This window comes from Podarcis raffonei, chromosome 14 (assembly GCF_027172205.1).
Source record: "Podarcis raffonei isolate rPodRaf1 chromosome 14, rPodRaf1.pri, whole genome shotgun sequence".
Lineage (NCBI taxonomy): Eukaryota > Metazoa > Chordata > Lepidosauria > Squamata > Lacertidae > Podarcis > Podarcis raffonei.
Window position 1 is genome coordinate 18374401 of NC_070615.1, and position 143031 is coordinate 18517431.

The following is a 143031-nucleotide window of genomic DNA, read 5'->3' on the forward strand; positions in this document are numbered from 1 at the left end:
TAAAATATTTGAGGGGCCTGCCCCCCCAAGTTGATGGGCATTGCCATTCAAATGGTGTGTGATCGACCCCATATTTTATACCTGTTGGCACACCTGAGGCAGAGGCTGATCCATTAGGGCAAATGGGAACCGCTTTACCTGCTTCAGCCAATTACCTTAGCCAGCACCACCTTCCCACTCCTTAGGCCAATTCTGGGAGCTGAAAGTTATTAGGAGACCCCCTCACAGAGCTACAATTCCCAGAGTGGTTCAACAGTCTATCCCTGCTTGTATGCGGTTCTGGAAACTGTAGCATTGGGAGCAGGATAAGGGCATCCTGGGAACTCTTAACACCCTTAAAGTACAGCTCCCAAAATTATTGGTGAGGGGGGAGCCATGACTGTTTAAAGTGGTACCATAGTGCTTTAAATGCACAGGGTGACTGTGGCTTTTAGCCTCCTTTTTTGCCCTAGACAGTGGTGAGGATGGGGACAACACTAGAATTAGTTATCCCTGCCTGTCATTGGCCGTAGCTCCATCTAACCGCTGGCCTCTGTTCCTTCCACCTACTAGTCTCAATGGGCAACGGCCACTGCTGCTTTAAGGATAGTCGTTGTTTTTAATCATTCATGATACGTTCTCCCTGCCAGTCACGACATATGCAAAACCAGACCATCAAACTATCCATCTTTCAGTCAAGGGAGGCTGGTACAATGGATCTCTCTCTCTCTTTCTTTCTTTCTCTTTCTAACCAAATGTGCTCAATTTTCTTGCATTTAATGTTTGATTGCCATATGGTTTGTTTGGCTATTTATTTTGGAGCTCTGTGTCATTTGTTTTCTCTTTCTATCTCTCTCTCTCTCTTGCTCTTTTTATACCCTGCTGTGCATCTTTCCAAATGAAACTTTGTTATAACCGATGGCTAAAACAAATAAAATTTGATTTAATAATTAATAGCTCTAGATGATGAACAGTGTCTCCTCCTCTCTCTTTACCAATATATTCTCTCTCTCTCTCTCTCTCACACACTCACACACACACACACACACACACACACTCACACTCACACACAGGCTATAACAACAATTGAGTCAGGCAGACATCATCCAACCTGAAGCACTGATTGACACCATCTTAGGATTTCTTGGAAAACAAGCTTTTACATTTGTGAGTTGACAGCTTCCATTTACAGAATGAAATCTTGTTTTTTTATGAGCGGAACATTTCTGTTGAAGTATTGCCCGTGGTCTCTTGATACGCATCTGTGGTTGAATATGAATCACTCGGCTGTGATTGGCTGAAGACTGAAGGACAGAAAAATGAGCTCCGTTGCATCAGACCCAAGTTCCACTTACCTCACCTCATAAAGGAAACTGCAGAGTTGGAAAAAGGCATCAGAAAAGGGCAGCCAAAGTGATCAAGGCGATGGAGCGACTCCCGTACACAGAAAGATTGCAGCACTTCAGAATTTTTAGTTTACAGGAAAGGCGAGTGAGAGGTTGCATGCTAGAAGCTTATAAAATTGGTGCAGGACATGAAGAAAGCCAATAGAGAAAAGTTTTTCTCCAACTCTTTTAATACTAGAACTCATGGACATCCAATGAAACTGAACGTCGGACGATTCAGGACTGTGGAACTCACTCCCACAAGAGACAGTGATGGCCACTAGCTTGGCTTTAAAATATATTGCAAGATGGCTGCTACAGGCAGTGGCAGCCTTTGGACTCTCAAATTTCAGCAGTGACGTGTGCGACACCGAAATTTGGTGCATGCAGATACCTGCCTCTTGTGCTCCATTCGACATCACTGTTGCAGCATCCCCTATGGCACTGGCCAACTGGTCTCGCTACCCTAAAACCACCTCTGCTACATGCCTCCTTGAGCAAATGTCAGACCACACTTTCCAGCAACTCTCCCCTATCGCTTTCCTTGCTGCAAGAAAGCTGGTGGGTTGTTGTTTTTCTGAAGCACTTTGGTAAGCAAGAATCCACTTTAATTGCACCACCTGAACCTGCTGGTAGGCAACTGAACCCCACCTGCACAATGATGACTGTCTGGCAGTGCCCAAGAGCAGGAGAAAGTTATGACTAAAGCCAATTGATGATTTTATGGCATGAGGAGACCCCTGTTTGAAAGCCTGTAGAGCTGCTTCCAGCCAGTGTCGACAGCACTGCACTAAATGGACTGATTGTCTGGTTGTAGCACCCTGCTTGTGGTTAACGCTTAGCTGGAATGAAATAATATTCAACGCAGCAATAGAGAAATTAAAATAATAATTTATTTGTCAGACAAATAAATGAGAGGCACAGTGGTATATGGTTACCAAGCTCTGGCCTGCCCTCCTGCCATTATGGCCAGCACTTATATTTCCTCAATCCAGCCCCCTTTCTCCTCCCTTGGCTGCCTCTGTCCAATCAGCCTGGTTGAAATTCCTATTGGCTGTTTGCTAGAACCAATCATAAAAGATACACCCATTTCCTATTACCTTTTATGGGAGACAGAGAGCTATATTTTCTTCTATTTATAAATGGCAAATAAGTAGTCATATATCTTACATTTACCTCAACCAGGCACCTTAATTACCAGATAACCTTTGGCCCCTCTTGCCCTATTCCCTGCAAAACAGATGGCTAATGGTTCTAATTTTATCTTAAACAGAGATCTTGGGTTCACCTCCTCACACACCATCTATGAAAGATCTCCTTCTTTGGAGGTCTTTAAGCAGAGGCTCGACAACCATATGTCAGGAGTGCTCTGATGGTGTTTCCTGCTCGGCAGGGGTTTGGACTCGATGGCCCTTGTGGTCTCTTCCAACTTTATGATTCTATGATTCTATGAAATAAGAATCTAACATAAGAATCTAACATTTCTTACTTTCTAAATCCTTTGCATAATTACATTTAAGCCAATATATTTCATAACATATATAGTTTTTTAGAAGAAAGGGAACTTAGTAAAAGCTAAGCTAAATTCTAAGTTCTCTAAAGCTTCAAAGCAGTTTCAGAGAGCTGCTTTGCCTAGTCCAGCTGCTGTTTCTATTTGCCCTTTTAACCTTATGAAAATGTGGCTCAAGTCTCTAATGGGAGGCACAATAATTCTTACTATTTACCAACTTAATTGCAGCTTGATTGTATTCTGTAATATGTAGGGTCAGTGACCTCAGCCTTTTTATGACCGCAATAAACCAGAGGGGCCCTCTGCCCAAGAGCTTGCCAGCTGCCTGCTGGTTTCCTGCCTCGAAAGAAACATTTGTGAATTTAAGCTCATTTTTAAGATACAACCTTGATCAAAAAATATAAGCCTTGATCAAGAATACAGGCTTTGATCAGATGCCTCATGGTCTTGTCAGCTCCTTGTGTTTCTAATGGAGCTGTGGGGCTGCACTGTCTCCTCAGATCATCTTCTTCTTCTTCTTCTTCTTCTTCTTCTTCTTCTTCTTCTTCTTCTTCCCTGCCCACTCTGAGCAGCTTTCAGCATATACAGAAACATAATAAAACATCAAACATTAAAAACTTCCCTGTACAGGGCTGCCTTCAGATGTCTTCTAAAGGTTGTATAGTTTCTTATTTCCTTGACATTTTCCGGGAGGGCGTTCCACAGGGTGGGTGCCGCTACCGAAAAGGCCCTCTGCCTGGTTCCCTGTAACTTCAAATCTCACAGTGAGGCCATTGGAGTTTGATCACAGTGTCCAGGCTGAACGATGGGGGTGGAGACGCTCCTTCAGGTATACAGGTCCAAGCCTCTTTAGAGCTTTAAAGCTCAGCACCAATACTTTGAATTGTGCTCAGGAATGTATTGGGAGCCAATGTAGGTCTTCAGCAAACAGCTCCCTACTTTGGCAGCAAAGGAAGGACCTCAGTGGTGGAGCAGAAGGTCCCAGTTCTAGTTCCCAGCATCTCCAAGTAGGGGAGTTTGGAAATGGGACACAGTAGTCAGGGCAGAAAAGAGAGCGAGTCATTTCCCTCCACTTGCCCCCTGAACACTGGAAGTAGAGGGAAATGACTCTCTTCTCTGCCGTAACTACTGTGTCCCATTTCCAAACTCCCCTCAGCTCTTTGCACCTTAACCGGAAAGACCTGCTGCTCTCGCTGGCAACATCCTTCTCTTTGGGAAGCTGAGGCTGGAAGAGTCTCATGCATTTCAAGCATGCAAGGCCCACCGTTTCCAGCCTCCCCCTTTTCCTCCCCCTCCCCCACTGCTCTGAGGCTGCCCTTAACTTTTCCTGCCCCAGATGAGTGTCAACAGAGGTGTGACACCAGCCCCACAACGGCAGCCCTTTTCTCCTTCTCTCCCCCCCCCCAGCCCCAGCAGAGGTAGCGGCTGGGTAGCTTTACTTAATGGTGCCAGGCCTCATTAAACCCAGTTCGAGCAAGCGAAGCCTGCATGGCTCCCCCTCCTTGCCACGAAAAAAAGTTCAAAGGTGGTGCTAACAGATGTCCCCTATCAGCATCAGAGCACCCGAGGCTGCCTCGGTGTTGTTTGTTTAACAGCGTCATCAGTAACTGATTATTGGCACAGGCAGGGAACATCTGTTCAATTTACAGAAATGGCTGCACAGCCCCCTTCTCTCACCTGACATCCTCCCTGGGTTTTATTGAATCTTCAGGCCTCACAATTACCTCTAATTTCATTGCTGGCCTTGTGTGAAGAAAAGCACTTTCCCCCGGAGCCCCGGCAAGGCACAAGCGTTGATGGCCAATTCCCTTCCTCCTCTGCCCTTTATTGGACACGCGAGGCAACAGACGCAGCCGAGGCGTCTCCCCGGCATTTGTCTCAAAGCACGGCTGTGGTCTGTGTCTTTCGGGCACCCTTAAGAGGGACCGAAAGATCTTCCTCCACAAAGGCTCCTGTGTCATGAGGGACCAACTCCAACTACAAGAGGATCAGACCAATTCATGCAGGAGAAAGCCACTAGTGGTGATGACCATTAGTCAAGGCAGCTATGCTATACCTCCTCACTCAGATATAGTGGGCTTCTGATGGCTCATCCAGACCTGGCATCAAAGTGCACATTAAATTTTTTATTTATTGCACAGAAGGGACCTGCAACTAACTAGAAACACCCAATTTCCCACTTGGTATCCACTCTGGAGAACAGAGCGTGCCATACCCTCCAATATTTCTCCCATGAAAATAGGGACGTCCTAATCCATAATAGTCTCCTGCCAACCTAGCAGTTCGAAAGCACAGCAAAGTGCAAGTAGATAAATACTTCCCGGCGGGAAGGTAAACGGCGTTTCCATGCACTGCTCTGGTTTGCCAGAAGCGGCTTAGTCATGCTGGCCACATGACCCGGAAGCTGTCTGCAGACAAACGCTGGCTCCCTCGGCCAATAAAGCGAGATGAGCTACGCAACCCCAGAGTCGGTCATGACTGGACCTATTGGTCAGGGGTCCCTTTACCTTTACTAATCCATAATAGTAATGTTACTATTTATACCCCACCCATCTGACTGGGTTGCCACAGCCACTCTGGGCGCCTTCCAACATATATAAAAACATAATAAAACATTGAAAAACTTCCCTATGCGGGGCTGCCTTTAGATGGCTTGGGGTTTGGATAACTCCATACCCTCCAGTATTTCTAAGATGAAAATAGGGACGTCCTAAGGAAAAGGGGGACATTCCAGGATCACATCAGAAACCAGGGCAGCTTATGTAAAGGAAAATAGGGACACTTGGAGGGTCTAGCATTTTAGAGCTAGTTATCTGACCAAACTCTTACCAGCTTCCTCAAGAAAGGCTTTTAGAGAGCTGCATTCCCAAGTGATGGCCACTGCAGTCTTGAATGGCTGCTATGCTAATGCCCTAGTTGCATTTTGTATTGTGGTCCTGTGTTGAACAGTTGGGTTGAATTAGATCAGGAAGGGGGAACCTTTGGACTTCTGGAGTTTTGCTCTACTGAAAACTCCCATCAGCCCTAGCAAACATGAGGTGATGGGGGTTGTAGTTCAGCGACAACTGGAGGGCCCAAGGTTCCCTTGCTTGAACTAGATGATCTTCAAGGCACCAACTCTGTGATAGGAACCTTGATGGATCAGGTCAAAGGTCCATCTAGGTCACAGTCACACCATGGATTGAAGGCACAATGATACCACTTCAAATAGTCACCCTCAACAAACTACCGCTCCCAGAATGCTTCGAGGAACCTGTGACTGCTTAAAGTAGCATCACAGAGCTTAAACATATGGTGTGGACAGTGGCATGGCATGGGGTGGGGTCACAGAGGCAGTTTCCCTGGGCACAAAATTGTTAGGGGTGCATAATTTCAACACCTGGTGCTGACTCAATACAGCTGTACAGTTCCATTGCTAGGCTCTGTTGAAAACAGCTTCTCCATGTGAACCAGGAAGTGACCTCTACAGAGAATGGAACAACTCTTCTTTTCTTATTTCTGTGGATGCGATCTCTTGTGTAACACGGACGCCGTTAGGCAGTTGAATGTGCATGCATACTCCATCCATTTCCCTTCCTCTCACCCCCTGCCCTCCGCACAGCCCTGGGTGTTGGCAACCCACGCTATGCCACTAGGTGTGGATGTGGTCCTAGTGCTTCCCACAGTGGCCAATCAGATACCTCTAGGAAGCCCCATACCCAAGCTGGATGTGAAAACAGTAGCCCATCCCTCCTGCCCAGGCAGCTGATTTCCAAAAGCTGATGTCCTCTGGACATGATGGAGCTCACCTTAAGTGGTCAGATTTCTCTTCTGAAAGCCATGAGCCATCACCTATGGTGGTGAAGATCTATACGCACAGCGATATCTCCCTCGCACCATCCTCCGAAGAGGGAGCAGGCACTCCAGTCCCACTTACCAGTCAATAAAAATAATTAAATAAAATCCAATCCTTGGATTTTTCTCCCCGCACCACAACGCCGCTGGCCCCCATCTCTTTTGTATTTACTCCACTTATAAAGGAGCATTGAGTGCCTGGATGGCTGGTGCTGGGAATGCATAATAAGCCACTCGAGCCTGGGAGAGAAAATGGACAGGCCAGCAGCCAGTAAATGGAACTCGAGAGACCCCTGACATTCTCCCTTTTAAAGGGGGGAAGAGGGAGAAAGGAGGAACTGAAGGGGAGATGGCGAGCACCTCTGCCCCCAGCACCCCTCTTGGCTCCCATTTCCGTCTCTCCTCCCTCTCTCTCCTACGTTGTTAATACAAAAGGACGGAGGAGGAAGTGCAGCTAAAAGCCCTGCTGCATGCCAGCTCTGGATTTCAGGGCAAATCTGAAAAGAGCTTTCCAAACTCACCCTCTATGAAATGCGCTCATTGCTCCTGCATGCCCACCCCTTTCGGGACAGGGCAAACCCAACTGTCTTTCTGCATGGAAAGCACATGTTCAGAGGTAGCAGGACTGAGTACACTGGCTCTCAAAAGATCAGGCTGTGTTCTACGGAACAGAAGGTATGAGCCATCAGAACAGAGAGACCTTGAGGAGGGGCCTTGAAGTTGCCCATCTACAATTAGGGGTCAGCAGAGCCCAATCAAATGGCCAGAGTCACATTTTCATTTGGCTGGATAAAATAAATTAATAATAATAATAATAATAATAATAATAATAATAATATAATTTATACTCCACCCATCTGGCTGGGTTTCCCCAGACACTCTGGGCAGCTCCCAACAGAATTAATGCACAATAAAACATCAAACATTAAAAACTTCCTAAAACAGGGCTGCCTTCAGATGTCTTCTAAAAGTCAGATGCAGTGGTACCTCATGTTATGGATGGGATCCATTCCGGAGGCCCATCTGTAACATGAAAAGCCCACAACTCAGAGCGCTGCATCTGCACAGGTGCATAGTGCGATTTGGTGCTTCTGCGCATGCGCAAAGCGCAATTTAGCGCTTCTGCACATGCGCGAGCAGCAAAAAGTAACCCATTCCAGTACTTCTGGGTTGCCGCGGGACGCAAGATGAAAACATGCAACCTGAAGTGGATGTAACATTAGGTATGACTGTAGTTGTTTATTTCTTTGACATCTGGTGACATCTGGTGGGAGGCATTCCACAGGCATTCCACCACTACCGAGAAGGCCCTCTGCCTGGTTCCCTGTAGCTTCACTTCTCGCAGTGAGGGAACTGCCAGAAGGCCCTCGGGGCTGGACCTCAGTGTCTGGGCTGGACGATGGGGGTATACTGGGCTGAGGCCGTTTAGAGCTTTAAAGGTCAGCACCAACACTTTGAATTGTGCTCAGAAACATTCTGGGAGCCAATGGAGGTCTTTCAGGACCAGTGTTATATGGTGTTGGCAGCCACTCCCAGTCACCAGTCTAGTTGCCACATTCTGGATTAGCTGCAGTTTCCGGGACACCTTCAAAGGTAGCCCCACAAAATTCAGACAAGTGCAAATTTCTAAGGAGGGCTGCATTTCAAGTCTCACATTTTTCAGAAAATGTGACTTGGATAGCTTCACCTTTCAATGTGAACTGAATCAAATTTCTTCCTGTCCCTAATCAAGAAAAATGGAAAAATGGGAGATGCACTTGAAATTTAAAACTGTCTCAAATACCTTTATGTATCTTTAGATGTTAATATATTTGACTGAAACCCGGGGAAGCAAATGGGGTAGTGGGGGGAAATTTGGAGGAACATCCCCTGCCCCTTGCTCCCTTTTTGACTAATCCCTGAAGCAACCTCTGTCTCCTTTTTTCTTCTTGTTGTTTCCCCTTTCTGTTGCCATAGTTCCCACACATTTCTCTGTTTATAGTGGGTGGAGGCAGAGCAGTTCCATCTGCCATATTTTTCTGTCAAGGGTCACCAACCTTTCTGGGCACATCTGCAACCTGGAGAGGATGTTGGGGCACCATGCAGAGGCTGCAACCATGCACCATGTGCTCTGCCACAGTGCACATGCATGCACACTCAGACACAGCTGCGGCTGTGACCTCTGTGCAGTAGGCTAAGGGCTCTCCCAGATGACCTGTTTACTGAGCATTCGTCCTGATATTCTTGCACGAAGCTTTAGCGGTGGTTAGACTAGGGCTAGGGCAAACCTAGACAGCATCTTAAAAAGCAGAGACATCACCTTGCCAACAAAGGTCTGTACAGTTAAAGCTATGGTTTTCCCAGTAGTGATGTATGGAAGTGAGAGCTGGACCATAAAGAAGGCTGATCGCCGAAGAATTGATGCTTTTGAATTATGGTGTTGGAGGAGACGCTTGAGAGTCCCATGGACTGCAAGAAAACCTATCCATTCTTAAGGAAATCAGCCCTGAGTGCTCACTGGAAGGACAGATCCCGAAGCTGAGGTTCCAAGACTTTGGCCACCTCATGAGAAGAGAAGACTCCCTGGAAAAGACCCTGATGTTGGGAAAGATGGAGGGCACAAGCAGAAGGGGACGACAGAGGACGAAATGGTTGGATAGTGTTTTCGAAGCTACCAGCATGAGTTTGACCAAACTGCGGGAGGCAGTGGAAGACAGGAGTGCCTGGCGTGCTCTGGTCCATGGGGTTGTGACGAGTCGGACACGACTCAACGACTAAACAACAAAGACTAGGGCTACATTCACACAATACACATAAATAACTGTGGTATCACTTTAAACAGTCGTAGCTTCCCCAAAATAATTCTGTGAGCTGCAGCTTGATAAAGATGCTGAGAATTCTTATGAGGCCCCTATTCCAGTTTCAAGTTCAATTCATCCCAATCTCCACCTCTGTTTGTGAATGCTTTTTCTTCTTTTTAAGTCCTCAGCATTTTCATACAAATTCCTCCTAACATACACATTTTCGTATGCAGTTTTGGCTAATATGCACATTTTTGCACAAAGAAACATTCCTTAAGGAGTTTTTCATGTACTCATACCAGACCCTACAAGTGTCCTCATTTTCCATGGACAGCGCTGGATTTACTGAAGCCGTTCCAGTTTCTGATTTGATCCTGGGATATCCTGCTTTTCCTTAGGATGTCCCGATTTTCTTCAGAGAAATGTTGGAGGGTATACTTTACCCTAGCACATGAATTTTGTGTATACATTATGCAGCTGGAGAATTGCTTTGCAAAATTCAGAGAAGCGCAGATTTCAAAGGCTGGCTGAGTTTGGGCTCATGTGTAGTTTGGAAAAGGCTAAATTTTGTAAGTTTGTCTTTAAAAGCAAACTGAATCGAACTTCTCCCCTATCGCTAGGTATGTGGCATGGGAAAGGTCCCAAGGGCCTGACAAAGAGGCATAGGGGGCCTCATTCTGTTCCCTATGCCCAAGGTTCCCCATTGCCATTTTATAGCTATAAGAACAGGATGCAAAGCATTAGAGGAGCCTTCTTCGTGCTTAATGCTTATCCTTCTCATTGCTATTCCAGGAGGAGGGAATTGAGCCAAGGAGCATTATCTTAAAAATAATAACTACTGTATTTGATGAAGCCATTTGTGGGCTTAGAAACTATTAAGAATGAGGAGGTGCCTTCCTAGAACGATCCTGTGACAATGGAGGACCCGCAGGTTGCGCTCATCTGGAAACGATTCTGACGAAAAGCACGGCTTGCAATGCAATATGGATGCACTAGAGACAGACAATCAGAGAGGCAAGAAAGGGACCTTTGGTGGTATAATATCGGTTGCCACAGGGCCAGGAATGTATCTCCCTCTGTGACAAATTCATCCCAGTCTGTGGCTCATTGTTTCGTGCACCTGTTCTAACAACACGGCTTATGCTGCCCTAACTCCCACTGATGCTATTGACTCACAGGACTTGAGCCAACAGACACATTGTTAGCCAAACACAATTTAGTGGCCTTGATATTGTAACAATTGGAAGCAATTCAATTGCCTACATTACACAAGGCGCAAGCCCTGACGCGCCTAGTGGTCCCTTCTGACCTTCAAAGTGCATGCGTCAGTGAAACGGTACGGAGAACTTTTAATGGACGGATTGGCAGAGTTGGACCCTTACATGTGGTAACGATTAGGACTGCCTTGGGCTTTTTAATTACTGTCTCATCTACTGAGGGCTCGGGTGCCAAAGCAAAGCAAAAACAACACAGGGTGCGTTGCTAAGGTAAGGGCACACAAGCCAAACTTAGGACTCAGCTACGCAGCTGCAAATTAAATGTTTTAAGTGTGCTGTAGAGTGAATTATGCAAATGTGACACTAGATGGTGATGGTGAGCTATGGCGAATTCAATACATTTTTCTAAACTTTTTTTAAAAAGGATTTTCGCAAATTTTTTTATATGTGTGTAGATTCCACCGTCTGGAGGAGACTCTTGAGAGTCCCATGGACTGCAAGAAGATCAAACCTATCCATTCTTAAGGAAATCAGCCCTGAGTGCTCACTGGAAGGACAGATCCTGAAGCTGAGGCTCCAATACTTTGGCCACCTCATGAGAAGAGAAGACTCCCTGGAAAAGACCCTCATGCTGGGAAAGATTGAGGGCACAAGGAGAAGGGGACGACAGAGGACGAGATGGTTGGAGAGTGTTCTCGAAGCTACCAGCATGAGTTTGACCAAACTGCGGGAGGCAGTGGAAGACAGGAGTGCCTGGCGTGCTCTGGTCCATGGGGTCACAAAGAGTCGGACACGACTAAACGACTAAAGAACAAGATTCCACCATGAATGTTGCTTGGCAGGGCATCCACAGTTGTGCCATGAACAGCAGTCTGGGCTAAGGAGGAATCACTGTACCAGGACCAAGTCAGGCCCAACCCCATAATGTGACATCCCAGGACAATCTAGCCCCCAACCCCAACTCAGCACAGAGAAGGTTTGGAGTGCACCTTAATGCTGGACGTTGTTGTTGTTGTTACACGTTGTTCCAATCTCTGCATGGTAAGAGACTCCAGGGATTCTAAGCACTTTTTCCAGGCTTTCAGTTTCCTTCCTGTCTATCTATCAATATATCTATCTATTGGTTTTTACATATATTTTCCAAACAGAACAAATCATCTCATCTTATACATCATTTTGGCTATTTTAGCCTGAGACTTCCATCAACCACATCTTATGATTTTCAAACCTCCTCTCTTAATCTTACATTTGTTATCATAACTATTACTTTTAATAATCAGTAACTTAAAATCCATTCTCATAAGTCTTTTCTGCAATATTTCATATGGTTCTCCTTACAAAACCTCTTGTAATCCTACAGGTAGTCAATTGATTACAATTGTCTTTCGAATAACTCGCATATTTACTCCACTTTTAAGAATTCCTGGTTTCGAATTCTCCCTGTCATCTTATCCAATTCTGCATAGCCCATTAATTTCGTCTGCTATTCCTCTTTCGTCGGTAGTTCTTCCTGCTTCCATTTCTGTGCCAATAATACTCTTGCTGCAGTTGTCGCATATAAAAACATTTTTTTATCTTGTCTATTAATGTCAGTGAAATGCTTCTTCTTCTTTTTTTTACAAATGTATATTTCAACATCTTTTTCATCTCATTATAAATCATTTCCCAGAAGCATTTCACTTTCTTACATTCCCGGCTTTCAGTTTCCTTGGAATGAGGGTCAGAGGAGACTGTGGTGTCTTTCGCATGAATGGCTTTATTTACACATATATTATACAACTTGACGACCGGGGGGGGGGCGGGCTCACAGCATGAACCCCACAACATTTTGCTTCTCCATTTGGATTCCAGGCAAGCCCCCAAGTCACAGCTTTGGATCCAGCAAGGAGCAGACTGTGTCTCCTGCTTCTATTATCAGACCAGCTCAGTGTCAAACTGCAACTACACATGCAACAGATGGAAACGAAGTGCTAGAGCCCTGGGGTGGTAAATCAGGCTGTGTCCCGTGCAGGCTGGGGCTGGCGGCAGCTGCAGTCCGCAACCTCAGAGTTGTGCCAAGTTGACAAAGACTCCTCTAAGCACATGTTTTGAGGAGAGGCTGTTGACGGTGGCTAGATGGAATCCATTGTAGCTTTTACCCTCAGCTCTCCACACTAAGAGAACGGAGACTCTCAGTGCCTGTTTTGATTTACTGAAGGACGCAAAAAAAAAAAAAAAAAAAAAAGACCGGGGTTGAATTGCGTCAAAAGGCAGCTGCAGCTTCTTACAGCCAAACAAAGAATCTGCTCTATTATCTATGGAGAAATAAAACTCCGGCATGAGGAACCAAAGCTCTTTGAGTAAGGCTCAGCTCTTAAATTAGGCCCTGGCTACTCCTGGCCGTGGAAGCTTTGAAAACTCAGCATCTACCAACAATAGGTTGGGAATAAACAAGTGCTTCAGGAGCTCATCTAGAGTACCGTAGCTCAGACCCTGGCTCTCAACCACATGAGGAAAAGCCAGCCAGATTAGTTGGACCAGCAGCACCAGAAGCCGAGGTGTTGGGTACCAATCCGGGCTGCAGCATCCTAGGTGAGCTTGTTGGCCAGGCAGGGTTAGCATCTTACGTACCATCAAGCACAGAGGGCACCCACTGGCATAAGTTTGCCTTTACTGATTTATATTTGTTGGTGGCCATTTGGAAAGAATTACTATGATTTAAATAGGAATATGCAAGACATTTCACCATAGTGGGGTAGATTGCGACCAGGTGGCTTTTGCTAAAGTAAGGCAAGTGGCCGCTGTACCTTTGAGCCAAGCCCTGCTGAACTGAGACCTTCAGAGGCACTGACTCTTAAAGCTGTACCCTGCCCTGAAGGACACAAACCCCACAAAACACACCATGCTTCACAAGCCCATTAGACTGCTTGTCAACCAAAGAGACTGACAATGAGGAGTTGCAGTCCTGAGTAGGCTCTAAGTCCTTAGTGAAGGCTGGGTCCATTAGAGTGAATGGGGCAGCGCCCCACCAATCTCAGTTAGCCTTAAGCCAGCCCCCAACCCACCTGCCTTCTTGCTTACAACCTGCCCACAGGTTGTCACTGTCTGCCAACTCCTTCCTCCCAAGTCCCTTGCAGAACTCAGCAGGGAGAAGGATGGAGCTAAACTAGAATTAGCTGGCTGTGTCCTTGGCTCTTCCTCCACCTATCCTTGACCTCCCTGCTTTCTGCCCCACCAATGGCTACCAGTTAACACTGCACCTGAGGAGGTGCAGAAATTTGGGGCAAGTAGGCTGGATGCACAAGAATAAAGGATCTCGGTTCAGTCTCCGACGTCAGAACCAGTTGCTTCCTTGGTATTCTCTGAAGTTCTGCAGCTGAGGCCGGCTTTGCTCCATCACACCCTGTCAGCTTCTGCTCAAGGTCAGGATGGGATGGAGTCCAGCTTGAATCTCCTACTGTGGTTCCTGTTTCCCCCTTTTTTTGGAAATTAAGGTGGTTGTATAAGGAGGTTCTTTATATTCACAGCTGCTGTATAGCCTTTGTGGTGTAGTGGTTAGAGAGTTAGGTTCAAATCCCCATTCAACCACAAAGCTTACTCGGAGACCTTGGGCCAGCCACAGTCTCTCAGCCTGACCTACCTCACAGGGTTATTGTGAGGAGACAAAGACATGCCCTCCAACATTTCTCTGATGAAAATAGGGACGTCAATAATTAAAAACAACAACAACAATTTATTTGTACCCTTCCCATCTGATTGGGTTGCCCCAGTCACTCTGGGAGGCTTCCAACATATATAAAAACATAGCAAAACATTAAACATTAAAGAAACTTCTGCTGCCTTCAGATGTCTTCTAAAGGCTGTATAGTTACTTGTCTCCTTGGCTTGGGGGTTGCATAACTCTGTACCTTCCAACATTTCTCTGATGAAAATAGGGATGTCTTAAGGAAAAGGGTTTGCAAGAAGATCAAACCTATCCATTCTTAAAGAAATCAGCCCTGAGTTCTCACTGGAAGGACAGATTGTGAAGCTGAGGCTCCAATACTTTGGCCACCTCATGAGAAGAGAAGACTCCCTGGAAAAGACTCTGATGTTGGGAAAGATTGAGGGCACAAGGAGAAGGGGATGACAGAGGATGAGATGGTTGGACAGTGTTCTCGAAGCTACCAGCCTGAGTTCTTGAAGCTACCAGCCTGAGTTTGACCAAGCTGCGGGAGGCAGTGGAAGACAGGAGTGCCTGGCGTGCTCTGGTCCATGGGGTCACGAAGAGTTGGACACGACTAAACAACTAAACAACAACAACAACAAGGAAAAGGGGGACATTCCAGGATCAAATCAGAGACCGGGACAGCTTCTTTAAATCCGGGGCTGTCCCTGGAAAATAGGGACACTTGGAGGGTCTGCAAAGGGGGGCATAGGAAACATGTGCACCACCTTGAATGCCTTGGAGGAGAAGCAGAATATAAATGCAATGAATAAAGCACTCCTCCAGACCAGTGCTAATCCATATACAACCTCTCCCTGCCCCCCTCCCACCCCACAAGCTCATAATGTCTTACCTGGAGTACTGCAAAATGGCATAAGCTTTAGTCTAGCTCGCAGCAGCCTTATAATTGGGAGTGGCTGAACAAAAGCCAGGTCAGACCCTCATAATGATTGCGATAGAAATTGGCTGGGAGCTGCATTGCTTTGCATGGACCCTCTCTCCCAGTGCCAGAGATGGGAGAGGAGGAAGAAAATTGTCAGAGGTGTGAGAGGCCTGACCTTTTGCTGCTTGTTTGTCCCTGAGCCTGCCACATCTGTTTGAGGAAAGAACCCTTTTTTCCCTTTCCCCCTTTTTCATAGCTCTCGGATATCATTTGTTGGGGAGCTGGCTGCTGTTTCCATTCCTGAGAAACCCTTTTTGAACAAGAGAGATTGAGTTGATGACGAAACCAGGCCCTCTTACCATCAGGCCACAGAACCTAGGGAATAATATATCTGTCGCTGGGTGAATTCCTCAGTAACAGGGACCCTAGGCTGGTTTTCACCCTCTCACTCTGCTCTCATGTAAGAAGCTTGCTTTGGTAGGGGACGGAGAAAGCAGCTTCAAACAAGCATGGCACACCCTGTGGTTTACGGCATGAGGGTAACGCATGTCAGGGTAAATGAGCGAGGTCAACTGCAGCTATACTAGAGAAGTACTTTACTGTCCTTTGTTGAGCAGTGCATGAATAGCAGAATGAAATGAAGCCGCAGATGGGCAAGGAACAGTGTTTCCTCCGCCTGCAACATCTTCCACATGGATATTTCCAGGCCTTCCGACATTAATGCTACAGTGCTACCTCGGATTACATACGCTTCAGGTTACATACGCTTCAGGTTACAGACTCCGCTAACCCAGAAATAGTACCTCAGGTTAAGAACTTTGCTTCAGGATGAGAACAGAAATCATGTGGTGGCGGTGCAGCAGCAGCAGGAGGCCCCATTAGCTAAAGTGGTGCTTCAGGTTAAGAACAGTTTCAGGTTAAGAACGGACCTTCGGAACAAATTAAGTACATAACCAGAGGTACCACTGTATTTCATAAAGGCTTTGCTTATGATCTCCCCACATTATCTCCCTTCCGCAAAATCTCACATCTCTCTATCATTTCCTTTGGCACTGAGGGCTGGTGTTCTTTGTTTCAAGGTGTTCCGGCAGTCGTTTATCGAGAGTGGTTGTCTCTTATTTCAAAATTCAGGGGGGAACAGATGTCTGTGGATCTACTGTAATTGAAGATACTATCTGGAGTAACAAAAAGGGGGAAATTTGATTCAGCTGACATTTGAAGGTGAATCTACCAAATTAGCAAATGGGGAAGGGGATTAACTGAAACACAGGCGCTCTTCAAAATGTGCAGTTATCAGAATTTTCAGATACAGATCTCTAACGAATGCTTTCAAAAAATTATACATTAAGGGAAATTGTGAACAACCATGAATATATTTGTGAAATATAACACACTATACCATTAGAAATGCTAATGGTGAAGCAATATAAAAATGCCTTAAATAAATAATTGGGGAAATTGCTTGCAAAAATGTGTACAATAGTCAAAACTGCCTACAGAAATATGTTTAGTACCAGACATTTGCACTAAAATACTGATTCTCATGTGAATTTTTAAAAAATAATAAATCGCTACAGAAATATGGATAACTGAATTTAATGCTGGGAAATGTAGAAACTGAGAGAACCGAATTAACAGATCCATCCATTCAGTGCTATTTTTCTAGAAAAAGAGGTGCCAGAACTCACCATCAGTGCCTTTCTTGTTCTCTTATAATGGCAATGGCGCCCATCTGAGAGTTGCTGGAACTGAGTTCTAGTGAGTTACATCTGAAAAAACACCCTGTGTCAATTCTTAATCAGCTGCCCCTCTGCCCCCCTGGCTACACCCATGGCAACGTGAGTTCCTCTTTGCTATCCATGAATATCTGAAAATAAGCACATAATGCAGATCCGCAATGAGATTCTAACTCAAATAAGCTCACCCTGCAGCCACTCAAGGATGCAGAGAGCTGTGAAACTGTCGTAAGAAGGTATTGTTCATTTCCAAGCATCAACTCTATTCTATCCAAAACATCCAACATTTTTTTTTACAAATGCACAAATCAACAATATGAGGCAGCGATGGGGAACCTCAGTCCTGGGGCGGACTCTCCCCTCAGTCTGGCCCTTGGGACTCTCCCCAGAACACACTTTTTCTACATCTACACCAATGGCTTCACACATTTTTCCAGGCTGGAATGTGTCCTTGAATACTGATACTTTTGCTTGTCTTAAAGGTGGATAGTGTCTCTCTGTGTGTGTTTGGAAATTAATCTATTGTACAAAAGCAGAATTAGCATTTATTTCTGCACCCACCTTTCAATGCAGCCCTAATACGGTATAATGTGATCAAATTAAAAGCCACCCTCAAAGCCTGCTGCAAAAAACGTTTTCACTGCCCAATGAAAAGGAAGATCTCGGGTGTTCTACATCCTTGGTGCCACAACAGAAAATTACATCTTCCTCCTGCCTGCTCGCTGAACTGAAAACAGCTTTCTTCTTTCCAAGGTCAGCACTCTGCACTGACACACACAACTGAGGATAGGGATCCTAACAACAAGATATGGTTGTGTGTGTGCAGATGTCGGAAATCTCATTTCATGTCAACAACGCTAGGCATGAGGTCAAGAGTAAATAGGCCTCCCACCAATAATTGAAAAGGCTCGGGAGGAATGGGATGGGATGGAGAAAAGTTTGCTGGTTATTTACTGTGACAGCAAGGCAGATCTCGAACTGGTTGTTCCTAGGGTTGCTAACACCATACTGGGTCCCATGGTTGTCTTATTTCATAACATTCCAAAAATGGAACTCTTTGATTTCAGCTACTTTCAGTCAATGCAGGGAAACCCATGGAGTTTTAAGTTGGATCCAAACACTCAGTAAACAGCAGGGATATTGATTTGTCTAACCTCCCACTAAAACATATTTCCCAAGCACTGAAAGAAGAATTCAAGTTGCAACACTTATTCCCAAACTTATGAAAATCTCGATCTGTTGACAGAACAGACAGCAAAGTGGCTTTTGCTGTTCTGTTTTCACAAGCATGAAATCCCAATAGTCTACAATGTGGGCCCTACATGAATCCCAAACATTATAAATTTTGGGACCTTGGTAAGTCCAGATCACATCTCTTTTAAAATGGCCCAAATATTGCAGCGAAGCATTTCTTGGAGAGCTTTAGTCCAGGAGTGATTAACCTTTTCTAGCCAGTTGTCCAGATCCTTAACCCCCCCCCCAAGTGTTGTAGATCATTTTGAATTTTTGACCAATGAAGACATTGTGGCTTCAGCTCCAAGTCAGCCTCCAAACCACACCCCTGCATGCGTGCCTCTTCTGCTTTGTGTAACATGCAGTCTGTTGAAGAGTTCTGGTGGACTCAGAGGTGTGCGCTGGGAAGTGATGTTATTGGCTCTCCATTAAATAGTGGTGCTCCATTTGTGCCCAACCCTGTCCCACTGCAACAGTGCAGCAGAACATAATGCCATTGTAGGGCCTTGTTGGAAGAGTCTAGGGTGCAGCCTGGATTTGACTGGAAAGGGCTGTGTCTCTGCTTGGCTCTGCTCTCTGTGGGAGAGACCACAGTCTGAAATCTTGGAGTGCTGCTGCCAGTCAGAGTGGACAATACTGAGCGAGATGGACCAATGGCCCAACAGTACAAGGCAGCTTCCTATGTTCCTGTCACACGCATTACCACTGTTTTGGGTCCTTCAAAGCAGAACTGCCTGGGTGGTAAGGATATGCAGGTGTAACATTCAGCTGCTTTATTTCTGAAATTGCACTGGTGTATTTTCCCTAGTAGAGGCATATCTCTGGATACACCAGTGTAGCAGCTTCTTCCAGATCCCAAAGTTCCTCAGCTGCCATATCTGGAGCATAGGATTGTACCCTTCACACTATATCCCAATCCTTTGGTTCAGCATTCCTATTTGAGTAACAGTCTTTTTTCCTGCAATTTGTCTAACTAGACAAATCATAAAATGAATATTTTTCTAGGTGGATGGTGCTTGATTCTGGGGAATATATGCCTATTTAAAAGCACAGAATCAGAGATACTTCTTTCCTCACCCTCTGCAAGTGTTTATTGACCACTTATATAGAAAAGTATCCAAAATGATATCATGCACGTGTAGTAGCTCTTATATTCCATCACCTGCATGTGCATGGGTGGAACAGTTTGTAAGAACTGTTTGTAAAAGCCTTTGTAGCCTATGTAATGCTTGGAGAACCTTTTCTTTTCTGCTGAGGGCCACATTCCCTTGGGGATACTTTTTTTGGGGGGGGCACATGCAGTAGGTAGGGCCAGAGCCAAAATTGAGCAGAATTTACAAGATTGCATAGAACTCTCTCTCTCTCTCTCTGTGTGTGTGTGTGTGTGTGTGTGTGTGCGCGCGCGCGCAAACGCACAGCACACCATTCTCCCTGAGTGATTTTGATTTGTGTCCTTGAAATAGGACTCATTATAGCCTTTATTTCCCTAACATGCTGGATTAAGAAGAAAATCAGACAGATAAAAGACTAGCAGATGAACTTGAAGCTCCGCTAATCAAGAGCATGTGGCCATCTTTGATTGAGGAGTGCTGGGTCATGTTGGTTGCAAAAGCCATCAAGAAAGTCCTTAGCAGCTTTTGAGAGGGTAACTGATCCATTGTGATGCTTCATATGCATGATATTAGGGAGGACTTCAAAAGAAAGACTTCAGAAATATGCTTTTGATAGGAAGCCTTTCAAAATGATATTGGAAAGATACCAGCTATGGGAAAGGCTTCCAGCAAAAGTACTTGTGGGGTAAGTTAAGGATATAGATGATGAAATAGTTGGGATGGGTCAGGTCAACTGAAGCATGGCCATTTATGAGCAGATGACAGCAAGAAACAGGAAAGATGTTAGGGCTGCTAGTGGAAAGATATGTAGAAGGGTGATAGAAAAACAAATTAAATAGTAAAAAAACAAGTTTAGTCATACATTTAGTCAAAACAAGATAGTATGAAGATTTGACACATTGGGGAAAACACAAGTTGGGCACAAGTCTCTTGTATGCCATATGGTAGGAAAAGGGTGGGAGATTCCCAGAGCAAGAATGGTTGGAGCAAACCTCTAAAATGGCAAGTATTGGGGCTTTCGGGAGCATTCAGTCACAACTGACCATTTAAGAGGAGACTTTATTGCATCTGATCACACTACACCTTCTGGCTTGGTAAGACTCCTCCTACCTAGTAGTCGACTTCATCAACCAAATAGTCTAGATTTCTGCTGTGCTGGGATACTATACTGTTTGCTTAAAGTGTTGGATTATTTTTAGCATAGGTTGTGTACATTGAAGCAATGTATTCCATACGAGAACTGTATTAATCAAAGTGTGAATAAAGTATTGAAAAGGTGTTCCATGTCCTTTTCTCTTGTTACTGATACTGGTGGTAACTGACAACTGGATAAACATCCCATTTTAGTTCAGTCAGGCATTTCAACCACAAAAATTTCTTAAAATATATTAAAAAAAGTAATTGGTAATCAGTAACCTGTTTGGCTAACACTCATTGTACCATCATATTCTCTCTCTGCTCCTCTCTGTGTCACCATCTGGTGGACCACAGGCTCTCTATCACGGATATAATGTATTGCTTACATTGCCAATTACTATATGCCTTTGGCATGGGTGCTGTTTGTTAAGGTCTAAAATTTGGCCATGGCCAAGGCTATTTCATTCTTTTAAGAACTGGAAGACGTTCAGCTGATAGAACTGAAGCTATGTTTCCCATCACAAAGCCGCAGCGACGACAAAAGGGGCAACTGCCCAACAACTCAAATGGTTAGTAAAAACTGAGATCTATCCAGAAGCAAGGGTCAACATGGTTTTCAAACTGTTTTCCACTTCCAGGAACCCTGAAGTTCCCAGAAAACTAAACAAGGACTTCTCAAGATAACATTGGTCATGACAGGGAAGTGAAAAGGCAGCTTACCATCCTCAGCTTACAATTTCCCTGTGATACACAGTGTTGGATATGCCCCAGGGTACAAACAGGTGGAACAATAATGGGGCCCAAGAGGTCAGGTCAATGCCCCATGTGAAGGCAGTTTGTGCACCTTAGAAGAGGGATGGGGAACCTGTTTCAGGTTGAGGGCTACAGTTCCTGCAGTGCAGCCTTCTGGATGGGGGGCACATACCAGTGGCAGGTGTGGCCAGAGGCAAAAGTAACCAAAGCAATGTGTGGACATTTTACAGTAAGTCAGTTTCTACACTCCCCTTTCTCCTTCCATCTAGGCAAGTAAAAAGCATTAGCTGAGTTCAAGGACATAGTCCAGCCAGCAGAAGAAACACCTGAGGAGCATACAAAGCAGGACCAGTGAAAGGTGTGGCTAGGGAGAGGGCCAGATATTCAAGCCCCGAATATTTGGCCCTGGGCCTGAAGTTGCCCACTCTTGCCTTAGAACAAGCCCCAAATTTTTTTGCAGTGCAAAGAGCTTGCAGTATTTGTTTAGGAGTTTCCTCAGTGGAAAATGGAATAGTCTGTGTATTCTCTCAAGCTTCAAAGCCAGGGGCCTCTCAGAAGATATGTAAGTATGTATTTTTTCATACTGAGGGAGAAAATCAGTTTTTGTACTGTTCCCACAGGGACGACGTTTGGACATCAGAAATTTTTTCTGACATGCATGCTGAAGCTTTTCCAGGAAAACAAGTTGTCACAGTGCCTGGAGGCTCCCACCGGTTTAGTAGTAGTCCCACTGTGCGTCTGGGGTGTCCCAGTGCCTTTTTTGGGGTGCGGTAGAGTCATTGTTGCCCTCATGACCTGTTTGTGGAGATGTGTGTGCTTTGTGGTTGGTTGTGGGGAGAGACGTTGCCATGGTACCCAAGGTTGCCATGGCACCCTACTAGGCTGTGGCAAGGCACCCAACTGGTGAGAGCAGTTGGCATGGCAACCTCGGGGGGGGGGATTGGCATCAGGCTTCCTCCTCCCCATGCTGCACTGGGAGGTGGGGCAGAAATGGCCCCCCAAAGGCTCCTTTATGGGGCGGGTACCGTACGCAGCCCCAGCTCTGATGATGGCCACGTCAGTGGAGAACATGGAGGTGCTCATGCCCCCTGCCAGGGTATGGCGGAGCAGGCGTTACTAAGTCGCCATGGGGAGGAGAGAGGGATGCTCCACGTTTGCCGCGAGGAGCCCTCCCTCTTAGGAAGCTGGTTGCCATGGCGCCGTCTTAGGCGAGGATGCGGTTGCCAGGGCAGCCAAGCGGGAGGAGGCGGAGGCAGCGGGGTAACGAGGCGCCACCCTCGCGACCTCCGTCCGCCAGGGGCCGCTGCGGAAACACGGGAACAGCAGCACGAGAACTAAACCAGGGCGGTCGACACTCTGTCCTCTGACGCTTGTCGCTCGGTGGTTCCTGGGTAAGTCTCCGCGGCTACGCTCTTTCCGCTCGCGGTGCGGTAGGCTATGGGGACTCGTTGGTAGTGCCTGACGTCACTCATCCCCTCTTCTCCTCCTCCTCCTCTTTCTTCGGCGGAAACATGGCGGCGGCCTCCGCGGAGTGAGTTGTGGAGGCGGGCTGCTGCTCTTCCCCCGTCAGGGGAGGCCTGGGTGGGAAGCGGCGAGGCGGGACCTCTCCCTGCTCGACCCTTCCGTCGCACCCGCGGAAGCCCGAGTTTGGGGGCGGGAAGGGTTGGCTGGGAGGGGAGTCTTCGCGCTGCTCCCCTCGCCCCTCGCCGTGGCCTCGGGTCCGCACCTGCCCAAAATAGCAAGGAAGTTGAAACGTTCAGTGGCTACCCAGGAAGCAGCACCTAGAAATCCCCTTGAAAGACGGATCTTTGAGGAATTTAGCCAGTGTTTTGTGTCGAGGGTGCCCCCCCCCCGCCTTTTAAAACAATTCATAAGTAAAACTGACGGTTGAAAGTTCCCAAAAGTCACACAGCTATCCGTGGAGAAGGAGGATGCCCACTGTCTCTGTGCAGGCTTGGCTGTCCTCAGCCCGTGTTTCCTTCGAACCAGCATCTGCTGCTTGCCCATGTCTGCTTCACAATATAGAGATGCGCAGAACCGCCCATCCTTAGAGGAGGCTGCCTGTTGCATCTCTGCAGGAGTTGCTGTGCCTTCCTTTCCTCCTTCCAGTCCTTTGGCTGGCCTGGAACAGTGACTTTTTGTAGAAACCAAGGTGGGTTGAGCGTCATTGAGGGTGGCTGTGTACAGTACCCGCCCCATAAAGGAGCCTTTGGGGGGCCATTTCTGCCCCACCTCCCAGTGCAGCATGGGGAGGAGGAAGCCTGATGCCCTATGAAGGTGCCTTATACTGAGTTAAAACCATTAGTTCGCCAAGGTTGCAGACAGATCTTTCCAAACCTATCTTCAGATGTGAGTGTTTGAGTCTGGGACTCTTTGAATTCAAAGTATGTGCACTGCCATGGTGCTATGGCTATTTTCATAAATGCTACACACACACACGTTTAGTTCTACCAAGGCACACTTTTATGTCAGATCTTTGGGGAACACTAGATAAGAGTATTTGGACTTGGACCCAGGTGACCAGGATTTAAATCCCCATTGAACCCTGAATCTGGCTGGGTGACCTTGGGCCACTCACTAGACTCAGCCTAATCCTTTCTCTAGTGGTCAATGCGAAGATAAAGTTGTAAAAGAGGGAGCCCTGAACTCTGAAAAGCATTGGAAATCCATGCTTCTGCAGTTTTGCTGTCATCTCTAACCTCAGCATCTCTTGTATGGCACCATGAATATATTTTTTGTTAAAGCTTGCTTCTAGTATAATACGTTAGAATGATTGTAATTTGCTTCTGTGCTGCTGTTGTTTCTAGAGTACTTTTTGTTGTATAATAGCAGGCATTCATTTTCATGATACATTCATGTCACTCCAGAGAATCTTCATGTTTCATTTCAGCTCATATTTCCTGAGACACTGTTTTAACAGATATAGCTGCCTAGCTGTTCTGTTGGGCCAGATCATCTGTTACTTTACTGCAAGAGTGCATAGAAATATTGAAGTGGGAAGAAGTTTTCTTAGTCACCAATTCCTTCTTGCAAAATTTTAAATGTTAGTAACAAATGTATTATTACAATTCTGGCTTTCCCACAAAGAATAAGGCAGTGCTCAGTTCTCATATGTGTTTTGTTAAAGCCCAGGTACCCCCTTCAGGCTTTGTATATTGAATACATGTAAACAGCTGCTGGCCAGTGGGTAGGCAGACATTCCTTTGGCACTCAATACAAAGAACTGGGCAGAACACTGATGGGGAACTTTGAGATGTGGCTACAAATCCCATTATCCCAGACCATTGGCTGTGCTTGCTGGAACTGATGAGAGTTGGAGTCCAGCAATATCTCAAGAGCCATAGGTTTTCTATCCATGGGACAGAGAGTTGTGCCACTTTTAAGCTAACAGAGGTATTGTTGCATAAGCTTTCATGGGCCAGAGTCCTACCTCACCCCATTTGACATACTAGATTTACCTATAGTATTTGTTGTTGTTATATGAACCATGATATATTCTTAAAGAGATGCTGTGTGTGAATCTAACACTGACTTCTATTTCCTTTGATCTCTACAATTTCTCACAGCAACCACACCCTTCTTTTCTTGGACAGCATGATATGCCTTTTGACTCTGTCAGATTCTAGCCACCCTGGGACTTTTTCCACTTGAAGATATTATGGATCATGAGGCCCCAACTATCAGGCCTCGTCGGATCCAGAACCAGAACGTCATCTACCGTCTAGAACGTCGAAGGATCACCTCTGGCAAGACTGGCACCCACTGGCACCAGGTGCGCATCTTCCACCAAAATGTCTTCCCCAATTTTACCGTGGTCAATGTTGAAAAACCACCCTGCTTCTTACGGAAGTTCTCCCCTGATGGAAGGTACTTCATTGCCTTCTCCTCAGATCAGACTTCACTGGAGATCTATGAGTATCAAGGGTGCCAGGCAGCAGAGGACCTCCTCCAGGGCTACGATGGGGAGATCTTGGCTAACGGCAATGACCAGCGGTCCATCAACATCCGTGGGCGACTCTTTGAACGTTTTTTTGTTCTCCTTCACATTACCAACGTGGCCTCTAATGGCGAGCACTTGAACCGTGAATGTAGCTTGTTCACAGATGACTGTCGCTATGTCATTGTTGGCTCTGCTGCCTATTTGCCTGAGGAGCCCCACCCTCCCTTTTTTGAGGTTTACCGCAACAGTGAATCAGTGACACCTAACCCCAGGTCACCTTTGGAAGATTACTCTTTGCACATCATAGACCTTCACACAGGCAGGCTTTGTGATACCAGGACGTTCAAATGTGATAAAGTCATATTGTCCCACAACCAAGGGCTCTACCTATATAAAAATATCCTGGCCATTCTGTCTGTACAGCAGCAAACCATCCATGTATTTCAGGTAACACCTGAGGGCACCTTTATTGATGTACGAACCATAGGCCGCTTTTGCTATGAAGATGACCTCCTCACACTTTCTGCTGTCTATCCAGAGGTTCAGAGGGATTCTCAAACAGGCATGGCAAACCCATACAAAGAACCATTCATAAATTCTCTGAAGCACAGGCTGCTGGTCTACTTGTGGCGAAGGGCAGAACAGGATGGGAGTGCTATAGCTAAAAGGAGGTTCTTCCAGTATTTTGACCAGCTGAGGCAGCTGCGCATGTGGAAGATGCAGCTCTTGGATGAGAACCATCTCTTCATCAAATACACAAGTGAAGACGTGGTCACGTTACGGGTGACGGACCCTTCACAGGTATGGCGCTCGCCTTTGTGGGAGCTATTCTGGCAGGATATTGAAACTCTGATATTGTTCTTAGAAATCCTGTCGACCAGGCTTTCCGTCAGCATGCTGTTTTGAGTTTTTGTGTGTGAGTAACAAGGAGAGAGATGCGTGTGGCGTTGTGGGTTAAACCACAGAGCCTAGGACTTGCCAATCAGAAGGTTGGTGGTTCATATCCCCACGATGGGGTGAGCTCCCGTTGCTCGGTCCCTGCTCCTGCCAACCTAGCAGTTCGAAAGCACAGCAAAGTTCACGTAGATAAATAGGTACCGCTCTGGCACGAAGGTAAACGGCATTTCTGTGTGCTGCTCTGGTTCGCCAGAAGAGGCTTAGTCATGCTGGCCACATGACCCAGAAGCTGTACGCCGGCTCCCTCGGCCAATAAAGTGAGATGAGCGCCGTAACCCCAGAGTCGGCCATGACTGGACCTAATAGTCAGGGGTCCCTTTACCTTTACCTAACAAGGAGAGAGCTCCTGGATCAGGTTGAGGGTCATTCTATTCCACCATCCTCTTTCCAATAGCTGGCAAGATGCTTCTGGGAAGCATCCAGGGATGAAGGCAATAGCCCTCCATGTTGCTTATCCCTCCAGCCGCTATATTTTATATAGTCAAGTTCCTAGTCAGGTTCCTAACCCTTAGAACCAGTCCAGGATATTTGAAATAAAAATGACATTTCTCCTTCCTTCAGTTACAAGAATTTATATTAAAGTTGTCATTTAACCTGCACTCAATATAATTCATATTCCTGGAGCCCTGTTCCTATTGCATCTCTTCACTTTGCTTCAATGGCCGTGTTGTGTGTTTGTGTATTTATAGTTACCATTGTGTCCCTGAACGCTCATTGAACAAAGGTTCTAGAAACATATAAACTTGAATCCTACATGGACCAAGTGATACTGTTTGGCTGCTGGAACTAAAGGAAATAGTGTCCTCAAATGTAAATTTCACTAGTCTCTGAAAAGGGGAAAAACCTGCAATTGTATATATTATTTAGTGAAAACATTTCTACCTGCTTTTTAGCCAAAAAGGCTACCTATAAAAATGTGGCTTCTCATTGCAACCACTCAGCTGGGGAGCCTATGTTGTAGCATTCTGATGGTGACTCTTTCACAATTGTCTCTTATGAAATCTGCAGCGGCTTCCTTTCCAAAATGGAGCAAGACCCCTGTACTATTAAACAGAGTGGGAAACAGCTGAAGAAAGGAGGCATGCATCTTCATGCTGCTGGGTTGGGCTGTTTTTAGTTTCTTTCTTTTCTTTCCTGTTTGTGATGTTGATTGGTGTAGAAAGGTTAAAATTTTGATTCCCCCCCCCCTTGCTCCTTTATTATTAATACTTTAAATCACCCCAGCCAATTGTGAGTCATGCCTCTCCTTCCATTAGGCAAGATTGATGGCCTGTTACTTTGATTCATCTGGAGCTCTTTTTTCCCTTCCCAGGCAAGCCAAGAATGGGTTGAAACAGTGCTTCACAGAAACATACAAAGCTACTTAGGCCAAGTCTGACCATTGGCCCATCTAACTCAGTATTATCTACACTGACTGGCAGAGGCTGGTTTCTAGCAGGAGTCTCTACCAGTTCTACCTGGTGAGGCTGGGGAATGAACCTTGGACCTTCTGTATGCAAAGCACATAGTATGCCACTGAATTACAGTCCTTCCTGGCTACTCCAGTCTTTGTTGCCTGTTGGAATAGTTGCACAAGGGTCCTTTTTCCATTTCCAAGCACAAATCAAAGTGCTGGAGCTTGTGTTTCAAGCCCTACACGACCCCCTGGGACCCAGGTGTCCGGGAATGGGGTCTGTTCCCCCACATCAACCTGCTCAGCACTGATACTGTCTTCAGAACCCTTTCTTCATACCCTCACCCATGCACAATGAGCGATGAGGGCTACAACATGAAACAGAACTGCAGTAGGTTGCAAAGTGGAAAGATGTCAGTGGAGCTAAGAAACTCTTATTAGATGCAAGTCAAATGGCAGCATTAATGTTCTAATATAGGGCATGATCTGAGGGCACATGGGGCCACCACCTTGCAGAAGCTATAAAGGTCTGGGTTTGTGCAGTGGTGGGTGCATGACCACCTGTGAGCCACATGTATGCTGCCTTGGGTTCCACAATGGATGGAAGGTGGGGTATAAATATAAGAAAAGAAACACAGAACAGAATTGTGCTATGTGGTTGTTTGCCATTGAGACTTAAGAATTTTAAAAATATATATACGGTATATCTTGGGGTCCCCACCATCCCTGACCATTGGTTAAGCTGGCTGGGCATGATTTGATTGGGAAGCTAGCAACATCTGGGGACCTAAGGTTGAGGGACACTGTCTTCTTGTCAACCTAACGTCTGGTAGGCTGGGCCGTGGCTGGGCTTTCTCAGGGCCTTGTGGCACCCCACTTGTGCAGTTCATTTTCCAGGGAGGTTGGCTTAGCACCAGCACTGTTCTCTCTTTAATCTCTGGTGGGTTTAAACTCCTGTTAAATTGTTTTAAAGTGCTACCTTTAACAGTTGCTTCATTGATTACCATGGTTCTATCATTTTACGATCTGTTATAAGGGCTTAGGAGTTTAGGTTCATTAGTCATTAGTTTGGTTGTGACTCACTCAGTTGTGCAATGGGTCCCAGCAGATAGACCATTTTCTTTTTTTTTAACTGAAGTGTTTTTAAGAGACAGGGGGAGAAGAAGGGCAGTGAGTGAGAGAGGAGGAAGAAAAGTGGACACAGGGAAGCATGGACATTGAAAGTAGGCCTGTGGTTAGACTTAAAAATGGGTCAGGGGATTGAAAAGGTTGATCTTTGTGCTGGTTGATCAATTTGGGTTGTTATCTTGCAGTCAATCACCTTGCTCTTCAGTCATTAAATTTGACCGTTGAGTCCATTGATTGACATTTTCAGATAAATGACTGGTGTAAGAGTTTCCATGAATGACAACCATACAGTCTGATTTTGTCCACCTTTACCTGGAAGTAAGTGCTATGTGGCTTGCTCCCTGGTAAAGTGTGCATAGGCCTGCAAGATGAATGCAAGTTAGTAGTGTGGCAATGGGTCACAAAAGGCCCTCAGTTCTTGGTATACAAATTTTTCTCTTAGAGAGAGGGCTGGTACGGTGCAGTGGTCATGGTTAGACTGAGACATGGGTTCAAATGCCTCTTTAGCCACAATGCTTCGCGTGGAGTTGTCACTTTCTTTTTTCAACCTACAACTCTACTGAGATCAATTAATATCTCTGCTGCTGTGTATAGTACTGTTTGCCAGGACTGGCTTTGTGTAGGGATTCATAGGAATATTGCAAGAATGAGACAAAGTCTAGTATGCAAGCTGTGGGTGGTGGGTGGGTGGAAAGGACTTAAAAGGGTCTGGATATATGTAATGTGGATACCAGATTAAAATTGCTAATGGAAGCGCATGCTGATTAAAGTTAACATATATGTTGGAAAGGCTATTGGAGAATGTGAGCTCTGTTATACACAGGACAAGAAGCAACTTATGGGTAGGCTCAATGTCGGGATGTAAGGGCCTTTAGAATCAATGGAATAAGCTGTCTGAAAAAGTTGTGGTTTTCCAGGAAAGAAGGGAGAGGTATTTATTAGGGCTTCTTCTGCACTCTCCAGAATCCTGCCTTTTTGAGGTCAATAAGCTGCATCTGTAAGACACTGGGTTGGACCTAGCACTTCCCTGCAAGATTAGAGTTTTCCCAAGGGGAAATCAATAGGGTTCTTGGGCACTTCCAGATACATTTTGTTGAGTAATCAATGTGAAGTGTTGGTCTTAGTTGTTGTGTGGGATCCATTAGTGGTCTTTCACATTTATTATGATAAAGAGTGCTAAGTGAAATTTGGTTGTCCAAAAGTTGCAAGCACCTATTGTAAGGGTGGGGAACCTTTGAGTCTTCAGGTGTTGTTGAAGTACAACTCCCATCCGCCATATCAGGCATGGCCAGAGACTTATCAGTGTTTCAGTTCAGCAATATCTAGAAGGTCAAAGGTTCCCCATACCTGATCTGTTGTATTATATCTGAGATGTCACTGGTTCCATTAAAGGTTGAATATGCAGGTCCAGGAAAGCTAGATGGTGCTTTCAGGATTTCACTCTCCACCTTCCTGCAAAAAACCCCCCATCTTTGACAGTGATTGGAGTAGCAGAGAAACAGCAAGAGAGAATGTGGAGGGTAGGGCTTATATTGCCAGTAGCAGGCAATTGACCCTGGCATGGTGGCTGTAACAACAAGCTGCATTCCTTCCCCCCTCCATGACTTTTCATGGACTTGAAACTTTTCCTTTGTAAAAAGAAAAGGAGATGCAAGGATTCTGGAGATGCCAAACTCAGTGCAGACTTGAGTAATCGGTCTGTAGACATGCAGAAATAAACATAGACCTGATCTTTTGTCCATAGCATGTTACCTAGGGAAAGATTTCTTCACAAGTACCTAGGTGACTGATTGCAAAACCAAAATGCAGCTTTTGGACATTCTTGGATAAGAACGCAAGTAATTCAAAAGAAATAGTTAATGGCGCTTAGTCTTTCATTTCCCCAGCAGCGGGGGACCCTGAAGGGTACACCATTTACAGGCAACAGTGGAGCACAATGCGCTTTAAAAGGTTCCTCTCGGCATGTTGGAAATATTAAGACAGGAAAAGAAAATAAGTGTCCCCCCCAGCCCCTCCCCAAATAAAGCCTACCAACTCTCACCTTTCTGCATATACAGGGGAAAATAATTCATTGCCAGCCACCACCTGGCTTAAAAATCACTTCGCAGCAGGAGCTAAAATTAAATCTGCCACTCTGAAAAAAACATTTCATGTTTGGCAGAGAAAGGAAACAGCAACATTGATGTGTCCAGTTTGAAATAAACAAAACAAGAATTGGAGGAATTTCACGTTGCTTTGTTAATAATTTGACGGTAGTTAATAGCATAGTTAATCTGTCGCCCATTGCGATGGCTGGAAGTTACAATGAACTTGGCAGGTGAAATGCAGAATCCTCCCATCCAGCCACAAAACAGTGTCGTATCTTGGTTGGTTTAATGGCTTGGTGGTGCAAGTTGCTCACTTAACATGGCCTTTGTGTCTTCCACCTGGGCTCAGCTGGCTGACGTCAATTCTGCTTCCTCCTGCTCAGCCTTCGTTTTTTGTTGTGTACAACATGGTGACCACCGAGGTGATTGCTGTATTTGAGAACACGTCGGACGAGCTGCTGGAACTCTTCGAGAACTTCTGCGACCTTTTCCGGAATGCCACACTGCACAGCGAGGCGGTCCAGTTCCCCTGCTCGGCCTCAAGCAACAATTTCGCCAGGCAAATCCAACGCCGGTGAGCCCTTTGGACCGTGCATGGTTGCCCAGTCAGTTTGCAAAGCCAGTGAAGCTGGAGAGGCTAAAAACTGGCTTCATATCAAGCTCTCTGGCTCAACTAAATTTATTACTATAGTGCCATTGGTGTACATGGGTATAATAGGAATGATGATGATGACAGCAAGCATTTATGTAGTGCTGGGATAACCAGATGTTGCTGGACTTCAGCTCCCATTACCCCAACTAATGTGGCCAGTGGTCAGGGATAATGGGAGTTGTAGTCTGTCAGCACATTAGATACCCTCAATGTAGTGCTTTAACATGTTCCAAGTGCTTTACATACATTATCAGTCATCCTTAAACAGCCTTATAGGGTAAGCCAGTAGTTTTGTCCTCATATTGCGGAAAGTGAGGCTGGAGGTGCTGGGCTGCCTAAGGCCAGCTTGTAAGTTCATGGCAGAGGCAAGGGTTTGTTCATTGTTGCTTTTTACTAGACTGAGGTCCCTTAACCAGAACCATAGTGTGTACAACGGGAGTGGAGCCATGGGTGGAGCTGATTACCTCCTGTACCCCAAGAGGCAAATATTGGGATAACATGCATATGCAACTGAAAATTACTTACTAATTACTTATTAATTGTAGCACAGAAACACTGTTTCATGTTGCAGTAGCCACCTGACTGGATAACTGTAACACACACTACTTGGGGCTGTTCTTGAAGACTGTGGAAACTGCAGCTCATCCAGAATGTGGCTGGCTGAGTGGCAAAGCCCATTGGGACCACATAGTACTAGTTCCAAAGAGCCTGAATAGGTTGCCTGTGTGTTTCTGATCCCAGTTCACAGTGTTCATATTGACTCTGGACCCCCTGAATGACTTGGGCCGCAAATACCTTTTTCTGTACCAACCTGCCCAGGCTTAAAGGTCAGCATGGCAGGCCCTCTTGTGGTTGGACTGCCAGGTGAAGTGGAAGGTGTGGTGATGTGGGAAATGGCCTTCTCTGTGGTGCATCCCTGCCTCTGGAATGCCCTCCCCACGAAGATGCATCTGGTGCCAACTCTACCTGGCTTTAGTGCCAGTTTAATCTTTTTATTCACGCTTTTGGATGAGTTGTGGCCTGTTGCTGATTATATGTTTCACCTGCTGCCTTTTACATTGTATATGAATTACTTTTAAAAGGTTCGTTTTATGCTTAGAATTGCTTTATGATAATTGCTTAACATGACTGGTGTTGACCTGTTTTGTTATTTTATAGCAACTCTGTATATTTGAGGGGGGTTGGATTAGAATAAAATCAGACAGCAGAACTACACAAAGATGAGATCAAAGGGAACCAATTAAGACTCCTGTTTTACAAGTGAGGAACTGAGGCTGAGACAGAAGCAATTAGCAAACGGCCAGCCATGCCATACACAAACACACACACTATTGTTCAACTATTGGGAGTGAGAAGCTCCTGCTGCCCTGCAGATCGCCCAGAGGACTAGCAGATCTACTTTCTGCTAGCCTCTGCTCTAACCACTGCATTATTATGGCCCTTTGTCTGGCTTGAGGAAGAACAGGGTATACCAAAGGAATTCTGGAAGAGAGATGTTCTAGCTGGGAGTCTATATAAGAAGGGTGGGTGGCATGAGAGCCAGCAAAGTCCATGCATACGGCACAACAAGGCAAATAATGATTATTTGTGAATTGTACACTTGAGTCCAGTGACGAGAGCATAACACTCTCTTCTATCTCCAAGGCAAGAAAACTACATTAGACAGTGTACTGGAAAGCATTTTCTAGGCAGCTCAACAAGAACAAGGTCTTCTTTGCCTCCACCTGCCTGTCCCTCCCCTTTACATAATCTAAACAACATCTGAGGATGGATTTCCCCATCATCCTTCGACCTTGGAGGAGCCATCTGTAGCTCTTAGAGAAAACCTGTATTAATTTGATGGGTTCCTAATCCATCTCTTTCCTCCCACATTTCTAGTTTCTGCCGTATTATGTAGCTTAGGGGCTCTTGAACCTAGGAAGGAGCCAATCTGTATCCGTTAAATTCAAGGCTACCTCCAGAAAGCAAACTATGAGTGCTGTTTAAGGGGAATAAGGCAGCCAGTTTGTTATAAAGGCTTTTAATTATTGCAAGGCTGAAAGCTTTGACCGTTAGATTAATCAACTAAAGCTTTAGTTGTTTAATTGGTGGGAATCAGTGTTGATCAGTAAAGCTGTGGGTTGATGACAGGTCTTTGACCTCATGCTCATTAGAGTGGAGCATACTAGCAAGGGTTAACTCTTCTTCTAGAGGCAGGATCAAACTTTTAAGGGGGTGCAATAATGATGGCCAGTCAGAAGGGGAGCGAACCTTCCTCAAGTATCCAAACTTGACTCTGCCTTCAGCAAGACTGCAGAGTAATCCTCTGACTCTTGTATGCTACCATCATAGGTGCAGGGCCCCATTTTTGCTAGCTCTTAGAATTTCTTTTAAAACTGCTTTGGGTTGCGTGTGTTACTTTAATGGAATCTGCAAAAGAATATATTAAAGGTTGCTTCTCCTTTCAACAATGTGCAGTGGCTGTGCTGCTTTTTTATGTGCTTTTATTTTGTTGTGAAGAAGCAAAATAAAAAAGGCACCTAAATTGAATGCATATGCATTTAATTGATTGGCTCATGCGGTAGCATCAGGACACCTCCTTCCACATTGATTTTATCTGTTGAGGTCCCTCCCTGGAGACATCTGCTTTGACATAGAACCTCAGGTCTGTTGCAGAGGATTTTGGACAGTGCTCTAGGACTCCCACTCAGTTTGCTTGCTGTCCTGCCTGAACATGTTGAGTCTTACTGTTGCCCTGTGTAAAATGAGTCTGCACCTTAGAACTTGGCCAGAGTAGTACAGCTGTGGCTAGCTGTTGCTGGGGAACGATCTGTAAGGATAGGCTCACTGTCTTTCAGGGAAGCTTCTCCTCCATCACTCATCTTCTCACTGAGGACCCCATAATGTGCTTCCAGCGAACGAGCACACTTCGAACACAGTTGCACCAAGCAATCACTGCTTAAAATGCAGATGGTTTGTCAGCAAAAAAATACTGTGTAACTCTGGAGTGGGGAATCCTTGGCTCGCCAGATGTTGGATTACATCTTCCATCATCCCTGACCATTGGCTTTGCAGACTGGGGCTGCTGGGACTTGGGAGTCTAACAGCATCTAGAGGGTCACAGGGTCCCCAACTCCTGCTATACAGTCTTACCTTTGTTCTCGAATGGCTTAGTTGCCAAACAAATTGGCTCCCGAATGCCACAAACCTGGAAGTAAGTGTTCCAGTTTGCAAACGTTTTTTGGAAGCCGAACGTCTGGCGCCTCTTCCACTTGAGTGCAAGACACTTCTGCAGCCAATTGGAAGCCGCGTCTTGGTTTTTGAACTGTTTTGGGAGTTGAACGGACTCCCAGAATGGATTCAGTTCGACAACCAAGGTACCACTGTAACTGGCATATGAAACTGCTAGCTTTTCACACACACCCGCCAAAAAAGAAATCCTTGAAATTGCAGTAGAAGTGCTGGGAATTGTGGCTCAGCAAGGGGTCTTCTATAAACTCTAAGCCAGTGCTCAGCAACCTAAGGGCCATAGGCCAGAAGTGGCCCACGGAGGTCGTTTGACCGGCCCCGAGCCGCCTCCGAACCGAGCTGCCTGCTCATGTGCTGCGCTAAAGCAGCACGGCGCAGGAACTCACTTCTGCGGCACCCAAAATTGCGCCTGCACAGACGCAGATGCCAAAAATTGCATCTGTGCACATGCAGACACTGAAAATCATGCGCGTGCAATCTGGCCCACAGAGGGATCTCCATGGGACTGATCCGGCCCAGGCAAGATCAACCTTGCCAACCCCTGCTCTAAGCACTCTGAAGAAACTGCAGTCCCCAGGATTCTTTGGGGGAAGCCAGGGCTGTCAAAGGGGGCATCATATTTCTTTAAATGTATGGTTTGGATGCGACAGTGCTCTGTACAGCAACTGGCAGCAGCTTTCTAACGCCTTGGGCAGAGTTTCTTCCCATTGCTGCTTCCTCAGATATTTTTAGCTTGATGTAGCAGGGATGTGCTCCATTGAAACATGGATCCCTCCCTTCCTTTTGTATCTTTCTATCTCTGCTTTTTCCAAGGCTAAGACTTAGCGTTGTGGGTGGTGGTGATTTTTGTTTCGTGCCTTTCATCTCTATACCGCCAACCTGCCTGTTGCCTTCAGATTCAAGGACACCATTGTGAATGCAAAGTACGGTGGGCACACGGAAGCCGTGCGGCGGCTGCTGGGGCAGCTTCCCATCAGCGCTCAGTCCTACAGTGGCAGCCCCTACCTCGACCTCTCCCTCTTCAGTTACGACGACAAGTGGGTGTCTGTCATGGAGCGCCCCAAGACGTGTGGGGACCACCCTATCAGGTATGTGGCGTGCCCCCATGACGGTCCATGTTTAGGTCTAGTACACAAGACCTTTGTATATCTAGCGCATTGTGAAGGGGAAGGCTGGCTGCTGGCTTACATGAGCCTTAGCCTGATCTAGCTTTCACTGTTCTTACATTCGGATGTTGCTTGTTGTGATGCTGCTAGGTGTCTTCTAAGAACCATTGTTACTCACCCATGCCAGCACTGATTCCCTCCTCTTACCCAGACTCTCTTGGGTGGGTAGGATAATGTTTTTGGGGGGGCTACGTTGCCATGGTGGAAAGTTGCCCGGGGCCACATTCCCAAAGTGAGCAGGGTCAAACCCACACACAAACACTCCCTTAACACACACAGAATTATGCGCCAACATACCCACAAAGCTATTTCCCATGGAAACAGAGGCATCCTTAGAAAAGCCACTCGTTTCACCTTCCATTATTCTTCATAGGTTTTATTTTTTTAAATGCTTGAAAAGAAAGAGAGTTTTCCAGCACCCTCTGTGCAAAAGGAAAATCAGCAACCACCACTCAGTCATCTCAGCAGAAGCATGTAAATAAAGTCAATGCGCAGCTGAACTGCAAGCTCTGCCTTGCAGCTCCTTAAATTTTCAGATTAAAAAAAATGCAGTTGCACCCCCAAAACTTCATGCATGCAGTTGCAAAATGCATAGGCTGCTTTTTGCATATTTGTTGGGAACACAAGTCTACTGAGACATTTCCCACTCAAATGCCTTGCAGAGGACATCAAGGCCCTTTCTGCTCCCCTGGACAACTGGGCCCCCCAGAGGGCAATATGAAATTTTGGCCAGATGTGACCTGCATACAGGAGTTCCAATGTCCCCAACCACACTCTGTGATCTGGAGAGGTGGATAGTGGTTTGAAAGCCATCTAATGAATTCTTTGGGAATTTTTATCAAATTGATTTCCTTCCTGCCCACCATAAGGTAGTGCCTCCTTTGCTCTCTCTGCAGTTTTGTGGGAGTGTTTGAACCATCTAACCCTGTCCAGTGTGCCTCCCAGTCATAAGAGCACTTAATGTATATGAGTCATCCCATCTTACTTTTCAGCTTGTTTTTCTGCTGCTGTCCTTGATGCTATAGGAAGGCTCCACTGGGCTGTAGGTGGCAACGTATTTTTTCTCCCGACAAAATGCAGATATTCTCACTAATGAGCTTCTGTAAACAAAGCAGTTAGCCATTTTCACCTGGTTTGTCAGCTGGTGTTGTATAGGGCTAGAGGCAATATGTAGCATTTTGGAGCTCTTGAGTGGTTCTTGTGTCTTCGGGAGTTGCTGACCACACAGAAGAACCTTCAGTTGAAGGGGCAGAGAGGGGACAGAAAAATGCACGCTCAGTCTTTGAGAGACTTGCCTAACCAAGCTAGTTTGGTGCTTGAGACAGAATTTACAGATGGGGTGCTCTCAGTAGTAATGATCAATTGCTGCATAATTGGTTGGTATTGCTGCCCTTTCACGGTACCCCAAAATCAGCTGACTTGGCTGATGCCTCTAAATTAGGGGAGCTACTGTTGTGCTCTTGAGTGGGTGAGAAACTGACATAAAAAGAGCCCTGCTGAATTGGGCCAAAGCCCAATCCGGTTCAGCACCCAGTTCTCACAGTGGCCAACCAGAAGCCCATGGGAAGCCCACAAGCAGGACCTGAGCATCACAGCACTTTCCCCACTTATGATTCCCTGCAGCTCAGGGACATTCTGCCTCCCAGAGCAGAGGGAGAACAAAGTCATCGTGGTTAGTGGACATTGATAGCCTTGTCCTCCATGGATTTGTCCAATCTTCTTTTAAGGCCATCCAAGTTGATTGCCATCATTTGTTCTTGTGGGAACAAATTCCTTAGTTTTAACTATGCTGTATGTGAAAAAAATCCCACTTTCTTTCACCTGACCTGCATATGCCAGCATTCACTTTTGTTGGATATCGCCGAGATCTAGTTATGAGAGTGGGAGAAAGAAACTTATCCCTGGCCACTTTCAGCTTGCCTGAATCTACTCTTTTTTCTGTTGCATGCTCTTGATGCTGGTGGGCTGTGATGACAACATCACCATTGTGCCAACGTCATCCTTTTGCCTTCAGCTGTGCCCCCTCGGCCCCCTCACAGTGGCCAGTTAATCAAATTATCAGGCTGGCAACTTTGTACCCTCTCCCATCATTGCTCCTGAATTCCAGTGACACACTCACTCCTTCTGCCTGCCTCCCCCCCCCAACTTTTTCCTCCACAAAGAGAATTGCTGCTGTTCTTGCTCTTCGCATTGTAGGATTGCTCCATGCCACGCGTCCACTGCGCCTTTGGTTTCTCCCCCTGCCCTCCCATGACCACACAGTGTTTCTCCTCCTATACCAGGCTGCAGCTGGCAGAACGACCACTCTTTGCTTCTTCTAACACCCGTGCCAGGTGGTGGGATGACTGGAGAGATTCTGGCCCCTCCCAGACTGCCCCACTTGAAGTGTTGTTTTTCAGGAGTTCCCCAGCTCAAGGATGAGGCTTTGAGGTGGGGGCACAGAGGGAATAGGGGCACAAGCAATGGTGTGGCTTCCCCGTCTTCAGCCATTGTCGCCGTTAGAAAGCTTGGGAGACGTAAAGGAAAGTTTAATAGGCAACCTACTTGGGAGAATTTCTTTTAAGAAGCAAAACAACTTTCCATTTTCTTAACAATTGGCTTGGGGGTGGGGTGGGGGAGATGCTCAATATTACTGTTCTTATTGACACGCATCTTGCATTTCAGCATCTAATTTAACCACCGCATGTGAGTCTGTGGAAATGGCCTCTGATTGCAGAGCACTCTTCAAAAATAGATTTAAAAATACGGAGCCCATCTTGGAGATTACAGGGCGTTCTTCTTGAGTATGGTAAATTGCCCTGAATTGGAATGAGAGGAGCAGGCAGCAGACCCATGCTTTACATGGGAGGGGGGTGGAAACAACACTAGCTCCACTTCCTTTTCTCTTCTCCCTTCCCCCCCTCTCCCCGCCACCCCCAGTTCAGAAGGCTGCTCCTGTGGAGGAGGAAACCCTTTAGAAAGCCAGCTATCAAGATTGTTGCTCTTCCACCCAGTCTGTTTCCTTTAATTGTCAGGCTAGCTGGGGCTTTCAAGAGGAGACACAGAGAGAACGAACAATGGCAATGCAGAGAGAATGTGAGGAATTCAGCTGGCTGCCTTATCCAAACCTGGAGGGGTGTCTACCTATTGAAAGAGCATCCTTGGACCCATTCAGTAGCTGAAGTGGTTGGCCCAGGAGCCAACATCCTGCTGGGGGAAGCATATGGCGTCCACTTCTATAGGAGGGAGACATGTTGAGCTGAAAGCAGGGAGAGAAGCAACTCGTTGCAGTTGCAGCTGCAACTCCCCCAGGACACGGTTGGCCTGTGCCTTTTGCTTATATTGTGCAGCTGCAATTTTCAAACTTTCTACCTTTGGGGAGCACTTTCTGCACTGATTTCATCTGCCGAGGAATAAACCGCAGCGTCTGCCGCAGAAACCCAGCTCTTCCTTTCTTTGGTTTCTTTTATGAATTGCTTCCCGTAATGTGCCTCGAAGCGGTTTCACAGTAGAAAACAGCAACAACTAAAACAATTCCACACATGGCCCGTGGGGCAGGGCGGGGTGGGACAAATCCAATGCAGATACAGCCTGGGATAAAGACACCCACTTTGAAGATTTGTTGAGAAAGGAAGGTCTCCACTAGGGGCCAAAAAGGCAACTGAGATGGGTGCCTGCCTGCTTTGTAGCAGGAGGCAGTTCCAGAGGTTAAGTGTCACCATACTGAAGACCTAATTCCTACAAGGTATGGAATGGACCGCCTTATGAGACACTATCTGCAGGAGCCTCTCTTCCTCATGTAACAGCAATTGGTTGGTAATATAAGGGCAGAGATGACCCTTTAAGAGCATTATTTTATAGAGCATTCTTGGGCCTGTTCTAGGGACAGGCTTCTCCTTCTCCAGGAATCTTGTTTCATCAAACCTGCTTCAAAGGCATCTAATCTCATAGAATTGGAGGAAGCTGCCTTATCCAACCAGACAATTTAGCCCAGCATTGCCTACGGCACTGACCAGCAGTGGTTCTCCAGGGTTTCAGGCTGGGAATTGAACCTAGGACTCTCTCTGTGCTTTGTCACCCTTCCCATTGTAGTTATTGCCAGATCTTCTGGCATAATAATAAGTGGGACCTTCCGCAGCATGTTTCAGTGTAGAGTGCCATGCCTTTTTCTAGATTCCTCCACCCACTCACTCTGCTTTTCTGTCCCATCCTGCCTCTCACCCTCACAACCCCAAATCAGACAGCATTCTGTGTCTACTGAGTTTGCTCAGTTCTTATTGAGTCGTTTCAAGGTTCTGCTTGTACGTTTCCCGTGGGCATCAGGTTGGCAAGGTGGGCCTCTTAATGCTGCTCTCATTTCAAACATGTTTGAATGCCTGGCAACCAAGCAGCAAAGACTGTTACGCTCTGGAGACCAAGGAGCAAAAGGATACAGAACTGCTAGCTGTCGGGAGGGGAGCATCACTCTGCGCTCGCCCTGCTGCAGCCCGTCTTTATGGTCTCATTCATCATAGGTTTCCACCATTTCATGGGCCATTCACTAGCTAACCCGTAATGTGCTTTAGGCCCCTTACAGTTCATTTTCTGAAAAGCTGGCCTTGACTTCTTCCGAACTGCATTTATGAAAACTTTCTCGCAATTCTGTCATGCTGCCCGCTTTTTCTTTTTATCACTAGTCAAAACAACATGGCATCTTTCTTTGCCTGCTCAGTCACAGTAGATTTCCTCTTACTCAGTTTCATGTAGTTAAGACTGGCCTACAAGCATCATTGTCTGTTTGTCTGTCTCCCTTGCAGGTTCTATGCCCGAGATTCTGGGCTTCTAAAGTTTGAAATCCAAGCGGGACTCCTGGGCCGGCCCATCAATCACACCGTCCGACGCCTGGTTGCATTCACCTTCCACCCTTTCGAGCCCTTTGCTATTTCGGTGCAGCGGACTAATGCAGAATATGTTGTAAACTTCCATATGAGACACAGCTGCACGTAGCACGCTTTCCCCTTATGGTCGCCATGGGCACTGAGTGTACGCATTTTGTCAGAGGCACACCAAAGCTGAACATTCATGCTCTAGGAAACCAAACAGCTTTAGAGGAGTGATGTGCATCTCATCTAACAGTGTGCGGCTTTGATGCGTTGCCTGAGTACAGATGAAGTCATCGTAGTTTTCCTCATGTTTCTCAGACTTTCAGCCCTTCTGCCATTCTCAATAAGCAAACAGATTATATTGTAAATTACTTCTGCTCCAATAATGCCTCACATTGTTTTGTTTTTTAAAAAGATTGGCATTGCTACGTGAGCAAAATACAACAGAGGAACCATTTCCTTTTAACACCAAAGATTTTAGTCTTTCCTTCTCTCCCTCTTCCCACACTGCAGTCTTGTAACAGTGGGATCAGAGTTCATCGCTTCAGAGTAGAGGTGTAAAATTTATGGAAATGTTAAAGCTCTGGAAAAATGTAATGTGTGTGTTGTTTTTCAGGGAGAGGGTGGCGTAATTTTTGAGGACATTTGAAATATATGCAATATTTATTTTCTTATGAAACCCAAATGTATTTTTACTGCTTTAACAACATAAAATGCATAATTCGCAACTTGGCACACAAAGCTATATCATGTGGCGTATTTATGAAATTGATAGGACAGCCCTATGCATATTTATTCAGAAGTATATGTCCCACTCTTTAGTGATGCTAACTCCCAGGTAAACAAAGCGTAGGATCACAGACTCAAAAGTATAAAAATGCCTTAGTTTTGTGCAAGCAAAGTTGCAAGTATACCCAATTCTAGAGAGAGATGCAAACTGCTGTACATGTATCTTACTTTTTGCCACCTGAGAAGTGGGGGGGGGGGGATAAAAGTTGAAAATAAGAACCACAAATTTTGTAGTAAAGTAAACAAAATAAAGTGTATGGTCCTCTCATGAAGATAGCAGCACCCTCTAGGTGCAGAAATGCTTCTAGATTTGAGTGTTGTCATTTATCACTACAGTATATGTTAGGTTTGGACTACAACTCCCATCAACCCTGACCATTGCCAGTGCCAGCTAGGGTGCTGAGAGTCTGAAGGCCCACAAATTTCCCATCCCTGCTGTAGATTGGCTTACCCATAAATATTTAAAACCTTGCCTTAAAAAGCATTTCATTAATTTTTTAAAAAAGGAACACATTTCAATGGAGCTGCTTTTCAGGGTTCCTCAAAATGTCCTGTTCTTCTGTGTGAAAAAATAAGTTCTCAAGGGAGAAAAAAATCCCTGTTCCCCTTCTTCCCATCCCACTCCAATATTTCCATTCTCCCCCTTGTTTTTCCTCAGCCTTCACATCTCTAGGGTCTTTCTGCTCTAGTCAAGAATTTATTTGTTTTTCAGAAAGAAAAAGAGAAGTTTATCTTCCTGCTTTTTATCTTCCTGCTACCCACGTTCTGTTCTCCCTTTGCCATAATGCTGCCTAAATCTGCCCACCCAAAGGGAGTAAACAAGGAGTATTCTCTTTGCAAGCCAGTTTGTGGTATTTCCCCCCCACAATTAAATAGTATATAATATTTTTGGAAATAAAACATTAAAGGGGAGGGACATGCCTTGCGGCGCTGAGGTGAGATTTAATTTTGCAAATAACTGGAAACGCAAAAGGTAGGCCTTCCATGTTGTTTCAGCTGCATAGTGGCTGTCCGTGTCTATCACAGGCACAAAGGGATGGCCTTGTTAACTTGCACTGGTCACTGGAGACCACAGTACAGACATGGCCCAGCCTGATCCATTGGTCAAGACAAAGAGCCATCTTCCCTCCAGCCACATTGAATGATCGGCACATTTTTGGACACCCACCCAAAATTCACAGCTCCGTAATGTAGGTCTCGGTCGAGCTGTCTGAGGATCAGCCTTGGTGGTATCTTGCCAGTTCTCATCAGGAAGCAAAGCCTTTAACGGAGTATCTTTTGGGGGCATTGCCAATGGGGGGGGGGAGCACTGTGCATCTCACTCTCTCATTGCACTTTCCCACTGCTGTGAGTAGGTGCAACAACTGTGCACATTTGGACCTTGGTTGGTCTGGGCGAATTCCCATGAGATCTAAATGAGCGTCACTGAGCAATATCTTAACTCTGACCTAGAAACCTGCCTTGTACCAAGTCAGACCATTGGTCCACCTAGCCGAGTATTGTCTACAGTGACAGGCAGTGGTTCTGCTTGGTGTCAGGCAGGGTTCTCTCCCAGGCTGACCTGGATATGCTTTCAATTGAACGTGGGACCTTCTGCATGCAAAGCTGATGCTCTGCCACTGAGCTATGACCCTTATTTGCAATAGGTAACTTTCGGCTGCCTTGGTCCTGGAAGGTCCTTTTGAGCAGGGTCACCTGCCTCGTTCACTGTTCATTCAGTCTCACTCTGTTCACTTCACCCCAAAAGCTGCTTAGCTTTAGAAGATTCTCTGTGCTTCTGTGGAACAAAGTGACTTGCAATTGACATCCTTGGGCCTTAGTTTCCGGAGACAAAGAATGAATGTGTCTAGCATCCCTGTTTTCAGAAGCCCACAAGCAGGACCAGAGCACAACAGCTCTCGGCAGTATTCAGAGGCATACTGCCTCCAGTAGTGGAGGTAGAACATAACCATTTTGGCTAGCAACCATTGATAGATTTATCTTACTGAAAAGTGCTGCAAATAAGACCTGGCATAGCTCAGTTGGTAGAGCATGAGACTCTTAATCTCAAGGTCGTGGGTTTGAACCCCACATTGAGCAAATGATTCCTGCATTGCAGGGTGTTGGACTAGATGACCTTTGTGGTGCCTTCCAATTCTATGATCCTGTGTTCACAGCTATGAAGTATTGGGAGTGTATGCTAAAGGGAGGTGGGCATCACAGTGCAGCAGGGCAGAGCCTATCACTGTATTATCTGCAACAATGTATGTTCTTCCTCCCCTTTGATGTCTTTAGGAAACCCAAACGGATAATATTTACACCTGATATTTTTGTTTCCATCAGGGATAGGGTGTGAATTTGTTACCTGTGCGACGTTAAAAGCAAAATAAACTGGAATTCTATTTTTTAATACGGCTTTGTCTCCTCTTCGCTTTTACATACATTTTGCAGAGGTTCCAGAACAGACAGAGGCAAACTCAGCCCTCCAGATTTTGGGACTACAACTCCCATCATCCCTAGCTAACAGGACCAGTGGTCAGGGATGATGGGAATTGTAGTCTCAAAAAACATCTGGAGGGCCGAGTTTACCTATGCCTGTTCCAGAACCTATGCAGTTCCAGAACTGCAGAGGTGTTTTTCCATAGCATCCAGACACATGAAGTCTAAGGGTGAAGCTAGACATAACAGGGACACCCAAGTTTCTTTAGTCCCATCTCTGTCCTGCTTGCATCTAAGCAGGGTCAGCATCTGTTTTCATAAGAAAAGCTTAGATTAGGCTGGAGAGAATGGCTGACCAAAGATCCCTCATCAGTCTTCATAGCATCAACTCATCATGCCTTAAGACCATTTGAACTCTGATTTCGTTGGTCCTAGTCTGAAATTCTTAACCAATACCATGCTCACACCCAAGTGCTCTGCAAACCACATGACTGACATGGGACAGGATTATGTGTGTTCACAAATGTATGTCACTTGATTTCTCTACACTTGTCTGCTGTCATCTTAAAGGCTAGCTGCAGAATGAATGTACGGTGGTACCTTGGTTCCCGAACGACTTGGCTCCCAAACAAATCGGCTCCTGAATGTCGCAAACCTGGAAGTAAGTGTTCCGGTTTGCGAACATTTTTTGGAAGCCGAACATCCCTTTCAGCTGTCGGCATTGTTTCCGGAGCCAATCAGAAGCCGTGCCTTAGTTTGCAAACATTGTGGAAGTTGAATGGACTTCCAGAACGGACTGAGTTCAGTTCATGAACCAAGGTACCACCGTATAAATTGAAAAGCATCATGAAATGACATGCAAGTGCCTCTCCTGTGGGAGCCCATTCTCCCATACCCATTCACACACAGCAGGACTCTGCAGTCGGTCAAGGGATGAACCTTCATGTGTGAACTAGCTCTTGATGACTACCAGCTGAAGGCAGCCAGTTAGCCCACTGGGAGGAGGCAATGCCAAAGGGGAGGAGCATCATTGTCAGAGTGGACCCGCCAGACAGCACTTTGCAAGGGCTCCAGGGCTGGTCTGACACAAGGTCAATATGGTCGTTCCCCTGCCTCCACAATTGCATGTACAGAATCTGACCAAACTAGCAGTTGACTCTCCAGCGCTGGAGATAAGGCAACTGCTTCCGCCATAGCCATAGGCACCTCTTAGAAGATTTGCGAGGGTGGTGGGGCAGCTGCCTCCCATTATATAACAGTAGGGCCACAACAGCTACCAGAGTATTGTTAGCCCAGAAATGGAAGCAAGAAGAAATTCCGACGGAAGAATGGCAGACAAAATTAATGGACTACACAGAATTAGACAAAATGACAGGAAGGATTCGAAACCTGCGGGACCAGAGATTTACAGAAGATCGGAAGAAATATACGAATCATTTGAAGAGCAACTGTAATCAACAAATTACGCTGGTAGGACTACAAGAAGTTTTGTAAGGAGAAATATATGAAATATTGCAAAGTAGAGAAAGAATAGAGATATTAGTTATGAGATCTAAAGGTAATAGTGAAAGTAAGAAATATATATTAAGTGAATAGATTGGAATTTTTTCAGATGTGATTGATGGAAGTAAAAAAAAATGTATAAGATGTTTAATTACTGTTGAAAATGATATGTTAAAAACTGTGTGTGTGTGTGTGTGTGTGTGTGTGTGTGTGTATATATATATATATATATATATATAATATATATATGAGTTGGGCCAGACCTGGATGGTTGCTACTTGGGTGTCCTTGTCAAGCATAGTCTTCCATTTATTTGTTTTTTAAAAAGATCCATTGCGTCGCTTCATCAGGTCACAAAGCACTTGATCTATACAAGGGAATGGGAGAGTCGCTGCCCTTTTGCATGCATAGAGTGGACAAACAACCACTCTTTTCAACTCGGTGCTGCACTGGGAACATTCCGTGTAGGGGGCTGCCTCTCCTGGTTGCCATGGTGACTGATCAGCAAGAGCTCCATCCTGGCGTGGCAGTGGGAGGGAGAAGGGCAAACTCTCTCTATCCCCTCAAGTGCTCTCCAAGGGCAACAGGTACACATAATCCTGGCGTTGCTGCGTTTTCAAGTCCCCGGCGAACATCTAAGAGCTATTAAACGGCCAACTCTAAGCTTTGCACCTGTTGTACCAGGAAGGCTCAGCACATGGCTTCTTCTCTGATTAACGCTTTAAATTAAATCTCGGGGAGGGAATTGCTGGATGTGTTCCAAGACACCTCCGTTTCCTGCTTTGGCTCAGTTCCAGTCAGGGAAAACCCTTTCCTGCCAGACGTTGCCTTCCTTCTCTTGAAAATCTGCTGGAAGAGCAGCTGGAAGGATGACCACCAGCCCCAACTAGCCTATTGTCAGACATTCAGTTCTATGGAGAGCTAAAGCTTCAAAGCTTGCTCAGCCTTGCGGGCCCATTGCTTGGAGGCTGCAGCATCAAGTGGAAGAAGAAGAAGAGAAGAGTTTGGATTTGATATCCCGCTTTATCACTACCCGAAGGAGTCTCAAAGCAGCTAACATTATCCTTTCCCTTCCTCCCCCACAACAAACACTCTGTGAGATGAGTGGGGCTGAGAGACTTCAGAGAAGTGTGACTGGCCCAAGGTCACCCAGCAGCTGCATGTGGAGGAGCGGGGAAGTGAACCCGGTTCACCAGATTACGAATCCACCGCTCTTAACCACTACACCACACTGTGTAAACAAAACGTGGCAGATCAGGGACCCACAGGCAGGGCCTTCAGATTCTCTTTGGAGCATCCATACTATGCTCCTTTTTCAGTGGAATCATTACGCACATACGCAACCAGGGAACATGCGAACATAGGAAACTGCCTTACACTAAGTTAGATCATTGGTCCATATAGCTTAGTATTGTCTGCATTGTCTGACACTGACTCTGCGGGATTTTACAGGAGTCTTTCGCCAGCCCTGCCAGGAGATGCCAAGGACTGAACCGGGAACCTTCTGCATGCAAAGCAGATGCTCCACCACTGAACTATGGCCCTTCCTTGGGTTTGGCTCCTGGCTCCATTATGGAGAAGGAACCAGCTGCCTCAGGCAGCAGATACTGAGGGACGGGGAGAGGACATTGGGTTCAAGCTTGAGCTCTGGCTCTGGTCTGGGCTTGGTGGTAGCGGCTGCCCCAGGGGCGAGCAGGGGTGATCACCCCCCAAAAGTCCGGATTTTTACATTTGGAAATATGGCAGCCCTATGTTATATATATATATAAAAAACACTGCTCTTATATCCCTTATGGGGTATCCAACCGCCCGTATAGAGTCCTTATGTAGGTTCTCTATCGGTAGGAGAAAATAACAGAGGCCAAACAGAGAATATTGAGAAGCAAAGTAGCTATTATGCCTGATCTTTATTAAACTGTTGAAACAGGGTGCTCACTCGCCACACGCAGGAGGAAGGAGGAACCCAGAACAATGGTGTGCAAGCCCCTATATACTTTTGAAATTGCCCACCCTGTAACTCAGGACCCACCCCTAAAAAAAGTCATACATACATCACAGAAGGATCAAGCCGCAGGGGCAGACTCGTTCCGTGTGTGGTTTACCCTTGAATCTGCCCTGCAATAAGGCAGATGGCAGCACGTCGAATCTAGTGAGGGTAAATGACTGTATTTAATTCTAAATTTGGTGTTTTTCTACTGATAATTCCGTCCGTTGTTTTATTCTCGTTGTAAACCGCTTTCGAGGTTGCTGCCTTTTGCAATCGAGTGCTATTTTAATTTTATGAAATAAATAAATGTGGGTTGTGGCTAACTGGGTATGTAAACAAGCTTCCAAAACCAGCAGTAGACGCAGAGTAAATGGGAAGGGTGTATGATAACTGGAAATGGTGTTAGGAAGCTTGAAGTGTGAGGATCAGAGATCAGTCGCCAAGACAAAAGGACACGGAAGAAGAATGCACCTGGATCTTGCCAGTGTAATTCTTGCTCTGGTGACCAGTGATGAATGCCTTTCTGTTTCTCTGGTCACCAGCACTAAACTGGGCTCTTCAAATTACCTCTTTTGCTATATATGCCTTGGAGGGGGTGAACACGGGAGGCAGCTGCATTTGCTGCGCAGCGGAAAAAGCTTCCGCCTTGCTCGGCAGCTCACCTTACAAATTAATCTTCCTTCCCATCTGTCCGGTACAGACTTGCTTGGGCAGATCTGAGTGCTGACAAGGCAATGGATTGATGCGCATCTGCCATAAACCACACCAAAAGCAAATGAAAGCCTTCGGTTGTTCTGTAAAGAGCGGCAAGAGGGCCGTTTCTGACAATTGCCCTGCGAAAGTCGGTCGCCTTAGGGCAGGAGGAAAATATTGCGATCATCTTTCTTCGCTTTCACTCAAGGATCCACCATGGGACCTTGTGGGAAGACAGAAGAACCAAGCCACTAAATCTTGCCCAAGCAAATTCCTTCGCTCTCATTTCAAGGGTTTGCAAATAAGGTGACTTACCTTTGAGTTACAGTGGTACCTCGGGTTACAGCTGCTTCAGGTTACAGACGCTTCAGGTTACAGATTCCGCTAACCCAGAAATAGTACCTCGGGTTAAGAACTTTCTTCAGGATGAGAACAGAAATCGTGCAGTGGCAGTGGGAAGCCCCATTAGGTAAAGTGGTATCTCAGGTTAAGAACAGTTTCAGGTTAAGAACGGACCTCCAGAATGAATTAGGTTCTTAACCTGAGGTACCACTGTACAAAGGTGCTAGGCTTGGAGGCCTCTGAGCATGTGTAGAGCTCTGCACCCAAGACACCAGGGCACAGTTGCCTTTTTTCTTTCCTTTGTCTTAATCACTTGCCTCGCAGGGTTGTTGCAAAGAAAAAATGTATGAGGAAAGGGATTGTATACAACACCTTCCACAGATAAAGGGAATGAAATGAAATTATAGCGGGAAGCTGCCTTGAGTCCCTGTCATGGAAAAAAGCATGAAATAATAATGATAATGATAGAAACTGTGAGAATGATCAGGAACATACCAGTGAGTAAATCCTATGGAACTAAGTGGTATTTAAGATTTTAGTCAAAATGCTTTGGATGGCAGTATGTGACCCAGTTTTGACCTAGTTACCTGGGAGTAAGCTCACTGGAAGGACAGATCGTGAAGCTGAGGCTCCAATACTTTGGCCACCTCATGAGAAGAGAAGACTCCCTGGAAAAGACCCTGATGTTGGGAAAGATGGAGGGCACAAAGAGAAGGGGACGACAGAGGACGAAATGGTTGGATAGTGTTCTTGAAGCTACTAACATGAGTTTGACCAAACTGCGGGAGGCAGTGGAAGACAGGAGTGCGTGGGGTGCTCTTGTCCATGGGGTCACGAAGAGTCGGACACGACTAAATGACTAAACAACAACAACAAGCTCCATCGAATACAGTGGGACTTTCTTCTGAGTAGACAGTGCCAGGCTCCATTTACAAGAAAGGAATCAACACACTCTGTGTTTCCTAAGAAATGTCTGCCTTTGCAGTGAAAGACTTTAAAGTGGATTGGTGACCTTTTCCTTCGAAATTATAGGGCTTCTCAGCATCACCGCTTCCTTCATTTGGTGCAGGGATTTTATTTTCCATACAAACAGGACTCTTGTTTTTCCACTGGCACACATTCTGGGACCAAGTCAGAAACCGGGACGGCTTCTGTCATTCCGGACTGTCCCTGGGAAATTGGGACACTTGGAGGGTCTGTCTGTAGTAGAGACTGCCCTCCCCGTTCAGCGCTTCCAAGGAACGAAGGAAGCTGCCTGCTTCTTCCATCTGCCTCCTTTACCAAACTCCTCCATCAGGGCAAGGCCTCTTGGAGGCTTTTAGCCGGCTCGATAACAAAAGCACCCTAGCAGCTCCAGAGATGGAAAGAGTACGCCAATTAAAGCCAGGGTGTCTTGCAGAGAGTGGAGAGGGTGGCCAAAATACAGAAACAACAACTGAAGGGCCCTTGATCTTCTTTGCCCTGCGAAAAATGTGCTTAAGGAATGTGGAAAGGCGAGCCGGGTGAATAAATGCCACCTGGGCTTGTGGAAAGCAATCGGAAGCGACTCCCAAAGGTTGAACGTTTGTTGTGATTCGCACCGCGCCGCCATTTTGACCAAGGTACATCAGGACAATGGGTCTCTGCCCCAAAGAGCTTACATTCCCCGCACGGGACACAAGAGGACCAAAATATTATGCATCCTGTGCAGGGTTGAAAGCGACGAAATACGAGAGATGTGCAGTTGGTCCTCTGGAGGTTTTGAATGTGTGTTTTTCTTTTTCTAAGCAGCCACAGGGGCCTTCAATTTCCGAGAAGTAGCGCTAGGGGAGGGGTCCTCAACCCTGTACCACCCTCCTGAAAATAATGCAGAGATGGGGAACCACAGGCCCAGGACATGGAAGTGGCCCTTCAGGCCTTTCTATCTGGCCCTCAGGATCTCAAGCCAGCCCCTTTCCTTTTCCCCAGGCTACACCTCTCACAGAGCCTGCATTGCGCTCTCCTTAAATATTTTTTGAACAGCTAGTCTGTGTTCTTGAATCAAAAGGAGATGCACTCTGCTGCAAGTCAGAACGGACTGAGGGCCATGAGATGCGAGCACCTCCTGCCTGTCGGGAAGATCATGTTCAGCAGACCAACCTGTCCCTGCAGAAACGCAGTTGCTCTGGGGCAGACTATCTGCTTGGCATGCAGAAGTTTCCCTGCTTCAATCCCTTGTGGCATCTTCATATAGGGCTGGCAACCTAAAACCCTGGGAAGCCACTGCCAGGCAGCAGAGCCAGTGCTGAGCTAGACGGAGCCATTATCTGACTCTGGTATAAGGCTGTTTCCTTTGTTGCATTACGCATATCCCATTGGGCAGGCATGAAACAGTTCCAGGGAACTTGCTTCCCTCGCCTCCCTGCCGCAAAGACATCTCAGCTCCAAATCCCAGATTTGGCGAAATGGGCCAATGGGAGCACCTTCGCTTCAGGCAGGCAACTTACCTTCGAGAATGTCCAACTATTGGGTGCAAAAGGTAAGGGACCCACGGACAGTTAAGTCCAGTCAAAGGCGACTATGGGGTTGCGGCGCTCATCCTGCTTTCAGGCTAAGGGAGCCGGCGTTTGTCCACAGCTTTCTGGGTCGTGGCCAGCATGACTAAACTGCTTCTGGCACAACGGGACACAGTGACGGAAACCAGAGTGCACGGAAATGCCATTTACTTTCCTGCCACAGCTGTATCTATTTATCTACTTGCACTGGCGTGCTTTTGAACTGCTAGGTTGGCAGGAGCTGGGACTGAGCAACGGGAGCTCACCCTGTTGCGGGGATTCGAAATGTCAACCTTCTGATCGGCAAGCCCAGGAGGCTCAGTGGTTTAGACCACAGCACCACCTGCATCCCTTTTGCAGTCTATTGGGGGCAGTCGGGGAACAAAATGTGCTTTTATTTTTTGAAAACAGGTTTATATTAAACTTTTTTAAAAAAAAATACGAAGGATAAAACGAAAAGGTGACTATTAACAGGTTTTTTTAAAAAATCTCAGTGACTATACAAACTGATTAACCATTCATTTTTCCTTAGAGAGAAAATAACTCAAAAGATCCACAATCCAGAATACATGGGGGGGGCAGGCATCTTTTACATTTGTGTAATCCATAAACGCTTCCCATATTTTCTCAAACAAGTCCTTCATCTTTTGCCTCCTGGTCAGCCCTTAGTGACCTTAACTTTTGTGTTAATTTCTCTAAAACATTTTCAAAGTTTTGGGTGTCACTGGTCAGTATTTATATTCCGAAGCGTTTTCCAGTCCCAAAACATTTGAACTAGATGGAACTCCGATGTGATCCAGGAGGACAAAGCGATCCAAATATTTTCACGTAGAAGCTGCAGCATTTTCCTCCTTGGCCAAACCTGCATAGAGAACAGCCCTTTCCAAAGAACTCTCCTGAAACTTCAGTTCATTTTTCCAATCTGTCCTCATTCCTTCCCAGCGTCGCCCTCTCCCCCACCTGCTGTAGTTAGTGCTGCCAGGTATTTAAAGGCACTAACCTTTAATTAACTCTGTAATTGAAAATTTGAATAGGCACCAGAACTTAACACCTGACACATTTCACTGACAGAAAGGGAAGCGGAGATGCTTTTGGCGGGGAGGGGAGGGGTTCGAAATCTCAAATAAGGGAAGAATGACAACCAGCTTTGATTTTATTTTTAAAAGAAAACTATTGCTGATTGACTTGGCACAATTATTTTCCCCTTTCATATTTCCTCCTCAATTTTACTTAATAGGTATTATTTATTTTATACCACACCCTTCCTCGCAAAACAACCTGGTGAGGCAAATCAAGTTGATTATTGATTATGTCGGGTGTCCCCCCCACCACCATCAACAAGTTGAGCAGCCAGTGAGAGTAGTTCAAAGAAGGCTGAATGGAAAAGATCAAACAGCAAAAGAACACTTTTGCAAACTACATTAAAAAACTTTAGGGATGTTGGTGGCAGGCTGAACTCAAGTCCTTCTTCATGGCTTAATGGCAGAGGCGAAGTTCAGACAGCCTGCTAAGCCATAGTTTGTGCAAACCATAGTTTAGAACAGGCACCCCCCCCCAAACTTGGCCCTCCAGATATTTTGGGACTACAATTCCCATCATCCCTGACCACTAGTCCTGTTAGCTAGGGATGGTGGGAGTTGTATTCCCAAAACATCTGGACGGCCCGGTTTGGGGGTGCCTGGTTTAGAATAACCATGGTCTGCGCTTCCAAAAGTACAACAGGCAAAGCATGGTTTAGACTGCGCTTCCTCATTGCTTTTCAATTCACGTACTATTTCCAGCTCTACAGTGGCTTTTTGCGGCGAGACAATGTCTGTCAGGACACTTTGACAGTTGAAAATGTCGCACCACACCTTGGTGATCACAACAAACTTAATGTGAGTGAATCCCAAAATAGGGTTAGTTTTCAAAAAAGGGAGGGGAATTTGACAGCAGCATAAGGGCTAGGAGAAAAAAAAAAGGATGCTCTTTAGCTATAGCCAGCTCCAGAGTACAGTATAGGAAAGTTCTTGGGAGCTCATCTTCGTTAGCCATATCGCTGCCATGGAGTCACAAGATACCCCACTAAGTCTGAAAGACAAAGGCAGAGAGGCCGATGTTTACAAACCCCTAGTGGAGATTATGCTGAGCTGGAGGATCTGCAAGGAAGCAAACATGTCAAGATGTTACATTTCCCTGGCCTAATGGGCAGCTGGAAAGGTAACAAGCCCGCCTTTGCCCAAGCGAGAGATGCACAAGGATCTGAAGAGCAAAGCAAACACAAATGTATAGAAGGGCAGGCACCAGATTGCTCCCAGGCAATAATGGGTCACGTTCCTCACTGAGACAGGCTGGCTTGCCAGGCCGAGCTTTGCAGCTTACACAAATGTTAACAGTGCTATTTTAAAAGGGGAAAGCTGAAGGGCTGCATCTCGGGGATGTTCACGCGTTAACCTCTGAAACAGTGTGGTGTTTCGATGCTAGTGGATTGAAGAGAGACTCGGGTTTTCTGTCCACTTGTGGCAGGATGTGTTTTGATGTTGTGCAACAGAGGAATCCAGTGTGATAGCTGTGCTAGCAGAAACTCATTACAGGAAGTTGTGCTATTGTGGAACAGATTCAAAGGCAACCAGCTTGCGCATCCTATTCTGCAACAAACTTCCGCTGCCAAAACTCATCATGAACGCCTCCCTTGTTCTCTTATAATGGCAATGGCACCCACCTGAGCTGCAAAAAGAGCTCTGGATAGAACAAAAAATAAATAATATATATTTTTTTAGCCTATGTTGTGTGTTAATTGGCTTACCAATGCCAGGAATTCTGTGTACCATTCTGTGAATGATTTCTGTTAAGTGAAAGATTATCACTGTACTTTTCTGCATCTCTGACCTCACTTCTTACAATTGCTGCCTTCTTCCCACAGATGTGTATATATGTACCTGAAAATTACACATCTGATCAAATGTAGTCCTTTGTCTTTTAAGGAGCCCAAAGACACTTGGGTTGTTTGAACTGCGTTCAAATTTTGACATGCACCCCTGTAGGCAACTTAGGTTTCATATCGTGGGTGCAGGAGGTCTTGTTGAATCAGCCAAAGGCCTGGTTTTAGAGAAATGTTTTTGCCTGGTGCCTAGAGAGATGTAATGAAGGCACCACACAGGCCTCCCTTAGAAGAGCATTTCACAAGCGGGGAGCTACCACCGAAAAGGCCTGTTCTCGTGTTGCTGTGCTCCAGACCCTGTCGCAGAGGAGACACATGAAGAAGGGCCTCAGATAATGATTGCAGGGTCCAGGTCTGTTCATATGGGGGGAGCTGGTCCTTGTGATATTGCGGTCCTGACTGGGTGGGCCACTGCGCTCATTTTGCATTCTTCCTAACCGGTTCAAATCCAAACCCCATCTCTGTACCTGCCTTAAAGCAAAACAAGTTGATTCCAATCCTTCCCCTCTCTGCAAACACAAATAAATAAAAAAAGAGATGCAAGAAAAGTTGGGGAGGGAGGGAAAAGAGTCGTTTTTTTCAGCAATGCATAACAAGGGCAGTCAGGAGTTAAAATGGCTGCCTGGTTGCCATGGCACCCTTTCTTTTAAAGAAGAGCAGAGTTGATTACAACATTAGGAACCAAAGAAGGAAAAATAATGGCATCAAGGGGAGGGAGTCAGACACAACAACATTCACTTTGGAGCTGGCAGCTGGACCGAAGGGGAGCAATCTACGCCCCATTAGCGCTCATGACAAAACAAAGTATGTTTGCTGGCTGTTCATTAACTATAAGCATCGGCTCTGCTCAGCTTTCTTGCAAGGCTGGCTTTGAGTAATCAGCCAACCTCCCAGCTGCAATGGTCAACATTTGTGGGTCGCAGCTGCGAGGTTATCGGGAACAGATAACAGGGCTGTTTAAACTGGGGAACTGGGGAGGGGGGACTGGGAGCAACCTACCTTCCGAGCTGTGTGGCAGGGAAACATATTGTGGCATGCTCTTGCACCCACCCATTCCACTTCCCTGAGAAGTTCCAGGAACAGCTCTACCTCCTTCCAGTCTTCTTTGGACAAGAGACTCTCCTCCACATTAGACATTTAAAGCACACTGCTTCACCCCCAAAGAATCCTGGGAAATGTAGTTCGCTAAAGGTTCTGGGAACCGCACCTCTGAGAAGGGGCAAACTACACTTCCCAGGATTCTTTGGGGGTGAAGCCGTGGGCTTTAAACGTAGGGATATGACCCCCTGTTTCCTTCACAGAACAGCAAGTGACAAGAGTGGCTTGGTCATCAATCCCTCTTCATGGGGAATTCCAGAGAGAAAATAAAGTAAAATAAAAATGTGGCAGCCTGAGAAAGGAGACATTTAGAGGCGGCAACTTTAACCTACAGATTTTATAGGCAAGACTTGTTTGGATGATAAAAACAGCCACTTGCTTGTTCTGTGACTGGTCTAAGCTCAAGCCCATCTCCACTTTGACATTTTGACAGAGGAATGAGGGGCAGGTAGCGCTGCCCCCTCAAGATGGCTACAGGAGGCGCATCAGAACCAGACTTGCACGAGCCCCAAACAGTCTCTCTTCCTCTCTCTTTTCGACCCTCTGCTTCCGGTTCACAGCCTTCGTCCCTTTCGAGGCCGGCAGCCATTGTGTGGGATCGGGGTGTTGTCTGTGATGGAAATCACTTCCAAGCCACCCATGGTAAGTCCTTTGATGGCTGCCTGAAAGAGAGAGAGACGAGTGTTTTTTCCACCCTTCAGACAACACAACATTTAGCTTCCTGCATGGGAAGACGAGAAGCTGACTCAGGCCCCATCTGCACTATACCTTTAAAACACACCGTGGTTTAACCAATTTAGCAATCATGGCTTCCCCTCAAAATGCTGTTTGTTAAAGGTGCTGAGAGTTGCCAGGAGGCCCGCTGCTCCCGTCTCGGAGCTATAATTCTTAAGAGTTCCCTGGGAAGAGGGAACGATGGCTGCACCATTCTGCAGCTCTGTGAGAAGAATAAGGAGTCTTAACAACTCTTAACAAACTACACTTCCCAGGGTTCTTTGGGAGGGAAGCCATGATTGTTTAAAGCGGAGTGCCGATTGGGGCTTATATGGAATCAGACCAGTTTACTGTCAAAATCAGGCTTTCCAGACCTTCCATCATCCCTGACCACTGGACATACTGCCTGGGGATGATAGGAACTGTAGTCCACAACAGACGGAGAGCATGGGGTTGGGGAATCCTGGGTCTACACACTGACTGGCAGGGGTTCTCCCAGCCTCACCTGGAGATGAGCCAGTGTAGTGTAGCGGTTCGAGTGGCCAACTAGGACCTGGGAGACCAGGGTTCAAATCCCCGCTTGGCCCATGAGGCTTAGGTCAGCCACTGCCTCTCAGCCTAGCCTACCCCACAGGGTTGTTGTGGAGAAAAAGGCAGGATATAAATGCAAAAGATGAATAAGATGCTGCATATTGAACCCAAGACCTTCCCTGACCACCTTCCTATCCGGTCTGTGGTGTCCTCTCTACCCTCTTCCCCTCTATTGCAATTCGGTTTGTGGGGAAAACCCTTCTATTAGAGCCAAGCAAAGGTTCCCCCTTCTCCATGCTTAATTACAGCTTGGGGGTAGGCAGGAATGTTTTCAGGGGTGGCTACAGTGGGGGAAGGAAGGCTTCTCCTTGTGTGCTTTGACCCCTGGAAAATGGCACACTTGTATGACAATTAGGCTTTAGTGTGGGGGACGGGACCCTTCTATAGGTTCCCAATAGAAGGGTCTATTCTCCACCCCAAGCCTAACTGCTTCAGGGGTGTGGGAAGGGGGAAAAAAGATGTATTTATTTATTAGATTTATATACAGCCCTTCAACAAAAGATCTCAGGGCGGTTCACAAGATAAAAACATGAGATCAAAGCACAAATAAGTAGTTAAAACAGAAACAAGAGAACAATTGTTGTTGTTGTTGTTTAGTCATTTCGTCGTGTCCGACTCTTTGTGACCCCATGGACCAGAGCACGCCAGGCACTCCCGTCTTCCACTGCCTCCCGCAGTTTGGTCAAAACAATACCCCCCCCCCCAAAAAAACCCCACACATTTAAAAGGCTGTAGAATATTAATCAGCTGAAAGCCTGGTTGAAGAGGAATGCTTTTTTGCCTGGCACCTAAAGATTTATAAGGAAGGTGCCTGATGAACCTCCCCAGGGAGAACAAACTGCAGTCTAAGGAGAGATGGGGAGGCTCAGTGGCCAGCAAGTTCAGGCAGAAACAAGACTCCAAATTGAGGCTACTTCCTTTTCCACAGGTCAGTTTCTCAATGGAAAAATTGCTTGACCCTTGATTTCCCAGAGTCATCTATGCATATAAATTAGCAAAGGCACGTTTTAAGGAAAGTTTCACCCCAGAACTGTGTCTTGAGCCATATAAGTTCTTGATAATCCCCACTGGTCCTCACCTCAACTGAAACAATCGGCTAATGTCCGTCCCCCACATTTGTTTCTGCTTCTACCTTTTCATTGTTGCATCTCTCCTGCTTTCAAAATTTAAAAGGCTGTGTGTTCCTTGGGGACAGGGGCAGAGACTTGCCTTCTTCTATTTTGCCACCCTGTAATGTGCCATCTGCACCAACAGCACCCAGGGTGGATTAAAATAGAATGGACGTAAGCTTGTAATGTACATTAATTTCAATGAGCACAGCAGGACCAATGAGAATCCTCAGTAAGGAAACGCAGGCACTTACCAACCGGCCAGGTCCTAGGCCTTTCACCACAACTCGGACGTGGGACACACCCTTCGCTGATGCTTTCTGGGTGGGGAAAACAAAGACGTTTTGCACATTTAGCCAAAGAGCCACCCCCACGTTCGGTCTCCACGTTTGCTGTTGTTATTAAGCAGTTCTCAAGAACCTGACATTTTCTGAGCACTGCATATATAAAGACTGTCCCTGCCAGCAAGGTCATGCTCTCACAGACATCTCATCAAAGGAAAATGGAACAGGGAGGGAAGAGGAAAGCAAGCTGCTCCTTCTCTGGTCGGTGGATGGGGCCAGGTTGGTCTGTGTCTTGCTTGGTTTTTAAGCACCTTCACATTGTGCTTGAGCCAAAAATCACCCCTCCCCACTGGGCTTGCAACAAGAGCATGAGCTTTGAATGTCATTGAGGTGGGCAGCCTCCTAGAGACAAACCTTCCTGTTTAGGGTCAGTACCTGAAATATAATAATAATAAATATATTATTATTATATATTATTATAAATATAACATGCCCCTAGAATACAGTGGCTTGCGAGGAGACCTCTCTCCATAGCAGGAAGGATGAAGGGGGGAAATAGTACGGTGGGGGGGGGGAAGCAGACAATTTTAGGATTGTGTCTGTCATTTTGATGGTCACATTTCTTTCTATATATTTATTTACATACTTATTGCATTTATACCCCACCTTCTCTCCAAAATGCTCAAGGTGCAGTGCATCATTCTCCTCCTCTTCTGATTTAACCTCCCAACAGCCTTGCAAGGCTGAGAGCGAATCCCCCAATGAGCTTTGTGACTTTGGTGGGGAATCGAACCCTGGTCACCCGGGTCCGGGTCCAATGCTCTAACCACTACGGCACACTGGGTTAATGATTTCCTTAGGAAGAATGGGAAGTCAGCAACTGAGCAGCTGCTTGGTGGTGAAGAGGGAGAGTTGCCAGATCTTGACTGCAAGGAAGCTTTTTGGAGTTGCATAAAACTGAGAATCGCAACAAATGCGGCTTAGGAAAGCAGCTGCCATCCAAGAGAAGGTTACAAACCTTGGCGGGGCTTTTCAGCTTAGGAAAAACAGTGGGTGAGGAGCAACATGATAAGATGATGGGATGTTGAGAACCAAGCAGATAAGAAGTAGTTCTCCTCCCTCTTTCGTAATGTTACATTCCGGAGCCATTCAACAAAGCAGAACATTGGCAGGCAGAAGGCAAGCGAATCTTTCTTCACACAGCTGAGCTGTGGAACTCACTGCCACAAGATTGCCAACACCTTGGATGGCTTTAGAAGAGTAGACAAATCCATGGAGGCTACTGACAGCTAGTAAACCACAATGGCCATGTTGTACCTCCTCTGTCGGAGACAATATTGCCTCTGAGTAAGAGTGGTTGGGTACTGAAGGTGGGAAAAGTTATGACGCCTTCCAAGTTCTGCTTGTGAGCATCCCAGAGGCATCTGGCCGGTCCCTTGGAGGCCAGAATGCTGGACTATATGGGCTCTTGGCCTGTTCTAAGAAACCACAGATAACAGTGGTACTTCTGGTTACATACTTAATTCGTTCCGGAGGTCCTTTCTTAACCTGAAACTGTTCTTAACCTGAAGCACCACTTTAGCTAATGGGGCCTCCTGCTGCCACCGCACTGCTGGAGCATGATTTCTGTTCTCATCCTGAAGCAAAGTTCTTAACCCGAGGTACTATTTCTGGGTTAGCGGAGTCTGTAACCTGAAGCGTCTGTAACCTGAGGTACCACTATCTTTCTTTTATATAACGGTGATGGATTGGAAACTGCAGGAAAAGAGCTTTGCAGTTGTAGAGGTACCCGCGGGGCTGGTACAAATAGGGTCTAAGTGGTAGTGGTTTCCTCTGTATCATCCATATTGCGTTAAAGGGAAAAGGCCATTCTGGGAGGAAGGGAACTGTAGGGAATTGGACTGGATGACCCTTTGGGTCCCTACCAACTCTACAGTTCTATGATTCTATGAATTAAGATGCAAAAAAAGAGAGAAAAAGCAGGCTGCGGACGAGAATTATGGCCCTGTAATGTGAGAGAACTTGCTACATTTGCAAGACTGAAATGTTCCATTCTAGGGCATTTAATCCTACCACACTGGCAGCGCTGTTAAATGTCTGTCTCCTACTTCCAAACTGTCTACCGGCAACTTTCTAGAGAGAATATGGGATACCCTGGCTATAATATGGGAAGGTTGCCATCTAGTGGCTATTTTAGTGGTCTTTTCTTCTGTACTGTAAATACAAATCTTAGAAATAAGTAATTAGGGTGATAGTCACATGTTTGTCCTACTCAGAGTAAGCCCACTGAATTTAATGAATGTGGCTGACTTAGGCCCATTGATTTCAATGAGCAGGACCAGTGCTCAATATAAGCCACCCGTTTCAGGGCACACTGAACCTTTTCCCTTTATAATGCTCATTCCCGTTTTCTGAGCCCACTTAAAACATACACCAACACCCAGAAAGCTGTTAGCAAGACCCTTGGGACACCAAGAACTGACAATACACATCCATCATCTCTGCGCAGAAGCTCTTCACAAGCACTCTGGACTGAACTAGATGTAGGAGAAAACCAATTTCCATCTTGAAAGAATGTGCAAAACTAAATGGGTTAATGAGTCAATCAAGTGAGGGAACGAGTCCCCAAATAAGAAGGGGGCTCTGTTTTCAACGCGAGAGTGATCCCTGCAGCCCTTTTCTCACTGGCATTAGTACCATACTCAGATATTTCCTTTTACACTATGCAGCCACAAGCCTGGGTTTCCCACTGAACGAATGGTTTGTTTTCTATTACTTGTGCAAACTTCTTTGTGATCAAGATCTTGCCGAGAATTGAGGGCTCCAATGTCTTCTGGGTGGAAAGGGGAAGATTTCAATAGCGAAATCACAGGTTGACAAGCTAATGGAGGTGATTATTATTATTATCTGCTGGTTACTGGGTGGGAATATTGTTTTTGTTTCTTGGAGGCGTGCTGCCAATGTTTTCTATCACTGTTATTGGGGGGGCTGCCCCCCTCATACGTTCCTTCAAACATTAACGTGTTATATGAACCCCTCCTTCCCCTTTTCTACAGTACAAGGTACAGTGGTACCTTGGTTTTCAAACATAATCTGTTCCAGAAGACCATTCCAAGTTCTGAAACGGTCAAAAACCAAAAACTCAATAGCTGACAGTGAGGCCTCAGGATCTTGCACTCAGCGGAAGCTGTGTTTCCTGTTCAACTTCTGAGGTGTGTTCAAAAACCAAAGCATTTACTTCCAGGTCTATGGTGTTCGAAAACCGAAATGTTCGGCAACGGAGATGTTCGAAAACCGAGGTACCACTGTATTTATGCACATTTTTTCCAATGTCACTTGGAGACTCTTTGGGTGACAAGTGACCGTTAAGTTTAACATCTAATAAAAATACTAGCATATATTTAAATGTGCCAAGAGTTTTGTGGTCATCATTTAGGTGCAGGATGCAAGCGAGGAGCTCTGTGCAGATAACACAGAGCCAACACACTGGGATTCCCCGCCTGCGTCAAGAAGATCCGTCCAAGTGGGAAAACTGGCCCTCGCCCTTCCCCATGGGGAAAACCTTTCCCTCCAGGGGTGCCGCGACTTGGATTTCACTCACAGCTGCTACTGCGATCCCCGTGGTCTGTGCTGCAATGGCGGTGGCCTTCCTGGCGCTCTTGAACCCTTCGCTACCGCAGGTCGACAGGGTCAAGGCGACGTTCTCATGTGAGGTGATCAGGATGTGAGTGCTGCAAAGAGGGAAGAGAAGAGGGCATGGTTTCCACACTTCGGTCACGTCACTCCTCGCTTGCCTTTTCTCTAGACTAAAAAAACCCAAATGCTGTAACCTCACAGAGGAAACTGCTCCACCCCCTTCGTCATATACCTGAAGGAGCGTCTCCACCCTCATCGTTCAGCCCAGACAGTGAGATCCAGCTCCGAGGGCCTTCTGGCGGTTCCCTCAATGCGAGAAGTGAGGTTACAGTGAACCAGGCAGAGGGCCTTCTTGGTAGTGGCACCCACCCTGTGGAACGCCCTCCCACCAGATGTCAAGGAAATAAACAACTATCTGCTTTTCAGAAGACATCTGAAGGCAGCCCTGTTTAGGGAAGTTTTTAATGTTTGATGTTCTATTGTGCTTTTAATTATGTTGGGAGCCGCCCAGAGTGGCTGGGGAAACCCAGCCAGATGGGCGAGGTATAAATGATAAAGTCACTTTTAAGGATAAAGAGATACAACAAATACAATAACATCATGAAACACCCCAATAAAAATTGTGACCCTCCCTCCCTTCTCTTCCCCAAAGCGTTATGCTTTTACAGAGAGATGGCTGAAGATTGTAAAGACATTACCAGTCAGCTTTCACAGTCTGACCGTCATATACTTAACCCTTAAATGTCCGCCAAAGGGTGTCATATTTTCAATAATAACTCCAGTCTCATACATGTATTAATTTTAGCTGTAATTCAATATCCTTGTGGATCTTTAGTATTACAGAGGGCTACAGCCAATGGTTCTAAACATACAGCAGATAATTGGGGAGAAGGAGACGGGGGCATCCCTCTTTAGTCCTGCTCATGAGTCTCACAGAATTATAGGAATTAGTGCAAACCAGTGCATAATTTTCTTTATATAGAACCTTAAAGGTAAGGGTACCCCTGACCGTTAGGTCCAGTTGTGGCCGACTCTGGGTTTGTGGAGCTTATCTCGCTTTATTGGCCGAGGGAGCTGGCGTACAGCTTCCAGGTCATGTGGCCAGCATGACTAAGCCGCTTCTGGCGAACCAGAGCAGCGCACGGAAACACCGTTTACCTTCCCACCCGAGCGATACCTATTTATCTACTTGCACTTCATGCTTTTGAACTGCTTGGTTTGCAGGAGCAGGGACCAAGCAATGGGAGCTCACCCCGTTGCGGGGATTCAAACCGCCAACCTTCTGAACGGCAAGCCCAAGGCTCTGTGGTTTAGACCACAGCGCCACCACGTCATATAGAACCTTAATGGCATGTATAAATCTAGGCCCCATTTGATATATTTTTTTGCAAAACCTTGTGTGAAACAATCCACAGTTATGTCAGGTTGGCTCTCACCTCAGACATTTCCATGTTGTCTTTATTCAGCCCCATCGCTAAAGTGGGACAGATCCCCACCCCAATCTGCACACTCAGGGCAAATCCACCACAGATGGAGAAACATGCCACTTACTTGTTATATGTAGCTTTGATGTGAGCTATTGGGATCTCTTCGAACTTCTTCCCATCCCACCGCAGAGCGCTCCCTTTCCCTGGTGCCGGGGGGTAAAAGCTGAAAAGTGAAATGGGAAGGGAGTATGTGAAGTTTTGATGCAAAACTTAATACGGTCTGGGCATTCAGAGAAGAACCTCTGTGTGGCCTGGGGAGGTTTAAGAAGTCTTAACAGCAAACAGTGCACTTGGCTTACTCTTGCTTCACCTTGTCCATTCTCCTACCTTTAAGATGCTCAGGTTTAGTAAAATTAAATTGGGACTAAGCAGGCATCTCCCCCACCCTAATTTCATTAACTCATTCCCAGGTGGCTCGGAGGCCCCCCACTCAGTGTTAGAAATTAGCCAGGTGCCCGGTGCATTTCTGCAACTGGCATGGGTCCAATTGCAACCCTGTGGAGATCTCTGGATACCAGATTAGCGACTGACATCTCTATCTGGCTGCAGCCTCCAGCTTTCTTAAACAGGCAAGCAGAAGAGCTTATATATTGCATTTACAGCCCATCTTTTTCTCCAAGGAGTACACCCCCTCCACAGTTAATCCCTGCAATGACCCTGTGAGCTAGGCTAAGAGGCTGTGACTGGCCCCAAGTTACCCTTTGAGCATCATGACTGAGTGGGGATATGAACCCTGATCTCCCAGGTCCTAGTCTGACACTCTAACCACTGAACCATACTGGCTTCCTACAGTACTTCTGTTACGGGGCAGCTATATAAATCACGTAGGTTAAAAAAATATATAGGGAAAGCAAAATGTCACTTAGAGAAGGATCTCAAATATTTTCCTTGAAGCTTGAATTTGTTTTATTCTGGGTTGGTTTATTTGAGGTTTTAATGTGCTGTAAACTGCTTTGAGATTTTTCCTGTAAGCTGCACCTGCAAATTAGCCGCACCTTTAAAATTCAAGGTGGTGGAGACAATACCCAAATATGAGTCAGCTATTTTATTTTTCTTTACCTGAAGATGCAAAAAAAAAAAAAAAAAAGAAGGCAGGAAATCTAGGGGAGGGACCGTAACTCAGAAGTAAGGTGTCTGCTCTGCATGCAGAAGTCCCCAAGGTCAATTCCTGATATCTCCAGGTAGGGCCAGGAACATCCCTTGCATGAGATCCTGGAAGTCAGTGCAGACAATACTGAGCTAAATGGACCAATGGTCTGACTTGGTATAAGGATCCTATAGGTACCGTCCCTCAGTGTGGTTTTATATCACACTGCAAAGTTCAGAGGCTTGGCAGCACAGTGACACCTGAAGCCACATCAGAGCGAGGGCAGTCCTTCTCGCCCTCACTCTGTCTTTGCATGGACACAGAAGAAGAAAAGGCACACAGCAGGAGCGAAGTCACTGCCAGGACCACAAACACTGGTTGAAGGAGGAGAGGGATGTGTGCAAATTGGGACCTCCTGGGTGCACACTGGCTCTCTCCCCGAAGTTCAGTTTTGAAACATGTGAGACTAAGCTGCAAACAAAACAATTGCAAAGCATTTCACACAATTTGCAACCACAGTTTGCAACCATAGGCAGAAAGATGCAACTCCAGAAGAGCTGAGATCAATAAGCGATCTTCTGGAAAGGGACTCCAGAAATCTGTTTTCAAATTTCCTACGGTTTCTGCGTGTTCCTCAAGGTGGTCCCTTTGGGTCACAGGATACTGGGCCCTCTGAATGTCACAACAGCAGTGCCTCATCCCTTTTTTCAAAACTGCACGAAACAATGCCTCACCTGAAGTCGCTGTTGTTCGCAGCTTCTGCCTCTTCTTCAGCAGCTGGGCTGGCGGAATCCCCAGTTTGCCCTTGAAGTCTGTGGATACTTGTCTGCACAGCCCGAGACAGGGGAACTCTGCAGTTGCCATAAGGAGAGAGAAGCAGGAGGTTGCAGGTTAGCATAGCTAGAGCAGTGACTGAAAAATCAACAACACAGCAGACTGACGGAGTTTTAAAAATTAATTTTCAGGACTGGCCAGTCAAATTCCACCTGCTGATAATCGCTCGATTTAAAGGATGGGGGCACTTTTAAAAGGCAAGAGTTGTACCTGCAACAAAAGTGTTGCAGTGCAGAGTGTTCCTTTTCAGGGCGCCCAACTTTGCCTTTCCAGATGTTCCCCCTTCTAGGTTCCCTTCTGTTACATCTCCTCTAGTCCCCCTCCTCTTTCCCCTACCCCTGAGCATTTTGTGACTACCAAGCAATCTCCCTCCTTCCACAAGTTATTTTGTACTTCTGGAGCTCACCCAATTTCGCCAAAGCACCCTCCCTGAGTGTGGATACTGCCATTTTGTCTATGCAGGAGGCCACAGTGGGAGAACGGGTTCCGGGTTCAAATCCCACAATTGTGCTCACTGGGTAGCCTAAGCCCGTCACACTCTCCCGTGGCATGAAGAAAGGAAATAGACGGTTTTTCGCTCCCCTCCTCCAAATTGCATAATACTAGAGCCTAGGGAAGGGACACGGGTGGCGCTGTGGGTTAAACCACAGAGCCTAGGGCTTGCTGATCAGAAGGTCGGCGGTTCGAATCCCCACGGTAGGGTGAGCTCCCATTGCTTGGTCCCTGCTCCTGCCAACCTAGCAGTTCGAAAGCACGTCAAAGTGCAATTAGATAAATAGGTACCGCTCCGGCGGGAAGGTAAACGGCGTTTCTGTGCGCTGCTCTGGTTCACCAGAAGCGGCTTAGTCATGCTGGCCACATGACCCGGAAGTTGTACGCTGGGTCCCTCGGCCAATAAAGCGAGATGAGCGCTGCAGCCCCAGAGTCGGCCACGACTGGACCTAATGGTCAGGGGTCCCTTTACCTTTAAGCCTACGGACTGCCCAACGAAGATGAATGTTGGATGATTCAGGACAGAAAGGCATGAAGTACTTCTGCATGCAGCACTGGGCTAAACTATGGGGATTGCTCCCACAAGATGCAGTGAAGCCTCTGAATACCAGTTGCTGCTGGAAATCACAAGTGGGGAAAGCGATGTCACACTCAAGTCCTGCTTCTGAACTTCCTACAGGCATCTGGGTGGCTACTATGAGAATCGGATTCTGGATTTGATAGCTGTCTTGGTCCAATTGAGCAGGAAAGTACAGCGGTACCTCGGGTTACAGACACTTCAGGTTACACGTGCTTCAGGTTACAGACTCCTCTAACTCAGAAATAGTGCTTCAGGTTAAGAACTTTGCTTCAGGATAAGAACAGAAATCGGGCTCCGGCGGCGCGGCAGCAGGCCCCATTAGCTAAAGTGGTGCTTCAGGTTAAGAACAGTTTCAGGTTAAGAACGGACCTCCGGAACGAATTAGGTACTTAACCTGAGGCACCACTGTACTTGTAATTGATCTACTATGGAGGGCGGTTGTGAGAATAAAAGAAGGAGGAGCGAGGGTAAGAGAAGAAAACTCACATATACTGCCCTGAACAATCTGGAGGATGCTTAAGGGTTTTTTTAAAATAGTAGTAAATAAATCAACCAATGGTTTCCACACAGAGAGAAAATATATAGATCAAAGCCTCACTGCTGATTTTCAAACTGACCCACCTCACAAGACTCCCCCCCCCAAAAAAAGTGGTTTTCAAAAGGCCATCAGAATTGTTCGATACATTTGCAAGACATTTACGATTGTCATTCCAGCGCACCAAAAGAGGGAATTAAAAACCAGACAACACTTGAAATACTAGTCAAGAATAATAAAAAGGGCAATCAGTTGTGTATTTTAACACCCACTCCCTGAAAACACCTTCTTAATTCAAGGATGTCTAGAATGAATGGGATGGGGGTGGGGGGAACCCATGCATTGTCACTTCAATAGGAAGAGGGCCATTTTCACTGCAAGTCTGTATTGCTCCTTCAACAGCATACGTTATGAAGAGCGTATACAATTAAGAATATCATCCACAAAGGAAGTTCATCTGCAGACCTTGTCCAACCACGCAACATTGTGCAACCACTCCTAGCAATTAATTAAACGGGCTCATCTATAACCTTGCTGAACAGGATGGAGAGGAAGAGATTGCTATCGCTTCAGCAGATTGCAAGCGTTTCCATGTGAACCAACGGCCTTGCTGCAATAGCCACCAACTCCTGTGGCATCAGAAGAGATGGGAGGATTTTAAAAAACAAACCAACCAAAAAACCCCAATGCCTCTCACAGCTCTGGGGACTTTAAAATATTTGATTGGGTTTAATAGGATTTTTTAACCTGCTGGTAAGTGCAATGGTGCCCTCACAAAGAGTACAGCGGAGTTGAGTGCTTAATAAAAAGTTGCAGCAGAAGAATAGGAGAATCTGCTCCAGAGATGCAAGCAATGGATGGATATCAATTAAAGGCAGCCATGAAGAGGAAGGTGTTCAAAAGGCTTCCCAAGTGCCAGAGCTGAAGGGGCAAGTCCATGATTGTTTCAGGACCCTCGTTGAGTAGCGCCCATCTCCTTTGCGCACCATCCTATAAGGCAGGCACTGAAGAAGGACCCTTGGTAGATCTCAAGTGTATAGGCAGGGTTATATAGGTCAAGGTGGTCTTCACAAGACCTAGGCTGCAATACCTTCATCCCTGGTCTACCTACCTACACAACAAAACAGTATTAGTGGTTTTGTCACCTTTCCCCCAACAGACAAGAAATTTGGTAGCATCTGGAAGGGAAAGAGATGTGTCTGAAATACTACAGTGGTACCTCGGGTTAAGTACTTAATTCGTTGTGGAGGTCCGTTCTTAACCCGAAACTGTTCTTAACCTGAAGCACCACTTTAGCTAATGGGGCCTCCCACTGCCTCCGGAGCACGATTTCTATTCTCATCCTGAAGCAAAGTTCTTAACCCGAGGAACTATTTCTGGGTTAGCAGAGTCTGTAACCTGAGGCATATGTAACCTGAAGCATCTGTAATCTGAGGTACCACTGTACTGAACTACAGACAATTCTCAGCTTACGCAAAGGCTGCATTCCAAGGATAGTATGTAAAGCTAAACTTGTGTATAGCTGGAAAACATTGGATGCAATGGGGATGGGGATTGCCAGTCGTCCCCCACTCCAGATGCCTCCCCCCTTTTATTTTTGCCAAGCACATAAAGCTGAACATGCAGAAATTAAATGTGCAGTTATGAGTTATCAGCCTTCCCTAACTTGGTGCCCTCCAGATGTTCTGGACTACAACTGCTGGCTGGGGCTGATGGGCGTTGCAGTTCAAAACATCTGGAGGGCACCAAGTTGGTAATGGTGCCCGCCCTGTGGAACGCCCTCCAATCAGATGTCAAAGAAACTAACAACTATCTGACATTTAGAAGACATCTGGATGCAGCCCTGTTTAGGGAAGTTTTTAGCGACTGATGTTTTAATGTATTTTAAATCTTTTGTTGGAAGCCGCCGAGAGTGGCTGGGGAAACCCAGCCAGATGGGCGGGGTATAAATAATAATAATTATTATTAAGCTGTGTGAACATATGAATCTGCTATGTATCCAACACGGTCAGCTGGGATAACCTGGTGGAAGCAGTGTTCCCATTGACCAGGTTTTAAGACCATAAGAGCCTGCTGGATCAGACCAACGACCCATCTAGCCCAGTTTCTCACAGTGTCTTTAAAATGCTGTGTGCTACTGCCAGTAGTTCCAGATGGGCTGGGGTAAGGAGCGTTTCCCCAAACCTGCTACCTAGGATGCTTTAAATGGAAGATGTCCAAGACTGAACCTGGGAGTTTCTGCAGTGCTCTCCCCACACAGATCTATGGGTCCCTCCTTTAACTAAATCACTTTACTCTCTCAGTCAGGCTGATAAAGACCAGAAGGAGGCTCTTGTCTTGTGTTCTTGAGATATACAGATTATTCTACTAAAGCCGGGGGCCACGGCTTCTGAATCGGGGAGCAGTGCCCAAAGTGACTGCGGTGGTGGTACTCAGCTATTTCTGGTGGGCCACAAACCCAGCCCAAAAGTTTCCTCTCAAGATCCCTGCTTGAGAGATTGCACACAAGCGACTGGGTGGAGGTCATTGAGCATGGCTGAGTAAGGATTCGAACCTGGATCTTCCCAAGTCTTAGTCCGACACTTTTTTCCACTAGCTTGTGCATCCACGATGCTGCAAATCGATAATAGAATCACCGGGTACAGATGTCCCCCAGCAAGGAGGCATGGGTGAAAGCTCCACCGGTTGGATTTCTGCCTTCCCTGCAAATTTTAAAGGCAGAAGAGCTCTGAAGGGAGACAAACCGCCTGGCTCCCCAATAGCAGCCTGCCCAGCGATGGCAGATGCTCCACCTGTTGGATTTCTGCCTTACCTACTGACTTCAAAGGCAGAAGGGCCTTGAAGGGAGACAAGCCGCCTGGCATGCCCTCCCAAACTGAAGCTCCAGAACTTTCCCCTCGACCAACCCAGCCCTTCCCCCCCCCCACACGGCCTGCGGCTTCTTACCCCGAGCCGCCCCCCAAAAGCCCTCGCCGGGCAAGCGCCAACCAAGGAATCATGATCCTTCCCCGCCACCGTCTGGCTCCTTCTCGCCGGGAACCACGAAGCTCTCGCAGGACGGTAGGGGCGGAACCACAAGCGGAAAGCTCTTCTCGCGGTCATAGGCGATGGCAAAATGGCGTCGCCCTTTCTACGTACAGAGTCTTTGATTACGACTAATCCTAAAATGGCGGCGCCCAGGCCTGGAGAAAGCGTCAGCGGAGAGACGTACGGCGCCCAGGCCTCGACCATGGTGCGTTGTCGCCCCCTGTTAGCCAGCAATGGAAACTAGAGACGGATTTTCCACCATGGAGATGGAAATTTCCTAGAGCGACAGGACTTAAACGTGACGAAAAGTCATAAATATATTAATGAAGAGTGATCATACTATTGTTCGATCACGGGTCCATTTTCGTGGGAAAATTTATTTTCAGTTCTTTTACCTTCTTGTGAGTCGTATTGAGACTTTATTGTGTGTGTGTGAAAAACGACACAAATAATAGTAATTTTAAGAACCATTCTAAAAATAAAGCAGGGGCAGCTATTATGGTGAATGTCAGACTAGGACTTGGGAGCTGAGGGTTCAAATCCTTATTCGCCCATGAAGCTCACTGGGTGACCTTGGAAATAAGATAAGGAGAGGGCGTTACACTTCTTGCGGAAAGGCTAAATAACTGTAATCATAAATGGGAAAATGAAATAAATAAAATATGCTTTCTTTGCCCGATTGTGGTCGAGAAAAGTGTGGCTTAAGACAGCCCTTTATCGCCGGCAGCATGTATCTCTTCATTCCTACCTCTAAGGTCGGGTTGCCGCCGCGGTGCATTGTGGTCCGGCGATGACAAACATGGCGGCGCCCTTCGCCAGGGTGCTTCTGAGCGGGGCTGCGGCGAACTGGCCGACCCGCGCTTGTTGGAGGGGCCTTTCCGGCGGCTCCGCGGCAGCCGGACCGAAATGGAGGCTTTTCGGAGCCCTGTGCTTGCAAAGGCCGCCCAGAGTCAGTCAGGAGATGAGTCCGGAGGAGAAAGAAATGACGGAGCTGCTGCATCAGGTGAAAGAGGCAGAGGGGCGCATGCGCACATCGGGTGGCGGGAGCAGCGTGTTGAATGGGAGAGGGGAGCCTCAGAGTGGCCCATGCAATATTTTGTTGTTTATAAAAATTAATATATATATACGTGCGTGTGTGTGTTTGTATTTATATATGTATATATATTTGTATAGTGTGTGTGTACAGTGTATATATGTATACATACACACACGACAAAAATAAAAGCTATATATATATATATATATATATATATATATATATATATATAACTTTTAATTTTGTAAACAACAAATTACCAGCCCAATCTCCCCCCCATCCCAGTTCGAAACCATATAAAAGGTATTTTGCTGGAGCAGACTGATAAAACTGCAATCCTAATCCCACTTACCTAAGAGTGTATAATCACAGAATGGTAGAGCTGGAAGAATATCTGGCGCCATCTAGTCCAACCCCCTGCAATGCAGGAATCTCAACAAGTTAGTTGGACTTCTGAGTAGGCATCGTTTGGTTTGCAGCCTAAAGCAGTGATGTGGAACCTGCGATTGTTGGGACTCCCACCCTAGATTTCCCTAGCTATTGTGGCCAATCGTTGAGGGTGATGGGAGCTGAGAGTCCGGTAATATCTGGAGGAACCACAGGTCCCCTCTTGCTGCTTTAAGCTGCAATCAGCTTTGCTCAGAAGTAAAAGGTAAAGGGACCCCTGACCATTAGGTCCAGTCGTGGCCGACTGGGGTTGTGGCGCTCATCTCGCTTTATTGGCCAAGGGAGCCGGCATACAGCTTGAGGGTCATGTGGCCAGCATAACTAAGCCGCTTCTGGCGAACCAGAGCAGCGCACAGAAAAGCCATTTACCTTCCCACCGGAGCGGTACCTATTTATCTACTTGCACTTTGACATGCTTTCGAACTGCTAGTTTGGCAGGAGCAGGGACCGAGCAACGGGAGCTCACCCCGTCGTGGGGATTCGAACCGCCGACCTTCTGATCGGCAAGTTCTAGGCTCCCGTGTCCCAGAAGTAAGTAAATTGCTCAGAAGGAAGTACAGTTAAATTCAGCGGGGGTTTCTCCTATCATCACTGGCTGATGGAGTTGGAGTTGAATGACATCTGGAGGGTCAAATGAGCACGCTTCCTTCCCCTCCCAGTCAGCAGCTTCCCTGATTTTTCTGAGACATTTACTTGGATGTCTACTTGCACACAGATGAAGACAGCAGTAATCTTCTGGTTTGTCCCTCCAACCCAGTAACTGGTGTTCACATGCAGTGGCCTCATGTTCGGAATTTAGAGGTCCCATTATCTTTATCTAAAAGATAATATGGAAAATTATTATACCATGTAAAAGGTATTATGCATTTATTTACTCTACTGTTTTATAACTGGTCTGTGATCTTCAAACGAAGGGTGATATACAAATTTAATAAAAAACAATCATAAAAAATAAAGGTTGCACTCCAGTATTGCCTACTCTTAAAAAGACAGCAGCTATCCAGGGTCTTGGGCAGAGTACCACCCTTTAAAAAAAATCTGTTGTTCTACTGCCTGGGACTTCTTTGGAAAGAAAAGTAGAACAGAAATTTAACCAATTAGGGCTATATTCCTATTTAACTCAGAGTAGACCCATAGAAATTGATGGGCATGATTAAGTTGAGACCATTAGATTCAATGGGTATATTCTGTGTACAGTGGTACCTCTGGTTACATACGCTTCAGGTTACATACGCTTCAGGTTACAGACACTGCTACCTTGGGTTAATAACTTTGCTTCAGGATGAGAACAGAAATTGTGCTGTGGCGGTGCGGCGGCAGCAGGAGTCCCCATTAGCTAAAGTGGTGCTTCAGGTTAAGAACAGTTTCAGGTTAAGAACGGAGCTCCGGAACGAATTAAGTACTTAACCAGAGATATTACTGTAGTTGGGTATAGCCTTAATTCAGGTGTGGAAAACTCCAGGTGCTGTTGAACTACAGTTCCCACCAACCCTGCCCATTGGCCATGCTTGCTGGGACTGATGGGAGCTGTAGTTCCACAATGTCTGGAGAACCAAAGGTTCCCACATATACCTTAAATACATAAGAGGAAGTGGAGGATAAATCTACAAACAATTATCATGAGATTCAGTGGAGCGAGAAAGATGCTCTGAAAGGCAGACACTTGAGGTGAGTCAAATTAAGTCCTTGGTGAGTGAATGCAGATAGTGAAGGGGAGGATGAAGCTGCGCAGATGGGGCTCCCAAGGGGCTGGTGATTTCTAGTGTCTGTTCTTCCATGTTGTTCCAGCAGCTGGAAGCAGCTGCTAGTATGGGAGGAGGAGGACAGAGCAGATCCTGCCTGCTTCCTGCATGATTGTTTCTGAAAGCCACTCCAGAATTGATTTCATCGTGCGGCAGAGCTCAGTTTAGTGAGATATGAATAAGGGCTGGATGTATGAGGAAGGGGAGGTGAAATAAAGATTTTGGGCGCTGGCAACAGTTCTGAGGCATGTAGGCCTTGTGTTTGGAGGGCCTTTGGCTGATAGCAGCAAGGCTAAAAAACCTTCAGCATAACAAATAACATATCTAATCTTTGTAAGAGGTAATTACCACTCAAGGGACAAGGTGGTTTTTTTTGGGGGGGGGTGACTGAGGTTCCCTGGATCCTTTTCAACTGGTGTTGTATCTTGCATGCTGAAATAAAAAATCTCTTTCTTGCTCATTTTGGAACATGTGGCCCTCTAGATGTTGCTGGACAGCTTCCCCCATAATCTTGGACCGTTTGCCATACTTGATGAGAGTGGGAGGACCACGAATTCCCCAACCTCGTCTTAAACAATGCAGCACTCAGGAAAGTGATTTGCAGAAGCCTACTGGCTGGGCTCTGGATTGGACAGTTTTCTATTTATTTTGTTTTGCCAGGTCGAGATGGAAAAAAGCCTCTATTCAGACCACGAACTCCGCCGCTTTGCAGAGGAGGAGCGTCTGCGGAGGAAAAAAGACGATGACGACGCTGGGCAGGAGATCGTGCTGATTCAAGATGTGGAAGACTTGTGGGAACAGAAATTCCGGAAGTTCAATCCTGCCCCACGGATAACAGGTTCAAGCCCGTGCTTCCTCCACCTACTGCATTGGGGTGATGTTGGGCAGCGTCAGGGGAGCCTCCAGTCTGAAGGCTAGACTTGGCCCATGGCTTGGCAGGGAATTTTCCTTAAGCTGCAGCCACCTCCCCCCTAACATATGTCAGCTGAAAGTGAGCTCTGGGTTGTTACTTTGCTGGAGCAAGATTTGTTTCAGCTGATGGCAGGACAGGAGCATATTGCTCCAGTAGCACCAACTGGTATGCATTGAAACTGCTGCTAAAACAGAGTTGGGAAGACCACTGGTTTAGCAGCAGTTTCAGTGCAAACCACTTGGTTGCTATAGGAGCAGCAAAGCCGCTTGTGCTGCAGTTTCCGAGTGCCCATTTTTGGGTGCTTGGGAAGCTCTGTGCAACGGACTTTGACGGGGTGGAAAAGGCCACATGTCAATTACCCAATGGCATAAGGACATCAGATGGCTGGCAGGTGGGTTGCCTTGCCCATCTGATGGCATGATGACAAGGTGATTGACAGGTGTTTTGTCCACTCACCTGTCCAAAGTGGGCCCATGGGGTGGGGCTAGATAAGGACATAGCCCTCTGGTCCAAAAGGGTCCCTTAGCCCTGTTGTTAGGGATGTTTGGTTCTTACTAGGCTTGGATTAATTCTAATCTGGTGAGAATAAAATACAGGGCAATGCGCTAGAAAGGGGGAGACTTTCATTAACTTTGTTTTTAGTAAGAGAAACTGGATTATGTCCACAGGGAGTGTTGTGTTCTTTACAGGAAACAGTAGAGCTCAGTGATATCGCTTCCAAATGATTAATGAAGTAAACAACATTTATATACTGCTTGATTCTAATTAAACCTCTGCAGGATTTATCAGAAATACTAAAATTTGAAAAAAAAGTTTTTTAAAAATTTAACAAAATGTTTTAAAGCAGGTGCTCAAAAGAGTACAGGAAACACACACACCTCTCTCAGAGTACTGAGGAAAGCTATGGTTTATAAACACATTTAAAGTTTTCTATCCCCCTGTTCAAAAGAGGACACAGAAATGTCTTTGATGCTTAATGCTCCTGTTTTGATTTTCATCCTATCAGCAGAGCAAGGAGTCCTTTAATTTCTCCACTTTCCTTAAGAAAACAATAGCTTGAGCCCATGTTAAAAAGGTTAAGGGACCCCTGACCATTAGGTCTAGTCGTGGCTGACTCTGGGGTTGCGGCGCTCATCTCGCTTTATTGGCTGAGGGAGCCGGCGTACAGCTTCCGGGTCATGTGACCAGCATGACTAAGCCACTTCTGGCGAACCAGAGCAGCGCACAGAAACACCGTTTACCTTCCCGCCGGAGCGGTACCTATTTATCTACTTGCACTTTGATGTGCTTTCGAACTGCTAGGTGGGCTGGAGTTGGGACCGAGCAACAGGAGCTCACGCCATCACAGGGATTCGAACCGCCAACCTTCTGATCGGCAAGTCCTAGGCTCTGTGGTTTAACCCACAGCGCCACCCGCGTCCCAATTGAGCCCATGTTACTCATTGCTAATAATCAGATGTGGCTTAAGAACCAAGGTGGTCATGATTCCTCCGCTTGTTCACCTGGAGGCAATTCCTGTTCGCCACAGGCAGCTGGCGAGTGGCTATTTGCAACCCTCCACTGAGCATCCAGCTGCCCACTCTTCAATTAGAAGTGGAATGCTCACATTCAAGCTCTCTGTTTGAAACAAACAGTGTTAAATTTGGCTAAATCCAGCTTCTCTGCCTTAAATGATTTTGTGAATTGATAGACTACATGGGACTGGCAGAAATGACTGGCAGAATCCGAGACCAGGGGAGAGAGACAGCGGAAGAAGATTGGAAGAAATTTAAGGACTATCTTAAGAAACATTGCAAAATTAATGAATGTTAGTATGACGCTGGTTTAGAATTTACGTGGTTTCTAGCGGTAATGGATAAGTAAAAAGAAAAGAAAGGTCAAAAATTAAATGAAAATTAAGGGAAAGGATTTGCTGAATCAATAAATTAGAAATTGGAATACAGAAAGGGGAGGTATGAGGAAGTCGGGGAAGTAAGTTACAAGAAAATAAGGGATTGAAAGTATACTTGTTTTTTACTCTTGTCTGTTTGTATTTTTGTATTTTTGTTTTGTTTTATTTTATATAAATCTTTGAAATTTTAATAAAAATCTTTTTAAAAAAATTAAATAAATGATTTTGTGAATTGAGCGGGGGAAAGAAGGGCAGTTTATTTTTAGAGGTAGACGTTGCCAAAAGGTCACGCACTTCAGAATCTGTGCACCCCCCTGCAGGTATTTTTGTCTGAGCCCTACAAACGAAAAGCCAATTTTAATAAGTCTAATAAGATTAGACACCGAACTACTTCAATGACCTTTTTTAAAATAAAAAGAGCGGTGGGGGGAATATGCAATTCTGCTTGTCACCCGAAGGTGCAAAATATGATGTATGCTGTTCAGGTTGCAAGCAGCCTCCAAACTTTTCCTAGCGTGTTGTCTAGGCAACCTGAACTGAGTGTTACTACTTGACATGGTTTCATGTGGCCTTTTCAGCAAAGACTTCTGGGAATCCCATTCATCACTGGCTGGCTGAATTCCTTTGACTCGTGGCTTCTTTCTTTGGCAGAGGCTGACAAGAAAAATGACCGGACATCTTTGAACAGGAAGTTAGACCAGAACCTTCTGCTCCTGGTTAAGCAGAAGATTGGGGACCAAGACATTTGGCTCCTGCCTCAAACAGAGTGGCAAGAAGGGGAGACTCTGCGAGCCACAGCAGAACGGGCCTTAGCCTCTCTCTCAGGTCAGTGATTAAGGTGTGCGTGGGTGGCGCTGTGGGTCAAACCACAGAGCCTAGGGCTTGCCGATCAGAAGGTCGGCGGTTCGAATCCCCGTGACGGGATGAGCTCTCGTTGCTCGGTCCCTGCTCCTGCCAACCTAGCAGTTCGAAAGCACGTCAAAGTGCAAGTAGATAAATAGGTACTGCTCCGGCGGGAAGGTAAACGGCGTTTCCGTGCGCTGCTCTGGTTCACCAGAAGTGGCTTAGTCATACTGGCCACATGAACCGGAAGTTGTACGCTGGCTCCCTCGGCCACTAAAGCAAGATGAGTGCCGCAACCCCAGAGTCGGCCACGACTGGACCTAATGGTCAGGGGTCCTTTACCTTTATCTGAAACATTCTCACTATCTTCCCCTGTTGATCGGTACCTCGATTTCCCTTTCCTTTCTCCGTCTCCTCCCTTGTGTTTTATTTATCACCATTTTTTGGTAGATTGCAATCCCCTTCGGACAGGGAACTTGTTACCAATCTTATCTCTTAAATTACTTCAGGGCCCAGTGGGGTTTTTTGGGGGGGGGGGAGAGCAGGAAACTTTATAGAGAAGGGAAGTTCCAGACCACTGTTTCCCAAAGTGAATTATATTGCCTGCTGGGGGCGGGCACTAGAGCAATCTAGGGGGGCGGTAGTAGCCTTGGGTGCAATTGGGGGGGGCGTTGGATAAAAATAAGGGGGCAGTGGAAGCATAAGGAAAGAAGAAAATTTTGAAAAGCCGTTTGGAAGTGTTTCATCTTTTGTGTAATGATGCTTACCGGTGTAACATAGAGTTAAATGTTACTATGCTTGATTTTCATAAATAATTTTATAATTTCAAGCTTCAAGCTTGTCTTTATTTACAACAACATCTTTACTATGTTGTAGGACGTAGGTAGAAATAAAGATACATAAAATAACACACATTTGTCACTGCATCTTTCTGTTTGCTTGCTTAAAGAAAGTAGATTTCCAGGGGGGCGCTGAGTAATACATATATTTTTCCTGAAAATGGGGCAGTAGGCCAAATAAGTTTGGGAAACTCTGTTCCTGACAGTTTGTGGATCTTGTGTGTGGAGCACTTTCAGCATGCTGTACAAATGCTAAATATTATTCAGCATATTTGAGGCAGTTGGTGCCAGGGTCTATATATTCCAGCCAAAGACAGGCACCTTAAAATGGGGTGCAGGGGCAAAATTATTCATCACCAGGTATATTCTGCTGTCTCTGTATCACCTGATCTTACAAATATGTTTCCTTCCTTGTTTCTTTTCCTGCCTGACTCCTGAACCTCCAAGGAACCCACACGGAGGCCAAGTTCCTAGGCAATGCGCCATGCGGCTTTTACAAGTACAAGTTCCCCAAGGCAGTCCAGACAGAAGGTGGCACAGGAGCCAAGGTCTTCTTCTTCAAAGCCCTCCTGCAGGGCAGCCATTTGCCCTTGGCCAGTGAGAAAGTGGACTACGTCTGGGTCAGCAAAGGGGAGCTGGCGGACTACTTGAAACCCAAGTACCACTCCCAGGTTGCGCGCTTTCTTGTGGACTTGTGAGTGCTGGAGATGGTGTTTTTATCCCTGTGTCAAGATTACTGCCTTGGGCGAAGAATTTGTTCAGTGTTTGTTTCACGTTTGCAGAGCCGTGTTTGGCCCTGGACAAGGATCCCATTTGTGTGCGTATTTTCCTCTTCGCTAAATAAAAGAGTCCAAGAATCAACGAATCTGTCCTATGTTTAAGCTGTGTGCTCTTAAACACACACACCTCCTGGCAAGGCTAGCGCAGCACAATAGACAGTACAGACAGCTGTCTCGTGTAGAAGAATTAGAGAGGCTTTAGGTTAATTGAGAAAACCCTCTTGGGGTAAAACAGCCTTTCTCCTTTGGGTATCACAGTCTCAAGGGTGGTACCTGTTGCATGTACACACACTCACACACTCACTGATTGCTGTCACTTATATGTGAATGGGGTGAAAGTCGCTTCCTTTTGCACAGTTCTGTATGGGACAGGCAAACAGAATTGGCTTTAATTGGATTTCTCACCTATTCCGGTTTACGGGCACATTCAAGACCTGTCTGTCTTCCCATCTCTTTTTATAGATGTTCAGAGTTTTACTATTTTTTTTAAAGCACCGGGAAGATTAGGAGCAGATGATGGGCTGAAGTTGCCAGGGAGAAGACTTTAGATTTGACTGCTGGTTCCCCAACTCTTTAGTAGCCCATCGTAAGGCAATATTGTGGTACTCAATGGAAGTGGCAAAAAATATTTTAAAAATCATTCTTCCACAATTCAAAAATAAATGTTTTAACAAAATTCAAAATTCCATTTCACAGATGGCAAAGGGATACCTCCTCTACACTTGGATCGTGGAAGCAAACTGTAATATATTTGGACTGCAAAATTTATAGGGTTGGAGGAGGTTCAATACACTTGCAACTCCAGCAACAGTTCTAAAATTAGTGCCTTCCGTTTTGCCCTCTCTGTGACTTGATTTTCCAAGTATCTGTTGCGTCTAGAATACAGGGGAATTAGAGGCCTTTGCAAAGATTACTTCAGTGAGTTCTCTTAACTTGGAAGAGGTGGGGCAGCAAACAGGAACCTGATCTAATTAGGGCAAATGGGGTTTTGCCCCACCAGCCTCGGCTTGCCAGCTCCCACCTGCCTGCCTTATTACATCCAGTCCAGGGGGTGCCCATGGCTGTTAAGTTCCTTCTCCTCACTCTCAATGTTGTCCTTGCAGAACTCCACAGGGAGAAGGATGGGGACAAATCTAGAAGCATTGGGCTTCATCTGTTAATTGGCTGTAAAGGTAAAGGGACCCCTGACCATTAGGTCCAGTCGTGGCTGACTCTGGGGTTGCGGCGCTCATCTCGCTTTATTGGCCGAGGGAGCCGGCGTACAGCTTCTGGGTCATGTGGCCAGCATGACTAAGCCGCTTCTGGCGAACCAGAGCAGCGCACGGAAACGCCGTTTACCTTCCTGCCAGACCTATTTATCTACTTACATTTTGATGTGCTTTTGAATTGCTAGGTTGGCAGGAGCAGGGACGGAGCAATGGGAGCTCACCCCGTCGCAGGGATTTGAACCGCCGACCTTCTGATCGGCAAGTCCTAGGCTCTGTGGTTTAACCCACGGTGCCACCCATGTTGTCAGTCTCTCTGCCTTCTGCCCTACCAATCCTAATGGGCACCAGCCGCCACCGACGACAAATTGAACGTCCTCTTGTGGTGCCTGCAGCCTCTGAGACTGCTCTGTGCATTGTGAGTATTTATAAAGTCTCTCTGCATTTTGAACAGGGCTGGCCCAAGGCATCTTGATGCCTGAAGCAAAAGGCAAAATAGTGCTCCCCTTTGCCAAAAACATAATTCTATGGATGGGTTAAAAATGACAGGTTGTATCCAGAGTTAGTACTTCTCAAGAGTAGGCCTATTAAAATAAATGTACCTAGGGCCACATTAACACCATAGGCTTAAAATAGCACCATTCCTCTTTAAACAGTCATGGTCCCCCCACCAAGATTCTTGGGAATTGTAGTTTGTTATAGGTGCTGAGAGTTGTTAGGAGGTCCCTGTTCTCCTCACAGAATTCGCTGGCAAGAGGGATTGTTTGTTAAATCACTTGAAGAACTGTAACTCTGAGGGAACTTGGGGTCTTGTAACAACTCTCGGCCCCCTTAACCAACTACACCTCCCAGAATTTGGGTGCGGAGGAAGCCATGACTGCTTAAAGTGGAATGATAGTGCTTTAAATGTACAGTGTGAATATGGCCCAAGTCATCCGTAAATTTCAACGCGTCTACTCTGAATAGGACTAACAATACGACCCGTTACTTGAACTTAATCCGTTCCGGAAGTTCGTTTGACTCCCGAAATGTTCGAAAACCAAGGCGCAGCTTCCGATTGGCTGCAGGAGCTTCCTGCACTCAAGCAGAAGCCGCGTTGGACTTTTGGCTTCCGAAAAACGTTAAAAAACCGGAACACTTAATTCTGGGTTTTCTGCATTTGGGAGCTGATTTGTTCGTCAACTAAGCTGTTTGAGAACCAAGGTTCCACTGTACAGTATTGTTATTTTCTGCAACTTTTAAATATATATATATATATATATATATATATATATATATATATATATATATATATAAATATATAAATTTTTAAAAAGTTGTTTAGCCTGTTCAGAGGCATTGCCATTTCATTCTTTTAGCATTGATTTTGATTTTTATATGACATTTTAGAGTTCCTAAGATATGAGCATCTTTCCTTTTCAACTAGCATCATACTGATACTTTAAGTGCCTTTAATGTTGCTCGTGATCTGAGACATGGTCACAACCACAAGTTTAGATGGGTTTAAAAGGAGCTTGAATAAATTTGTGGAGAAGGAGAAGGGCTATCAGCAGCTGCTCACCATAATAGCTAAAGAGAACCTTCTTATTCAGAAGGAATAAGTTTCCCAAACTTGGGTCTCTAGTAGTTTTTGGACTACAACTCCCATCATCCCTGACCACTGGTCCTGCTAGATAGGGATAATGGGAGTTGTAGTCCATTAACAGCTGGAGGCTCAAGTTTGGGAAACCCTGGAATTGACTATTGCCTCCCAACTGTGTGTGTGTGTGTGTGCATAGAGTCAACAATAAGGGAGTGTTATTGCACTCACAGTCTACATGTGGGCTTGCTAGAGGCATCTGGTTGGTTATCGTGTGAAGCAGGATTTGGGGCTAGATGGACCTTTGGTTTGGTCCCACAGGGCTCATTTTACATTCTTTGATTCTCAGCTCTCGCTGTAGCAAAGGTCAGCAAACTATTCGGGCCAGTGGATAACGTTTGGCATTTGGAGGATGTGTGGTTGCCACTCACAAAATGGCTTCCGTGGGATGTGTGGCATAGCATAAAATGGCTGCCACACCTGAGAGAGCAGAAAAGTGGGAAGGGACACAAAACGGCGTCACTGCTCTTTTTCTAGAAAAAGAGGTGCCGGAACTCACCATGAATGCTTCTCTTGTTCACTTATTATAACTTATTGAATTTTTATACCGCCCTATACCCAGAGGTCTCGGGGTGGTTCACAGAATAAAATCAAAATATCAAAACCACAAAATACATAATCAAAATAAAAACAAAAACCCAATAACGCCCCCTCACCCCAAAACTCCACATTTTATTTTTGATAATAATTTCTATTAGTTTTCAATTACAACCATCCAATATTAGCCTCATTATAACAATGCCAAATTATAATACAATGAGTAATACAGATCACTGAGATGCCAAATTATACAATTTAGGTGCTAGAATTGATGGTTTGAGGATTTACAGTGGTGCCTCGCAAGACGAACGCCTCGCAAAACGAAAAACTCGCAAGACGAAAGAGTTTTCCGTTTTGGAGGTGCTTTGCAAAACGAATTTCCCTATGGGCTTGCTTCGCAAGAAGAAAGCCCATAGGGAAATCTCCGCCGGCCTTCAGAAGAGGTCCTGGACCTCTTCTGAAGGCCGGCGGGGGGCAAAAGTCTTTGCTCCCCCCGCCTGCCTTCCCGGGACAGTGGAGACTTCTCTGCTGTCCCGGGGCGATCTGAAAATGCTGGCGGGCGGCAGCGAACGCTTCGCTGCCGCCCGCCAGCATTTTAAAAGCCCCCGGGACAGCGGAGACTTCTCCGCTGCCCCGGGGCGATCTGAAACTGCTGGCGGGCGGCAGCGGACGCTGCGCTGCCGCCCGCCAGCATTTTAAAAGCCCCCGGGACAGCGGAGACTTCTCCGCTGTCCCGGGGCGATCTGAAACTGCTGGCGGGCGGCAGCGGACGCTGCGCTGCCGCCCGCCAGCATTTTAAAAGCCCCCGGGACAGCGGAGACTTCTCCGCTGCCCCGGGGCGATCCGAAACTGCTGGCGGGCGGCAGCGAACGCTGCGCTGCCGCCCGCCAGCATTTTAAAAGCCCCCGGGACAGCGGAGAAATCTCCGCTGTCCTGGGGGCTTTTAAAATGCTGGCAGTCGGGAGGAAAGCCCTCCTGTCCCCGGAGCTTGCGGGGTGGGAGGTGGGGAGAAGGGCTTTTCTTCCCACCGCCAGCCTTCAGAACAGCCTTCTGAAGGCTGGCGGTGGGAAGAAAAGCCCTTGTCCCCCCCCCCCAGCCTTCAGAAGAGGTCGGGGGACAGACTGTCCCCGGACCTGGTCTGAAGGCGGTTTCCATAGGAACGCATTGATTGATTTTCAATGCATTCCTATGGGAAACCGTGCTTCGCAAGACGAAAAACTCGCAAGAAGAAAAAACTTGCGGAACGGAACGAATTAATTTCGTCTTGCGAGGCACCACTGTATTTTATTTCTGTATTCCAAAATCTTATAAATTCCATTACGCTCCAGTCAAAATAACAATCCCTTATATTGCGATAAGGAAAAGCAGCCCAGCTCGTCCGGGTGCAAGTCCCCCCGTAGGTCTATGCAGTCAGTAAAAGAAGGAAGTTCCAGCCAAGTAATTTGGAGCAAAACAGCGGTCAGTAGACCATGATCTTTATTGTTGCACAACAGGTTCCCACACGGAGTAAGAACCCCAAACATAGGTTACACACTCTTTTAAGACCTTCTTCCCCTTCCCATAATACCTTTCCAGAAGCATCATTGATACATCACTGATACATCTGCAACATGTCATAAAGAGGGAGGGGGAACCTGAGGTTACCCAACTTCATCAACTTGCTCCGCTTATCAGATTTAGTCCCAGACACCTTAAGTACCCGCCACCCAAAGAACAATAAAACTATCCATGCATATCCTTGCCCTCCAGCCTTCCCGAAGATGGGCTTTGGGATCACCTGGCCTCAGCAAACCCATCAGCGGAAGTCCATTGTTTCCCTCAAGGGAGGAATGCTGTGTACTGCCTCAGGGATTACGGAGGCGGGGGAAGCCCTGGATTCCCCTCTTCTAGAGGAGTCATTAGCCACTGGAACCAAGGAAATGGGTCAAGCCATGATTATTTGATTGGGTAGTCAGAGATTATTTGATTTGGTGATTATTTGATTGGGTAGTCAGAGGAAACAGTACAATACATGGCATCCACTTATTGCTACAGTTTTATAGACTACTTTTCTGAGCTTCTTTGCTGTTGTCTTTGCCTGGGTCAATGGTAATTGTCTTGACCTTAGAGGCTGTGTGTTGTAAACAAAATCTGCCCTTCTTTCCTTATGGGGTATCCAAGAGCCCGTATAGAGTCCTTAAGTGGGTTCCCTATTGGTAGGAGAAAATAACAGAGGCCAACCAGAGAATATTGAGAAGCAAAGCAGCTAGTAAGCCTGATCTTTATTAAAGCTGTTGCAACTGGGTGCTCCCCTCACACGCAGGAGGACCCGGAAGAAAGGTGTGCCTGCCCTTATATAGACATTTTAAATTCCCTGCCCTGGAGCTCAAGACCACCCCCCACAAACATCATACCTACATCACAGAAAAGGTGGTCTACAACAGAAATTTGAATGTTGTTGTGTTTCCTGTCTGCCAGGCTATCTGATAATGCCTTATCTGATTGCCTTTCCTGGTAGTCTGCCCATTCCTTTGAAATGGTGATTACCCAATTCCTGTAACAAGGAAGGTTTTTTCACCTCCTCCCTCCTTGCAGAGAAACATTTGGTCAGCCTGGGAGTCAAAATGGTTTCAGGACTGTCTTCCTGTGCTGCTTCAGACATGTGGTTTATATATTTATGTACATGTTTGTTTGGTACATTTATGAACATTTATTATATATCTAAGACCTTAAAATTACTTATATAATGTGGTGGGGACTTGGGAAGTCATTTAACTGCCCCCTCCCCATTCCTGGTTTTAACAATCACAACTGCAGTTTTAATGACTTCCATTTGTATTGACACATTAGATGATTTATACACCTGTAGATGAGACATTCAAACTCTCTCCTTCTTGTGTGTGGCAAAGAAACAACAACACATTTTCAAAGGACATAGGATGGCAACAGTGCTTACCTGAGAGGTGTCGGAACTGAGCTGCAAGTTCCATCTGAAAAAAAGGCCCTGAACATTGCAGATTTTTGAGGCAAAATTTACTGAGATTGTATGAGGTGCTGGCAAGTTCCAGTTTGGGGGACCCCTGTCCTACAGAGTAGGCTTACCCCATGGACCAGACCCCATGGACCAGAGCATGCCAGGCACTTCTGTCTTCCACTGCCTCCCACAGTTTAGTCAAACTCATGCCGGTAGCTTCGACAACACTATCCAGCCATCTCGTCCTCTGTTGTCCCCTTCTCCTTGTGCCCTCCATCTTTCCCAACATCAGGGTCTTTTCCAGGGAGTCTTCTCTTTTCATGAAGTGGCCAAAGTATTGGAGCCTCAGCTTCAGGATCTGTCCTTCCAGTGAGCACTCAGGGCTGATTTCCTTAAGAATGGGTAGGTTTGATCTTCTTGCAGTCCATGGGACTCTCAAGAGTCTCCTCCAGCACCAGAATTCAAAAGCATCAATTCTTCAGTGATCAGCCTTCTTTATGGTCCAGCTGTCACTTCCATACATCACTACTGGCAAAACCATAGCTTTAACTATACGGACCTTTGTTGGCAAGGTGATGTCTCTGCTTTTTAAGACGCTCAATTGCTACTAGTGCAGCTTTGAGATCCCCTCTTTCTGTCCCCCCTCAGGTTTTTCTTCCTTCAGACATCTTGTGGCCCTGGCAGATACCTGACCCATTCCTCTCTCTCTCTGATGCCAGAAATGCCCAGGAGCTATGGCAGATTGAAACACTGCTTTCTCCAAGGTGGGATTAGCCTGAGTTTCTGCAGTGGCAATTTTGTGGCTTTTCACTCTCTGTGTGAGTTTCTCAAGCATTGAGGAAGGACCCATCTTTAATTACCTGGAGACCGTAGGGCTCCGAGCTGAAGATTACTGGAGATATTTTGCCAGCCCACCTTGGGAACCTGTCTTGCTAGAGGCCTCAAACATGAAAAGAAAAGAAAAGAAAGTCTAGTATTTTTTTAATCACTCGCCGAGCTGCCTTTAAGTGCGGCACGGCAGCCTTTTATTTTGGAGAAGTCAGGCTGCTGCTACGAAGCTGGAGGCTTGCAATAAATAAAATAGATTTCTGCAGCACACCCTTCCTCATCCCTTCCTCTGTTCTGAAACCACCCTGGGAGCCGCGGCAGGGAGTCAGCTCAGCTGCCGAGACCTGGGCAGGCAAGAGTGATGCAGGCTGCAAAGGGGAAAATAAATAAAAGGCGAGAATGAAGCTCAGGCCAAAGAACTGCAAATTAGTTTCCCAAGGTCTGGTAACTAAAGCTCTGCTTGTGGGGGCTGGAAGGTACTGGGGCGAAAGAAACACATGGGTAATTTTAGTAGTACCCTTTTCTCCACGGTCTAATATTGAATCCTGATGGCTGCACCCGTCCATTAAAGGACATTATTTCTCCCAAAGAACCACGGGAGCTGTAGTTTACCCTTAGAGAACTACAGTTCCCAGCACCTTTAACAAATTTGGTCCTCCCATCAGATGTCAAGGAGATGAGTAGCTATATAACCTTTAGAAGACATCTTTGTAAGGAAGCTTTTTAATGTGCAACGTTTTATTATGTTTTTATATACAGCCCACAGTAGCTGGGGCAACTCAGATGGGCAGGGTATTATTATTATTATTTACATACACACAATACCCCAGTTATCCTGGAAAGGGGTTCCAGTTGAGCCACCTGTCTCCTTGACCTGCTTATCTTCTGCATGCAGGGAATTTGCATTCCTTGAGCTTCTCCCCAGCTGCAGTCTGGAGTGGTACCATAAGGGAGTCTATTGCCATATTCTATATAACATGTACTTTGAGGCCTGAGTTGGTAAACTTGTGTCAGGGCTAAATAGGTAGGAGTGGGTGGAAGGAGGGAGCCCTCGCTTCAAAATACGGTAACAAAATCATTTCCCTGCAGGAGAAAAGGAGCCTCTCAGGGAGAAGAGCAGAACGCTTCTCCCTGACATGATCAGGCAATTCAAAATATATGAGAATATGGACAAAGGGAAGTGATATGCTTCAGAAACAGGTTATTCTCTTCATCTGCTACTTTGGAGAATTGGGTCCCCACTCTTCCCAGAATGCAGCCTGCACTTTTGGGAACACTTTAGCTGGACTTGTGCTGTTCTCCCCTTCTCCCCTTATCTCCTTATTAAAAGCAAATCAAACTCAATCAAGCCCTGTCTGTTTTGTTTTCTTTAATGCATGCATTCTGCTGGAACAAAAACGGGGGGTGGGGGAGCGGAAGAAAGATTTTGAGCTGTCTTGGCAGGCGTTCCCTCATGTGAAAAATAAAATAAAATAAAAGATTGCTAGTTTATTTGTGTTGGAAATTCTTCCCTGTGAGAAGCCTGAGGAGTTTTGGACAGCAATGGCTTTGCTCTCCATGTCCAAGAGTTCTGGCTGTTTTTCCCATGAGTTGGCATCCATGGTCTGATGAAGACGGGGGCCTGTGATGCTGTCAGAAAATAAATCCCACTGCCAGGTGGGACAACAGTTTAAGGCAGCGATTTCCTGAACTTTCCAGTCTCATGGAATCCGCACCAAGTTCTATGCAGAGGAATCGTGGCTTGTCCGCTGTGGAATTTCTGCACAAGGCAGGGGATTCTGGGAAGCGTTCCAGGAGGCACACGGTCTGTGAAAGATGGCGGAACACCTGCATGGTGCAGGGGATTCTGGGAAGTGTTCCAGGAGGCACACGCAGGTCAGGAAAAGTGATGTGGAACTCCTGCGTAAGGGAGGGCAGCTGTGATGGCTTGAGCTGGTGGCAGTTTTAGTTCAAGGTATCTGGAGGGCACCAGGGGTCGAATCTACACCCGTCATTTATAACATTAAAATGTTTTATTAAATTGTGACACCAGAGGGTGCTGCAGAGCAGCAAGCCACCGGCAATGGGAAAATGCTATTAGGTGTTATAGAACTTATATTTAATAATGTTTAGAAGATCAATGCAGATCCAGCCCAGGTTGGTGAAGTCTGATGTATATCCTTACACTTGGCAACAAGAATGCCAAGCCAGGACCCTAAATAAATATAATAATAATAATAATAATAATAATAATAATAATAATAATAATAATATATTTATACCCAGCCCATCTGGCTGGGTTTCTCCAGCCACTCTGGGCAGCTCCCAACAGAATATTTAAAACACAATAAAACATCAAAATTAAAAAATTCCCTAAACAGTGCTGTTTTCAGATGTCTTCTAAAAGTCCGACAGTTGTTTATCTCCGTGACATCTGATGGAAGGGTGTTCCATAGGGGGTGCCACTACTGAGAAGGCCCTCTGCCTGGTTCCCTGTAACCTCACTTCTCGCAAGGAGGGACCTGCCAGAAGGTCCTCGACGCTAGACTACAGAGTCCAGGCTGAACAATGGGGGTGAAGACGCTTCTGGCGACGTCTGTTATATTTTCTTTAGCACATGCATTAAATGATGTCATGGGGTGTGTCCTGGAGACTGAGGTTGATTGGGAGAGAGGAAGAAATGAAGGCAGACACCCCCCCCCCCGGCATGTCTATGCTATAATTTGCAGCCTGCTGCTGCTGCCGGGCTGAAACTTCCAGGCTGCATGCATCATCTTAGAAGCAGAATCATGGAGTTGGGAGGGACACTAAGGGTTGTCTAGTCCAACCCCTGCAATTCAGGAATATTCACCTGTCCCACACAGGGATCGAACCTGCAACCTTGGCATTATCAGCACTGTGCTCCAACTGACTGAGCTGTCCAGGCAGAGCAATGAATGTAAAAAGTAAGCTAGTTTCTACACAGTCAGACACCTTTGTATCCTCCGTCCTGACCAGCGAGAGCCATTAATTCAAGGGCACAATCCAGCCAGGCAAAAACATTTGGGGTGCAAAGCAGCAGTGTGGCTTGAGGCAAAGGGAAGTCGCTGGGGGGGGGGTGAGGGAGGAGGCCTGAGGGCCGGACAGGGAGGCCTGTAGGGCCGCATCCAGCACCTTGAATGTGTGGAAAGTGGAACCAGAGCCTCAGCTTTCCAAAGACTGTATCTTTGTGGCTCTGCAGCTCCCGGCTTGCCACGCGCTCACTCGCTTTCATTTATCAAAGTAATAGCACACATTACATTTATCTGGCTGGGTTTTACCCTCCCAGCCACTCTATTCCTGAACATTAAAACGGCGGGTGGGTGGGAGAGTGAAATATCTGGGAAAGTAACTAGATTTAATCCACATTTAATGGGCGCGTAAAGAAGCAGGACAGCTTCGGAAGGACAGCCAGCGCCCTCCTCTTTCTGGGTAAACGGGAATTTATCGAGATGTCTTTCTCTAGCCAGCTTAGTGATCTGTGAGCGCTGAATAATTGGTTTGGTGACCTGTCAACGCTGCTCATTTCCAAGAGAAAGGGGGGATTCCACATCTATTTCCCCCCATTCCCTGGGAAATACAATGGGCCACAAATCCCATTCATGTTTGAATTCCGAGGAAACCATTCATTGAAAGCACATGCCTTCCCACCCCAAGAATCCTGGGAACTGTAGTGAATTAATATCAATTATTTCATATAAACAAAGATGGATGTATGGATGGCTAATCTATTCACAAGGTGAGCCTATGGAGTTCCCCCCTTTCCATTCCTCCCTCTATTTTTCTTTTCTGTCTTTGTTAGATTTGTTATGAAAACGAATAATAATGATGAAAACAAATAGCCAGCCAAATGCTTCTAGGAATCTCACAAGAATATAGGCGGCAACCTTCCTCTATTTTTGGTCCCCAACAGGGACGCGGGTGGGTTAAACCACAGAGCCTAGGACTTGCCGATCAGAAGGTTGGCGGTTCGAATCCCCACGACGGGGTGAGCTCCCGTTGCTCGGTCCCTGCTCCTGCCAACCTAGCAGTTCGAAAGTGCAAGTAGATAAATAGGTACCTCTCTGGCGGGAAGGTAAACGGCGTTTCCGTGTGCTGCTCTGGTTCGCCAGAAGCGGCTTAGTCATGCTGGCCACATGACCCAGAAGCTGTACGCCGGCTCCCTTGGCCAATAAAGCAAGATGAGCGCCGCAACCCCAGAGTCGCCCAGGACTGGTCAGGGGTCCTTTACCTTTACCTTGTGTTCACGGGTATACTGCAGCTGAAGCCGGAGGCTCCATATAGCCATTAACAGACCTACTCACTGTAATCATCCCATTCAAAGGCTAATAGTCACCATCGGCCCATTTTGTGCTTCTGAATTCCTTAAGATAATTAGCTGTCGTGTGAAGAAGCGCTCTCTCCCTGCCCAGTCCTGGCCCTATCAACACTTGTCAATTTTCCTGGGTACTCCTGAGTTCTAATGTTACAGTGGAGAGTGAGGAATACTGTCTTAAAAGGATCTTAGGGGCCTATTTTTAGACCGCTGCTGTATGGAATTAGATGTCTGGTTCCAGCACGTTTTTGGCTTGATTCGAGAAGTGCTTTTTGAGTTTGACCTAATGTTCTGCTGAAGGTTACTACTGAAAGATGCACACCAAATCTGTCTAGGCCACTAGAGGGCAAGCACTGCCTGGCAAAGAGTGTGCTTCTAAAATTCCCCATATATATATATATATATATATATATATATATATATATATATGCGCCAAGCTCTCTGGTTGCAGTTCCCAATTAGAACAGGATTAGAAGCACATGCAAACACTCATATGCCATCATCCTGCTTTGTTTTGCTGGCTTGGAATGCATCGTGCGCATGGCTAAGCTGACATCTAAAGGGTTTGACATGAGCCACATATATAACTTGGCTGCCATTTGGAGGCTGGGTTGTAAACTGGCCTGTATGTTGCTTATGAATGAGCCAGTGTTCTGCATTCCCTATTTTTAAACCATTCCATGGATTGAGAGAGTCCCTTATTTCACTCCACCTGCCTTTCTGGGTTTAACTCTGGAAAATTTGCAAAGTATATTTTGGAACTGGCACAGTTTGTCAACATTTTTATTTTATCTCAAACCCGCCCCCCCCCAAAAGAAACTTTCAAGTTGCTGATGTGAAGGAGTGCACCGGCACATGCATTAAAGCACCTTGATTAAATATGGACCTGATTGATCCATTGAATCAGGATTGCTTTTTGTTTGTAGTGTTTAAATCACTGCACAAATGCATTCCTGTGCATCAGGAACTTGCAATGTTTGTGGGGGTAGTAACACATAAACCATAAGCCAAGACCCTCCAAGTGTCCCTATTTTCCAGGGACAGTCCTGGATTTACAGAAGCCATCCTGGTTTCTGATTTGATCCCAGAATGTCCAACTTTTCCTTAGGACATCCCTATTTTCACTGGAGAAATGTTGGAGGGTATGGAGTTATGCAACCCCCGAGCTAAGGAGATAAGATACAACCTTTAGAAGACACCTGAAGGCATCTCTGTAGAGGGATGTTTTTAAATGTTTAATGTTTTGTTATATTTTTATACGTGTGGGAAGCCACCCAGAGTGGTTGGGGCAACCCAGTCAGATGGGCAGGGTATAAATAATAAAATTATTATCTTTATTATTATGGAATAGGACGTCCCTATTGTCATCGGAGAAATGTTGGAGGGTATGTAACCCATTAATGTGTATGCTCAGCTTCCTGAATAAAGTCCTGGAATGAAAAATAGTAGAATGGCAGTCTATGAACCATCAGGTAATTTGGTGGAGGTGAGGCATAATCTAGTGAGCCCTGGACAGAAGAGCCAGGATAGTACCTGGAAGTTTATGAGCAGAGCCTGGCAGAATCAGATTTTCTGGAAGAACTTCCTAAAGGTACGAGCTGCTGTTCAACAGGGGAAGAGACTGACTGGGAACTGACTGGTGGACTCTTCCTGGGCTAGAGGATTTTCAGCAGAGTCTGGATGGCTCTGTCAGGGGTATGTTTGCATCCTCTTTTTCCAGAACCTATCTGCTGTGTAAGTTTAAAAGGGGAAATGTTACTCTGCTAGATTGTAGAACTTGTTAACGCAAGTTGGGAAGGATATAATAATAATAATATAATAATTTATTATTTATACCCCGCCCATCTGGCTGGGCCTCCCCAGCCACTCTGGGCGGCTTCCATAAAAACCAAAAATACAGTAAAATATCACACGTTAAAAACTTCCCTGAACAGGGCTGCCTTAAGATGTCTTCTGAATGTCAGGTAGTTGTTTATCTCTTTGACATCTGCTGGAAGGGCATTCCACAGGGCGGGCGCCACTACCGAGAAGGCCCTCTGTCTGGTTCCCTGTAGCTTTGCTTCTCGCAATGAGGGAACCGCCAGAAGGCCCTCGGCGCTGGACCTCAGCGTCCGGGCAGAATGATGGGGGTGGAGACGCTCCTTCAGGTATACTGGACCGAGGCCGTTTAGGGCTTTAAAGGTCAGCACCAACACTTTGAATTGTGCTCGGAAACGTACTGGGAGCCAATGTAGGTCTTTCAAGACCGGTGTTATATGGTCTCGGCGGCCGCCCCCAGTCACCAGTCTAGCTGCTGCATTCTGGATTAGTTGTAGTTTCTGAGTCACCTTCAAAGGTAGCCCCACGTAGAGCGCATTGCAGTAATCCAAGCGGGAGATAACCAGAGCATGCACCACTCTGGCGAGACAGTCCGCAGGCAGATAGGGTCTCAGCCTACGTACCAGATGGAGCTGGTAAACAGCTGCCCTGGACACAGATTTGACCTGTGCCTCCATGGACAGCTGTGAGTCCGAAATGACTCCCAGGCTGCGCACCTGGTCCTTCAGGGGCACAGTTACCCCATTCAGGACCAGGGAATCCTCCACACCTGCCCGCCTCCTGTCCCCCAAAAACAGTACTTCTGTCTTGTCAGGATTCAACCTCAATCTGTTAGCCGCCATCCATCCTCCAACTGCCTCCAGACACTCACACAGGACCTTCACCGCCCTCACTGGTTCTGATTTAAAAGAGAGGTAGAGCTGGGTATCATCCGCATACTGATGAACACCCAGCCCAAACCTCCTGATGATCTCTCCCAGCGGCTGCATGTAAATATTGAAAAGCATGGGGGAGAGGACAGAACCCTGAGGCACCCCACAAGTGAGAGCCCAGGGGTCTGAACACTCATCCCCCACCACCACTTTCTGAACACGGCCCAGGAGGAAGGAGCGGAACCACTGTATGACAGTGCCCCCAGCTCCCAGCCCCTCAAGACGGTCCAGAAGGATGTTATGGTCGATGGTATCAAACGCCGCTGAGAGATCCAGCAGAACTAGGAAACAGCTCTCACCTTTGTCCCTAGCCCGCCGGAGATCATCAACCAGTGCGACCAAGGCAGTTTCAGTCCCATGATGAGGCCTGAATCCCGACTGGAAGGGATCCAAATGGTCCGCTTCTTCCAGGCGTGCCTGGAGTTGTTCGGCAACCGCTCGCTCAATCACCTTGCCCAAGAATGGAAGATTTGAGACTGGGCGATAGTTGGCCATCGTGGCCGCATCTAAAGATGGTTTTTTAAGAAGCGGTTTAATAACCGCCTCTTTCAGCGGGTCTGGGAAGGCTCCCTCACGGAGGGAAGCATTCACCACCCCACGAAGCCCATCGCCCAGTCCTTCCCGGCTAGCTTTTATAAGCCAGGATGGGCAAGGATCCAGGAGACAGGTGGTTGGTTTCACTCGTCCAAGCAGCCTGTCCACATCCTCGGAGGTAACAGATTGGAATTGATCCCACTCAACTTGACTAGACAGAACTCTAGCACTCTCCCGCCCCGGCCCTGCTCCCACGGTGGAGTCTACTTCTTCCCGAATCTGAGCGATTTTATCTGCAAAAAACTTTGCAAAATCATTGCAGGAGAACATGTGGCCCATACTGGGCCCCGATGTTGCAGGTGGTTCCGCTAAATTGTGAACCACCTGAAAAAGTCTCCTGCTGCTGTTTTCTGCAGATGCAATAGAGGCGGTGAAGAAATTCTTCTTCGCCGTCGCTATCGCCACTTGGTAGGCTCGACGTTGAGCTCTAACCTGTGTCCGGTCAGATTCGGAATGAGTTATCCGCCACCGGCGCTCTAGCCGTCTCAACGATTGTTTCATTGCCCTCAGATCCGTGGAAAACCACGGGGCTGTCCGGGCTCCATGCAATCGGAAAGGGCGCTTCGGAGCCAAACAGTCAATAGCCCTGGTTAACTCCGCGGGCCACCAGGGAATCAGCTGAAAGGCCATCAACATGGGATAAAGCATCCCCTACCACTCTCTGGAAACCATTTGGATCCATTAAGTGGCGGGGGCGGACCATCCGAATTGGTCCCACCTCCCTGCAGAGGGGATGGGTCGCAGAGAAGTCCAGTTGCACCAGGAAGTGATCTAATTAAACAAGATATCCTCCCCTGCCTCCTTTAACATTCCACAGTATTAGGGTTGCCCAGTGGCATAGTGTGGTTTTTTTTGGCACTGGGGGCTCACACGTACTTTGGGGGCAGGGTGTGGAGAGTGAACCGAGTCTTCCGATGCTGACACCACCAGATTATGACAGGTGCCCTGCGGGGAGGCAAGTCACACTAGGACTGGGCCTTTGGGGCTGGGATGGAGTCTCCTTCTCCAAGAGAGAGGAGACTGCAACTCCATGTCGGCTGTCCAGGCTCCCCCCACCAGAGCCAAAGCAGGACCATGCTACACCACCTGCCTTGCACCCATGCAGGGGGTTGCCTGGCCGACCAACGCGGAGCTACACTCTCCTCTCTTTCTAGAAGGAGGTGCCATCCCAGCTCCAAAGGCCTGAGCCCGGTGCGGCTTGCCTCCTTGCAGGGCACCTGTCACGGGGGCTCCTGGTTGTGCCCTTTCTTGTCCTCAGAATCATGCACCTGGGGCCACCACCCCACAGCCCCGGTCATGCTCAGCCAGTGGAGTTACCAACTGGCCAGAAAACCTTCCTGGCTCGCTCTTGTGACTTTAAAAGTAGCATGAAGCTTTTCACATTTAGGAGCAATAAAATGAAACAAAACCGCCACTGTTAATGCATGTACCTCAAAGTTGTAAGCGTGGCAACTCTAAGGAACATGTCTACATTTTTGCCTAGGGAGAATTTATCTGCCAGGTAGAGGTTTCTGTGCAAAAAACCAAGACCTTCGTGCAAAAATAAATAAATCTGCAAATGCTTGTGCAGGTTTAAGAAGACTCTTTTCACGGCTGCTTTATGGGGAGTTTGGAAGTTCAGCTGCGGCACAGACAGACCCACCGTAGGCCCAATTCACACATGCAAAGAGTGTTGGTGTTGTGGTAGCTGCCTGCAGGAAACAGTGTCATGTTTTATTCCTTTCATCAAGCCAAGAGTCTGCTTGGAACGGGGTGGTTTCCATGGCATTCGGAGGAGGAACTAGTGGCGGAGGAATAATTCAGATCTCACATGGCTGGGAGGCGAGAATTGCTCCGGCAATGTCAGAGCCGCTTGACTCTCTTTCGCTGCTTTCTGGTGTTTTTTTCTTCCTTTGTTTCCTTTGGGTTGGAGCTCAGTTTCTCTCCAGCATCTAAGGGTGCTTCCAGACTCTTGCCATTTTGGATAGGGTCCAATCACATACCGGTAGATTCAGGCTGTGCAGTTATACGAAACTGATGTGGAGGTCTCATGCAGCAAAACCACAGTTCCTCCAAATGTCGGACTTGTTTCAATTGTTATATGTGGTGGGGAAATAGAAATGGAAAGTATAAGATAATGCTTGCTTTGATGCCTAACCTCTCTGCAGACAAATCGGAGGGAATGCTCATTCAAGAGCCTGTGTTGTGTAATCTCCCTCCAATAAATCAGGATGAATGCTCGCAGTGCTATTTCCGCCCCCCTAGAAAAAGAGGTGCTGGAACTCACCACGAACACATCCATTGTTCTCTTATAATGGCAATGGTGCCCACCTGAGAGGTGCCAGAACTGATTTCGGGCTGAGAACCCCCCCCCCAAATGCTCAATAAACAAGTTTTATGAGCTCTTTCTCCCAGCCGTGAGCCCCTTAAACTGGCAACTGGAAGCCACTGAACCAATTCCTGCCCTGATGCTGGGAGCTCTGGAAGGTAGTCAGATGAGCTGTGAGGTCAAGAAGATCTGAGGAATCTGCAGAAGATTAAAGCAAGGCCCTTTGTTTCTGGCTGATCTTAACCAAGCTTGCTAGTAACTCTGTAAATGGTTTATTTTAATCTAGACTGGCATCAGCACTGGGCAACTGGTTTTGGGGAGCAGCCACATACATTCTATTCAGAATATCCCAGGTTCAATCCCCGACATCTCCATGTCATACCCTCCAACATTGCTCTGATGAAAATAGAGATGTCCTATTCAACAATACAGTGGTACCTCGGGTTACATACGCTTCAGGTTACAGACTCCGCTAACCCAGAAATAGTACCTCGGGTTAAGAACTTTGCTTCAGGATGAGAACAGAAATCGTGCTCCGGCGGCGCAGCAGCAGCAGGAGGCCCCATTAGCTAAAGTGGTGCTTCAGGTTAAGAACAGTTTCAGGTTAAGAATGGACCTCCGGAACGAATTAAGTACTTAACCCGAGGTACCATTGTACCTCAATGACCGCCTCTTTCCATATGAAACTACCCGGTTCCTGAGATCATCTTCTGAGGCCCTCCTTCATGTGCCTTCTCCTTGAGAGGTCCAGAGGGTGGCAACATTAGAATGGGCCTTCTCTGCCATGGCTCTCCGTCTGTGGCAGGGGTCAGCAACCTTTTTCAGCCATGGGCCGGTCCACCGTCCCTCAGATCATGTGGTGGGCTGGACTATATTTTGGAAAAAAAAATATGAATGAATTCCTATGTCCCACAAATAACCCAGAGATGCATTTTAAATAAAAGGACACATTCTACTCATGTAAAAACACGCTGATTCCTGGACCGTCCGAAGGCCTGATTTAGAAGGCGATTGGGCCGCATCCAGTCCCCGGGCCTTAAGTTGCCTACCCCTGGTCTGTGGAATGCTCTCCCCAGGGAAGTTTGCCGGGCGCCTTCATTATACACCTTTAGGCGCCAGGCAAAAAACATTCCTTTTTAACCAGGCCTTTGGTTGATCCGATTTACATCCTATGCCCTTTGAAAATGTGTTTATTTTTTTGGGGGGGGCTATTAGGTTGTTGTTTTTATTTTCATTATGTATTCTGTGGTTTTATATCTTGATTTTATTCTGTGAACTGCCCTGAGACCTCCTGGGTATAGGGCGGTATATAAATTCAATAAATAAAATAAAATAAAATAAACAACAGCAACAGCAACAATTTATCATTTATACCCATCTGACTGGGTTGTCACAGCCACTCTGTGGAGCTTCCACTATATAAAAAAATAATAAAGAAACATTGCACATTAAAAAAACTTCCCTATACAGGGCTGCCTTCTGATGACTTCTACACGACTTCTACACAAGGTTGTATAGTTACTTATCTCCTTGGTTCAGGGGTCGCATAACTCTATATCCTCCAATGTTTCTCTGATGAAAATAGGGATGTCCTAAGAAAATGTTGGACATCAAATTAGAAATCTGAACGGCTTCTGTAAATCCAGGACTGTCCCTGGAAAATAGGGGCACTTGGAGGGTCTGCTGTGTAGGACTGGGAGTGCTGAAACCCTGGAGAGTTGCTGCCAGTCCGTGTAGACAGTACTAAGCTAGAAGGCCTAATGGCCTGAGTCTACAAAGGCCAACTTCCTATGTCTCCCTGCCTTCTTTTGCATCTGTTTGTCCACTGTGTAGTGCATCACCCCTGATCTGCAAAGTGTCGGAGACAGGCGTCACCTCGGTTGTGGAGCTGGCAGAGCCCCTTCTTGCCATTGCAGGTTCCCTGTAAGCACTTCCAGCAACAACAGAAAAGTGGGGATTATCTGGTGCTTGTCGGAGCCCTCGCAGGGATGGGGGGGAATTAGTCTCTTTGCTTGAAAATGTTCTCTTCGGCGGGATTACAAGATAATGCATACGGAACGACGTTAGCTCAGCCAGGTTTATGGATTACTTCAAAATCAAATTTCTCGTAATCTCATCTGCCATCTGGCATTGGCGGAGCGGCCCGTCGCCAGCCTGCTGCCATCCTTGCCTCCTGCCGCTGTGAAGCAGCCTGCAGCAATGCAGCTGGCCAAGGCACCATGGTCCTGAGCAGCCTGCCAGCGCAAGGCTTTGCAAACCACTACTAGCATCCCGGACTGGGCAGCCCTGTTGTCTCCCAACAGAGGCATTGAATAAGCTGGGTGTCAAAAGGTCGGCCTCTCTTCCTGCTTTTCCCTCTCCCCTCAGATCGGATGCTCTGTGCCCACAGCCTGCCATGACGCCCCTGTGCAGAAGCTGCATGCCTTCCAAGCACACGTATTTAATGGCGATGGTTTGCTTATTTTGCTTCCTTATGTTTACCAGCTGCCAGTGCATATTGAAATCATTGCTTTATATGGGAAGGGGTTGGACCTTCCCGATCTGAGAAAGCACTGAACAGATGATATTAAATGTTAAACATAACAGGAATTATTATTATTATTATTATTATTATTATTATTATTATTAAACAACAGACAAGGAAACATTTTGAGTGATAATCAAACCAAGGTCTCCTCCGACCACCTGTTTTATCAGCATTCGTCCTGATTTTACACTGTACACTTAAAGCACTGTGATACCACTTTAAGAACTCACAGCTTCCCCCAGAGACTTCTGGGAGCTGGGGGTTTGTTAAGGGCATTGAGAGTTATTGTTGTTGTTGTTGTTGTAAAGGGACCCCTGACAGTTAAGTCCAGTTGCAGACAACTCTGGGGTTGCTGCGCTCATCTCGCTTTACAGGCCGAGGGAGCCGGTGTTTGTCCGCAGACAGTTTTTCCGGTCATGTGGCCAGCATGACTAAGCAACTTCTGGTGCAATGAAACCCCGAAACCAGAGCAGTGCACGGAAACACTTTTTATCTTCCTGCCGGAGCGGTACCTATTAATCTACTTGCACTTTTTGGCGTGCTTTCGAACTGCTAGGTTGGCAGGAGCTGGGACCGAGCAACGGGAGCTCACCCCGTCATGGGGATTCAAACCGCTGACCTTCTGATTGCGTCCCTTTTTATTATTGTTATGTGCTGAAGTTCTCACCCTGGGCCTGCAGGGGGATACTGTAGATAGTTATGCAAATAAGGGATCGAAAGTGACGTTCAGTGATTGGATAGTTTTAGAAAATTGTTACAGTTACGTTGTACTGGAGCTCTATATAAACAGGCTGACTGAACCCTTCAGTTCAGTTCTGTTCTGGTCTGTGAATAAACAAGAGCTGTTTGAAGAATCGCTGTGTCCTCTGATATGTTCACCTACAACTTTATTATTATTATTATTATTATTATTATTATTATTATTATTATTAGGCCCCCTATACCCTTCCCAGAGCTACAGTTCCCAGTGTTCCCTAGGAAGAGAATTGTCACTCTGTGAGGGGAATAGGGGGGTCTCCTAGCAACTCCTTAACAAACTATAGTTCCCAGGAGTCTTTGGAGGAAGCTGTGACTGTTTATAGTGGCATAATATTGCTTCAAATGTATAATGCAGAGGGGTGATTTCTGACTTGCAAGAGTTTGACTAAAGCAACAGCTGAAAAAGCTTCATTTTTACTAAATTATGGTGCTGAAACAAAGAATGGATTTTTTTGGGGGGGTGGGGAGTAGGGGAGAATCAGGAGTGGATTTGTTGCTGAAATGACTGTAAGATCAGCCTGTTTGGGACAAGGTCCATTGCTCAGTGGTAGTAGAGCATCTGCTTGGCATATATAGAAAGTCCCAACTTCTGTCCATGGCATTTCCAGGTAGACCTGGGAGAGACTGAAACCACAGAGGGCTGTTGCCAGTCAGAGTAGATGATACTGAGTTAGAGGGACCAATGGCATAAGGCAGCTTAATGAAACAATATCATCTGCCATCTATAGCTGTGCTTTAACTTATGGTTATTGCAACAGAATGGCAGCCTCCTTTGAAACGCAACAGCGCCAGACTAGTGGGCAGCCCTGCTTTTCGTAGGCAAGTTTATCTTGAATGGAATTCGCACTGAGATGCCTGTGTTTGTGCACTCCCTTGGCCGCAAGTCTATAGCCACAGGTCACAGGGAGGTGGAGGCCGTGCAGTCTGACCCATGTGAATGAGATCCCTCATGCGTAAGGACTGTTCCTGTGGCACTAATGGGATTTGAAATGATCTTCCAGACGGGGTCAGGTGAGGCCAGTAGGTCTGAGCCTGTGGAAAGACGCTGACTTGCGATTCCGCAAGTTTGTGTTTTCCTTATGAATATTAATCTGGAACTGTCAAAGCAGACCGAGGCTCAGCGTGGAAACCGGAGATTCCTTCAGAGTTGGGATCAGGGTGATGCTAGTGACAAATTGAACTTTTGCTTGCAGGTAGTGCCAGTGGTGTAGCGTAGGTTGCCGGTACCCCGGGGCAAGGCAAATATTGTGTCCCCTATCTCATGTTTCCTGGCAGGGCTGGGTGATGGTGGTGGGGAAGGGTCTTCTCAGGAGGGAGAGGGAAGCTGAGGAGGCAACAGTGACAGTGACTAGTTATTTTATAATTATTAATTATTTCACCACTTGGTTTTTTATAAAAGCCTCAAAGCCAGGCATAGGCAAACTCGGCCCTCCAGATGTTTTGGGACTACAGTTCCCATCATCCCTGACCATTGGTCCTCTTAGCTAGGGATGATGGGAGTTGTAGTCCCAAAACATCTGGAGGGCCAAGTTTGCCTATGCCTGCTCATAGTGGTTTATATTTCTTTTGAAATTTTGAGCCCCCCTCCAAAAAATAGAGGCAACAGCCCCTCTACCACTCCCCCCAACTACACCATTGGGTAATGCAAATAGACATGAAATCTCTTGGCAGAACTAGGAAGAATGAGAAGCAAAGAATCTCATTTCCTCAAGAAGACATTTACCAGTTAAACACATAAGAACAACTGGAGATGCCTGGTGGCTGGAACTCTATATTTCCGCCTGTTGGGCAGCTAGCAGGGCTGTAGAAAGGCATCATTTCCCGTTCTGCCCTGTACTAGCCACATGTTTCCGTTCTGCTGCAGCTCATCTTCTGCCCCAAACTGCATTATTCGTCTTGCCGTCCACTGTGGCGAAATCATGTAACTTTGACCATCAATATGATTATATTGTCATTATGTTACTCCATCCCATTCAGGTCAATGCAATGGAAACATAATGCAAACTGTGTGTTCTTTGTGGACTAAAAGCCACAACAGTGAATATCCATTGCATTCACTGGAGTGATTTCCGTTCTGGATATGGGACAAATTAGTAAATACTGGCAATTCCTATTCCCATTTCAGTCAGAATTCTTGAACGGATGCAGCTCAGTGCCTTCATTGGTGCTTTTGCCTGGCTGGAATGTGTCATTGAATTGTCATAATGCTTCTTGCTTCCCTGGATGGGAGATGGAGACATGCAGGTGTAGAGACCTCTGACTTTTATGCGGCTGTAATGTAGCTTACTGCAAGGAAGTAAGAGCCACATCCATTCAGTGGTGTAGCTTGTGTTGCCAGTCCCTGGGGCTGCAAGGAGGCTGGGTTGGGAGGGAGCAAAACAGATGGAGTACACATGCACATTCAACCGCCTAATGGCATATACACCACCCAGTCCCAGAAGATTGTAGCTGCAGAGATAAGAAAAGAAGAGTCCTTCCATTGTCTGGAGAGGTCATTTCCTGGTTCTCATGGAGAAGCCGTTTTCAAAGGAGTCCAGCGATAGAAACATGCAACTGTATTGAGGCAGCACAAGGTGTTGAATTTTTGTGCCCCTAACAACCTTGCACCCAGGGCAACTGTTTCTGTGGGCTTCCCATGCTATGTCACTGCATCCATTGTCCTGATGACTCTTGCCTCTGGCCCTGAGCAACCCTGGCATGCACCCCTCAGAAGTTTGCCCAGGTGGGAATGTAGGGGGGGAGATCCCCCACCCCTGCTCTGTTGCTTCTCCACATGGATAGCTAGGCTGTGCCCACCTATGAAGAAGAAGAAGGAGTTTGGATTTGATATCCCGCTTTATCACTACCCAAAGGAGTCTCAAAGCGGCTAACATTCTCCTTTCCCTTCCTCCCCCACAACAAACACTCTGTGAGGTGAGTGGGGCTGATAGACTTCAAAGAAGTGTGATTAGCCCAAGGGTCACCCAGCAGCTGCACGTGAAGGAGCGGAGACGCGAACCCGGTTCACCAGATTACGAGTCTACTGCTCTTAACCACTACACCACACTGGCATGCTCAAGCATAAAGTTAGCTGCATCTTGGCCTGATCGAGCAAGGTGATTATTGCTTTCTTAGGCTATTTTCCATGAAAACCCTCAATGAGCCCCATTCAAATTCTGGTCAGCAAGCAGACCTGAGGCTCTGCTAGTCCGGCTTCAATAAGAGAACGTGGCAAAAGAAAGATAATTTGCTGGATGAAGTGACACACTGTTCTAACCTGCTCAGCTGAGTAAATGCTCTTTTCACCTCTCTGGGCAACGTCTCCTTTCCATTCTCCCCCTCCTCTGAAGATAAGAAGAGCCCAGCGGGATCAGGCCAATGCCTAGTTCTGCATCCTGTGCTCACAGTGGACAGGCAGATGCCTTCTGGGAAGCCCTTTAGCAGCACCAGAGTGCAACAGCGCTCTCCCCACTTGCGATTGGATCCTGGCAACTGGTATTCAGAGGCACAGTGCCTCCAACATGGGTGGCGGGCATAGCATAGCCATCATGGCTAGTAACCCCAGGAAGCCTTATCTTCACCACTTTGCCAATCCTCTTTCGAAGCAGTTTGAGTCGGTGGCTGTTGCTACGTGATGTGGGAGCAAATCCCCTTGCTCCACTATGTGCTGCTGCTGCATGTGAAGAAGTGCTTTCTTTTGCCTGTCCTGAATCGTCCAACATTCAGTGGATGGTCCTGGGTTCTAGCATCATGAGAGGTGGAGAAATATGTCTGGACGTGGGAGGCGCTGTGGTCTAAAACACTGAGCCCCTTGGGCTTGCTGATTGGAAGGTTGGTGGTTTGAATCCCTGTGATGGGGTGAGCTCCCATTGCTCTGTCCCAGCTTCTGCCAACCTAGTAAGTCGAAAGCACACCAGTGTAAGTAGATAAATAGGTAATGCTGCGATGGGAAGGTAAATGGCATTTCCGTGCGCTCTGGCTTCCATCACGGTGTCCCGTTGCGCCAGAAGCGGTTTAGTCATGCTGGCCACATGACCCAGAAAGCTGTCTGTGGACAAACGCCGGCTCCCTCGGCCTGAAAGCGAGATGAGCACCGCAACCCCATAGTCAACTTTGACTGAACTGTCCGTGGGTCCTTTACCTTTTATGTTTTACCTAATCAAAGATCATAGAATTGTTGTGATGGAAGGGACCCTGAGGATCATCTAGTCCAATGCAGGAATATGCAGCTGTCCCATACGGGGATCAAACCTGCAACTGTGGCGTTATCAGCAACATGCTCTAACCAACTAGGCTGATCACAGAAAGTCTAGCATGTGTTTTTAGAAAACAACAACAACAACAATAGTGCCAGAACATTTTAACTGCAGAAACCTAAATTTATGTGATTGAATCCCTCCTGCAAAACACTGACAATCTGGAGGCGACCTTTGTCTTTTAACTTACATGCCATTCAATGCCTCTAAAAAGACACCTGGATCGAGGTTTTAGTAATAAGCAAATTGATTTCACATTTAAGCTTAAACGCTTGAAAGGGAGATGATGATTCATTAACTGAACAAAATTTAATTGGCCGTCAGCCTTAATTTTTATGGGCTTGTTTTGTCTGGATGTTTCAAGGTGCTGCCAGGCTTGGGGCTGTCCTAGGTTCTGGATTCTGGATGCGGGGCAACCGGCGCAGGCGTCAGAGGTAGGAGATGTGGTTGTGAATGAGTTGGAGGTCTGGCAAACAGGAATCAAGGGCTGGAGGTGGGAGATGTTGCCATTGGCCAGCTGGACGTTGACAGCAGATTAGATACATGAGATGAAGTGCGATGATTCCAGGCAGAGCTGGGGGGAAGCACGGGGGGGGGGGAGAGAGAGAGAGAGAGAGAGAGAGAGAGAGAGAGAGAGAGAGAGAGAGTCTGTGTTGTCAACCGATGGGAAAGTCAGACCAGCGTATGTAAAAATGCTATATAGGGCTTGGTGGGGAATCTTGTTCAGCCAAGGGGCTGCATTCTCTTCTGGGTAATCTTCTGAGGGCCACATGCCTGTGGTGGGCAGGGCCAGAGGCAAAAATGGACAGAACAATGATAGTAAAGTTTAAATGGCTCAGGACCACCATATCTGAAGGACTGCCTCTACCCATATAAACCACCCTGGACTCTGAGGCCCTTCTTCATATGCCTCCTTCATCTGGAGGGTGGCAACACGAGAACAGGCCTTCTCTGTAGTAGCTCCCCATTTGTGGAAAGCAATCCCCAGGAAGGTTTGCCTGGTGCCTTCATTATATATTTTTAGGCACCAGGTGAAAACTGTCAGAATCTCCGCTCGACTGAACTGATAAAGCTCATCTTCCTCCGGCTGAGTCCTCTGGAATTGCCTCTGATGTGATTGACGACCTGAGCCTCTGATAAGTCTCCAGGCACATCCCCCAACCAGCAGAGAATCAAAGTAGCACGCAGAAGTGATGAGATTTATGGCTACATCGCTATGCTTTATTCTCTAGCTACGCAGACAGAAAAGAAATATACATCCTCTCTCTGTGAGAGCACAGAGCAACTGGAACAAAGGAACAGGAAACCAGTAACGTCACATCTGTCTCCCATCTCCCGTGAGACTTCCAACAGCCTGGAATGTGTGGAATGCAAAACAGAGTCCTGTGACTCCAAGCACTGCACAGTGGCAACACACAGAAACCAACAAAAACATTCCTCTTCAACCAGGCCTTGGGTTGATTAATAATCTACAGCCTTTTAAATGTGTCTTTGAGAAGGGGAGGTTATTATTTTGCTGTTTTGTTTCACTTATTTACTTGTATTTATCCTGTATTTTATTCTGTAAACCACCCTGAGATCTTTCATGAAGGGCAGTTTATAAATCGAATAGAAATAATAATGATAGAAATCAATAAAAATAACTTAGTACAGTGGACTAGTTTCTGCACCCATTCACACGCCCAACTGTGTCCTCTAGGAGGGAAATAAGTGTCACGGTCTGGTTTACGAGCGGTCAAAGTCCTGGCTGAGGACATCGGGACCGGGGGCAAGATGGCGGGGTGGGAGCAGGAACTGGAGTCAGGAAGCCTAGGGTCCAAGGGTCAGAGAAACCAGGAGCCAAGGGTCCAAGGATCAGGAAGCAAGGAGACAGGAAGCATGTTGCTGTGGCAAAGAGCCAAAGGGAAATGCTGACCTTATATCCCTTCCTGGCTCTTGCCACCAGGTGCTGTGAGTTACCAATCGGCCTCAGCTGTACGGCCACGCCTTCCTCTTCAGAACAAACTTTAGAAATCCCCAGTCCTGCGAAGCCCTACCGATCACAGGGCCTGGCTCCTGCACGCACTCCTGACAATAAGAGGCTTTATCAGAGCTCAAGGACACATCCCAGCTAGGCAAAAACATCCAAATGAGGTGTGGCTAGTGAGAAAAGTGGCATGGAGAAAGTTCAGAGGGCCAGGCAGATGTGCCTGAAGGTCTACATTCAGTCTTGTGGCCTGAAGTTCCCAAATGTGGCATAGGGCCTAGTGCTTCTCCATAGGGAAGCAAGGTCAGCTGACAGAACTCAGGCCAACACTCCAACTTGTTGGGTATCCTTAGCCTGTGGAGCTGGGTCTGGCAAGCTGGTTTTATGGCTGAGTGTACTGGCAGTTTGGGGTAAGATGCTAAAGGTCAGAGACTGGAGACATCAATATAGGGCTTTGCCCCTAACCTGGAACCATACCTGTGAAGAGGGAAAGGGGTTTGATGTCCTCCATCCCGCCAACTTGGCTTGGTTGAGATGTTTACTCACTGGGAAAAAGTCCACAATGAGTTCAATGAGACTTACTAAATTCCAGATGGTCCACCTGGTCATAATAAGGTTGGCCACAGAAGCCACCCCTAGCAGCAGATGCAGCATCAAAAACAAGGGCAAAAGAGGTCACCGATATGCTCATTTGGAGGTGCCAGAAGTTGAACCAGGGACCAGATGCTCTGCCACTAAGCTGTGAAACTTCCCTGTAAATGTGTACACAAGAAAATTTATGGACCCATGACACTTAGGTGCCGTGCTGCAACATTTCCAAAATTGCCTTCCACAAGGTGTATTTTGAATTGTTGCTAATGCACTCTAACCGTAAGCCAATTATTTTTTGGGGGAGGAAAAAAAACTTTAGCCAAAAGAAGAAACACTCTCTCTTAGCCTTTAAATAATTGAGGAATGGTGTATTGCAGAGTCATCAAATGCACTAGGCAGAACAGGGAGCCTCAGGTCGGGCAATCACTTTTGAGAATAGAACAGGGATGTTACAAGCACATTTCGTCTGTGAAATGTGAAACAGTATAGTTACTCCCCAAGTTGGCACCAGGAGTTGGCATTGCAGGGCACTGTCCAAGGCTCATGCCTCAGTAAAGCCCCCCATTCTCACCCCACACAATCTCTTGCTGCTTCATCTGTTGACCTTGCCTCTTTGAGTGAGATGAACAAGAAGAAAGAACAACAGCCTTCTGTATGTTTTGCCCGCACTTACCGGCTGAATTCAGGGAAATGGGTGGCGCTGTGGGTTAAACCACAGAGCCTAGGTGTCAGGGCTGCCCTAGGTCCCAGCTCACAAAGGACCAGCGCTGCTTCGTTGTTAAGTATAAAAGTCTTTATTGAAGTTCAGTTTCACTTCCAGAGCCGCAGCGTGCAGCCCCACGTCTAAAGTGTCAGACCACTGATGCTCCGTCTGAGTCTCCTCCCCCCTGACACCAATTTAAGATCCTAGCCTTGCTCCACCTTCTCCGCTGCTCCTTCCTCCTCTGGGTCCGCCTGCCCGCCGGGGTTCCGCCCTTTCTAGCCTCTTCTCCCGCTGATTCCCCTGAGCCTTCTCCCTCCCTCCGGCGGGCTTTAGGAGCTGGTTCCCCATCCGGGTCTCCTGCTGTTCCGCGCGCCTGCACATTTGAACTTGGCGCGCGCGCCCAGCCAGCAGCTTTCCTCCTGACCGTTTCACTGCTGCTGCCACTGCTTCCCCCTTCGGGGGGGCTAGCTGCAACTGACCTCCCTTCCGTTCCCCCACTCTCCGATGGAGGCGTGGTCAGCCCTGACTCCCTCTCTGGAGGAGACGCTGGCCCTGACACATGTGACTCCTCCCCCCCACTATGCTCTGGTGGGGAAACTGGTCCCGATCCTCCACTGCTGCTTTGGGGTTCCCCTCTGGCTCCTTGTTTCTGGTGCGTCCCCCCTGGGACCCCCCTTGCCCTGACCATCGGCGCCCCCTTCTGGGAATCTTCTGATTCGCTGGAGAAGCTCATGGAATCTCTCGGGCCACTGTCATACTCCCCTACGCTGCCCTCAGATTCCTCCCCCTCGCTCTCCCAATCCTCTCTCCCCAGTGCTCCCGCTCCCGATTCCCTGACATCCATCCCCCCCTCGAAGCCCCCCCTTCCCCCCTCCCCCTCTTCGGGTGTGGGTTCCGGGTGCTCCAGTCCTGTGGGTGTGAGTGCGGGATACCATTCTTCCCCCCTGGTGTGTAGCCGGTCCACTGGATCCGGCCCAACCGCAACGGGCTCGTCGACGTCGATTTCCTCTGCTTCCATCTCTCTGCTGATGTGCTCGAATCCAGGATCCTCCCCCAACACGTCCATGTCCTCCCCTCCCCCGGGTACCTCTGGTGAGACTGCTTGCAAAGGTCCCCGCAGCAGCTCCCTGTGCCACCCCACCTCCGGTTGAGTGTCCCACCAATAGGAGCGGTCTGTGGCAAACCCCGAGAGAGACCCCTCCGAGGAGCTAGTGTCCGGCGTCATCTCTTCAGCTGATGAAAAACCCTGGAACGTACTGGCTGACAGTGTGGGTGTGAAGAGCCAGTCGTCGAAAAACTCTGCCGGCATAGGTCTGTGTGGGAAAAGTGCATGGAACTCGTCTTTAAGATAGTGCTCCTCCACGGCATAGCACGGTACCCACCTGTTGGCACTGGCTGGGGTACCTTCCCTGGCGAGGAGGTATTCCACCCCCTCTTCCCCCCACCTCGAGTCCAAAATCTCCGTGACCTCGTTGAGTGGCGTCGCCGTCCGTGACCCCTCCCTCTTCGGAGATTCACTAAGTGTGTCTGGCGCGTTCCCTGTCGCCTGAAACCTGTGGGGTTCCCTGTAGGGTGTGAGCACTGACCTATGAAAGACTGGGTGCATTCTGGAGCCCTCCGGGAGTGTCAACCGGAAGGCCACTGGATTGATTTGTGCCGCGACCTGGTAAGGTCCCAGCTGCTTGTGCTTGAGCTTCCTCTTAGCTAGCGTCCTGGCCGGCACTGCCTGGGCTGCTAACCAGACCCAGTCCCCCACCTGGATGTCCTCCCCGACCCTCCTGTGCTTGTCTGCCTGCATTTTGTAGGCGTGTTTCGCCAGTTCCAATTGCCTTCGGAGTTGCTCGTGGACCTCCTGTAACTCTGCTGCTAAGTGCTCTGCTCCCCTTGGCTCCCCCTCCCCCTTCGTCTCTAACCCCGGGAAAGTTCTGGGATGCCACCCATTATTGGCGAAGAACGGTGTCACTCCCGTAGACCCGTGCTTCGTGTTGTTGTAGGCAAACTCGGCCAGCGGTAGGTAGTCCACCCAGGTCGAGGGTTGTTGATTGGCGTAGCATCGCAGGTACTGCTGCATGATGGCGTTGACCCTCTCCGCTTGTCCGTTGGTCTGCGGGTGTCGTGCCGACGCTAAGTTGATCTTGACGTTCAGGATGCCCAGCAGCTTCTGCCAGAAGCTCGAGACGAATTGGCGACCCCGGTCGGACAGGATGGACCGCGGCAAGCCGTGAGCTTTGAACACGTGGTCTATGAACAGCTTGGCGGTCTGTTCCGCTGTGGCCACCTTCGCGCACGGAATAAAGTGCGCCATCTTGGTGAACATGTCTACGACCACGAGCACCGCTGTTTTGCCTCGCGAGCTGGGCAGATCTGTGACAAAGTCCAGGGCCACTCTCTCCCACGGTTCGAGCGGCGTCTGTAGGGGTTCTAGTAGACCCGCCGGCTTCCTGTGTACTGGCTTGGCCCTTTGGCAGGTGTCACACCTGGAGACGTAATCCGCGACTTCTCCCCTCACCTTGGGCCACCAAAAGTCTCTGGTTACTAATTCCGCCGTTTTGTCCTTGCCGAAGTGCCCAGCGCTGGGCGCGTCGTGTAGCTGCTGCAAGACTTTCGCGCGGAGGTCGTCTCCGGGCACGTAGAGAGCCCCTTTGTGGATGAGCAGTCCGTCTCGTATCTGGAACTCGTCGTCCTTCGCTGTGCCTTTTCGCACCTCCTCCATCTTGGATTGTGCGAACGAATCCATCTGCAGCGCTCGACGCACCGCGTCCAGGTCCACGGCAGCTGAAGCGCACGCCCACGCTTTCGGTGCGAAAATGTGCTTGGCCGCCACCGGCGCCGCTTCCTCGAGATACTGCGGCTTCCTGGATAGTGCATCCGCCATGACGTTGTTGTCTCCCGGGATGTATTCTATCCGGAAATCGAAATCCGCAAAGAACTCCGCCCAGCGGATGTGTCTCTGGTTCAGGAACCGCGCCATGCGCCAGTACTCCAGGTTCTTATGGTCCGTGCGGACTTGCACTGTGTGTCTGGCTCCAACGAGGAAGTGCCGCCACGCCTTGAAAGCTGCATGAATGGCCAGCAACTCCCTGTCCCAGATGGTGTAGTTCTGTTCCGCCTTGCTGAGTTTCCTGGAGTAGAATGCGCACGGCCTCCATTCCCCTTGCGGATCTTGCTGCAACAGGACGGCCCCCACCGCTCTGTCTGAGGCGTCCGTCTCAACCCTCATTGGTCTGCTGGGGTTTACATGTAGCAGCTGTTCTTCGGACGCGAAGAGACGCTTGAGTCTCCGAAAGGACTGCTCCGCCTGGTCCGTCCAGGTGAACTTCTTCTTCTTGGAGCTGAGGGTGTCCGTGATGGCCGCCGTCTCCTTCGCGAACCCTTTGATGAACTTGCGATAAAAGTTGGCGAAGCCGACGAACTTCTGGACCTCCTTCCGATTGCGCGGGCTCTTCCAGTCCAACACCGCGCGGACCTTGGCGCTGTCCATGGCGAGTCCCTTGTCGGACAGCTTGTAACCCAGAAAATCCACCTCCGTCATGTCGAACTGGCACTTCTCTAATTTGGCGTAAAGTCTGTGCTCCCGTAGCCTCTGCAGGACCTCCTTGACGTCCCTCTCGTGAGCCTCCTGCGATTCCGAGAAGATCAGGATGTCGTCCAGGAAGCAGACGCACTTCTTGTAGAGGAGTCCCGCTAACACGTGATGCATGAAAGCTTGGAAGGTATGGGAGCCATTTTGCAGACCAAAAGGCATTACGCGATATTCATAGGTGCCTAAAGGTGTAAACATGGCTGTCTTCCACTCATCGCCCTCCCGCATGCGTATAAGGTTGTACGCCCCTCGTAGATCCAACTTGGTGAAGATCCGTCCCTTCCTCACCGTCGCGAGCAGGTCGTCGATCTTGGGCATGGGGAATGCTGCGGGCTTTGTTTTGGAATTTATGGTCCTATAATCAACTATGAGTCTCCGTTGGGGCGTGTCCTTCTTCTTCACGAAAAACACGGGACTGCCCCCCACTGCTTTAGATTCTTGGATGAACCCCCGCTTCAAGTTGTGATCTATGAACTCCCTGAGTTCTTGCAGTTCATCTTCAGACATGGAATACAGTTTCCCAGTCGGCAGCGTCGCTCCCGGCAGGAGGTCAATCTTGCAGTCGTAAGGCCTGTGGGGAGGCAGCTTATCCGCTTCCCTCTCGCAGAAGACCTCCAAAAACTCCTTGTACTTGTTGGGTACCGCTTGCACCATGCCTAGGTGTAGCTGCGGTTCATCCTCTTGCCCCTCCTCCTCCTGGCGGGTCTGGATGCAGTGTTCTGCGCAGTAGGAGGAGCAGAAGGTCAACTGCCGCTGGTACCATGCTAATGCCGGGCTGTGCCTATCCAGCCAACTCATACCCAACACTATGGGCGTGTCCGACAGGTGGGTGACGTTGAAGCTGATGACTTCGCGGTGGTTTCCAATTTGCATCACCATCGGTGGTGTTTGCTGTACCACCTCTCCTCCCAGTAGCTTCCTGCCATCGACCGTGACGACGTTTAGGGGCATCGTGGCTGGCATGAGTGCTATGCGATGTTGCTTGATAAAGTCCACTCCAATAAAGTCTGCGTTGCTCCCAGAGTCAATGGTTATTGGTACTTGCATGGTGTGCCCATTGGGCAACTGGAGCGATGCGGTGAGTTGCACCACTGGTTTGGGTGGGAGGGGGTCTGTGGGCTGTAAAATCTCTGGGGACTGCTTCACTGACTTGCCTGGTTGGGCCCCAGTGGCTCTGTTTCCAACCAGGCTTCTTCTTCCCCCTGCAGCTGTTTCGGCTGCTCACCTGTTCCCTTTACTGTTGCTGAGGCTGCAGTGTGCTTCTGGAGCCTCTGGGGACACTCTTTGGCCATGTGCTGTGCACTGTCGCAGATGTAACACTTCCTGGTCCCTCTAGGAGCCTTCCCCTTGACTGCTCCCGGTGTTTGGGCTCTGCTGGCAGTCTGAGCCCTGGCACCACCAATCTCCATCGGCTCTTCTCCCCTTCCCAAAGGAGGCATGGACAGCGCCCGCCCCGCCTCTCTGGGAAAGAAAGGGGTTGTCCTGGCTGGGGTGCTTGCCTTACGTCCTTCCTCCCTGCTCCAAGGGCGTCCTTCCAGGCGCACACCAATTGCCAACGCTCTTTGGGCAACTTCTTGGGTACTTTGGGGTCGTTCCCCTCTTGCCAGCTCATCTTTCACCTCTCCACTTAGCCCCTCCCAGAACAGGTCTCTGACAGCAATAGAGTCCTTCTCCCAGCCCAGCACGTTCAGTAAGGCAAAAAAGCGTGAGTGATATTGCCTCACCGTCGCTTTCCCTTGCTGTAGTCCATGCATTTCCCTCCGAGCAATATCTACATCTACCGTAGATTTAAAGCAAGCGTCCATAGCTTTGATAAATGCATCGGAATCTTTGAGGGCGGGGTCTTTTTCGCGCCACAAATTCCGCAGCCACGCTTTTGCTTCCCCATGCAAATGAGTGATTATGGACTTCCGGAGGCGGCGCGAAACCGTGATGGCGGACCTCTTCGAGCTCTGAAGAGGGGCACCGCAGAAAAGGGTTGTTCGCGACGGCGCAGCGGCAACCCATCAAGACAAACCATGGGCAGAGTGAGTCCGTGGCCGTGGGACCCGGCGGGCACCTGGAGCGACCCCGAAATCACAAAAGGAACCCCGTAAGGGGCTCCGGAGTGAAGGAGGGGGAGCGGTGCTGTGGGTTCATCGCTCTTTCTGCGGAGGCGAAGCCGCGCGGCTGTCACGGATGAGCGCTGACCTTTCTTCCAAGAAGCATCGGGCTGAAACATCAAACCCGTGAGTAAGGACCTAAGATCCTACAAATTAATTCGGAAAATTCGGCTAAAAACGGGAGACGAGAAAGAGGAAGTCCGTCTTCCGGCACTGCTTTCAAGATCAAAGCAGACGGACTAAAGAGCGGAAAGCGCTGTGAACAGGGAAGCTTTAAAGCTTTAAATTGGGACTTTCGTGCACATCTGAATTTTTCTTTTAAAGAATAAATACAGCATAAATTTGACCTGGAGCGGTCCCCCAAGGGGCAAGGGAAGACTCTAACCCCAAATTCCCGGGTGGCCGGGTAAAGTTGTTTAAACTGCGGAACTGTTGCAAGCTTCCTGATACTTTTGTAACTGGAGAGTGTAATTTTGAGCTTTGCTAGCTGAAGTGGATATAACTGTAGGCACCTTGCTGGAACTTTGTTACATGTTTAAAAGTGCTCTGCAGGACTTTTTTCTTAGCGTGCTGGAACTAATTTGCTTTTAAAATTGTTTTTAAAGTTGGAACAAAGAGACTTTAATCGTGGAAAAGTTACCTTCTTCTTACTAAAATTTTGGTGGCACTCCCCCTAGAGGACATTGGGAATATAGAGGCCTGGGAAAAGTTTCTCTGTTTACCTTCTCTCAATAGACTGTTTTCAATTTTGGGCTTGCCTTTCCCATGGGATTACAACATTTGACCTTGAACATTGACAGATGAGTGGCACGGGAAAGACAAGAGCAGCCAAAGCTAAGGAAGCTAAGGAGAAAGAGAAAGTAAAAAAGCAAGCACAGCTTTTGCAAACAACTTTAACTCAGGGACGTAGACTATCAGTTCCAGCTGTGCTTGCGACACAAAAAGTAGAAACCGAAAAGCCTGAAAAATCTGAAGAGGAAGATATGGCAGCAGGAGGAGCTGAGGCAGTACTGAAACAAGTTTTGGAACAATTGTCAGCAATAAATCAAAAAATTGATAATCAATCAACAAAAATTGACCAAGCAACATCCTCGATCCAGAAATTGACAGATCAGGTTTCCCAACATACCCAAGCAATTGAAAAATTGCAAGGAGCAACAGAAGAGAATCGTAAACTGGCAGGGGAAGCCGTTCAAATTGCAACATCAGCTAAAAAAGAAGTCGAGGAAGTTAAAGCAGAAGTCAAGCCTCTCCATAAACAGATAGGGGACCAACAAACCTATCTTTCGTTGGTGGAATTGAAAAATCGCGAGACCAACCTCAGACTAAGGGGAGTCCCAGAAATTGAACAAGAAGACCTAATAGGACTTTTGACAACAGAGTTTACAAAGTTCTGGGACTTAAAAGAAGAAAGTGACTTCAAAATTGTATCGGCTTTTCGGTTGGGAAGATTAGTAAGAAAAGATAGATCCAGAGATTGCCTAATAGCTTTGAGATCAAGGGAGGAGAGAGATAAAATATTAGGCCTACACTTCAAAAACTCAATTGTGATACAAGAGAAAAGGGTGGAAATTTACCGAGACATTCCTAAACAGTTATTGGACTTGAGAGCCACCTATTCAGAATTGGCTAAGTTGTTGAGACTCAACACAATTCCTTACAGGTGGGAGTTCCCACAAGGGCTATCATTTATTTACAAACAGAAGAAGGTTAAAATAAGATCACCAGAGGACCTACAAAAGTTCCAGCACGATCACGGAGAAGATCTCCAAAAAGAAGCAGCAGCTAATTGGCCTATACCCAACCCAGGTGGAGCAATACCTGCACCTTCGGAACCAGAGGAGAAAGAAGACACACCGCTCTAGGTGTAGCAGAATAGTTCAGGATGTCTCTGCGGCTACTCAGTTGGAATATAAATGGCGGAAATTCCCCGGAGAAAAGAAGGAGGTTATTTCACATATTGAAGAAAGAACAATTGGACATTATTTGCCTACAAGAAACCCATGTGACTAGGCTCCACAGGAAGGTTTTGGTTAACAAAAGATTAGGCCAAGAATTTATTTCGTCTGACAAAGTAAAGAAAAGAGGAGTGGTGATTTATGCCAAGGAGAGCCTGACACCTAAATTTCTATTTAAGGATGAACAAGGAAGAATTTTGGCAATTGAAATTCAAACCCAAGGAGTAAAAATATTGATTTTAGGAATTTATGCTCCAAATGACGGGAAATCGGAATTTTTCAAGAAGCTGCATGAGACGTTGCTGGATTATCTGGATTATGCTAACATCATAATGATGGGAGATATGAATGGAGTGGTGTCTACACACATGGATAAGTCTTACAACCAAAACTTAACATTAGACGGCAGACTGCTCAAAACTTTTTTCGAATTGACTGACAATCTGGATTTGATCGACATATGGAGGACAAAGAATCCCTTAGGTAAAGAAGGAACTTTTTTCTCTGAGGCCCACCTGTCTTGGTCAAGGATCGACCAAATCTGGACCTCCAGGGGGCTGGCACCCAAGATTAAAAGGGTGGAAATCTGCCCAAAAACATGCTCCGACCATAACGCCTTGAAAATAGAACTTAGATTAACTCAACCTGGTTCCTTTAGATGGAGAATGAATGACACACTACTAAGAGATCAAGAGATTGTGAAAAAGGCCCAAAAAACATTAAAGGATTATTTTGAGATAAATCTGAATACTACAGTTGAAAAAAGAACGATCTGGGACGCAAGCAAAGCTGTTATGAGAGGGTTTCTGATACAACAGAATACAATCAAGAAAAAACTTTGGAATGGAAAGAAGGACAAAATATTGGAGAAAATATACCAAGGAGAGAAAAAACTGAGAACCAAACCAAAGTCCAAGGAGGTGCTGAGAGAAATTAAATTCCACCAAGCAGAATATTCAAAATTGATCAATCAGGAGATTGAATGGAAAATAAAACAGATGAAGCAAAGATCCTTTGAATCAGCAAATAAATGTGGAAAGCTATTAGCTTGGCAGCTGAAAAAAAGACAAAAGCTAAATACGATAACAAACCTAGAGATTGATGGAAGGATGGTACAGAAACCAGAAGAAATTAGGAAGTGCTTCCACAGATACTTCAAAGAACTGTATGCACAGGGGCCCCAGAAAGAATCAGAGATAGATCGATTTTTAAAGACAAATGGACTATCAAAAATAACTCAAGATAAAAGATCAATCTTGAACTCTACAATAACCTCACAGGAAATTGAAGGTGCCATTCAGAATATGCAACTAGGTAAATCTCCAGGCCCGGATGGACTTACCTCCAAATATTATAAGGTTCTGAAGGACTATTTGATACAACCTTTGTTGGAGGTATGTAACCAGATCATGGATGGGAAGAGGGCACCAGAAACGTGGAAAGAAGCCTTCATGACATTGATACCTAAGTCAGAATCTGAAAAGACTCAGCTTAAAAACTACCGTCCCATCTCACTCCTAAATGTGGATTACAAAATATTTGCAGACATTTTGGCAAATAGACTTAAAAAAGTTTTAAATGAAGTAATTCATAAAGACCAAGCAGGCTTTCTCCCTGGTAGACATTTATATGAGAACACTAGAAACATCATTGACATTTTAGAACTTTTGCAGACTAATAGGAACACAAGGGCGGTGTTAATTTTTATTGATGCGGAGAAAGCATTTGACAACATATCTTGGATGTTTATGAAGAAGAACTTGGAAGGGATGGGAGTGGGACGGGGGTTTGAGAATGGATTACATGCAATCTATTCAGAACAAAAAGCTAAACTAATAGTGAACAATGTGGTGACGGAGGAATTTAAAATTGAAAAAGGGACACGACAAGGGTGCCCTCTATCCCCTCTGTTATTTATTTCAGTCCTGGAGGTGCTATTGAACATGATCAGAGAGGACCGGTTGGTACAAGGGATAGAGGTCGGAGTGAAACAATATAAACTGAAAGCTTTTGCAGATGACCTAGTTTTGACACTGCAGGAGCCAGAATCCAGTACAAAAAGAGTTCTCGAACTTATATCGGAATTTGGTCGGGTGGCGGGATTTAGGTTGAATAAACAAAAAACTAAGGTTCTGACCAAAAATTTAACAAACACAGAAACAGAGGGGTTTCAGAGAGAAACAGAACTGAATGTGGTTAAAAAAGTGAAATACCTTGGGATTTATTTGTCCTCCAAGAATTTGAATTTATTTAAGGATAATTATGAGAAATGTTGGTTGGAAGTTAAAAAGGATTTAGAAATTTGGTCAAGATTGAAACTTTCCTTGTTGGGAAGAATCGCAGCGATAAAAATGAATGTGTTGCCGAAAATGTTATTTTTGTTTCAAACCTTACAGATCGTGGACAGAGTGGACTGCTTCGGAAAATGGCAGAAGGATATATCTAGATTTATCTGGCAGGGCAAAAAGCCCCGAATAAAGTTTAAAATATTAACAGATTCAAAAGAAAGAGGGGGGTTTGCCCTGCCGGACCTGAGGTTGTATTATGAAGCTGCAGCCTTCTGCTGGCTGAAAGATTGGTTCTTGTTGGAAAACACTGATGTCCTAGATCTGGAAGGTTTTAATAATGCTTTTGGATGGCACGCATACCTATGGTACGACAAGGTTAAAGTACATAAATTGTTTAAAAGTCACATTGTCAGAAAAGCAATTTTTGCAGTCTGGATGAAATATAAAGACTTACTAGAGAGTAAAACTCCGAGGTGGCTATCACCAGTGGAGGCCAAGGCCCGAAAAAGACCCAATATGGAGGCCTATTGGCCGAAATATTGGGAACTGACTGAAAAAATTGGAGACAATTGGAAGTTGCAGAGCCAGGACAAACTAAAAAATAAGGTGCGAGATTGGTTACATTATGCTCAAATTCAAGAGGTTTTCAAAATGGATAAAAAAGTTGGTTTCCAGGTGGAAAAGTCGAAACTAGAGACAGAATTGTTAGAACCAAAGACAAAGCTGTTATCTAGAATGTATAACTTGCTGCTTATGTGGAACTTACAGGATGAGACAGTTAAATCTGCTATGATTAAATGGGCACAGGATGTTGGACACAACATTATGTTTGAAGACTGGGAAAGGTTATGGAACACCGGAATGAAATTCACGGCAAGTACGGCCTTGAAGGAAAACATTATGAAAATGATATACCGGTGGTACATGACCCCAGTCAAGTTAGCTAAGATACACCACCTGTCTGACAATAAATGTTGGAAGTGTAAGGAAGCAGAGGGGACTTTCTTTCACCTCTGGTGGACATGCCCAAGGGTTAAGGCTTTCTGGGAAATGATTTATAATGAGTTGAAAAAGATATTTAGGTATACCTTTCCCAAGAAACCAGAGGCCTTCCTGTTGGGCATGGTAGACCAGAAAGTGTCAAAGAAGGACAGAACTTTGTTTATGTATGCTAGTACAGCAGCAAGAATACTTATCGCAAAGAACTGGAAGACACAAGATTTACCCACGCTGGAGGAATGGCAGACGCAGTTGATGGACTACATGGAGATAGCTGAACTGACCGGCAGAATCCGAGATTTGGATGTAGAAACAACTGAGGCGGACTGGAAAAAGTTTAAAGACTACTTGCAAAAGTATTATAAACTGTATGAATCTTAAGATTGCGCATGATTTCGAAATGATACGCTTCAGCAATTATGATTAAGTAAATAGTAAACTAAGTGATAAAAGAGAAAAGGAGATAATATGAACTGAACATGTTACGTTTATTTTAAAGGTATAAAAACTGTGACACAATATATTGAATTTAGATACATAACATGTAAAAGTTACAATAAGGTATGACATAAGGTAACAAATTGCTGACATTGTTAATATAAAGAACGCAGAATCGGAGGGGGTGGGGAAGTCCAAATTGGGATTTTTGTTAAAAAAAAAAAAAATGGTTTCTTGTAAATTCCTTATTTGCTTGCAATGTATAAAAGTTGGAAAGAAACGTAATAAAAAATATTATAAAAAAAAACAAATGAGTGATTATGAAGCCCACCTTCTCTTCCTCATCTCTAAAGTCTTTCCGAAGCAAATTGAGCGCGTAAACCACGTCAGCTCTGAAGTTAGGGTATTGCTGCAGGTTCCCATCAAAGTGGGCTACTAGGCTGCCCCCCCTCTTCCCGAGGCCAACTCCCTCCGGTTTGGGTCCTGGCAGCCCCTCTTTCCCCCAACGGTCCCACCTGGCCTGCAGATCCCGGCAGAGCGCTACTGCTTCTTCTTCTCTTTTCCTGGATGCTGCTACTTCTGCGTAAAGCGTCGTGACTGCTTCTTGCAGTTCTTTCACCTGGCTCTCTGTAGTCATCTTTGCCTATCTTCGTGAGCTCGCAAAACACCAAGTCTTGCCCCTCGCTGCACCAACTCACGCTGCGAGGTTTTTATTGGGGACGGAGCATACTGTCAGGGCTGCCCTAGGTCCCAGCTCACAAAGGACCAACGCTGCTTCGTTGTTAAGTATAAAAGTCTTTATTGAAGTTCAGTTTCACTTCCAGAGCCGCAGCGTGCAGCCCCACGTCTAAAGTGTCAGACCACTGATGCTCCGTCTGAGTCTCCTCCCCCCTGACACCAATTTAAGATCCTAGCCTTGCTCCACCTTCTCCGCTGCTCCTTCCTCCTCTGGGTCCGCCTGCCCGCCGGGGTTCCGCCCTTTCTAGCCTCTTCTCCCGCTGATTCCCCTGAGCCTTCTCCCTCCCTCCGGCGGGCTTTAGGAGCTGGTTCCCCATCCGGGTCTCCTGCTGTTCCGCGCGCCTGCACATTTGAACTTGGTGCGCGCGCCCAGCCAGCAGCTTTCCTCCTGACCGTTTCACTGCTGCTGCCACTGCTTCCCCCTTCGGGGGGGCTAGCTGCAACTGACCTCCCTTCCGTTCCCCCACTCTCCGATGGAGGCGTGGTCAGCCCTGACTCCCTCTCTGGAGGAGACGCTGGCCCTGACACATGTGACTCCTCCCCCCCACTATGCTCTGGTGGGGAAACTGGTCCCGATCCTCCACTGCTGCTTTGGGGTTCCCCTCTGGCTCCTTGTTTCTGGTGCGTCCCCCCTGGGACCCCCCTTGCCCTGACCATCGGCGCCCCCTTCTGGGAATCTTCTGATTCGCTGGAGAAGCTCATGGAATCTCTCGGGCCACTGTCATACTCCCCTACGCTGCCCTCAGATTCCTCCCCCTCGCTCTCCCAATCCTCTCTCCCCAGTGCTCCCGCTCCCGATTCCCTGACACTAGGACTTGCCCATCAGAAGGTCAGCGGTTCGAATCCCCACGACGGAGTGAGCTCCCATTGCTCGGTCCCTGCTCCTGCCAACCTAGCAGTTCGAAAGCACCTCAAAGTGCAAGTAGATAAATAGGTACCACTCCGGTGGGAAGGTAATCGGCGTTTCTGTGCGCTGCTCTGGTTCACCAGAAGCGGCTTAGTCATGCTGGCCACATGACCCGGAAGCTGTACGCCAGCTCCCTCGGCCAATAAAGCGAGATGAGCGCCGCAACCCCAGAGACGGTCACAACTGGGCCTAATGGTCAGGGGTCCCTTTATCTTTACCTTACCGGCTGAATTCAGATCTCTCCTCCCACCCACAATGGGTCAAGGTGGACAGGTGGGTGGGGCTCCTCAGCTGTTACTCACCACATGACAAGTAACCTGTTTTGGCCTGCACACTGCTGTGCTTTGCAAGCCCCAACCACCACCTGATTTTGAGGGTTTGCAAAGCCCTTTGCTGGTGACCAGTTGATTAGTGGTCCTTGAAAACCCCTTGTGGCCCAGATGCATCTTTACCTGATCTACACCTATATGGCATAAGACGTAGGGCAGCTGAGTGTGGCTTGACTGAAGTAACCTTGCAGCCCAAATTAGGAGGTCTGGTAGGCCAAATTACACCCACGGACCAAAAGTTCCTCACCACTGCAATGGGAGTTGATGCAGATTGTGCCCAGGAGACACAGCAGCAACAGTGGTGAGGGGCAGCAGGAGCTGGTGGGCACATTCAGGGAGGGGTGCCACTGAAAGCATCTTTCCCAAGTGCCCCCCACAACCCTGGTTAAAAGGTAAAGGGACCCCTGACCATTAGGTCCAGTCGTGACCGACTCTGGGGTTGTGACGCTCATCTCGCTTTATTGGCTGAGGGAGCCAGCGTACAGCTTCCAGGTTGTGTGGCCAGCATGATTAAGCTGCTTCTGGCGAACCAGAGCAGTGCATGGAAATGCCGTTTACCTTCCCGCCAGAGCAGTACCTATTTATCTACTTGCACTTTGACATGCTTTTGAACTGCTAGGTTGGCAGTAGCAGGGATCGAGCAATGGGAGCTCACCCCGTCACGGGGATTTGAACCGCCAACCTTCTGATCGGCAAGTCCTAGGCTCTGTGGTTTAACCCACAATGCCACCCGCGTCCCACACAACCCTGGTTAGTCTCCATTAAATGTGCATAGGACAGTATTTTGGCAATGCAATTTCTTGCATGTTTACTCCGTTCTCGCTGATGGAGCTGACTGCCTAGAAGGGACGAGGGAGAAATTCAGTTACGTTCATGTTCAAAGGTGAACCTCCCTGATTTGCATTTTTTAAAAAACAATGCACAAACTAAAACATAGCCATCCTTTGAAAACTGGCACTCCTCTGAATTTTGCAATGCAGTTCTCCACCCCTGTAATGCGTTCCCAGAGTGTGCATAAAAATGCATACACTTGTGAAAAGCGACATACAAAAAAATGCAGTACATTGGCAGAAATGGCTTTGCAAAAAATGTGTCTGCAAGGGGAAATTGTATGCAAAAACTTTGTAGAGTAATACCAATTTGCAACTAAGATGAAAAAGGACTAAGATGAAAATGTGGAGGACTGTGTCAGGGAACTGCCATCGGAACGAGAGGAGGAGGAGAGGCTCCACGACAATGCTGGAGAGGGGCCAAGTAGGGAGAGAGGCAGGTCTCCTGTTGGGGAAGAAATTCAGCGCGACACCAGGGATGGAGGGGAGCCAATGGGGGAAGCGGAGAGCAGGCTCCGAGACTCTTCACTGGACACAAGCGGAGAGAGCACAGGTCCTCAGCTACCCACGCCCACCCTGCGCAGAAGGCTTCCGTGCAGGGAGGCTAGGAGGAGACTGGGCGTCAAACAACTTTTATGTTGGGAAAGGTTGAAGAAACGCCCACTGTCGGATTCTGCCAGCGACTGAGCAGCCACGAAGTGAGGGGCTGTCCAGCCAGGAAAGATTTAACCAGGCCACCTACCCAGGAGTGGCGACAACTTACGCACGAGCAACCCCATAACCATTAGAGACTGGATTTAAGAATGGAAAAAGGAGAAATGGAGAAAAGTCGAAATTGACAGTTACACACATCCCCTACACCTTAATCTTTGTGTTTAGGCAGTGCTTTTTTTCTGGGGAGAAACAGGGGTACACATACCCCTAAAAATTTTGTGAATCTAAGTTTGGCCTCATTGAGGGGCAGTATTTCAATATGAGAAGGAAAATGAGAGTACCCCTAAACATTTTTAAAGGAAAAAAACAACACTGTGTTTAGGACTCCAGCTTTAGCTTTCAACATTGTACTCCACAGAGACCTCTTCATAGCATCACCGCACTGGCATCCCCTCCCCCCATAGGAGGCTTCTAAAAGGGGGGCTAACCTTATTATCAGGTGGCAGATCCTTGGGGGCTCTGGGGTGGGGCAGAGATCGCTGAACCTGAACAATTTTCAGCTTAACGATCCTCACTACCAGTGCAGGGCCCAGGTCTCCAGAGAGGGGCAGGCAGGTGGCGTGATGGTTGGACTCTCTTGGATTGGCTGAGATGCCTGGTCACCCCACTGGCAGCTGGGGAGATGAGCCATATGCTTCCCTGCAGGGTTACAGCCTTTCTCAACCTTGGGTCCCCAGATGTTTTGGCCTACAACTCCCATGATCCTTAGCTCACAGGACCAGTGGTCAGGGATGATGGGAGTTGTAGGCCCAAAACATCTGGGGACCCAAGGTTGAGAAAGGCTGGTAGAACAAAGCAGGAAGGAAAATCAGGCAGGCAAAGGTAAGAAGCCACCTTATACTGAGTCAGACCATAGCTCAGTATCATGGATACTGAATGGCAGTCGATCTCCAGGGTTTCAGGTATGAGGACATTCCCAGCCTTACCTGGAGATGCTGGGGATTGAACATGGGACCTGCAAAACAGAAGATCTGCCAGTGAGCTATGGCATACCCTCCAACATTCGTCCAATGAAAATAAGGACATCCTATTCCACAATAATAGGCGACGTGGATGGTGCTGTGGGTTAAACCACAGAGCCTAGGACTTGCTGATCAGAAGGTCGGCGATTCGAATCCCCGCGACAGGATGAGCTCCCGTTGCTCGGTCCCTGCTCCTGCCAACCTAGCAGTTCGAAAGCACGTCAAAGTGCAAGTAGATAAATAGGTACCGCTCCGGCGGGAAGGTAAACGGCATTTCCGTGCGCTGCTCCTCTGGTTCGCCAGAAGTGGCTTAGTCATGCTGGCCACATGATCCGGAAGCTGTACGCCAGCTCCCTCGGCCAATAAAGCGAGATGAGCGCTGCAACCCCAGAGTCGGCCACGGCTGGACCTAATGGTCAGGGGTCCCTTTACCTTTACCTTTATTCCACAATAATAATCAGGGCTTTTCTTTTTCAGCTGGAGCTAGCTGGGACTCAGTTCCGGCACATCTCAGGTAGGCACCATTGCCATTATAAGAGAACAAGGGGGGCATTTATGGTGAGTTCCAGCACCTCTTTTTCTAGAAAAACAGCACTTAATACAGTGGTACCTCGGGTTACATATGCTTCAGGTTATATACGCTTCAGGTTACAGACTCCGCTAACCCAGAAATAGTACCTTGGATTAAGAACTTTGCTTCAGGATGAGAACAGAAATCACGTGGTGGCGGCGCGGCAGCAGTAGTGGGAGGCCCCGTTAGCTAAAGTGGTGCTTCAGGTTAAGAACAGTTTCAGGTTAAGAACGGACCTCCGGAACAAATTAAGTACTTAACCCAAGGTACCACTGTAATAACAAGCACTTTGATCCAAGATCAAATCAGAAACTGGGACAGCTTCTGTGAATCTGGGACTGTCTCTGGAAAATAGGGACCCTTGGAGGGTCTGCTCTGGCTGTTACCCAGGGATATCTGGTGTAAACGGAGTCAGCTTCAAAGAAACCCCCTAGGCCAAAGGAAGCATTGATGCCAGTGGGAGGATGGGAAGAGATGGTGCGGCCTTGTGCCAGGATGTTCTTGTGCCTAGAACAACTAACTCTGTGTATGTCAGGGACTGGGCAGAGGAGGAATGGTGGAGAATGCCTCCCCATCCTGACCCTTCCATGGATGAGGAAGAAAGTATAGATTTACCACAGTGGTTTGCAGGAGGTCACTGCTCAGAAGCAGATGAGGGGGAAAGTTGGGAAATCATGGGAGAGGAGGAGCAAGCAGAGCCGGAACAGCAGCTGGCTGACACTAGAAAGCATTCCAGACCCGCCATCTCCCCGCACCTGGTGAGCCTTAAATGTAGGAAAGCAAAGAGCTCGAAGACAAATGGCACTAAGCAGCACCTTTAGAGGGCCTGATGCTGATGACGAATGAGGAATGAATAGGGGGTGGAGATTCACTCGGGACAACACCATTATCCAAGAGCAGGCATAGGCAAACTCGGCCCCCCAGATGTTTTGAGACTACAGTTCCCATCATCCCTGACCACTGGTCCTGTTAGCTAGGGATGATGGGAGTTGTAGTCCCAACACATCTGGAGGGCCGTGTTTGCCTATGCCTGTCCAAGAAGCTGGGTTCCAAGCTGCTCTCAGTAAATATTGAATAAAAAGTGGATGGTAAGAACTTTCCCTTCTCTTTGTACGTTCCTGGCAAGCGGCCAGCCACCTGACAGTGTGGTAGTGTCAAAGATTTTTGAGAATATAGGAACTGTCTTGCTGGGTCAGATCACAGGTCTAACAACTTCTGCAGCATGTTGTGTGGCCCACAGTTACCAACCAGATGGAAGTCGTTTATTTATCTACAGCTATCTATCCATCCAGCCCCCCAAGCCATTTGCCCAAATGGGCCCCCAATTGGTGGAACAACTGGTGGTACATGTACATGTTTGCTTCCATAGGAACATGGGAAGCTGCTTCATACGGAGTTAGGCCAATGGTCTATCTAGCAGGTCTCCAAGTTTTCCAGCAGGGGACATGTGTAGCCCTAGCTGGAGATGCCAGGGATCAAACCTGAGACCTTTGGTATGCAAAGCAGATGTTCTGCCACTGAGCTATGGCCCTTCCATAAAAGAGTTTAGCAATAAACAGCACATGGGGAAGCAGAGTGCTTGTTGGAGCAGTAAGGAGACTGTCCATGGCTCCATAACTTGTTTTGGACGCCAACGTCTTAAACTTCAACATCACTGCTTGTGTGAGATCATGTTTTGTTTTGTTCATTTTTCATGCTTCCACGATGACAGGGACACATTCCAGAAGAGATGCCGGAAAAGGACTTTGGTGTCACATCCAAAAATGTGAAGACATGCTTTTTATTCCTCCCAGCTGGTTCCATAAATCTGCCTTTGACGTGTTTATGCGTGGATATATGTGTGTCAATGGCCATGGATGGACAGGGGTAGCCTGGCCATAGTGATTCACACACTGGTAACCTCAAGAGAGAAGCCAGTTCTGCCTTCTCTTTCACCATTCGTTGTCCTCCTTTCCCTCCCCATTAGGAGCCAATCGGCCAATGCGGGCATGTATTACCTCAGCAAGGATCATGCCACTCTGCCTGGTTGCTAAGCAGCACTTGCACTCACACTCCTATTGGCTAGTTAACTTTAACACCAACAGAATTAACCCCTTAATTGCACAAGGGATGATCTCTGTTATTGTACTCCAACACTTCCTCCCCCAATTGGTCCTCTTTTGGGAACTTTCTACATTCGTTGAAAAACATGGGCCTGTCGCCGTCGTGTCTAGCTTGGTCTTTCTCACTGAGTTCCCATAGAAAATCAATAAAAATTGCATGGAAAATATTGCATCAGAACTGGCTTGAGACAGAAAACAGTTGGTGCTTTTCCAATCACATTGGAGTACAGGCCCAACAGCCAGAGCCCCAAATACGTCAGCTAGAAAATGTGCTTTCACAAGGTTAAGTGGACCACTAGGCAAACTGGACTGGTAAACTGAGGCAGCAATACCTTGTACTGCCTGTGGTGCATGTAGAGAGACTGGGATCTTCCAAATATTGTGGACTACAACTCCCATCTGCCCCAGCCAGCCCAGCTTCGGAGTTTTAGACCAAAACAACTAGAGGGAACCAGGCTGCGAAAGCTTGATGTTGAGGCTTGGCAACCCCAAATCCAGTTTATTTAGCAGCTTGCTAAAGCTTAGAGCAGATTTCAGTCACCATGGAGCTGTAGAGAACCGTTCTTGTAAAAGAAAAAGTGTGGGGTTTTCTATAAATATTTTCCTTCTTAATTCAAACCATTGGGCTTCATCCCCTCCTTCTATGTAACGAAGAACACTCATGTGTTTCTAGCTAGGCAGCCAAAAGAAAATCATTCTGGGTTCCTGTTGGAATGGGCTTGCATCTCCATATAAGACGTACGCCAAGCCACATGTGGCCAGACAGACATGTGCTTTTTCTCCCTGGGAGCTGATTGGAGGCATCTTGTCCCTTGCAGTTGTCTGTCATGGGCCCCTTGAAATAGGGGTAGCTAATGTAGAGCCAGACAGATGTTTTTGGACTCCATCTCCCATGATCCATGACTTAATAAGTTGTTGTTGTTTGTGTTGTTGTTGTTCAACAATTATATAACCACGTATTCATTTCCTCCTGACTATGCTGCTTATGGAACCTCCAGTTGGTAGAGAAGCCATCTTATCCTTCCCTCTGAAGATATTCCCTCAACTTCCCCTTGAGACAATTTTGGTAACCTGACCTTTGGGTCCACATTCATGAAACAGCAGTCCTAATGAGAAAAAAAGTAATTCATAGGAACATAGGTAGCTGCCCTATACGGAGTCAACCCATTGGTCCATCTGGTTCAGTACTGCCTACATTGAACAGCAGCTGCTCTCCATGGTTTCAGAGAGGGTACTCTCCCAACCCTACTTGGAGATGCTGGGGATTGAACCTAGGAACTTCTGTAGGCAGAGCAGATGCTGTGCCACTGAACTGCAGGTTGTCCTAAGCAAGAAGGAACTTAGGAAGTTGCCTTTACACTGAGTCAGATCATTGGTCCTTCTAGCTCTGTACTGTCTGCAGTGACTGTTAGCGGCTCTTCAGAGTTTCAGACATCTTCCTACCTAGCGATGCCATGAGTTGAACCTGAGACTTTCTGTATGCAAAGCAGATGCCCTGCCACTGAGCTATGGCTCTCCTGATGTAAAATTCATCCTTTCACATTGTGGGGAAACCTTCTGTTTTTTGAAGGCCAGAGGAAGACTACAGGGCATTAGGATTAAATGGCATTGAAAGGCCAGAGAACACAGTAATAGAGTCGTAAATCTGGACTGGAGAGCATTGGAAAGTTGGGTGTAGGCCCAAGCTGTCAATTTTGGATGTCCTTAGCTTAAGGCAGCGATGCATCCTGAGAGTTGACAAGACGGAGTAGCTCCAGACCTTCTACTCTCTCTTGTGTCTGGAGAAGACCCACTTGCACCACTATCTTCCCTTAGAACTTTGCTGGTGTCAGCAAAGTGCCAGGCACTCCCAATAAATCTCCATTCATTTGTGCTTGCCCAGCACTTAAGGAATGCAAAGTGCTACCTTCCTTGCAGCCAACGAGTCTCTCATCGTGGTGTAGGGCACCCTCCATTTCTCTTTCTGGCATTCAGGTCTTTCTCTGATTGTCAGATTAGCAGCCAGTCTGCTTGTTTAGGCTTCTTATCGCTCTTAAGGTCCGTATCCTCCATTCCCAAGCACATGCTCTGAGCCAAAACAGATACCTCGTGGAAAACAAGGAGGTCTTCTGAACCTGCAGAGCTGCCAGCTGCTGCCTCCAAAGCAGGAATGGGAGAGATGTGACCCTCTAGATGTTGTTGGACTCTAACACCCATCCACCCCAACCAGAATGGGCAACAGGAAGGGACAATGGGAATCCGGCAACATCTGGGGGCCACAGATTCCCCAACAAGGTCCAAAGCCTTATTTGGACATAGTGATGCTAGATATTGATTTTAAAATATGTGTCCTTCCTGTCTTCTTTGTGGGATCACTTATGTGCAGGGATAGGCAACCTAAGGCCCATGGGTCAGAAGCGGCCCATGGAGGCCATTTATCCAGCTCCCGAGCCGAGTCGTCTGCTCTGCGAGTCCCCACATGCTGCGCTAAATTGATGCAGCGAGGAGCGGGGACTCTCTTCTGTGGCTCCGGAAATCACTTCTGCGCATGCCCAGATGCTGGAAATTGCATCTGTGCATGTCTGCGGCCCGCAAATCACTTCTGCGCATGCCCAGACATAAAAAATTGCTTCTGCGCAGGCGTGATTTTGGGTGTCTGGGCATGCACAGAAGCAATTTCTATCATTGCGCTGTGCCGACTTGGCCCACGGAGGATCTCCGCGGGAGTGATCTGGCCCATGCCCGGCAAGCCTTGCTGACCCCTGCTTATGTGCCTATCAGGCCACAAGTGCCTCCATGAGGCCTAGTCTATCCCTGGCATGGAAAAATTGAGGCCCTCCAGTGTTGTTGGACTCCCATCAGCTCCAGCCAGCATGGCCAGTGGTCAGGTGGTGGCAGCAGTTGTAGTCCAGCTACGACTGGAACGCAACAGGTTCTCATCCCCTGTGTAAAATCTCTGATGGAGATCCCAGGCATATAGGAAGCTCCCTTTTATATGGGACTATCCAGCTCAAATTAGATTCCACATCCCACCAACCAACCCCGGCCAGTGGTTTCAGTGTAAATTTTATTTAATTATTCTTGTAAGTAGCTTTGTAAAAAGAAAAGCAATTAGTAGGTTTAATAAATAAAATAAATTAACAACTGGGGAGTTATGAAGGGGGGCGGCGGCATTTCTTTCTTCCAGGGGGTGGGGATGGGACATCCTGAAGGGGAATGATGTGTTGACAGAGTTGTAGGGGTGTGCGACTCTGAGTATATTTCAGTATTCCTGATTGTGAGCTTCATTTCTGCTGCTGCTTTGTTTTCGTGAAGCTCGTGCAAAAACCTTTTGCCATGCCGATTGCCTTCTGGACATGCCTGAGTTTGTCAATATCCTTCTTAAAATGCAGCACCCAAAAATGGACACAGATTTTTATTTTTAGCATCGAAGAGCATCCAAAAGTCCCCCCCCCCCAATAAACACACACACAAGGCACAACTACCTCAGGCATCTAGCAACTCATTCTGTACACCTGCCTTGAGGTCATGTGACTACTTCACCAGAATAGTAATATCATTCAAATCAATTAACTCTGCACAGCAGCATCATGGCATTACTGCTGTGAGCTTACAATTTTGTTGTACTTTTGTCGTTGTTGTTGTTGTATGGGGGCTGTGAAGCCTCTGGCTGTGATTGGCTCATTCTCCTAGTTGTCACAGGGAGAATAGGAAGCCAGAATGATGTCCGCCTCCCTGTGGCTGAGTTATCTTAAGAACTAGGACAACCATGTGTTGGTCCTCTATTTGAAGGAATCCCCTATTCCATTTTTTGTAGCGTTAGGTCCTTAGATGTTCCTGTACTGCAATACCCATCATCCCTGACCATTGGGCTCTTCTGGCTGGTAGCTGTAGTCCAGCATCATCTGGGACACCAAGGTTGGAAAAGGCTGCTCCATTTGGTGGACTCTGTGTTTTAAATGTAGCAGCATAGGAAGCTACCTTGTACCATCTCCTACCGTTGGTCCATCTAGTTCAGCAATCTTGATTGGACATGTTTTTCAAGGGTTTTAGGCAGGGGACATTCCCAGTCCCAACTGGAGATGCTGTGTGTGTGTGTTGAGCCTGGGACTTTTTGCATGCAAAGAGACACTCTGCCAGTGAGCTACAACCTTAAGAAGGGAGAGCAGAGGCCCTGAATTTGCCCATCAACTGTAAGCAGCACCAGGAATGCAAACTAAGGAGACACACAGGTCATCATTGATCACAGTCTTCCCCACTATGGAAAGAAGCATTGTATTTCTAATTATTTATGTTTTTTTCAACCACATATAAAAATAGATAGTCAGATAATCAGCACATGCAATTTATATGCAGATCTGCATCTTCTTTTGTCCTCTATTTTTTGATGGGGCATTTCCTATTTCTTGGTTATGTGAGGCACTGATCTTTGACTGACATGCCTATGGAAGGAAGAGCAGAAGAAACAGGGGGTTAGGAAAGGACCGCTAGAAGACCGAGTGATCTACAGAAAATAAAAAGTCAAAGGAAGGAGTGTGAATGGAAGCAAAACTGGGAGAGATTTAAAAGAGCGAAACAATGGGATTTGCTTCCATGGGAGGCAAACACTCCAATGTCTCTCCAATGAAAATTGTGTTGTGTTTAGTCATTTAGTAGTGTCCAACTCTTTGTGACCCCATGGACCAGAGCATGCCAGGCACTCCTGTCTTCCACTGCCTCCCGCAGTTTGGTCAGATTCATGTTGGTAGCTTCGAGAACACTGTCCAACCATCTCATCCTCTGCCATCCCCTTCTCCTTGTGCCCTCAATCTTTCCCAACATCAGGGTCTTTTCCAGGGAGTCTTCTCTTCTCATGAGGTGGCCAAAGTATTGGAGCCTCAGCTTCAGGATCTGTCCTTCCAGTGAGCACTCAGGGCTGATTTCCTTAAGAATGGAGAGGTTTGATCTTTTTGCAGTCCATGGGACTCTCAAGAGTCTCCTCCAGCACCATAATTCGAAAGCATCAATTCTTCGGCGATCAGCCTTCTTTATGGTCCAGCTCTCACTTCCATACATCACTACTGGGAAAACCATAGCTTTAACTATACGAACCTTTGTCGGCAAGGTGATAAATAGGGACGTCCTATATCATCATCATCATCATCATCATCATCATCATCATCATCATTATCATCATCATCATCATCATCATATTCTTATTATTTATATCATGCCCTTTGAACTGGGTTGCCCCAGCTACTCTGGGCAGCTTCCAACACATATAAAAACATAATAAAACAGTAAAGATTTTTTTTAAAAAAACCCATCCCTATACAGGGCTGCCTTCAGATGTTTTCTAAAGGTTGTATAGTTACTTATCTCCTGGTCCAGGAGTCGCATAACTCCATACCCTCCACCATTTCTCCAATGAAAATAGGAAAAGCGGGACATTCTGGGATAAAAGGAGAAACTGGGACGGCTTCTGTAAATCCAGGAACGTCCCTGGAAGATAGGGACACTTGAAGGATCTTGGGAGGGAATGATGGCTTTTAAGGCAGATTGAAGAAATGCATGGTGGACAAGCCTATCAGTCCACCTACTAGCTACTAGCCATAATGGGTATGCTCAGCCTCCACAGCTGGAGGCAGTAATGCTTCTGAATATCTCTGGAAACCACCAGAGGGGAGTCTTCTTTTGCTTGGTTCTTGCTTGCATGTTTCCTACAGCCATCTGGTTGGTCATTGTGAGAAAAGAATGCTGGTCTAAGATGGGTCATTGGCAGGGCTCTCCTTAGCCAGGATTTGTAGAGGTTGGGAAAGTGAGTTGTCTCGTATTCATCCGACACAAGAAACTGCTTTCTTAGCTGTGAGCTTGAGATGGGGAAGCACAAGTCTGAATGGGGCACTCCAAAATTAGCAGAAGGGACATTTCTCCATATGTGGTGGGATTGTAAAATTGTAAAGGAATATTGGGAAATGATTTATAATGAAATGAGGAAGATGTTTAAAATAGCTTTTGTAAAAAACCAGAAGCTTTCCTACTAGGTATTATGGGAGTGGATATACCACGATCACAAAAGGACTTATTTATGTATGCAACTTTGGCCACACAAATATTGCTAGCACAACATTGGAAAGAAGAAGGTGTCCCAGTTAAAGAAGATTGGCAAGTCAAACTAATGGAATATGCTGAAATAGCAAAATTGACAATGAAATTAAGAGGAAGAGATGACAATGAATTTAAGGAAGACTGGAAGGACTTTATTGCATATATACTGAAGCAATGTACACAGGTTAACACATTAGCAGGATTTTAGAACTACTTGTAATGATATTATGAATGGACAATAAGTAATTTTAAAGGTTTTTAAATTTACAATAGACATGCGGTATGATGATAAACAATGAAACCAGGGAAGGGACCGGGGGAGGTCAATTTTTCTATATTTGGTTATGAATTTGTATTGTTGTTGTTTTATTTTTTGTTATTTTTGGAAAATTAATAAAATATTATTTTTTAAAAAGTGTGTTTCTACCTGCCTGGATTATATCCTTGAACTCTGGCAATGCCTCTTGCTTGCCTGGATAGAGGATAGAGAGGAGCTTGTGTAGAATATATTCTATTGTACAAAATCAAATTAACCTTGGTTGCTCCACCCACTTTTGCTTCTGGCCCCACCCACCACTAACATGTGGACCCTGGAAGGGAATGTGGCCCTCAAGGTGAAAAATATTTCCCATCCTGCTCTAGGTATTATTTATGATGTACATTCCTTTCTTCTTTTTGAAAGCTCTGCATCTCATGTGGAGCTCCCTGTGATCTCCCGCCTAGGTACTGACCAAAGGTCTGCAGCTGCTTAGCCTCAATTATGCTACAGCTTAGGATGCAGCAGTCTGTTCACATCATTTGTTGAGCAACTGACCTCCGCAAAGGCTCCTCTACTCTTTGCTACCCTTGTTAGGAAGACAGCTTCCTGTGTGTGGGGGGGAAGCTGTGTGCTGAGTTTATGGAAAGGGGCAGAGAGGGAGGGAAGAGCCTTAACTGGATGGTATCTGAAAGAAACCATCTCGGCCGTTCCTCGACAGTGACTTGCCCTGAGGAGTTATTGGGAAAAATCCTGCGTAAATGGAACATGAATGTTTTATGAATTCAGCCCCGGTGAAGTAAATTAAAGGGTCATTAATGGGCTCATTTACAGTGCTTGGCACTTAGAGCTGAATTATGAAAACCAGCACGCGGTGTTAAAACCAAATAGACTATTAGGCAGAGATATTTTTCCATATAGAAATACCCCCTTGTAACAACATCCAGGCTCCTTTTCTTTGTCCGTAAATAGCATGATACAATCTTGGTTTCCTAATGATGCAACCATGGTTTCCTTAACTTTTCCATCATGATGTAGGTGTAGGACTTGAATACTGAAACCATGGTTTTATTTCTTTCTTTATCACATTGATGTCCTGCCTTTCTTCAAAGAGGCCAAGGCACTTCTTTCTGTCCTTCCCTTTTTCACCCCACAACAACCCTGTGAAGTAGACTTGGCTGAGAGATATTGATCAGCCCTGGTTCACTTGGCGAGCTTCATGGCCAAGTGCGGTTTGGAATCTGGATCACCCAAGTCCTAAGCTCACACCCTAACCATTATTCCACACTGAATAGCGACTGGACACAATCCAAGATATGAAATTGATTTATTAGAAGGTGTGTGTGTGTTGCAAATTGTAATTTGTGTTAAGCATGGTTAAGCATAGAACCTCCATAGAGGAAACTATGGTCAATTTCCTTTTTCCATTTTGTGAACCTTTCTTGTCTCATATGACAAGCAGATTTCGGTGTTGTCACCCTGGAACACACCCTCTGGGGGAAAGACTTGAACTGGCAAGTTAAATAGTAGTTTTAGGGTATAGAATCTTAACCAAAGTTAAGGCAGAAAACCATGGTAACAATTTCCTCTACCTCTTCAGGCAACACAGGCATAAGGCCTCATCTGCGCTACACATTTAAGGTAGTATCATACCACTTTAAACAGGCATGGCTTCCCTCAAGGAGTTCTGGGAACTGTGGTTTGTTAAGAGTGGTGAGAGTTGTAAAGAGACCCCTATCCCCCCCCATATAGAGCTGCAATTTGCAGAGTGGTTTAAAGTTCCCAGGATTCTTTGGAGGGATCCATGACTGACAAAGTGGTATAATACTGCTTTAAATTTATAGTACAGGTAGGACCTAGGTTTAAGTCTTCCTTTCCCCCTTCTCCAGCCTCTTCTTGTACCTCTCATTTTTTAATTTTAATGCTCGCTTCAGAGGTGCCTTGTTACAGCACAAATCTCAGTTACTAGCTATCTAGAGCGCCACTAAATTGATCTCATTTTCCCCTTCCCCCTTCTTCTGCTCAAGACTGCCTCAGGTGAGTACTGCTGACCAAGAAAGAGGTCCTTCATCTCTTCTCAAAAGTGCAACTTCCCTCAAGCAGGGCAGTACCTGAAGGAGCAACACCAGATCTGTGGTTGTTTTTGAAGAGCAGTTCTGTATATTCAAGCAAAGGCCAAGTTGTGTATGAGACTAGGGATGCACTAATCTCTCCATTTGGGTTGCTTTCAGTTTTCTTCTTAAACCACATTTCCACATCAGTTTGTGGATTACACACACACACATACAGTGGTACCTCAGGTTAAGTACTTAATTCGTTCCGGAGGTCCGTTCTTAACCTGAAACTGTTCTTAACCTGAAGCACCACTTTAGCTAATGGGGCCTCCTGCTGCTGCCGTGCCGCCAGAGCCCGATTTCTGTTCTTATCCTGAAGCAAAGTTCTTAACCTGAAGCACTATTTCTGGGTTAGCGGAGTTTGTAACCTGAAGTGTATGTAACCTGAAGCGTATGTAACCCGAGGTACCACTGTATACACAAACATTCACCAGAATATTAGTGTACACTTCTCCAAAGGAGTGTCCCAGGGGCAGAGGGAGGGGCCTGGAAGAGCACCTTCATCCCATGGACCTTTGCTTTCTCATCGTTGTTTTCACCCAGAAAAGTCATACCTGTCAACTGCCCTGGAAGAAAACAGGACATTCCAGTTTTTCTCACCAGAGGTCAGGGGCCAAAATGGCCATCACAATCTCACATGATTCTGGGCTGCACTCTTCCCAGGCATGGCACCTGAAAACATGTTTTTTGTGGTGCCATGCAAGATTGCTCCCCTGAAAAGACATTTTATATGAGGCAGCAATCATGAACGGTGCCCCCAAACACATGTTTTCTGGTGATGTGCCTGAAAAAGCACTTTTTGGAGGGCCATGTTTTCACACGGGTCATGTGACTCTAGCCAGGAGTGCAGACCTAGAAGATGGCGTCCCCAATTTGGGCTGCGTCATGTTGGAAGGTATGAGATGTTCCTCTAAACTCTTCCTCTGTCGCCAACCTTCTCCAGTCGCTCCCAAAGGCAAGATGAGGATTGATATGTTATGATGGCATATCATAAGGCCATCCGTTAAGTGTCAGTAGCAAAGTTAATGGAATCGCTCCCCTCCCTGCTTTGCATCACATTCGCTACCAGATCTGCCATTTACATTTGTGTTCGGCAGTGAAGAGAGAAGAGGGGTAAAATCCATTACGATTATAAATGGCAGAAACACCCAGTGATGTTTCCATCTCCCTGTCGCTCGTGTCGGCCCCCTAAGAGGGAGCCCCTGCGCCTCTTCTCTTCCCTTTCAATTACCTCTTGATGAGGAACCCCCTGTGGCTGCAGAACGGAGGTGACGGGATATAAATACACATTTAATATCCTTATAATTGTTGCCATGAATAGATGCCAATTAATAGGTTCTTCTGGAGAGGCGGTTGGGTCTGAGGGAGACTCAGAACCCAGGCTGAGCATCTTGCTTCGGTCGGAAGGAACCTGACTTCAAAAGGTCTGCAAATCTCCTGCCAAGGAGGAAGGAAAATGGTAAGACAGCAGGTGGTCTGTGCCTCTATGCAGAACTGGCTTATTCAGATAATGTCCATTCTGTGGAGGGGTTTTTTTTTGGTGTGTGGGCAAGGGGAGCCTAGCTTAAAAATAAAACAAAGCTCTGGCCTGTGCCAGCCCTTTGACAACTGTTCAACGTCGGTCATTTACCCTCACTAGATTTCAACGTGCTGCCATCTGCCTTATTGCAGGGCAGATTCGAGGGTAACCCATACATGGAATAAATCTGCCCCTGCGGCTTGATGGAGGTAGAAATTGTCTCTCATGCCTTCTTACGCTGCCGTTTCTATGGGGATATACACTCGGTATTTATTACCCCTGCTATGCAAAAATCTCCAAATGAATCCGAACTTCAATGTCTAAAATCCCTGGTAGAGGACAAGGATCCTGAGATCACCTTAAGGGTAGCCAAATTCTGTGTGTTTGCCATAAAACTTAGGGAACAAGCTGTGCTATCATAATGATTAAGGCCTTAAATGATAATTTTAGGTTATATGCTAGTGACTAAGTTTTAATTTATATATTTTTAAACTGTTGCTATATCTGTAGTGTCCCTGTGATAAAGGTAAAGGACCCCTGACCATTAGGTCCAGTCGTGACCGACTCTGGGGTTACGGCGCTCATCTCGCTTTATTGGCCAAGGGAGCCGGCGTTTGTCCGCAGACAGCTTCCAGGTCATGTGGCCAGCATGACTAAGCCACTTCTGGCGAACCAGAGCAGCGCACGGAAGCACCGTTTACCTTCCCGCCGGAGCGGTACCTATTTATCTACTTGCACTTTGTGCTTTCAAACTGCTAGGTGGGCAGGAGCAGGGACCGAGCAACGGGAGCTCACCCTGTCGCCGGGATTCGAACCACCGACCTTCTGATCGGCAAGTCCTTGGCTCTGTGGTTTAACCCACAGCGCTACCCGCGTCCCCAGCCCTGTTATACCTAATTGAAAATTAAATGTATCCCTATCGTGTTTTATGACTTCCTTGAACTGTTCAATGTACATGGGAACCTTTTTAGTTTAGAGAAAACTTAGCAAGAGGTGACATGTTAGAAGTTTGGATAGAGAAAAGTGGCATGGACGGAGAAGGTGGATAGAAAAAATAGTTCCCCTCCCTCTTCCATAACACTTTAATTTGTGGCCACCCCCTGAAGCCAGATGTTGGAAGGTTCAGAGTAGGCAAGACAAGACTCTCCACATAGTGCATTGTTCAACCATGGACTTTGCTCCCACAGGAGATAGTGATGGGCTCTTGGATGGCTTTAAAAGAGGATTAGACAAGTTCATGGAGGATATAGAAGGGTAGGAGAGCTGAAAATAACGGCAATGTATTTCACATCTGGCAACCAATTCTCCCCTTTGAGTAGACGAGTTTGAAAAGCCTGAGACACAAATTTTCACAGCCCTCTATGTTGGCTCATTTACCAGAAGTCATGTATTTAGTGTTAACTCTGGCAGAGTACACTCGATTCTGACCAAAGTAAACTTATTAGAGCAAAATATACACCAGGAGGCTTAGTTTGGTCAGAATCGAGTCTACACCTCCAGAGTTAATGCTACAGACATTATTTCTGTTAAATGAGCCACCATAGCCACTAGAAGACTGTGAAAATGTGTATCCCAGGCTTTTTATATTTGCCTACTATTTGAAACCAAAGGGGTGCATTGGTTTCCAGGTGCGACCCCACCCCCAGCTCTCCTACCACAGTATTGGGAAGAGGGATTGATTGTTAAACCACTCTGCAAATTGAAGTTCTGTGAGGGGAATAGGGGTCTCCTAGTTATTCTCAGTACCGTTAACAAACTACACTTCTTTGGGGAAAGCTATGATTGTTTAAAGTGGTATAATACTGCTTTAAATGTATAGTGCAGATGGGTCCAGAGGGGAAAAGAAGAAGAAGGGATGTGGAATCAGGGGTAAACAGTGAAAGACTATGCAATAGTCTCAATGCCAGGTGCTTTGGCTTGGATACAGGCTTAGATGCAGGAGGGCATGGCTATATTTTAAACAATAGCAATCAAGCATGGTACCCATGTACTATCTGAAACGAAAGGGGTGCATTGGTTACCAGATGTGATTATTTTTCCAGCTCTCCTAGCCCACTAATAAGGCTATTACAATGGTACCTCGGGTTACAGATGCTTCAGGTTACAGACGCTTCAGGTTACAGATTCCGCTAACCCAGAAATAGAACCTCGGGTTAAGAACTTTGCTTCAGGATGAGAACAGAAATTGTGTGGCGGCAGCGGGGCGGCAGTGGGAGGCTCCATTAGCTAAAGTGGTACCTCAGGTTAAGAACAGTTTCAGGTTAAGAACGGACCTCCAGAACAAATTAAGTTCTTAACCTGAGGTACCACTGTAATGACGACTAACCATGGTGGTTGTGTTCTACAGCCACTGTTGAGGTCATATGCCACTGAATATATTGCAGGGAACCTCAGGAGGAGAGAACACCATTGAGCTCGGGTCCTGCTTACAAGCTTTGCATAGACATCTGGCTGGCTCCTGGCCTGATCCATCAGATTCTTCTTATGTTCTTAAATCCCACAGGTGAAGGTTCTTTCTCACGCCAGAGAAATGACACATCCTAGTCAGGCAAATATGCTCAAGGAGGGCACAAAGCTGGGCTGGCGAGAGCTACAGGACAATGTGTGGTGGAGGCTAAGCTGCAAGGGCCACATTTAGACCCCGAGCTTGAGGTTCCCCATCCCTTGTTTGAACATCTGTGCTCTTGACAGGCAAAACAGGTGTAGATTTCTTCAGCCCAAGAATGCAATCAGAGGGATGCTTTCATCTTCTCACTTGCTAATTTCTTCTAGATCAAAGCTTGGCTGTTGCTCATGCTTTAATACAAAACAGCTGTATTTATATATCATTCTTTATATGTAGTTTACGGCTGTGGGCCAACCAGTCGTTCATTAGGTGCATCTGTGCTTAATAATCTAAGGTAGGGGTCAGCCTAAGGTAGATCTGGACAGGCCCATGTAGAGCAGTGGTATGCTGTAAAGTTATTTGTAGGGGAATAGTTAGGGCCATAGGTGCCAGCTTGCGAGGGCAATGGGGGGAGGGATGTAGTGTGTGACATCGCAATGTCTTAACGTCACATGCATGAGAATTGCACATCCCTCCCTAAGCCACGCAGAACCTTTCTGGGTTTTGGGAAGGAGTTGCCAGGCCTCCTGCCTCCTTCCCCAAGATAGGTGGGTTTTGGGAAGGTAGAGGGAGGGTTCTTGGACTCAACAGAGCATCATGCTTCCCTCCCTAAGCTGGGGAGAAGAAGAAGAAGAAGAAGAGTTTGGATTTGATAACCCACTTTATCACTACCCAAAGGAGTCTCAAAGCAGCTAACATTCTCCTTTCCCTTCCTCCCCCACAACAAACACTCTGTGAGGTGAGTGAGGCTGAGAGACTTCAGAGAAGTGTGACTAGCCCAAGGTCACCCAGCAGCTGCATGTGGAGGAACGGGGACGCGAACCTGGTTCACCAGATTACGAGTCCACCGCTCTTAACCACTACACCACACTGGCTCTCCTGAAGAAGCTTCCTGGGCTTTGGGAGGGAGGTGCCAGATGTTAATACTTTAATACTCTCATTTACCAGGAGCATTTAGAGGACTAGCCTGGTCCCTCAGTTCACTGACGGCACACCACTGGTGTAGAGCTTTTCTGGGGCCCAGGTGAGAGTCCCTAGTCAGCAGGGAGGCACAGGGTATTCTTGGCATGACAGTGTAAGTCCAGCAGGCTCCTGGCAGCCCCCCACCAGTGTAGCTCTCCAAAGCCTTGGGCAAGTGTACCTGGTCAAGTGTACCCTCCCTCCACTGGCCTGGATCTACCCCAGTTAAACGGAAAGGATTTCAGATTCCCAATTGTTTAAAAATAAAAGCAGCAGCATGTCCCCTCCCTGCCCTCAGTTATTTTGAAACAAAGACACCTTGAGATAACCAGGGATCAGTTTTTTGTATGGAAGTTCCATGCGTTCTCTTCAGCTCTGGTACTCAAAACAGATCCCCAGACTCAGAATTCTCTTGTTTTAAGAGTATCTATTTTGCACCAGGCTATGGTTGGTAGATCTCAAGGTTCTAGTGAAAAACAAAGTAGATCCTGCAAGTCGGCTCGCCCCTGATCTAGAGCAGTCAGATGATGATCGTTTGCTATATCTTTGAGCATGACCCTGATTTGTTTGATTCTAAAGAATATTTATTAAGTTTTCCAATTTTTAGACAAAACAAACAAACAAAACAAACAGAAACATTAAACAAAAGCATTAGATTCATAAACCATACTTTTAAATAACAAATTTCTCAGACCTCCTCATACTTCTCCTTCTTGTATCCCAATTAAGTTTATTTGTTCAGCAAATCCTTCATTTCAAGCATTACAGCTTGTAACATTACCTTATTTTACAAACCCTTTCCCCCCCCGTCTATGTTCTTATATATCATTGCAGCTAGAAACCTCTCAATTTCAATCCAACACCATCTAACTTTCTTAAATTTTACAATATTTCTGTAAATAGTCCTTGAATTTTTTCCAATCTTCTTCAGCCGACTCTTCTCCCTGGTCACGGATTCTGCTCGTCAATTCTGCCAGTCCCATACAGTCAATCAATTTCATCTGCCATTCTTCCAGAGTGGGTAGATCTTGCGTCTTCCAATACTTTGCGATGAGTATCCTTGCTGCTGTTGTAGCATACATAAAAAAAGTTCTGTCCTTCTTTGGCACCACTTGGCCGACCATGCCCAAGAGAAAGGCCTCTGGTTTCTTCAAGAAGATAGATAGATAGATAGATATCATTTATTACGGCCATAGGCCCATACAGGTAAAAACAACACATAAGTGACAGCTTATGCCGTAGGGGAAAAAAACAAAAACAAAAAACAGTCGCTAAAACACCACTATAACAATAAAATACTATAAGATGGAAAGGCATACCACGCCTTAATTAGCTTGTAGTGCTCCTTGTCGTCGCTTTTGGGAAAGGACAGCGACCAGGAATCTAGCCACCTTCAGGGTCGTGTGGGTATCCTTGTCCTGCAAGATTTGGGCAAGGTGGAATTTTGGTGGGGTACCCTCTAGTTTCTGAATGATTGATCCCAACAAATTTGCCCGTGGCGCATTGAACAAGGGGCAAAAGAACATAATGTGCTGGAGCGACTCCGGAGTCACCTTATCACATTCGCACACGGCGGGGGCTTGGCCCTTTGAGAATCTATGTCTCAGGACATTGGAGGGAAAAACGTTAAACCTCGCTTTGGTGAAGGCCAGTCTATGGGCAACAGTCGAAAGGGAGGAGAGGTATGATGGAACGCAGTAAGTTAAAGTGATACCAATGTTCTGGGGCGAGCAAACACCTCCCCCCAGCATATAATTTCGCTGTAAGTCGATGTCATCCAGTCTTTGGCGGATCAGTCTTTGAGCAGTGATTTGGTCTAGTTTTAGGGAATCTGAGGGAGAGATTCCATAACTCAGGAGTTTGGCATGAATTCTACTAGTCCAAAGGCTAGAGAATTCATCTCGCCATAAGCATTGGACAAGGTAATGGTTTGGTAGTCTATGCCACAATGATAACCAGTAATTGAAGACTTGCTTCCACAGACAAGTTTCTAAGGATGCGATCTTCAATTCTAGTCGCATGGCTGCGTTGCTTACGCACAGGGGGAGCATTAGGAGCCGATGTAGGAATTGGCTTTGCAGAGTCTCAAGGGGAGCAAGATCTGTCATCACGGCCCAGAGCGGGGCAGCATAAGCAAGCAAGGCAACCACTTTTGCCTTGAACACCTTTAGGGCCGAGGGAACATGCAAAGCTCCGTCTGAGAAGAAGAATCGGAGGAGCGCATATGACAAGGTTTTGGCCTTGTTAAGTAGGTGTTGAATTTGAGCTTTCCACCCCAAATTGTATTGAAAAATAACTCCTAGGTATTGAAATTTTAGGACTTGCTCTATTTTTGCTCCACCAAGCTTCCATTTGTATAATCTCCGGCTTCTGGAGAAAATCAGAATCTTGGACTTAGCATGGTTGATGGTTAATTGATTGAGTTGACAATACGTGGCAAAGATCTTCAGAGCTCTGGTTAGTCCAACACGTGTATAAGATAGAATTACCGCGTCGTCCGCATATAAGAGGAGTGGACAGCGGTAATCCGCTAGTCTAGGCGCGTGTATACTTGGAGATGAGTTAACTAGGGGTGCTCGCATGTCACTGATGAATAGGTTGAATAGGCAGGGAGCCAATATGCATCCTTGGCGCACTCCCTTGTTTATTGGTATCGAATTTGTGAGGTCGCCCGCAGGAGTGAGTCTCACTCTGGCAAGGGTACCTTCGTGGAGCTGGCTTATGAGCCATAAGAGTCTTCTATCAATGCCCTGTTTCGCAAGTTTCTCCCAAAGAATATTTCTAGGAACGCTATCAAAGGCTGCCTTTAGATCTAAGAAGGCGGCACAGAGGTAGCCCCGGGGAGGGGAGGAGTACTTCCGTGCCAGATGATAAAGAACTATCGCATGATCGATTGTAGAGCGTTTAGTTCTGAACCCTGCTTGTTCGTGTCCAATCTGGTTAGTCTCGTCTACCCATCTTCAAGAAGGTATATTTAAATACCTTTTTCAATTCATTATATATCATTTCCCAGAACGCCTTAATCCTGGGACACGTCCACCAAAGGTGAAAGAATGTACCTTCATTTTCCTTACATTTCCAACATTTATTGTCGGGCAAATGATAGATTTTTGCAAGCTTGACTGGGGTCATGTACCACCTGTATATCATTTTCATAATATTCTCTCTTAAGGCATTGCATGCCGTGAATTTAATCCCGGTGGTCCACAACTGTTCCCAGTCAGCAAACATAATATTATGTCCAACGTCTTGTGCCCATTTAATCATTACAGATTTAACCGTCTCATCCTGAGTATTCCATTTCAGCAGCAAGTTATACATTTTTGACAAGGTCTTAGTTTTGGATTCTAGCAATTCTGTTTCCAATTTAGATTTTTCCACCTGGAAACCAACTTTCTTGTCCAAGTTATAAACCTCCCTTATTTGGTAATAATGAAGCCAATCTCGCACTTTATCTTTCAATTTCTCAAAACTCTGCAGTTTCAATCTGTCCCCTTCTAGTTCCAAGATTTCCCAATATTTTGGCCATTTAGCCTCCATGTTAAGTTTTCTCTGAGCCTTAGCCTCCATTGGTGACAACCACCTTGGAGTTTTATTTTCCAATAGATCTTTATATCTAGTCCAAACATTAAACAGTGCTCTCCTGACAATATGATTTTTAAAAGCTTTGTGTGCTTTCACCTTGTCGTACCACAAATATGCATGCCAACCAAAAACATTGTTAAAACCTTCAAGATCCAAAATGTCTGTGTTTTCAAGAAGCAGCCAATCTTTCAACCAGCAGAATGCTGCTGATTCATAATAAAGTTTCAGGTCTGGCAGGGCAAATCCACCTCTTTCCTTTGCATCAGTTAATATCTTAAATTTTATTCTAGGCTTCTTGCCCTGCCAGACAAATTTAGAAATGTCTTTCTGCCACTTCTTGAAACAATCCATTTTGTCCAAAATTTGCAAAGTTTGAAACAAAAACAACATTTTAGGCAATACATTCATCTTTATAGCTGCAATTCGACCCAACAAGGAAAGCTTCAAATTTGACCAAATTTCTAAATCTCAAGCTTCTTGATTTGTTTGATTCTAGTACTTTATCATATTTGGTGTTCTCTCTCTTAAATCTCTCCATTTCTAATCAGTCTACTCAGGGAAGTGCTGATTTGCAGGTACTGAAATCTAGGTGGAGCTATCTTCATTTTCTCTGGTAAGTTTCCCCCCCTACCATTGCATGCGTATTATATACATTTTACAGTAGTATAAATATGTTTGTACATGTTACTTGGATGGAGAATTGATTGCAAAATTGGGAGAAGTGCAAATCCTGGAGATGGCTGCCTTTTGCTTTGCGTATTGTTTGGAAACTGCAAATTTGATAGATTTGCCTTTAAATATGAACTGAATAAAATGTGTGCATTATCTTTACCTACTACCTATCCCTTAGGCTGTGCCCTTTGACCATGCCCTTCTACAGGCTTTTCTGCGTCTCCATCCTCTGAAACTTAGCTCAGGGCTGTTACCAAAAGTTCTCCTAACTAAGAGATTCCCTAGCGATAGGTCCTGATGGGCGAGGGGGTAGAAAAGCGAGAGCTACCAGCTATAGAGGCTTTCAATTTGCTTTATTAACGCGTGTGGGAATGTCAACGCCTGGATCTTTATAGGCATCTTAGTTGATCCTTGGCAGGCTTACTGTAGTTTTATTTTGCAGGCTGAGAGATTCCCCCTCGGCCTGACAGCTTTCCTTTCTCAGAATGGAGAGAGCTCGTAAGAAGGGTGCATTAGAGAGGTCTGCCAAGCACCACTTAGGGGGAGTGGGTCAGAGAGATTTTTCAAGAGCTCTCAGCTTAGAAATTGCTGCCACTTTATAGCTGACGCTTTCTTACACTGTCTCTGCCTGTTTCTCTCCTCTCCCCCCCTCTCTTTTAACCCATGGCCTGGTAAGAAGGGATTCATTGTCTAGGAACCCCCAGGGGACTGATTGCGTGCCCCTGGTGCGAAGGAGAATGAGGAGAATGCTTCATGCAGAGTTACCCAGGGGGTAGGGCAGGTTTCTGCATTTGAAGGGGAGGGGGGGAAGAAAAGAGTCAAGGCGGTAATATGCGCCCACCCCCTCATATTGCAATCAGAGCAAATTGCAGGAATGTATGCAAATTGGTGCCCATTAGCATGAGATTGCTTAATTTGCAAGATTTCTTCTGATAGGGGGTGGGCGAGAAAGAAAGAAGTTGGCTGCTGAAGAATGTGGAGTCTTTCAGAGAGTGCTCATGTGCCCTACTTTACGGAGCACAGTCCTCTGTTTGAAAGTGTCCTCTGAGTGCTGTCCA

General features: G+C 46.7%; 3 protein-coding genes, 1 long non-coding RNA gene and 1 other non-coding gene across 10 annotated transcripts; 3 read left to right on the forward strand and 2 right to left on the reverse strand.

Annotated features, from left to right (window-relative positions):
• Positions 1 to 12337: 12337 nt before the first annotated feature.
• LOC128401681 (uncharacterized) lies at positions 12338 to 17046 on the reverse strand. Its single transcript, XR_008327501.1, has 3 exons — positions 16962 to 17046; positions 16302 to 16448; positions 12338 to 12896 (listed from the first exon to the last, which is right to left on the reverse strand). It is a non-coding gene; the product is annotated as an uncharacterized LOC128401681 (long non-coding RNA).
• A 5548-nt stretch (positions 17047 to 22594) lies between these two features.
• On the forward strand, positions 22595 to 43814 carry DET1 (DET1 partner of COP1 E3 ubiquitin ligase). Of its 6 annotated transcripts, none has more exons than XM_053364445.1 (5): positions 22595 to 22635; positions 24811 to 25985; positions 31133 to 31323; positions 35526 to 35717; positions 40571 to 43814. In XM_053364445.1, the coding sequence occupies exons 2-5, from the start codon at positions 24903 to 24905 to the stop codon at positions 40758 to 40760; spliced, it is 1656 nt and encodes a 551-aa protein (XP_053220420.1). In that variant the 5' UTR covers positions 22595 to 22635; positions 24811 to 24902; the 3' UTR covers positions 40761 to 43814. The 6 variants fall into 6 exon arrangements, with proteins under 6 accessions (XP_053220420.1, XP_053220417.1, XP_053220416.1 ...); XM_053364442.1 differs by lacking the exon at positions 22595 to 22635 and adding an exon at positions 22668 to 22775; XM_053364441.1 differs by lacking the exon at positions 22595 to 22635 and adding an exon at positions 22782 to 23396.
• Positions 43436 to 43504, forward strand: TRNAK-CUU (transfer RNA lysine (anticodon CUU)). The gene has a single exon. It is a non-coding gene; the product is annotated as a tRNA-Lys (tRNA).
• Positions 43815 to 55221: 11407 nt separating the features above from the next.
• Positions 55222 to 69324, reverse strand: MRPS11 (mitochondrial ribosomal protein S11). The gene is made up of 6 exons (XM_053364626.1): positions 69195 to 69324; positions 64542 to 64658; positions 62785 to 62883; positions 61199 to 61328; positions 57568 to 57633; positions 55222 to 55561 (listed from the first exon to the last, which is right to left on the reverse strand). Exons 1-6 carry the CDS (start codon positions 69245 to 69247, stop codon positions 55454 to 55456), a joined length of 573 nt encoding a protein of 190 aa, XP_053220601.1. The 5' UTR covers positions 69248 to 69324; the 3' UTR covers positions 55222 to 55453.
• A 718-nt stretch (positions 69325 to 70042) lies between these two features.
• On the forward strand, positions 70043 to 77847 carry MRPL46 (mitochondrial ribosomal protein L46). The gene is made up of 4 exons (XM_053364625.1): positions 70043 to 70278; positions 73161 to 73338; positions 75956 to 76129; positions 77434 to 77847. Exons 1-4 carry the CDS (start codon positions 70066 to 70068, stop codon positions 77682 to 77684), a joined length of 816 nt encoding a protein of 271 aa, XP_053220600.1. The 5' UTR covers positions 70043 to 70065; the 3' UTR covers positions 77685 to 77847.
• The last annotated feature ends 65184 nt before the right edge of the window (positions 77848 to 143031 follow it).

Bases quoted from the DNA above. Each gene is read 5' to 3' on its own strand.
- DET1 (XM_053364445.1), top strand. From the start codon at position 24,903: ATGGATCATGAGGCCCCAACTATCAGGCCTCGTCGGATCCAGAACCAG. The intron at 31,324-35,525 runs GTGAGCCCTTTG...TGTTGCCTTCAG, and splicing joins GCCAGGCAAATCCAACGCCG to ATTCAAGGACACCATTGTGA. The intron at 35,718-40,570 runs GTATGTGGCGTG...TCTCCCTTGCAG, and splicing joins TGTGGGGACCACCCTATCAG to GTTCTATGCCCGAGATTCTG.
- MRPS11 (XM_053364626.1), bottom strand. From the start codon at position 69,247: ATGATTCCTTGGTTGGCGCTTGCCCGGCGAGGGCTTTTGGGGGGCGGC. The intron at 64,659-69,194 runs GTAAGAAGCCGC...TGGCAACTGCAG, and splicing joins CTTTTGGGGGGCGGCTCGGG to AGTTCCCCTGTCTCGGGCTG. The intron at 57,634-61,198 runs GTGAGTGAAATC...TTCCCCACCCAG, and splicing joins CGGGGATCGCAGTAGCAGCT to AAAGCATCAGCGAAGGGTGT.
- MRPL46 (XM_053364625.1), top strand. From the start codon at position 70,066: ATGACAAACATGGCGGCGCCCTTCGCCAGGGTGCTTCTGAGCGGGGCT. The intron at 70,279-73,160 runs GTGAAAGAGGCA...TTGTTTTGCCAG, and splicing joins TGACGGAGCTGCTGCATCAG to GTCGAGATGGAAAAAAGCCT. The intron at 76,130-77,433 runs GTCAGTGATTAA...TGAACCTCCAAG, and splicing joins GGCCTTAGCCTCTCTCTCAG to GAACCCACACGGAGGCCAAG.